The sequence below is a fragment of the Rhinichthys klamathensis genome, unplaced genomic scaffold, assembly GCF_029890125.1.
Source record: "Rhinichthys klamathensis goyatoka isolate OS25496 unplaced genomic scaffold, OSU_Roscu_1.1 h1tg000445l_1, whole genome shotgun sequence".
Taxonomy (NCBI): domain Eukaryota; kingdom Metazoa; phylum Chordata; class Actinopteri; order Cypriniformes; family Leuciscidae; genus Rhinichthys; species Rhinichthys klamathensis.
Window position 1 is genome coordinate 276,676 of NW_026606940.1, and position 144,179 is coordinate 420,854.

At 42.4% G+C, this 144,179-nt stretch overlaps 3 protein-coding genes across 3 annotated transcripts; 1 reads left to right on the forward strand and 2 right to left on the reverse strand.

The window, feature by feature from the left end:
- The first annotated feature begins 4,750 nt into the window (after positions 1-4,750).
- On the forward strand, positions 4,751-27,164 carry LOC130071485 (extracellular calcium-sensing receptor-like). The gene is made up of 6 exons (XM_056236333.1): positions 4,751-4,971; positions 5,173-5,461; positions 5,542-6,297; positions 6,399-6,626; positions 25,967-26,090; positions 26,251-27,164. Exons 1-6 carry the CDS (start codon positions 4,763-4,765, stop codon positions 27,162-27,164), a joined length of 2,520 nt encoding a protein of 839 aa, XP_056092308.1. The 5' UTR covers positions 4,751-4,762.
- Positions 27,165-45,860: 18,696 nt separating this feature from the next.
- Positions 45,861-49,624, reverse strand: LOC130071484 (extracellular calcium-sensing receptor-like). Its single transcript, XM_056236332.1, has 6 exons — positions 49,398-49,624; positions 48,845-49,133; positions 48,006-48,761; positions 47,709-47,936; positions 46,910-47,033; positions 45,861-46,774 (listed from the first exon to the last, which is right to left on the reverse strand). The coding sequence occupies exons 1-6, from the start codon at positions 49,604-49,606 to the stop codon at positions 45,861-45,863; spliced, it is 2,520 nt and encodes an 839-aa protein (XP_056092307.1). The 5' UTR covers positions 49,607-49,624.
- Positions 49,625-60,685: 11,061 nt separating this feature from the next.
- Positions 60,686-100,393, reverse strand: LOC130071483 (extracellular calcium-sensing receptor-like). Its single transcript, XM_056236330.1, has 6 exons — positions 100,170-100,393; positions 99,791-100,079; positions 98,960-99,715; positions 98,636-98,863; positions 86,918-87,041; positions 60,686-61,590 (listed from the first exon to the last, which is right to left on the reverse strand). Exons 1-6 carry the CDS (start codon positions 100,376-100,378, stop codon positions 60,686-60,688), a joined length of 2,511 nt encoding a protein of 836 aa, XP_056092305.1. The 5' UTR covers positions 100,379-100,393.
- Positions 100,394-144,179: the final 43,786 nt, after the last annotated feature.

A 144,179-nucleotide genomic window follows, 5' to 3' on the forward strand; every position in this document is an offset into this window, starting at 1 on the left:
AAGACTGTATCTATGTGCTTCTCTATAAGAGGGAAAGCTAAGTGTACTATCAAAATAGATCAAGAAGCCATAGAGGAAGTTGAGGAATTTAAATTTGTAGTAGGTATTATTCTGGATTCCCAACTCAAATTCAATAAACACATTAACAATCTCTGTAAGACTGTCCGGACAAACCTGAACTGTTTTAGAATGATAAGGTATCATATACCTGTCAAGGCAGCTTTACTGTTTTTTCATGCCATGATACTCTCTCACTTATCCTATTGTGTTACTATATGGGCCAAGCCTCCCAGACAACAGTAAAACCCATTATATCATTATACAAACCGGCACTGAAAATAATGGATCAGAAACCAACTATGTGGCACCACTGTTTGATTGTACAGTGTAGCAAACTAGCTCTATGAAATATTAATAATCAATCATAACTTGTTATAATTGATTATGAATATTTGGATCAGTTAATCGGGTTAACTTGATGTAGCTACATTAACATTACAACCAATTACTCGGTTCATCCCGTGAACACTCAATATTGGTTATTAATTAATTAATAGAAATGTGCATTTCCGGGGCATGGGAAATGTCTTTCTTACTAAGTACTACTACTAAGAGCAAGTAGTCAAGATCTATGATTAGTGACTCCAGATATGAGCTTGAGACACAGACAACTTTACGTGTGATATGAAAAAGACTTTATTAACTAGACTAAACATTTAAACTACTCTAAAATACACATACATACATGCATACAGTTTACCAAGGGAAAGAGAGCTGAAGCAGAATACAGGAAAGCAAGAAGTTATAGCATTGTTTGATGTTCAGCAGATCAACAGCCCGGGCAAACCATCAGTTTAGTTCTAACACGCCCTTCTTTAAAAGGGGTAAGGATGCTTAATGTATCAAATAATGAGACTAAGTTTGATACTTGCATGTCTCGTCCATTTGAATTAAACTGCCCTGATGCAATTTGTTGAGGCTCCAGTTGATCTTTGCTGATGTGGTCTTGATGAGAGAGAACCAGTGGGAGTCAGAGGATCTTTGGTGAATGGAAAGACAAGGCCGCAGCCTGGCGCAAGCTTGGGTTCCTTGGGGGACTTCTAGTTCAGCCTCATCTTCACGTTAGGACTTTTCAAGAAGGACCGAGAGAGTAATGCCGAGTTCAGACTGCACGATTTTAGCCCCGATTTTGGCTCGCCGACAGGTTTTGAGAAATCGCCGACAAATGCCCGAAATCACAGGCAAATCGGTGCTCGTTCACGCGAGTGACAATCACGCAGTGTGAATGAGCAAAGACGCGATCTGAGAGAATCGCCGACGCCCGTGAGATATTTGGCATGCTAAATATCTGGACCTGTCGGCGATTCACAATCCTGCTGTGTGAATGTGTTCTGACTGAAAACTACATCGGCGATGACCGACAGGCGACAGCCAACGAGAGAGCAAGATAGCCTACAGGACAGCAGGCTGTTCGGGGAGGAGTTATAGACCAGAATATCAGTATTTTAATAGATAGGCCTATATTTACAATTATATCAAACAGAAACAAAGCACAAACATTTGCGTGACCAGCCGCAACAGCAGGACGTCATTTGCAAAATTATTTATTTACCCCCAACTCTCTTTGCGAAACACAGTCCTTGCTCCCCTCGTCTTCCCAACCATTTCCTGCATAAACTGTTTATTTTATTTTTTTCATTTTCGCTACAAATCAGTGCACAGACAATTTGGATCGCAATCTTCTTGTAGGCTATCATTTTTAATAACAAATTCAGTGTCGCGCGAGAACTCCGGTCTCACGCACGCGTGATCTTCCGTTATTTCCTATCACTTCTCGCGTTTGTTTGGTTGTGAAACGTAGTTTGCGGACCAGGCAGAAGTTGTCGGCGATTCTTTCTTTTGTAAAGTCATGCAGTGTGAAACCTCCTGTCGCCGATCCATCGTGCAGTGTGAACACAGCAGCAACTGAATGTTACCCCAAGATAGTCATGCAGTGTGAAAACAACAGTGACCCGATTATTTTGAAAATCGTGCAGTCTGAACTCGGCATAAGAGAGCCAGAGGCTCAGAGCGCAAGAGGCTAAGAGGTCAAGAGGACAAGAGAAGAGAGAGCTGATCTTGATCAGTGATTTTTTAAAGCGTGAAGATGTCACACCCTCTGGAGGTGCGTGAGCCAATAGGAAGCCATCCCTTTGGAGGGAGTTTTTTTACGACCCTTTACAACCCTTTGTTTTCTAGCAGGGTATTTGAATGTTTAATTTCATTGGGTGTTTACGAAAAGAATCTTCAAGATTCTTATAATACTAATGCGTCATAAAGTTAGCAAAATGTAATGTAAATTAACAAATGGGGGACGAAGATTGGATTTTATAGAGACTGAACATGCTACACATATGATTTTGGTTAACCATAGTATGCAAGTCATGTCTCAAACCAAAATAGTTTAGAAGAGAGAATGAAGACATAACCACATAAAAGGAAAATCAGATACATGTTAATACATTTATCACATGGTTATATATATAGAATATATAGGATTAAAAGGGTTAATTTCTTCTTCTCAGCAAGAATTAGTAGACAATTCCCTGCACATTCTTTTGGGTCATAAAACTGTGTCCTGTAACAGGACACCGAGTTCTGCCAGTGTGTTGGCTTGATTTGGGGGAAGTCTCACAGACCTTTGTTGGGATAGTGAGTTGGCTGGATTATTCATTAAATATAATGAATAATTTGTGTGTCCGATTGGTCCTGACGCTACAACAGAAATATAAGCTTTTAAATTTTGATAGCTTTATTAAATTATCTTTTCTTAAACTGACTTTTAAATGTGCAAATAATCTAGCTCCAGCCGTAGTCTGTCCTTTTGTGACAAAAATAAACACAAGGAGAGTGGCCAAGGAGAGCACTGGGTGGCAACTGCATAGCAGAGGAGCGCAACACCACTTTCGGCCAATCATGTTTTTCAGTGATAGGTACCCATTTTTGGAATGATTTACCAACTGAAATAAAAACACAAACCGAACTGAAAATATTTAATAGAAAAGTGAAACACGGGCTGAAACAAAACCAAACATGTGGGCATTGAGTCAGTTCTGTTGTAATGTGTTGTCTGTGCTAGATGCCTGGCTGCTTGCGCGTGGCTGCCAAGGTTCACCCCATGGGGCGGAGTCTGGGTATGGGAGATAAACTTGTAGCGGCCCAGGCCCTCACTATCAGGGTGGGTATAGGTGAGCAGGTGTGAGTGGCTGGGTGCTTGGGGCTTGTGTTGTTATGTGATGTGCTGTTTTGTGTAATGTGGTCACAATTCTGTGAAATGTTGATGTATATTAGTGTACAATGTATATGCTGCATGATTGTGTAACTCACACTATGTAGTTTTATTTTTTATATTTTATTTTTTTATATTTGGTTTATCTTTTTAGAAAGGCCTGACCAGGGACTGGGGTTGCAAATTAGCCTTTTGGCTAGAAACCTTTTATGCAACACATCTACACATATTGTTATGGCTTTGACTGTAATAATTATTTATGTAATAATGTGCGCTGCATTGTCCCTGACAAATAAACTAATAATAATAATAATGAGTGATCATTACACACAGGAGAGGCAATCAGTGCGTGAGTGAGGCATAATGGGATTTGGAGTTCGGGAGACCATTAGTATTCGGGCGAGGGCGCTCGTTGCTGGTTACTGTTAGAGACAGCGGGACTGGAAGCCATAACATTACCTATCCACACTAATTTTACCCCGGCCTTAATTTAAGGCCGGTCTTTATTTGTCCGTGTTGACCACGCCCCCGGCCACTATCAGAGGCCCGGCATTTAATTGACTACCGGTTTTTATTTGAGGAATTACGGTAACAGACTGCATAGCTCAGTTTATGAGGATGTCACGGGATAAACGAATGGCTTAGATCGGGAGGTGAGGTAAACTAACAGACTGCATAGCTCAGTTTATGGGGATGCCATGGGACAAACGAACGAACAACTTAGATCGGGAGGTGAGGTAAACTAGGTAGACCCAGATAAGCGATGAATTAATCGTTTCTGTTTCTCATAATATGGCCTTGTCCTTGCATTGCAGTTTTTGTCTTATTCTAAATGTGATTAACATTTGATGTGGTTGGCTATTAACATGTAACATTTTAATTATATACTGCTGAAATGAACGAAATAAAATGAGTCAGTAAAATGATCCAAAATTCAGCAAACAAAGATAATATCCATACTTGAACTGCAGTCAGGTCTCAAAGTTTATAGAAACAACTTAAAAAAAGAAGAAAATATTTATTACAGCAGGAGTCATTTTTACTGTTTTGCTTTGTCTTAATATAAAGGTGCCTAAACTGTAGGGACGTGATTTATAATTATTTTTTATTATTTTTAAAAAGCGAAATATTTATTAAGGCCAACATACTTTCACAAATAAACAGGCAACCAAGTGAGTAATTATACATTTATCAATACAGAAACAAAGAAAATGTGAGATGGATAGATAAGGTTTTAAAAGAGTTAATAGATGGATAACGTGAATCAAAGTTTACAACAAAATCGGAATATTCCAGAATAAACAATTTTACAATTTACTGCTTTCTGATAATTTAGCTTGACTCTACACCCCTACTTGACCTGCTCATGTGCTGCCCTATGAGGTCATTGGCTACATTCACACTCATTCATCCATATTAATTATGTCTATAAAAGTGCAAATACTGAATCAGATCACTTATATTTGACATCGTCCGTTGAGCTCAACCTTTGTGATGCTTCTCTTTCTTTACACACTCCTGCTTTTCCATCAACTTAATACAGAAGCAGAAAAGTCTCTTTGCCGAATGATGGGAGACCTGAAGTACCCGCTGCTTTCCAAGAATGGAGACGTAACTATTGGAGCACTTTTTCCAATCCGGAGCATAGAGATATTACCTTCATTGGAGTTTACAAAAAAACCTCAGCTTCTATCATGCTCCAGGTTTGTTACATTTCAACACTGAAAATATATAATATACACTGCAGCAAATTAATAACTTTATTTTATAGCAGCAACATATAATAATGTCTGGAATGTGTTCCATGTATGAACCACATGTGAAGTTTTTAAAAAAGTAAAAAGGCTGTACATCTTCTACTTTTCCATTGTATTTATCTGTTCACTTGTTTAATGTTTTCACAGTGTGAATCTAAGAGGTTTTCGGATGGCTCAGACCACGATTTTTGCCATTGAGGAGATTAACCAAAGTGAAAGTTTGCTCCCAAATGTTTCTATTGGTTACAGAATCTATGATAGCTGTGGTTCACGACTGTCTTCTATGAGTGCAACTATGGCACTGATGAATGGTCCAGAGTCTTCTGCAGGAGACAGATGCAATGGACAGTCTCCTATACATGCTATCATAGGAGAAACTGAGTCTTCTGCCACAGTGATTCTGTCCAGAACTACAGGAACTTTTAAAATTCCAGTGGTAAGGAGAAATAACAGTAAAAACATGATAGTCTCTATACTGATGACCAACTGTATCATTGTTTCTTGTTCTTTTTTCAGATAAGTCATGCAGCCACATGTGAATGTCTCAGTAATAGGAAAGATTACCCTTCTTTCTTCAGGACTATTGCTAGTGATTACCACCAGAGCAGAGCACTTGCATTCATAGTAAAGCACTTTGGCTGGTCTTGGGTGGGAGCTGTGAACAGTGACAATGACTATGGAAACAATGGAATGGCCACATTTCTGAATACAGCCCAAGAGGAGGGGATTTGTGTGGAGTACTCTGTGAAATTCTACCGAACAGAGCCTGACAAAGTCCAAAAAGTGGTAGAGACAATAAAAAAAAGCACAGCAAAAGTAATTGTTGCCTTTCTTACCACTTCTGAGATGTACATCCTACTCAAGCAGCTAAGTATTCAAAACATTACAGGCCTCCAAATGATAGGCGTAGAGTCATGGATAACCGCAAAGCATTTGCTCATTCCAAACAGTTTCCATGTGCTGGGAGGGTCATTGGGGTTTGCGGTGAGAAAAAATTATATTGAAGGTTTTTCAGATTATGTTATAAAATCATTCTGGGACACAGCTTTTCCATGCTCACAGAGTGAGACAAATTCTTCTAAATATGCATCAAGTTGCACTGTAAATCAGGATCTGTTTGTGCTGAGAAACTACAATGAAGATATACCTGAACAAAGATATGCAGGCAATGTCTACAAAGCAGTATATGCTGTGGCTCATTCACTACACAAATTACTCAAATGTAAAGAAAAGGAGAGTTGTGAAAAAGACTTGAAAATACAACCACAGCAGGTAAACAAATAAACAAAATGAGTGATATACTTTTAGCAAGTAGGAGCAAGAGAATAACCCATTTCTGTTTAAGTGTTTTAAATGTCTTTGTTTCTCAATAGGTTGTTGAGGCTCTGAAAAAGGTAAATTTCACTGTTAAGATTGAAGACCATGTGTGGTTTGACAGCACTGGTGGCGTAGTAGCCCGATACGAAGTTGTAAACTGGCAGCAGGACTCAGATGGATCAATCCAGTTTAAACCAGTGGGATACTATGATGTCTCACTTCCCCCTGACCAGCGCTTTGTGCTCAACACTGAAAACATACTCTGGGCTGGAGGACAGCTGGAGGTAAGTGGCACTAACATGGTTATCATACTGGGGGAGCAAAATGTCTAAATACTTGCATTGACCTATAGAAAGGACATAAAAGATACCACACATGTATTTATTTATTTATTTAAATCTGAACAGTGTCTTACACCATTCCTCATGGCACTGCATCCTTTACATTTTAAGACACAACATATACAAATGTATGCTGTATGATTCCACATTGGTTTGAAATAAGCTTATTGAATATTGGAATTGATCCTTGAAGGGCTACTGTATCTACAGGCCAGACCAAATTGCTGGTAAACACTTTGCAATTATTCTTCGTCGACCAATTGTTAAATATGCTTATAGATTATTACAGTACATTGCATTTTTAAAATAATATTAACATAATTATCAGTGTCTGATAAATTGCATATAATGTTGTGATTGTGAGAAAACCACAATAAAATATAGGCTAAATAAAATAGTATTAGACACAAATATTGTATATGGTAATAAGTCAAAAATCTATTTACACATGAGTGCAAACTAGATCATTATTTTGTGAAAGGTGTTGTTGTTCAAATTTAAAGATGCAAAAAGACGACGTGCAACAATAAGTTGAAAAGTAAAAAAAATCAAAAGTGTTAACCGCTAAAGGTACTACTAGCCAGTGATAGTTTTTATTTGGCCTCTAGAGGCCACTCTCACTCTTTATAATGCCAGCAGTCCTTTCTCAGTGCTCTCGTACTGTGCAATCACAGCGCACTCTTCTCAGCGCTCTCGTACTGTGCAATGACAGCGCACCCTTCTCAGCCGCACCAGCAATGGACGCAACCTGGAAAAACAACCTGGTGGAACTATCGGTTATCTGCAAAAATCCAAACCGATAGTTCCACCAATCAATATATATCGATATATCGGCAAAACCGATGAATCGGTCGACCTCTACTTACAACCCGGTTACGATCCACCAGCGCGAAATGCGAATACTAGTAATGTTTCGACCGGTCTTAAGATTTTGTTCAAGAGTCTATATGGAGAAGCCAAGTCGCCATTTTGGCCCATTGTTTTGCCCTCCAGGCCACCACACAGGTCACGTAACTGAAAACGTCCTGGTTGCGTATACTGATTGCCTATCCCTGAAGGAGGGAACGGAGGACGTAGTCGACGTCGACTAAATGGGGATAACACCAGGGAGCCAATCATCTTCGAGTACTATTGAATGAGCCAATGGGAATTGGCGTGCGTGATGACATCACACACTCCGCCCCCACAGCGTGGGTATAAATACGGAAGTGGATGCACGGACTAGTTGCTGTTCGCTGAGGAGCCGAGCGTAACTCGGAGTCAGCGGTGGTCCAGCGGTAGTGGCAAGGGGACTACGTCCTCCGTTCCCTCCTTCATACGCAACCAGGACGTTCCCTTTCAGTCGAGAACGTCAGACGTAGTCGACTGAATGGGGATAACCATTGAAAACGCCACTAAAGCTGCCACCTTCCAGTGCCTAGACAAAAGCCTCCAGATCCTCCCCACAATTTAAGGCGGGAAAGGGACAGGGCTTATGCCAGGGAAGTCACTGCTGTTCCTACAGGACCACTGGGAAAGCGTTCCCTGTACATGGAAGGAAGGGACGCTACGGAAGCCACATCCTGCCCGATGGGGTGTCGCCCAGCCCCCAACTCTATAAACATCTGTTAGCGAGGCACTCTGTGTCAACGCCTAGGAGGGAGCAATACCATCACTTAGGAGGAGCTCACCACCCAGGTGGGCACGTGCACCTTGGGAAAACTTTCTCACCAAGATAAAGGCAACCACCATGGTGGGCCAACCTCTGCTTGGAAACAGCCTTCCCTTCTGCTGGTTTCCATAACAGACAAGAGCCGGTCTGAGGTCCAGGCTTTGCATTCTGTGCACATAAAACCGCATTGGAGCGGACGGACAGAGAAAAGCCAGGGCTGGGTCTGCCTCCTCCAGGCAGCGCTTGCAGGTTCACCACCTGGTCCCTCTTAGGGAGAGGTAGGAACCTTGGGCACATATCCAGGCCGGGGTCTCAGCTAGTGAGAGTTAGCCGGCCCGAATTCCAGGCACAAGTCGTTGACCGAAAGCGAGCAAGTCCCTACCCTCTAGTAGAGACCATGCGAGCAGGAGAACTGTAAACAGAATTTTTACTTCACTGCCTGTAGTGGCTCAGGGGCAGTCTCTGCAGTGCAGTAGCACCAGAGATAGGCCCAAGAGGATAAAGAGGGGCGCAGGGATATCCCTTGCTCCCTCAGGAACTTGACGATCAGGACGTGATTCCCATGCTTCTGCATTATGATGTTCGTCATCATTTTGAGGGTGAAGGAACAGCCTACTCCAACCCATCTTGCAAGAAAGAGAGCACTGAAATGACCGAACACTCTCAGGATCTCCTCACGGAGAGAAGACTCGTTCAACGAATAGGTTCCACTTCTAATAGTGAAGCACAACTGCCTATCGTTTTAGGGGGTGCTTGCAGAAGTGATGGTAACTACCACATATTCCTGTGGCAGCCACCTGAACCTCCGCGTCCAGTTTTTGAACGCGGGTGCCATTATGCCCCGTCCCTGAAATGTATTCAGGGGAAGTCAGGGAGGCTGTCGAGGAGAACTAGGTCTGGTTGGGCCAATAAGGGGCAACTATCAAGACCTGCTCCACTCCTGACTTAGCACAGTAGGTGTAAGCGATATGCGCGCACAAGACAGGAGCACTGCTCAACACTAGTGTGAAGATCACTGAGCTTCAGGAGCATCTCTGCTCAACACTTGAGTGTGATAAGTTCACTGAACTTGAGCAGGCGCCAAGCAACAATGAATCGCATAGCCGCTTTCTTAGAAGGCTCACTGGGGAACGTATTTCTGCGGAGCCCCGGGTCAGCTGAGAGCCAGTGTCTGTCCAAGGGTAGTCCACTCAGACAGAAACACAACTGGCAGAGGGACGAGCCCGGAGAGGCAAACAGATGTAACTGTGCGGCCCCGAAGTGGTCCCTGCCCAGCTGGACCGCCAGGGGATGGAGTCTCCACTCTCCCTGGCCATAGCTGTCGTGAGGCTCATCGGCGGCACGATTGAGCAGGCCGGAAAAAATAGTGGAATGAAGCGACCTCAGAAGCTTCTGACTCCAAGGTGGAGGTGACGGGCGAGTTGTGACATGCGAGGGAAGCTTAGCGCAACGGTCGCAATGTTTTTTTCAGATCAGTACCAGCTTGCTGAGCAGCGGTGGCTCAAAGCGATGTGAACTGCCAACTCGAGGTAATGAATACCAATGCAGTCGGAGGTCGCCCAGGCCTCCGTTAAAGCATGCCCTTTGTACATGGCCCCTCAGTCGATGTTAGTGGACCTCGTTCTAGGAGCGGTTTGGCCCGGAGAAACGAAGGGACTGAACACGGGCTGAGGGTTTGGCAGCAGGCCTGGGTGATCTCTTTGTCACACAGGGCGTGCCGCTCTGCCACAGTCACCTCGGGACTCGACCATAAAGCTAGTGCTGAAGCGGTCTTCACATGGTGGAAGCTATAGTGGTGGCGTCTGCCATATGTCCCAGGAGCCTCTGAAAGTTCTTTCAGTGGGACCCTTTCTCACTTCAAGTACCAGCCGAACACACTCTTCTTGAAGAGACGTGTTGGACAGAGTCATTCTCCTGAACTGAAAAAGAGATACTCAGCCCGTGGGCGAGATTACTCTGTCCCAGTTGACCTGAAAACCCAACTGGCTATGGAGCACTCGAAGGGTAGGACTTGTACTGATACTTCGCACCTTCGAACGCAAGAAAACAGAATGGTCTGTGGAGCGGAAGCATCCTAAGGCTTACACACACCGTGCCAGGGGTGAGGTGGGGCAGCGAGGTGGAGGACAGGGACCCGGCTCGGAAGGCCCGGAGGCGGCCCGAAGCAGATTATGAGTGTGGTGCACGACACTTACGAGACGGCCAGGGATGCGTGAGAAGGCGGATGACCGGGTCCTCGAACCGCACCCAGCTGCCGTGCTGGCGAACAAGAGGGGGCTGCGGGGTGCAAGGCTTTACAGGGTCGCACACCGCCAGACTTGCCCTCTTGGGACCCAGGAACAGAGGAATTTGCTCTTTCTTTGAAGTATGGGTACCACTTGCTCCGCTTATTTTGGGAGCCAGTGGTGGAACAGACACACACACAAACAAAGACTCCATCCGGCCCTCACCCGGGGGGAGGGAGTGGATCAGTGACCAACTCCAAGAGCTATGCTTTCGCTGTCGCTTGCCACCTGGTTTGGCAGCGCCTGGAGCGGGCTGGGCATCCCTACTGCGGCCGGCTCCATGCTGAGACCTGGCTGGAGGCTGCTGCTGAGGCCCAGCGGGGAGAGGCGGCAGGGGAACGCCCTCGGCGACGAGCAAGCGGAGGACCTCCATCTGCGCTTGGGCGGCAGAGAACTGTTGGACGCAGTTCTCCGACGCGTCGCCGACCAGCCCAACCTAGGAAATTGGGGAGACCAGGAACCGAACTTTGTCCGCATCCACCATATCAACCAGGCTGAGCCAACGATGGCGCTCCTGGACCACAGGTGGACATCGCCAGACCGATCGCGCACGCCACGACACTCGTGCCCCGGAGGGTGAGGTCGGAAGCACTGCGGTGCTCACCTATGAGCGCACGGTCTGGGCTACCCTCGTGCATGTCCATGGGTGCCCTGGTCTGACAGACCTGTAGCAGTGCCATGGCACGCAAGAAGAGGCGGCTCGCCCACAGGCTTTGTAAGCTCTGCCCGTCGGAACGGACAAGAACTCACAGGCCTTAGGGGGGAGACGAGGATCCCCCCAAAAGGCAGCGGCCGCCGGACACAGGTGCACCTGTTTCGCGACAGACCGCTCCACTGGAGGGATAGCCTCGCAACCCTTCACCGCTCCTCCATCAAGGGTAGTGAGGGGGAAAAGCTATTCAGGCAGTTTCTGGCAGAGAAAGGTGCCGTCCACAACCTGGTAAGCTCTCCATGCACTTCGGGAAAGAAAAGCACTGGAGCTGAGAACCAGTGCGGCCCGCCCCGAGATACCAATCCTCCAACCGAGACTGACGGGACATGGTGAAGGGTTCCACTCGAGCCCGGCAGCCTGGGCGGCCCGTTTCAGCATAGCTGACATTTCTGGATCTGGCTCTGTCAATGTTACACTCCCAGAGGGAGATAACACAGCCAAGTCGTCATCTCCAGAGGCCAGCTCACCCTCCGATGCTGCTATCGATATCTTATCCTCTGGGGGAACCCCAATTGAAATGGCTGATCGGTCCCATTACAGAGGGATCAGCACGTATAACAGGAATTCTATCGGCTGCGGTGTGATGGAGGAGTGAGGAGCCCACAGGGAATGGTTACCGGGCAAACATCCATCACTATCCTCCGATCACCCATCCCACACGGCACCCGGGGGTGGGGCATGGTAATGGGGTCTCGCGCTTCGCGGACGAAGGCGAGTCTCGATCTCAACACCGCGACAGTCATATTCCCGCAATGGGAACATGAACCGTCCACAAAAGCTGCTTCAGCGTGCTGTAAGCCCAAACACATGATGCAACAATTGTGACCGTCAGAGAGGAAAAGGGAACGACTGCATCCAGAAACGCACGGGTGGAATGACATCTTGAAAAAGACGCAAACGCACCCGTGTTGCTCTTTCAGGAAATAGGACCCATCACCAGTGCCGGAGCACACAGGGGAATGACCGCGGCAACACTGAACAGTGAACTGAAACAGTGAAGCACTCACTTTTCCGCCCTCTAACCAGTCGTCAACACACACAAACATTTAGAAATTTGTTGCTGTTAAAACAGCAGTTGAGAGCTCAAAGCTCGCGATCACCGCTGCACTCGCGCTGTAGAAACCAACAGCACTGGGAGAGTCTTCCAGAAGAACACCGACACACTCGCTCGTTGTAAACAACAGCACTCTTTAGAGACATCAAACGATCGGCTCCGAAGCGAAAGGCAACTAGTGCGTGCATCCACTTCCGTATTTATACCCGCACCGCGGGGGGCGGAGTGTGTGATTTTATCACGCACGCCAAATCCCATTGGCTCATTCAATAGTACTCGAAGATGATTGGCTCCCTGGCATGATCCCCATCCAGTCAACGTCGACTACGTCTGATGTTCTCGACTGAAAGGGAACTATGAATAGACTGAATGGGCGCTTAGTAGATGAAAGAAAAAAATACATTAATACGTCGTTCTGAGTTAAACAAAAAAAAAGAAGAAATTTGTGTCTGTGAACACGAATCAATAAACTACATTTCATGACTAGGCTATAGCCTATAGCACAAACTGCCTTGAGATCAGGCTGAAATATTAGGCAAATACTTTTGCGTTATCTTAAAACACTTTGTTCATTGTATTCATTGTATTTCTATGTTGATGAATAGTATGACAATATAATATGATAACAATAAACAAGGTAACACGTAAAAGTTACAGCCTAAACTCACAGTTGCGAAAATGTAAATTGCAAATGTAGGCTACAGTAGCAACCCCCCAAATTCTGGGTTTGGAAAACTGGCAAAACCGGTTAATCTTAAAATACACTGAATGCCTTGTTAATGAAAGGTGAGAAAAGAACGACGTTCACACACATCAAATAAACCCCTTCTTCTGTTAACCTCACGAGGGCACCGATGTACTGAATGTCTTTGTTTAAAGTAGTTCAAAGTTACTGTTTTAATTTAATGTTATTACCTTGACAAACTATAAATCATTAAAAAGATTGAATACTCAGGCTTCAGTATTTTCCACAAATACATAAATGTATTATGCAACACATACATAAATAGGCTGTTTGAAGTTTTTCCAGTTGTGGTTAAGAATCAGGGTGGACACACTGGAATGTAGTAGCTAAAAACTACTCGGTTACTATCGTAACCTCAGTTCCCTGAGAGAGGGAACGAGTATTGCGTAGCTATACGCAGTGGGGAAACTCCTTTTCCTCGATTTACTGAAGCCTATATGTAAAACGCATTTGCAGCTGCACAGCTAGCACACTGAGCGTCTGACACGCTCATAGGCTGTGCTGCAGCAACTGCACATCCAATGGCGCGGGCGACTCTGACGCGCGACCAATGAGCTAGCCCAACGGCAGAGCCCGCCGAGGGGGCGTGGCCCAGCCTATATAGACCCCCGAATTCGCCATTATTCAATTCAATTCAATTCAAATTTATTTGTATAGCGCTTTTCACAATACATATTGTTTCAAAGCAGCTTTACAGAAAGTGCATTTCAGAAATGTACATAGAAGAATATAGTTAGTTAATCATCATGTATTAATTTAGGGCATAACATATCGCCGGCGTTGAGTCGTCTCTTCACAGGCGTCGAGTCGTCTCATCGCAGGCGTTGGGGCATCTGAAGTCTCCGTGAGACGCTGGATACAAACTGGAGCTGACGAACGCTATTTACCTCGGGACTAGCGTCCCGAGATAACAGCAGAAAAGCAGATGGGAAATAATTAGCGTAGCTGCTGTTCATAATATTAATGCATTCGATCTGATTCAACAGTGGTATAAAAGGTAAGCATTATGTGAATGCTTGGCTGAAGAGATGCGTCTTTAATCTAGTTTTGAACTGGGAGAGCGAGTCTGAGCAACGAACAGTATCAGGAAGGCTATTCCAGAGTTTAGGAGCTAAATGTGAGAACGCCCTCCCTCCTTTAGTGGACTTAGATATCCTAGGAATGACCAGAAGCCTCGAATTTAGGGATCTTAAAGAACGCGATGGATTGTAGGGCGATAGAAGGTCCATTAAATACACAGGAGCTAAACCATTTAGGGCTTTATAGGTCAGTAGTAGTACTTTGTAATTGATACGGAACTTAATAGGTAACCAGTGCAGAGATGATAAAATCGGTGTTATATGATCATATTTTCTTGACCTAGTAAGAACTCTAGCGGCTGCATTTTGCACTAACTGTAGCTTGTTTATTGAAGATGCAGGACAACCAGCTAATAAAGCATTACAGTAATCTAGTCTCGAGGTCATGAATGCATGAACTAACTTTTCTGCATCAGAAACAGATAGCATGTTACGTAATTTAGCAATGTTTCTAAGGTGGAAAAAGGCAGTTCTTGTAACATATGAAATATGATTTTCGAAAGACAAGTTTCGGTCTAGTATAACACCCAGGTCTTTTACTGTAGTCGATAAGGTAACAGGACATCCTTCTAAATTAAAGTTGTATTGTAAGAGATTTTGTGGGTAGTTTTTTGGACCAATAAGTAATACCTCCGTTTTATCTGGATTTAATAGCAGGAAATTACACGTCATCCAGTATTTTATATCTTTAAGACATTCTGTCAATTTAGATAAGTTAGTGTTTTCATCTGGTCGTGATGAAATATATAATTGAGTGTCATCAGCATAGCAGTGGAAATTAATTCCATGTTTTCTTATAATATTACCAAGTGGCAGCATATATATTGAGAATAGCAGAGGGCCTAACACCGATCCTTGCGGCACTCCATAGTCTACTGACGTTATCTTCGATTTTTCCCCATTTAAACAGACAAAATGGTAACGGTCTGATAAGTACGATCTGAACCAGCTTAATGCCTGTCCCTGAACACCAGTGTAGTTTTGTAGTCGATCCAAGAGTATTTTGTGATCTATAGTGTCGAACGCAGCGCTAAGATCGAGTAGAACTAGTATTGAGATACAGCCTTGGTCAGAAGCTAAAAGTAAATCATTTGTAATTTTAACTAGCGCAGTTTCTGTGCTATGATGCGGTCTGAATCCTGACTGAAATTTTTCATATATCTCATTTTCTTGCAAGAAAGAGCACAATTGAGCGGACACAATTTTTTCTAGTATTTTAGACATAAATGAAAGATTTGAAATGGGTCTGTAATTTGCTAAGTTATTTTGATCTAATTGCGGTTTCTTAATAAGAGGTTTTATAACTGCCAGCTTGAATATTTTTGGAACATGACCTAAGAATAAAGACGAGTTAATAATATTGAGAAGAGGCTCTTCCACTACAAGTAACACTTCTTTCAGTAGTTTAGTGGGTATTGGATCTAATAAACATGTTGTTGGTTTAGATGCAATGATAAGTTTATTTAGCTCTTCCTGTCCTACAGTTGTAAAGCGGTGTAGTTGTTCTTGAGGGGCGATAATTGAGGCTGAATCACAAGACACCATAGAGGATTGTACATTTACAATTGTATTTCGGATGCTTTCTATTTTCTCATTGAAGTAATTCATAAAATCATTACAACTATACTGTAACGGAATATTTTGCTCTGGTGATGTCTGTTTATTTGTTAGTCTAGCCACGGTGTTAAATAAAAACCTTGGATTATTTTTGTTATTTTCTATTAGTTTGCGGAGATGCTCAGCCCTGGCTGCTTTTAGAGCCTTTTTATAACGTGACACACTGTCTTTCCACGCGATTCTAAAGACCTCTAAATTAGTTTGTTTCCATTTACGCTCTAAGTTACGAGTTTCTCTCTTGATAGCATGCGTAGCACTGTTGTACCATGGTGCTTTAGTTTTCTCTCTAACCTTTTTTAATCTAATTGGTGCAACAATATCTAATGTACTAGAGAAAATGGTGCTCAAACTGCTGGTCATTTCCTCTAGTTCATCTGTTTGTTTGGGTTCACTAAGCAGCTGAGATAGATCAGGTAAGCTATTTGAGAATCTATCTATAGTGATTGGAAGGATTGTTCTGCCTGGTCGATAACGCGGCGCAACATGACAAATTTCAGCAGTACGTATTATGCACGTTACCATGCAATGATCAGTGAGATCGTCACTTTGCGGTATAATATCTATATCGGTTGGATTGGTTCCGTATGATATAATTAAATCTAGTGTATGATTTAGACGATGAGTGGGACCACTGACGTTTTGCTTGACCCCAAAGGAGTTTAATAAATCTGTAAACGCAGTCCCTAACGCATCATTTGTGTTATCTACGTGTATGTTAAAATCTCCAACAATTATTGCTTTATCGGCATTGACCAATAGATCTGAGAGAAAGTCTGCAAACTCTTTTAGGAAATCAGTGTAGGGCCCTGGAGGTCTATATACAGTAGCCAAGGCTAGAGATAATAGGGATTTCTTTCTTACATCTATGAGCGTAACATTTAGCACAAGTACTTCAAACGAATTAAACCTGTGACCTGTTTTCTGAGTAACATTAAGGATATCTCTATAGATTGTTGCAACACCGCCGCCACGACCGATCAGACGGGGCTCATGCTTATAACAGTATCCTGGCGGAGTAGACTCATTTAGACCGAAATACTCATTTGGTTTAAGCCAGGTTTCAGTAAGGCAAAGTACATCGAAGCTATTATCTGTGACCATTTCATTTACAATAACCGCCTTAGGTGTGAGCGATCTAATGTTTAGAAGACCTAGTTTTAGAAATTGTTTTTGTTCACTGATATTTAGATTTTCTGGTTTAATTACAATAAGATTTTTCCTAGATCCTACACTAGATTTATTGTTTGGCCTCACTAGACGAGGAATAGACACAGTTTCTATATAATGTTCTACACTACTTATATCAATTAAGTTGGGACAGCAAAGACTGTGAATTGGACTTTGACTTACTAGTCAGATGGTGTGCAACGTCTTGGAGATGTTGTCCGACAGCACAGCCGCTCCGATTCTGCTGGGGTGCAGGCCATCAGCACGGTAGAGCCTAGGTCGCTCCCAGAACAGATTCCAATTATTTACAAAGAGCAGTTTCTGTTCATTACACCATGACATTAACCATTCATTTAGAGCAAATAGTCTACTGAACCTTTCTTGTCCTAGTCGGTACGTGGGAAGCGGTCCAGACACGATGATCGTTGCCTCAGGCGCTGTGCTGCGTACCGTCTCGATCAGGCTCCTGTAGTCCTTCTTCAGAACCTCCGTCTGCCGCAGCCTGATGTCGTTCGTTCCCGCGTGGAGGACAACGGCTCCGACGTGCTCGTCACCGTTCAGGATCTCGGGAACCTGTGCGGCGACATCAAGAATACGAGCACCAGGAAAGCAGTGAGTGCGCACCTTACCCTTACCTGAGGTAGCGCGGACATGACGGACCATGGAAGTGCCGATGATCACGGCGTCGTCACGTTCCGACTCGCGAAGGGGGGAGAAGCGGTTCCGGGTGGAGATCTCGAAGACCGGGAGGGGCGGAGAGGTTCTTGCTCTGGTCCTGGCTCGTGTCTTCCGCTGTGGGATCACCCAGGGTCCATGGTGCTGTGTCGGTGCCGGAGTGAATGAAGCCAGAGATGATCGCGTCCTCCTGGGCAGAGAAACGCACGGAGTAGACGAAGTCGGAGTCAAAAAGTTACTAACCACTGACTTGTGAGCATCGGCGCGTGACGTTTCAAGCGCTGATCGCCGATCCCGCAGCTCGGCTTGCCTCTCCAGCAGACCACGGATCTGTTTCTCCACCGATTCCAACTCCAATCGTACCGAAATCAGCTCGAATGTGTCCTCACCTGCACTCAGAGGTAACGTTAGACACACATCCGATATGTTCGCCATTATAACAGATGAACAGTAAATTAGCAGTGATACTACCAGTATCACTACTAATTTAGGACTGGAATGCTGGATATAACCTGTATCCTTTCAGTGAAACGGGTGTAAAATCAGACGCTCGATAGGCGCGAGCCCACGCGTGAAATGCTAGCGGGCTAAAGGCTAGTAGCCGAGATTCGCAAAGTTGGATCTAAGTAGCGATATCAAAGCAATCCGATTGTTTTTTTATAGGGAATAGTATCGAGGATAGGTTCACACGATATAAAAATAGAAAGTACTTGTTAATAAATGAGTGGTAAAGAAGAAAATCAAGGATTAATGAATCAATTCGACGGAGCTCTAAACACAAACAAACACCGCACGCGCATGCGCATTATAGGTTTATACGACTGAAGCGACAACTTCACCAGTTACCATAGTGCGGCCGGCTACGCAATACTCGTTCCCTCTCTCAGGGAACTGAGGTTACGATAGTAACCGAGTAGTTCCCTTTCGAACGGTCACTTCGTATTGCGTAGCTATACGCAGTGGGGACGCCATGCAAAACGCCGCACCCTGAGTAACTGGTTGCACTGCAACTCAGGACCCCTGAGCTAACAGAACAAGCCAGAACCCAATAACATATGCATATACGTATATATATATAATAATATATATAAAGTCAGTAACAACTAACAGAATATACTAACAAAACCAGACACCGTCGGGATTATTAGTATACCTTTATTACCGGCCGAAGCGGGTTTATATATTAATATGTATGTGATTATGCACAGTGATTTTTGTAGACAAGACCAGCCACTGTCAGGTCTCAATCATACCGAAAGCACCTTCGCCTGCAGGGAAGGTACCTCCATATTATAGAACTTCATAAATGTGGAAGGCGAGGACCAGCCGGCCGCATCACAAATATCTTGAATGGGAAAACCAGATGACCAAGCCCACGACGAGGCCATACCTCTGGTCGAATGGGCCTTGACACCTATGGGGCAAACCTGACCCACTGAGGTGTAGGCCAAAGAAATGGCATCCACTATCCATCTGGACAGTCTTTGCTTAGTGACTGGATCACCCTTAGATCGGCCACCAAAGCAGACAAACAGCTGTTCTGATTGTCTAAAAGACGCAGAACGCTCCAGATAGATTCTCAACGCCCTGACAGGGCAGAGAAGATTAACCTCCCCATCCTCGGCAGAAGGGGGAAGGGCTAACAGCGTAATAACTTGTGCTCTAAACGGCGTTGAGAGCACCTTGGGTACATAACCATGCCTGGGTTTGAGAATGACTCTGGAGTCATCCGATCCAAACTCCAAACATGCAGGACTCACAGAGAGGGCCTGCAAATCTCCCACTCGCTTGATAGATGCCAATGCCAACAGGAGAGCAGTCTTTAGCGAAAGTGGTTTTAGATCAACCGACTGGAGCGGCTCAAAAGGTGGTCCCCCAAGGCGGCACCGAAGGGGGCCTGGAGGGGTTAATCCTCCTAGCGCCCTTCAGAAACTTTACCACCAGGTCATTCCTTCCTAGCGATTGGCCAGCCACCAGAGCATGATGCGCTGCGATGGCTGCCACGTACACTTTGAGCGTGGACGGGGTGCGGCCCGCGTCCAGTAGCTCCTGCAGGAAGGAGAGCACCACCGAAACCTCACATGACTCTGGGTCAATACGATTTCTCGAGCACCAGCTGGAAAAACCCGACCACTTTAAAGCATAAAGGCGCCGAGTAGACGGGGCCCTTGCTTCAGAGATAGTGCTTAAGACCCTGTCAGGAAGGTCCCCGGGTACCCGTTTAGGGGCCACACATGGAGGGCCCATAAATTGGGTCGGGGATGCCATATCGTTCCGTTGGCCTGTGTGAGGAGATCCTTCCTCATCGGAACAGGCCAGGGGGTCGTGTCTGACAACTGAACCAGTTCCGGAAACCATGGTCTGGATTTCCAGAGAGGAGCCACCAGAAGGACTGGGCATCCGCTCTCCCTGACCCGCTCGATAACTTGTGGGATCATCGAGACGGGGGGAAAAGCGTAAAGGGGGCGGCTGGGCCAGAGATGAGCCAGCGCATCCCTGTTTTTCGAGAAGAACACCCTGCAGTGGGTGTTGGCTCTCGAGGCGAAAAGGTCGACTTCGGCCTCGCCGAACATCTACCATATTAGACTGACCGTCTGAGGATTCAGGGACCACTCGCCTAGGGGAGTGTTGCCCCTTGAGAGCATATCCGCGCCCACATTCTGGACGCCCGGGACATGCGCTGCTCTCAGAGAGCTCAGATTGGCCTGTGCCCACATGAGGAGGTCCCTCGCCATAGCATACAGGTTGCCTGACCTGATGCCGCCCTGGCGATTTATGTAGGCCACCACAGACACGTTGTCTGTACGGACCAGGACGTGGTGACCCCTGAGGTTTGACAGAAAAGCTTCCAGGGCCAAACCAACTGCTTTCATTTCCAGACAGTTGATATGTAAGCTCTGCTCCGTGCTCGACCAGAGGCCGGAGGCAGGCTTGCCCTCGTGCAGCGCTCCCCAACCCGTGTTGGATGCGTCTGTGAAAACCACCTTCCTCCTGGAAACTATCCCCATGGTCACCCCCTTGCGGTACCAGTCCTGAGCCCGCCAGGGAATCAGTGTTCTTAAACACCCGTGATTCACCATAATGCGCAGGCTGCCTGACTGCCATGCATGGGTTGGCACACGGCGTTTCAGCCAGTGCTGCAGCGGGCGCATGTGCAGTAATCCCATGTGGAGTACTGATGATGCGGCTGCCATTAGACCAAGCAGTTTCTGAAACCTCTTCAGAGGCGCGCGCTCGCGCGCCCTGAATGCGGCTGTCAGTGTCTGCACAGAGAGCGCGCGCTCTTGAGTGAGCCGCGCTTTCATTGTCACCGAGTCTAAAACCGTGCCCAGAAAGACCACAGTCTGGCTGGGGTTCAGTTCGCTTTTGGCAACATTGATTGTGAGACCCAGGTATTTTAAATGGCCGAGAATCAAATCCCTGTGAACTATTAGTTCGTCTCTCGACTGCGCTAGCACCAGCCAGTCGTCGAGATAATTCAGCACACGCACTCCCTGGCTTTTCAGTGGGGAGAGCGCTGCATCCATACATTTCGTGAATGTACGGGGTGCCAGAGCCAGACCGAACGGCAGAACGGTGTATTGATATGCCCTCCCCTCGAAGGCGAATCTCAAAAATGGCCTGTGACGAGGGTCGATCTGAATATGAAAGTATGCATCTTTCAGATCCATTGAAACAAACCAATCCCCCGGGCGAACTTGCGCGAGAATTTGTTTGAGTGTTAACATTTTGAAAGGCCGTCTCATGAGAGCCCTGTTCAAACGCCTCAGATCTAGTATGGGTCTGAGCCCGCCGTCTTTCTTTGGAATTAGAAAATAGCGGCTGTAAAACCCCGAATACATTAGCGCGGGAGGGACTGACTCTATCGCTCCTTTTGCTAATAATTCCTGAACTTCGGTGCGAAGCACGTGATCCACGCCGCTTCTCACCGATGTCTCGATAACCGCCTGGAATTTCGGGGGTCTGCGAGCGAATTGGAGCGAGTAGCCTCGCTTTATAGTGTTTATGACCCAACTCGACACACCAGGGATGGTTTGCCAGGCCATCACTCGTGTGGCTAGGGCGTGACACACTGAATGGGGGGGACCGCCTAACATAGGGGGACCTGATACCCATATAATGTGATTTGTGCACATACTGAGTGTTTGACTGACTATATAGGCTTTTGCCCGGGGGGAAGTCAGTGTTACAACAGGGCGGGGGCCGCCTAGTGAAGGGGGACCGTGAACCCGTGTGTTGTGATTGTGAAACATGCTCTTTTTGTGCTTTATTTGGGTCGCCGTGAAAACGGCGTTTGTTTGAAAAGACGCGCTCACTGCTGCGGGCCTGTTTACAATAATAAAATCCCCAGCCGCCTGAACTGAACAGGGAGCTGTGGGAAGTTTTGCTGTTTTTTTCGAGGGTGGTCCGGCTAGCGCGAGACACGAGCCCTCTCTCTTTCCCCTCCGTGCTAGGACGACTTCGGAGGCGCCTGGTCGGCCACGGCGCTGGGTCGAGGGCCTTGACGCCTGGGGAGCGGGTAGCGCTTCGCGGGCCTTGACTGGCGTTGGCTATCAGCCGCAGGGCGGGGCTGAGAGGCCTGTTTCACCGGCTTGGCTGGGTGAGGCGAAGGCGGCGGCTTGGGCTTGCTGGTCGCGGAGCTCGAACGTTTCGGCAAGAAGTGTCGCATGGCCTGGGACGCTTTCTGTGCCTCAGTGTACCTTTCCGAGAATCCCTTCACCGCCGGGCCGAAGAGACCGGAGCTGGACACCGGGGCGTCGAGAAACCTCGTTCTGTCGGCCTCCTTGATCTCGGTGAGGTTAAGCCAAAGATGGCGCTCGAGCACGACCAAGCTAGCCATGTTTCTTCCTATGGCCTGTGCTGTAGCCTTAGTAGCACGCAGCGCTAAGTCAGTAGCACTCCTCAGGTCCCGAAAGGTCTCCGGGTCCGGACCAGCCTCGTCCATGGACCGGAGGAGTTTGGCCTGGTAGACCTGCAACACGGCCATCGTGTGCAGGGCCGATGCAGCCTGACCGGAGGCAGAGTACGCGCGTCCAGCGAGGGCTGAGGTGTTACGGCAGGGTTTGTTGGGATGAGCGGCTCTAGCTCGCCAGCTAGCTGCAGTGTTCGGGCAAAGATGAGCTGCCACGGCCTCTTCAAGGGGCGGCAAAGACTCATAACCCTTTTCCGCTGCGCCATCCACGGAGGAGAGCGTCGCGGAAACTGCAGATCCCACACGTGCTGAGTATGGAGCGCGCCAGGCCTTGGTTAGCTCCTCGTGGACCTCGGGGAAAAATGGCGCCGGTTTGTGACGCGGGGCCTGCTGGCGCCCCTCCAGAAACCATCCATCCAGCCGACTACGAGGCGGCTCCTCGGGCGAGGCCCACTCGAGCTCGAGGTCCGCGACGGCCTTCGTCAGGATCCGAAGCATTTCGGCGTCGGAGTTCGTCCTGGTCGCTAATCCACTGGCCACCGATTGAGAAGCGGTGACGGGGTCGAGAGAGCCCGGCCACTCGTCCTCAGAAGCGGCGATGGATAGGCTGTCGTCGCGCTCGAGAGATCCGCCGAAGGAGACGAGGCCCGCCACGTGTGGGGGGGGGGGGGGCGCTGGTCTCCTGCGAACAGGACCGGTGATGGCGTTTGAGTCGGAGAAAGTGAAGCACGCGGGGACGCGGCCGGCGTGCGTTCACAAATCTCCATACCCTCCGGTTGCCGTTGGCTGCGACGCTTCTTCTTCCTCGGAATGGAAAGCGTGGTTGAAGCGGCCTCGCCGTCCCGAGAGAGAGCTAGCCGATTGCGCAGCACGGAGATAGGCATGCTGTCGCAGGCCTCACATCCGCCGGCAGAGAGAGCATTCTCTGCGTGGTCGACACCCAGGCAGGAAATGCAGCCCGTGTGCTGGTCTGCCTCGTGCAGACGGCCTCCGCACGTGGCGCAGGATGAATGAGGCATACTGAAAAGAACACAATATAATTATGCAAAGGATATAGGATGTCGCCGGATAGCCACAGGTGAGACGGCGTCAGGAGACAATCGACGTGCAGGCGAAGTCTGCTGAAGAGAAGCTCGCTCAGGCTGAAAGGCTTGTTCGACGGCGAATACACAGTAAAAAGCTCAGGGACATGTGTACTGTCGCTGAAGGAGTAAAATCTGCTATAATGGCGAATTCGGGGGTCTATATAGGCTGGGCCACGCCCCCTCGGCGGGCTCTGACGTTGGGCTAGCGCGTCAGAGTCGCCCGCGCCATTGGATGTGCAGTTGCTGCAGCACAGCCTATGAGCGTGTCAGACGCTCAGTGTGCTAGCTGTGCAGCTGCAAATGCGTTTTACATATAGGCTTCAGTAAATCGAGGAAAAGGAGTTTCCCCACTGCGTATAGCTACGCAATACGAAGTGACCGTTCGAAAGGGAACTGCAGTGTAGGCTAATGCCACAAAAGACAAAAAAATGTAAAAAAATAAAATCTGTAGTGTACATATATGACTACTTCAAAAAATAAAAGTTTTGACATGACCATTTTTCGTATTTTTGTGTTCATTGAATTAATCTGTATTTTTTCTAATCAAACAGGTTTTGAAACGTTATTAATACAGAAGGAACGCAGGAAAAGAAACATTAAAATAGGCTACTGATCGAAGTGAACCGATGGATTTTTTTTTGTGATTTTTTTCGTTTTTAATCCCTGGAAAAAATATAATACAGATGGTAATTTTAAGTGGCCAATGAAAAAACAATATTAGGCCTACTAAAATCTCAGAAATATTTGGAAAAAAAATGTATACTGAAAAAATATACTCATAACATCATAACATGTCTGAACAGGTCATGTCTGTGGCAAAGACAGACATTAAAATGCAATATAATTGTATGTTACCCTTACAGGTAACACTTTATAATAACTGCATGCTATCAATCATTAGTTAAACATTAGTAAACAGTTAATTCATCATTTATATGATTTAGCAGTTTATAAAAGACACCTATACATGCTTTATTCTTGATAAGCATATATATAATGTGTTTAATAATTGTATTTTCATACTTTATTAATGATCAATTTCTAATTTCTAAATTAAGTATTGCATTATTTACAAACCAGTTATTTAGGAGTTGTCAGTGGTTCACAAGATCACCTAGAAAGTGTAAGGAAATGATTATAAACTATTTAAATGTATATTCATACATCTTAAATATTTCTATGTTCTGTATCACTGTGTTGTGTCTGTTTCCTTTTTCTGTTTAGAAGATAAATGAGCCTTTAAATCTCCTTCGTAAATGCTTTACAAGGCATGAATAGTCCTCACTTTAGATGAGCTCACAAAAATAGTTAACTGACCACTACTAAATGCTTTATAACTACCTGAATTAACAATGAATTACAGTAGAAATACATGTTAATAAAGCATTTATTAACACACTAAGTAACTATTACTATATGTCTGAATAATAAGATGTATGAAATAGTTTATTAATCATTTACTTACACTTTCTAATTGATCTTATGAACCACTGTCAACTCCTAAATAACTGGTTTGTAAATAATGCAATACTTCATTTAGAAATGATAAATTGATCATTAATAAAAGTATGAAAATACAATTATTAAACACATTATAGATATGCTTATACATCAAGAATAAAGCATTTATATCTGTATTTATAAACTGCTTATTAATGTCTATTAATGCTTTACAAATGATGAATTTAACTGTTTACTAATGCTTAACTAATGATTAATAGCGTGCAGTTATTATAAAGTGTTACCGACTTACATAAGTCACATTTTCGTCATTGTGTCCTTGCAAAATTCCTTTTAAAGGCTATTTAAATGTCAAAAAAATGCGTTAAATTCACAGTGTGAATAATTCCATAATTATTATTAAGGTTGAGAATTAGAGTTGCTAAAATGGGATGGGATATTTGCACTTCACTAAAAATTCACTGGTGGCATTCACTAAAAAGTTATTGTAACACTGTTTTATTGTAACACTTTTTTTTACGCTACAGTAATGTTCAAACGCCCATGACAAGCATGTAAAAATCATTAATAACTGAATCATTAATATTTTATTTTCATTTGAGCAGTACATAAAAAATATACTTAAAAATGTGGTTCTCACATGTTTATGAGCTCTGTCCCTTTCGCTGTGATGTGCATTCTTAATGGCCACATCTGTACAATATATTTATAGTTTTAATGCCACTGGAAAAAAAAATCTAACATAAATAATTTTTTTTTTTTTTTTTTTTTTATAATTTGTGTCCCTAAAAATGTCATAATTTAATGTTTCAGATATGCAATACTCTGTTTTCCTTGTAGAAGCCAAGGTCTGTGTGCAGTGAGAGCTGTTCTCCAGGCACTAGGAAGGCTGCACAGAAAGGAAGACCTGTCTGCTGTTATGACTGTATTCCATGTGCAGAAGGAGAAATCAGTAACGAGACAGGTAATCTTCAGCCCATCTCACAGTTTCACAGAAAATTGGTTATTTCCTTGTTTGTGTTTTCATTCTACTCTTGCAGTTTCGGCATGCAATGTCTTAGCAAAGATTTCATGAATAATTTTATTTTTGTTTGTAACTACAGTGATCACAACTTCCTTTCCAGATTCAAATAACTGCAAGCAGTGTCCAAGCGAATACTGGTCTAATGCTGAGAAAAACGAATGTGTATTAAAGGCTGTAGAATTTCTGTCATTTAAAGAAGTTATGGGTATAGTGCTAGTCTTTTTCTCACTGTTTGGAGTAGGATTGACTGTGCTGGTGGCCATCCTGTTTTACAGCAAGAAGGACACCCCCATAGTAAAAGCCAACAACTCAGAGCTGAGCTTCCTGCTGCTCTTCTCATTGACACTGTGTTTCCTCTGTTCACTTACTTTCATTGGTCGGCCCACTGAGTGGTCATGTATGTTGCGTCACACAGCGTTTGGGATCACTTTTGTCCTCTGTATCTCCTGTGTTCTGGGGAAAACAATAGTGGTGTTAATGGCCTTCAAGGCTACACTTCCAGGAATTAATGTCATGAAGTGGTTTGAGCCTGCACAACAACGACTCAGTGTTCTTGCCTTTACGCTTATACAAGTTCTAATCTGTGTGCTTTGGTTAACAATATTTCCTCCATTTCCCAACAAAAATATGAAATATTATAAAGAAAAGATCATTCTTGAGTGTAGTCTGGGTTCTACTATAGGTTTCTGGGCTGTTCTGGGTTATATTGGCCTACTTGCCATTTTGTGCTTTATTTTGGCTTTTTTGGCTCGCACGCTGCCTGATAACTTTAATGAAGCCAAATTCATCACATTCAGTATGCTCATATTCTGTGCTGTATGGATCACATTTATTCCAGCTTATGTCAGTTCACCCGGGAAATTTACTGTAGCTGTGGAGATTTTTGCCATTTTAGCCTCAAGCTTTGGTTTACTAGTCTGCATTTTTGCACCAAAATGTTATATACTCCTGCTTAAGCCTGAACGAAATACAAAACAACATATGATGGGAAAGGTTCTGTCGAAGTCCTATTGAGAGAGAAGATAACTTGTCTATATTGACATTGTAATGGTGTACTTGTAAATTAATTTCTTAGGGGAGAAAAAAACAGTGAAATTAATAAAAGCTTTGACACATAAATGACAGGCCACATGATAACATTATTTTATTTGTACATAATGTGTCCAGATTGATCCTGACAAACTTATAAACTGTTTAAACAAACTCAATTTTAACAGAATGAAAGAGTTCCCAAAATCTCTGTGATGTTTGTCTTTTTGCTTTTTTGATGTATTAAAACAAATGACTAACAGTATAACTGTAACGTGATAGGGAAATCACAAAATATATTACATTTGCAAGGTAGCTCTGATTCTGGAAAATTTTCGGTAACGCTTTAAATTACAGCCCGCAAAGTACTGCGTAATTAAAACAAATGTACAGTGTAATTACAGTATAGCGCCCCCTATGCTCTGAGTGTAACCCAAGCGACGCTCCGGATTCTTTAAATGTGTCTCTCGACTTGCAACTATGCAATAATGTTATTCTTTCCCTTTCTGATCTTGGAATATGTCTCTCCTAATTGACTGCAAGCAACACAATTTGGTAAATATAACCAAAACAATAAGATTTATTCACACACAATAAAGGAAATATTAAATGAATGAAAACACTTGTATTGAATCTTAAATGATCAATAAACTTCAAATGTAAATCAACACTTGTCTCTTATTACTTATTTTATCTTTCAGAATAAAACTAAAAGATCAATTCACTCTCACTCTGTAACTTTAAGTGAATTAAATCACTATATATTATTCCAATAGAATGCAAAAGATCAAATAACAGAATAACCTTTTCATTTACCTCACATAAATCAGCAATAACACTTTTATCTTTTTGGAAAAATGAAACACTGTTAGGTACCTTTTGAGTGATCACTCGTATACGTATATGCGCGCACACACACAATGTAAAAGTCACCACCCAACCCCTTGTTGCAGGCCTGTACCGTTGCTAGAGTTTGCTGTGGCCTAGAAACAACAAATGGCCTCTTCACTCTATTGAGCAAATAAAATAAAACAAGATCACCTGAGTTCACAAGTTTCCTCAGTGAGCAAACCTACTGTAACAAGATCACCTGAGATCACAAGTTTTCTCAGTGAGCAAACCTACTGTAACAAGATCACCTGAGATCACAAGTTTTCTCAGTGAGCAAACCTACTGTAACAAGATCACCTGAGATCACAAGTTTTCTCAGTGAGCAAACCTACTGTAACAAGATCACCTGAGATCACAAGTTTCCTCAGTGAGCAAACCCCACAGTTCAGCAGCTCTTCATCCTCCGCGAGCACATATGAACACACTGGCTCTTACAGTAGGTAGTCAAGCATAATGCCTATTACAGAATGCCAGCCGGCGTGGCAAAACCACCGCGGCAAAAATAAACCAGTGGCATTTCAAAGTCATTTGCGAAATGACCGCCAGGTGGCGCAAAGGGATATAGTGCAAAACAGCAGCGATTGCCGCATTTTGAAATGTAAGTGGGGTTAATGTCAATTAACAGTAAGGATGAAATACTACAACTATGGTAAACAGAATAGATATTTTTTTAGGACAGAAAAATAGAGACGAGAACAATATAGCCTATATTTCATATTGTAGGCCTAGACGTCGGTGGGAAACATACGCCTATTCCCCAGGGGAGCAGCCCGATAACAAAAAAAACAAAAACAAATTAATAACAAAAATAACAAACAAAAATAAATTAGGTGCAATGAAGCTGATTATTTTTACTATTCTATTGAGGAATGAGACGAATGAAGAGCGCTTCTCGCTCATGTGAGAGAACACATGAAACTCTGTTACACCATTTAGTTTTTTGCTTATATTTATAAAATAAAATTACCATGCATTTCCATTTTACACTAAGGAATAAATTAGGGCTGACTTCTAATAGTCGAGGATTCGACGATTCGATTCGGAGAGGTCTGATTCGACTATGAACCTCATAGTCGAATAGTAGGCAAGTGTTATGAGGGGTGTGACGTTATTATATAACCGTGAGACCGACGGTTATAGTTGAACACCGTCATTAGAACTCTATAACCGCCAAAACCGTGCTATTAAAATATTTTTTACAAACATTTTTTATCATAGAGAATGTTTAAATACTAATATCATCTTATGAGGGAAGCGGAGGCGGAGTTAGTGCACCTTTACCGATAAGAGCGCGCGCTGACACGGAGTAAAGCCTTGTTTATACTCGAGCTGATGTATATACTTAGACGCGTCCGCACGAGCGCGAAGGTGCGGACGGCAAAAAAATGACGCGTTGGGTGCCCAAGACCGGCAAGACCCCATTTCGCTTGGCTGTGTGCACAGCTTTTTTTGTAACAGCGCGCGCGACGCCGCATCCGAGGATGAACGACTTCAAGCCGAATCTGCCCGAGCATGTAGGCTACGTCTCACCGCACCGGCACGCAGTTTGCGCGTCTAAATTGCAAAGTTCATTGCAAAGTTTTTTTGTTAAGGTTTTGTTTACTGTGTGTGATTTATTTAAAACAAAGCACGTTCATTGCAACGTTTTTTTTGTGTTAAGGATTCATTTAATGGAAAGCACATTCACTTCTAGTTGTCTTGCTGTTCATTTTAAATAAACGTAGAGCGAGTTGTCCTATAACAGACGAACAGTTATTCAACCGAACGTCTAGCTGCTATCTAAAAAAAAAAAAAAAAAAAGGTTCGACTATCAGTCGACTACGGCAAAATCTAACAAATCAGATTCGACTATGAAAATCCTTAGTCGAAAACAGCCCTAGAATAAATATTATCCAACAGAATGACTTTACATCTGAATAATAATTCCAATCGTAATTTCAAAAGCAGTTCTGTAAAAAAAAAAATATATATATATATATTTTTTGGGGGGGGGGGTTCCCTATAGCCTACATAAAGAGTTTTTAAAAGCATGGTTTTAAGCAAGGTGCGATTTGCCAGGGGGGACAGGGATTTCCTTCTGGTCTAAACATCCCTAAAACTTGCTAAAAAGAGTCCAGCGCGAGAGAGAGGCAAAGAAAAACGCATGTTCTTAATTGATGTTGCTTTGAACTATTTTTGTTTTGTACTGTTTTAATTGTTTAATTTAGCTGCAACTTCTTTGGCAATACAAATTTAAAATGTCGCAAGAATAAGAATATGTGTTTCTTATTTTGCATCGCAAAGGAAATGAACTATGAACTCGATGCAACCCTGTTTTAAATAAATAAACTGTCCCAACACTTTATTTAAACCTTGAAATGTGCGATGGTGTTTCAAACGTAATTAATTTTAGTGTTCTTTTATATTTTCATTGGTTTTTATATTGAAAGCAATACTATTTATTTAGTCTGTTATTTTGTGTAACCAAGTCAACAAAATCAGTCTTTTTCTGATTTGTTCAATGTATGGATGTGTTTTGAAAAATGTCTTCCATTGCTATGGCCGGGTATCACTGTCAGTCATCTCTATTTTGTGAATGATTCACAAAACAATAATTTAGCAGATTAAAGACGAGCTTCATCATTTTCATTTTCTGACGCCATCGGCTGACAATCTTCCTTCATCAGTTTTGTCGTCTGTGCATCGGCTCTACTGGAATGTAGCAAATTTATATTGTAATGTGCCATTGATAATTAAACAAAACGCTTGACTTTAATGAACAGTTACCTATTTAAGCATCAAGAACAGTGAAACATAAACTCTGTCGGCCAACATCGGTTAACAGCATGTAGGCTACAATGAGATTCGATCTTGGATCGCTCCGCGAGGCTCATGTTGTTGCGTTGACAACAGAGTTACCGTCTGAACGCTGTTAAGATAGCGTCTTATGCTCTTGCAAAGCCTCATTGATGTAGCCTAATATGTTTCTATTGCAGTGTTCCCTTTCGAGGGAACTTAACACTGCGTCGAGAATCGACTCTTTGGGGACGCTCCCTTAGCGTGCGCCTCTGAAGTATGAATGAAACTATTCCAATCCTGATTGGTGTTGCGTCATGACGTAACATGTGACGGCATAACCGGATGCATAAAAGCTACGCCGGAACAAGCACAAACTAGCTTTCGCTCTTCAGCAAGCGCTCTGTGTTGAAAACTGTCTGTCTTATTTGGTGTTGTTTGTCAGAAAGTATTGTTATTATGGCCAGCGAACAATTCAAAGCTTGTGTGCCTCCTTGCCCTCGTTTCATCACGGGTGGGGACACACATGCTTTATGTGTGAGTTGTTTGGGAGCGCAGCATGCACGGGCAGCTCTCGAGGGAGCTGCTTGTGTAGACTGTGAAGCACTTCCCATTAGAGTGCTGCGCTCCCGGCTGGCGTGCTTTGATGAGCACGGTCAGGCTCGCGTTCCCCATGGTTCTGGTCCCGCGTCCGTTGAGGCGGCGCGGCGATTGAGATCGTGGGGTTCGCAGCGGGATCTTGTGGATGAGATTGAGACTGCTGAGGCACCTTCTCACTCTTCATCCGAGGATCTCGTAGCCTCTGAGAGTGGTGCAGGAGCCCGCATCGCGGCTTCTCCTGCCCATGATCAGGTCCCGATGCTTGAGCTCTCTGCTTCCGAGGAAGTAGATGTGCTCAGCATTGATGCGGATGACCGTGATCTAGGCGCGCCAGTTCACGGCCAAGGTTATGAGGAGCTGGTGGAGGTTGTGACTCGTGCTGTGGCCAGACTTAACATCAGCTGGCCACATGATGAGCAGGGAACGCAAGTGAGAAGCAAGCTTGATGAGCGTTTCCTGCAGCACAGATCGCAACCTCAGCGCCGGGGTTTGCCGTTTTTCCCCGATCTCCACAAAGAGATTTCGAGATCGTGGGATAAACCGCACTCATCCCGTGTCTCCAATCCCAGTATGGTGGATTATAGTAATGTTATGGGGGCACGGGATATGGGTTATGGGAAGATGCCTAAAGTGGAAGAGGCTTTAGCGGGTTATCTTTCTCCTGAGTCGGCATCTTCCCTAAAAACCCCGGCGTTGCCTAGTAAGCCCTGCAGAGATACATCTGCATTAATAGGCAGGGCTTACATGGCGGCAGGTCGGGCTGGTTCATGTCTGCACTCTATGGCACTCTTGCAGGCATACCAGGCCGACCTCCTGAAAGATTTAGATGAGGGGGAGGGGCCAACTCCTGAGGATATTGCGGAGTTAAGGAGAGCCACAGATCTGTCTCTTCGGGCCACAAAAGAGACGGCCCGCGCCATTGGCCGCTCTATGGCAGCTATGGTGGCCACGGAGAGACATCTGTGGCTAAATTTGTCTGGCATGAAGGAAAAAGATAGATCCTTTCTGCTGGATGCGCCGCTTTCGCCTTCTGGCCTGTTCGGCGACGCCGTTACATCGGTCGTCGACAGGTTTCAGGAGGCGAAGAAACAATCTGCGGCGTTCCAGCAGTACCTCCCCCGTAAGGCAAAATCTAAATCGAGTAGGGTGGGGCCAAAAGATCAGCCCCAGCCATCAGCCGGCTCCTCACACCGAGCAGAGCAGAGAGAGAGCGTTTCCTCTAGAGCCCCTCCTCCTGGAGCTTGGCAACAGAGGAAACACTCTCAAAAATCGAAGTCCTCCAACCAGAAGGGCGACCTGAGGGACGTCATTCAGGCTAGGAGGGCTTCGGGGAAGAGGTCCTAACCGAAGTGGTAGGACCTCTGAGGGCTGTCCCCTCCGCTGTAGGGCAACCGAGGTTGTTCTCGCAGCGGAGCCCTCTAGGAAACAATGTATGTTGCCCGCCGTCAACGACGCTTCGGGCCGCATCTCTTTCCAGCGAAAATATTCTAATAAAGAAAAAGCATCAATTATGGTCACAAAAGCCGTATCGACTACACCCTGCCGGTATTCCACTTCAGGGAGTCGAGAAAGATGCTCGAAAAACACCAGAGGCCAGTCTCGAGAGGCTGGTACCCCTAGTAGATTTTGTAGAGGCATGGTATCATCTTCCCAACATATCTGCATGGGTCCTGCATATAATAAAATCAGGGTACAGACTGCAGTTTGCGCGCTGCCCCCCCAGGTTTTCGGGGGTAGTGCAGACTACAGTGGTTCCAGAGCAGGCTCAGGTGATGGAACAAGAGGTACAGACTCTGCTGCTAAAGGAAGCCATAGAACGTGTTCTTCCTTTGGACAGGGAGTCCGGGTTTTACAGCCGGTACTTTATAGTTCCAAAGAAGGATGGGGGGTTAAGGCCAATTTTAGATCTCAGGGTTTTGAACCGGTCTCTGAGGAGGTTCAGGTTCAAAATGCTAACCATTCCTGCAATCGTGAGTCAGATCAGATCCGAGGACTGGTTTGTCACGATAGATCTAAAAGACGCTTATTTTCACATCTCCATCCTTCCATGTCACAGGAGATACCTGAGGTTCGCTTTCGGGGGCGAAGCTTACCAATATCGGGTTCTTCCGTTCGGCCTAGCACTCTCTCCCCGCACATTCACCAAATGTATGGATGTAGCCCTTGCTCCACTGAGACTTCAAGGCATTCGTATATTGAATTATCTCGACGACTGGCTCATTCTGGCTCAGTCTCGGGAGATGGCAGTTCGGCATCGAGATGTCGTCCTTGGCCACATTCAGAAATTGGGGTTGAGACTCAATACAAAGAAGAGTGTGCTAGAACCATCCCAGTGCACGATGTTTTTGGGAGTCGTGTGGAACTCGATTACGATGCAGGCACGAATGTCTCCCGCACGTATCGAGTCAATTCTGGGGATTGTATCCAGGTTAAAGCTAGGCCAAGCCATCACTGTAAAGCAATTTCAAAGAATGCTGGGCCTCATGGCAGCGGCATCCAACATCATTCCTTTGGGCCTTCTACACATGAGGCCCCTTCAGTGGTGGTTAAAAACCAAGGGGTTTTCTCCCAAGGGAAATCCGTTTCGTATGATCAGAGTAACGCGCAGATGCCTTCGTTCTCTACAAATATGGAAGAAACCTTGGTTCCTGTCCCAAGGGCCAGTGTTGGGAGTGTCTTGTCGCCGGAAAACCGTTTCGACAGACGCCTCCCTCACTGGCTGGGGCGCGGTCATGGACGGCCGCTTTGCCAGGGGTCTGTGGCAGGACCATCATCATTCTTGGCATATAAATTGCCTGGAGATGATGGCTGTGTTCAGGGCTCTGAGGAGCTTCCTCCCAGACATCAAAGGTCACCATGTATTAGTACGATCAGACAATACGTCAGTGGTAGCCTATCTGAACCGACAAGGGGGACTCAGATCGCGCCCTCTGTACAGACTGGCGCATCAGATTATTCTTTGGTCCCAGGGGAAAATACTGTCTATCAGAGCAATGTATATTCCGGGGGTTCAGAATCAGGGAGCAGACATCCTGTCGAGGCAGGGGCTGAGGCCCGGGGAATGGAGACTTCACCCAGAGGTGGTGAAGTTAATATGGGAGAGGTTTGGACCGATGGAAGTGGACCTGTTTGCGTCTCGAGAGACGTCCCACTGTCCACTTTGGTTCTCCCTCTCACATCCAGCCCCACTGGGGTTGGATGCCATGGTACAGGCCTGGCCGAGGCTTCGCCTGTACGCTTTTCCCCCGATCGCTCTGCTTCCGGGAGTCCTGGAGAGGGTCCGTCAGGAGGGCATCAGTTTACTTCTGGTTGCCCCAAGGTGGCCGACCCGAGTATGGTTTTCAGACATAATATCACTCCTGATAGCTCCGCCATGGCAGATTCCTCTGAGGAGGGATCTGTTGTCTCAAGCGGAGGGCACAGTCTTCCACCCTCACCCAGAGCTGTGGAAGCTGTGGGTCTGGCCTCTGAGGGGGTTCAGTACCTAGATGCTGGTCTATCAGCCGGAGTGGTTGAAACCATACTTAGTTCTAGGGCTCCATCTACTAGGAGATTATATGGCCTCAAGTGGAATGTTTTTTCCGCTTGGTGTAGAGAACAGGAGTTAGATCCAGTTAACTGCCCAGTGGCTTCAGTTCTGGAGTTTCTTCAAAATCGTTTCTCTGCGGGTCTCTCCCCTTCCACACTTAAGGTGTACGTGGCTGCCATTGCGGCTTTCCATGCACCATTGAGTGAGGGGCCTCTGGGGAGGCACCAGTTGGTCATTCGGTTTCTCCGTGGTACTCGGAGGATGAGACCGACAACCAGGTCCAGGGTTCCTACCTGGGACCTGGCAATAGTTCTTGAAGGGTTATCCCTGGCCCCCTTCGAACCTTTGCAGTCGGCTTCGCCTAAGGACTTGACGCTAAAAGTGGTATTTCTCTTGGCTATTACCTCACTTAAGAGGGTGGGAGATCTCCAAGCCCTGGCAGTGACACCAGCTTGCTTGGAGTTTGCCCCTGGCAGAGTAAAAGCTTTTTTGCACCCGAGTCCGGGCTATGTGCCTAAAGTTCCATCTAATATGGCTCGGTCTACAGTCCTTCAGGCATTCCATCCTCCACCTCATGTGTCGGCAGAAGAAGAGAAGCTTCATTTGCTCTGCCCCGTCAGAGCTTTGAGCGTGTACCTTGAGAGGTCCTCTTCTTGGAGAAGGTCGGACCAATTATTAGTATGTTTTGGGTCACCTAAGAAGGGGCTCCCGGCATCCAAGCAGACTATTAGTAATTGGATTGTTCAAGCTATTACCGAGGCTTACAAGGTGCGCAACTTGCCTTCACCTTTAGCCGTGAGGGCTCATTCAACTAGAGGCATGGCTTCCTCTAGGGCCCTTCTTTCGGGAGTACCCCTACAGGAGATCTGTGAGGCAGCCGGTTGGGCTACTCCACATACTTTTATTAGGTTCTACAGTCTCCACCTTCCTAGTACGCCTGGTGCACACGTGCTTAGTCCTCGCTGAGTGCCTAGACAGTTTCACTCCGGGACAGGCCTATTCGGTGCGTGGCCTAGTGGGCACTCGTTCCCCAAAGAGTCGATTCTCGACGCAGTGTTAAGTTCCCTCGAAAGGGAACGTCTCGGGTTATGACTATAACCCTTGTTCCCTGAGAAGGGAACGAGACACTGCGTCGTTCTGCCACGCCCCTTAAGGCCTGAGAGCGGCTTGCTTCATCGCTAGGCTAGTTTGTGTTTGTTCCGGCGTAGCTTTTATGCATCCGGTTATGCCGTCACATGTTACGTCATGACGCAACACCAATCAGGATTGGAATAGTTTCATTCATACTTCAGAGGCGCACGCTAAGGGAGCGTCCCCAAAGAGTCGATTCTCGACGCAGTGTCTCGTTCCCTTCTCAGGGAACAAGGGTTATAGTCATAACCCGAGACGTTTTATGTTGAAATGTTTTCATTATTTATTTAATTTATTCAATTTAATTTCAGTAATTTCAGTATTGTGATTATGAATTTGTTTAACTACAATGTTTCACTTGAATTAATCTGCTACCAGCTTTCAATCGCTCTCAATGATCCGCGGCACGGCGGCAGATTACGCAGTGTCAGTTTACTCCCTATTGAGTAAACTGACACTTTTCACAGTCTGTGATTGTAGCGCCTCTTAGCGGCAAAAGAAAGTAAATACACACCGGTAAAAGTATTATTCTGGTTGAGTACCAACTGTACATGACCCATCAGCTCACTATCACTAACATTTCTTCCGTTGCTATGGCCGGGTATCAGTGTCATCTCGATTTCGTGAATGATTCACAAAACAATAATTTAGCAGATTAACTCTCTGGGGTCGGCGGTCTCGCCGGCGATACCAGCTCACTTTTTTCCTTATCAGTGCAAAAGAGACTCAAATTACTCTGTTAATTTTGATCTTACATATAAGTGTTGTACATCATTCGATCCTGTTAAGTTTGTATTTTTTTTGTGGAACCTCATAATAAAAACAAAGTGTTGTGCTTTTCGCCTAATAAAGAAAAATAAACATGATGCGCGTTCTGCGTTCTCTCTGTCAGTGAAGTCCATTCTGAAACGCGTCCGAAAAATCAACTGTAACTCTGCAAATACTCAGTCAAACAGGTATACAGGCACACAGGCATGAAGCCTGAATTATCTTCTTTTAAATGAAGTAATTTATATAAAAAAAATTTTTTCTCATTTTATGTAATCTGTACGAAAAGAGAGAGATGATAGTCGTTCTCGTCTCAGCTCATTAAAGTTAATTTGACCACGCCCACGGAGCGCGCGCTCTATTCAAACACAAATGCTCTGAGGCGATCCACGCCCACATCAGCTGGATAACCACCGAAAGAGACTCAGATTTACGACGCTGTGAGGAATAATAGTACTATCTTAATAATAATCCTGGAAAAAATTACCTCAGAAGTAGGCTACAGGTAGTTTCATTTGGAGGAGCAACGGATCCAGCCGAGGTACATTCTTTATTTTCAAGTGCTTTGTGCTAATCGCGATATGGAATAGTGTCTGTAAACAAAAAGACTGTTTGAATCGCGTTTTTGTGTGTGAATGAATGAACAGCTTTTACCTAACTATATTCCAATACTGAGATGAGTAAAAATCGACTGAAATATGTTGAAATAAAATATTTTTGTATAAGCAACGTATTAAACTGCAAATTAACATTTATATGTCCTAATCATAATAACGATATGTTACATATGAAAGACAAGATGTCGTTTTTACTGTAAAATACTGCCACATCAAATAAGCTTGTTTGCTAAGATGTTATTATAGTGTTTGTTCGATTGTAAGCTATATTCAAACTAATTAATCCGCAACTGTGAAATATGTATGATAAAATGTATACTTTAGTATATAATACAAAGAAAGATTACATTTGAAATATAGTTAAAATTTTAATTGTTGTTGTAATTGTAACCTTTTTATTAAAATAGCAAAAATATATGTAGGCTACATATAAATAAATCTTAGGTAAATCTTAAAAGCTCAATATAAGCCTCCTCTTTAAATTATTTGTATTGTGTTTTATTAGTGACACATTTGGGATACATTCCCAAACTTTCTGTAAAAACAGTATGATAATTAACTGCACAATTACTAGAAATTTTTACATTTGATATTATACAATTTGCAAGCACAATTTGAAAAATAAATAAATAATTGGAACTGTGAACCAATTTTGTATTATATAGGCATATATATATATATATATATATATATATATATATATATATATATATATATATATATATTGTCATTGCATTCTTGTGGCTCAGTGACACACCTGAATGAAAGGGTCATTAGTATGCAGCCCCATTATGCGCTCATTATGCGGGCCCATTGTCTTCTCAGGTGTGAATCACAGCAGGTCACACCCCTGCGCATATTGCCTTTCCAAACAAAAAGTGTCATTTTTAAATTTAAACCAATCTATTGTTTTATGTGAATGATAAGGCAGGATGATTTTCAGATCATTTTGAAGAAAAAACTCTAGGCGACAACATCCATTAGTCAAAAGTCTTGTGGACAGATATTTAGTATGTGTTTTGTGGCCTTATTTCAGAAACTTTAAGTTTTAGTTTTTTCAATAACCACGCATAAACAATATTCTCTCAAAAATACAAAAATGTACATACATGTTGATAACACATTATGGTAGCCCTGTGTGTGCTAAATAGAGTGTAATTACACCTTTGCCAGTAATATGTTTATAAGCAACTGAAAAAAGCACAAATGTCAGAGTATGTCAAAACATCTCAAGGACCCCAAAAACACCTTGGACCCCAGAGGGTTAAAGACGAGCTTCATCATTTTCTGACGCGATCAGCTTCTTCCCTCATCAGTTTTGTCATGCAGCGGCTCTGCTGGAATGTAGCAAATTTATGTTGAAATGTGCCATTGATAATTAAACAAAATGCTTGACTTTAAATATATAAACAGTTAATAAACTTGCCAATAAACAATTATCTATTTAAGCATCAAGAATGGTAAAACATAAACGAAGTCAGCCAACATGCATGTTGGCTACATTGAGATTCGATCTCGAATTCCTTGAAGCTCCGTGTGGCTCATGTTGTTGCGTTAACCACTGAGCTACAGTCTAAACGCTGTTAAACTACATATTATGCTCTCCCAAAGCCTCATTGATGTAGCCTAATATGTTTCTATTGCAATGTTTTATGTTGAAATGTTTTCATTATTTATTCAATTTAATTTCAGTATTGTGATTATGAATTCGTTTAACTACAATGTTTCACTTGAATTCATCTGCTACCAGCTTTCAATCGCTCTGAACGAGCCGCGGCGAGGCGGCAGATTACGTAAAAGAGAGAATAAACTGACACTTTTCAAGGATGTGATTGTAGCGCCTCTTAGCGGTAAAAGGCAGCAAATACACACCCGAATTTTACCGCCACGGGAACGGTGGCGGTAAAAGTATTATTCTGGTTGAGTACCAAGTGTATTATACATTGCGGACCATTATCTACATGTTACCTCGGCAAACGTGAGAAGAGCCATTTTATTTTGCAGATATGCATACCCATAATCTACGCGCTGCCTCGGCGAACGCGAGTTCTGAGCCAATAGATTCTTATTGCAAACCCGTAATCTACGCGCTGCCTCGGCAAACGCGAGATCCGAGCCACGACTCTTATGCAGCCCCGTAATCTACACGCTGCCTTGGCACACGCGAGATCCGAGATCGAGTCACAGAATCTTTATTGCAGACCCGTAATCTACGCACTGCCTCGGCAAACGCGAGATCCAAGCCAAATCTTTATTGACTTTCTTCCCTCGAGAAGAAAGCCAACAAGAGCAGAGCTAAAACTCTCGAAAGTGCATATGTTACACGTTGGGAATTTATGAATGAACACTGTCAGCCCCAATTTACTAGAGCTGGCCGTGCATGCTCCACTCCCAAACAAACAACACATGAATCGCGTGTATCCCCACTCTTAATGAAGCGAGGGCAGGGATGAACACACGATCCAAGGCTGTTTGCTCTCCATACTCCTGTCTAATATATATATGCTTGTGGACAAACAACAATAAATAGACAGAGACAGAATCACACAGAGCGCTTTCTGAAGGCACAGAAGCTAGCGCGGTCTGTTTTCAGGTGTGCTATATAGTTTCCTGGTCGATGACGCCTATGACGTCTCGTCTCTCCATTGGACTGATTATACACGTGCTTCACGACGCAATCACGCAGGGGCGTTCCCACAGTGTCTCGCCGCAGCTCGAGTTCCCTTGAAAGGGAACATGTATAACTCCTTTAAAGTCTTTAAATTAAAAAAAAAAAGGTTTCACTTTAGATAAGAGCCTTTAATGATAAAAAAAACTGGCTTTAACCACAGAATTTATCTGTTTTTCAAGTTTAAAATCACTGCCCATGATTACTCCCAAATATTTAATGGAGGATTTAACGTACGGAAGTAAGGAACCCAATTCTGTGTTGGGGGCCATATGGGTACTACTTAGGCCAAATATCACAATTTCAGTTTTACTCTGTGTGGCGAGCAGGACGAGGTCGAGGAACGTGAGAGATACGAGACCGGTGCGTCTCACAGGTGTTGCTCATTATCACTCACCCCACCGGCCTCGCGCCGTCCTCTCACGTCCCTCGACCTCGTCCTGCTCGCCACACTCTCGTTAAAATGTAAAAAATTAATGGCCATCCAAGCTTAAATGTCTGTGAGGCAGTCCAACAATAATTTTAAAGAGCTGATATCCTTTCGTTTCAAAGGCAGATAAAGTTGTGTGTCGTCTGCATAACAGTGAAACGAAATACCATGCTTATAAGGAAAAAAGCATCGGGTCAAAAATAGACCCCTGGGGGACTCCACAAGTAAGAGGTGCCAATGGGGACACAAAGTCTCCAAGGCAAACAGAAAACTTCCTATCAGACAGATATGACCTAAACCACTCTAGAGCAATACCTTTGATACCAACACAGTGGTCCAACCTAGAGATCAGAATATTATGATCAATGGTATCAAATGCAGCGGTAAGGTCTAACAGCATTAGTATAGCAGAATCTCCAGAGTCTGTGACCAATAAGAGGTCGTTAAAAACTTAAAAAAGTGTAGTTTCTGTACTATGAAGGGCTTTAAATCCAGACTGAAACACCTACAGCTTTCTCCAATATTTTCGAAAGAAATGGAAGTTTAGAAATTCCAAATTCCATAGAAAGGCCAGTAATTGGAGAAAACTGATGTGTCAAGATTGTTTTTTTTTTATTAGTGGTTGTACTACTGCATGTTTGAAGCCCAGTGTTACAACACCTGTGGTCAGACTGCTATTTATAATTCCTAGAATTTTAGGCCCAATCTGTAGGGACAACATCTGTAGGACAGGCGGATGATTTCATTTGATCAATGGTATCTTTCAGAAAAGATAAAGACACAGGCTCAAACTGGTTAAAGACAGCAGAGCAGGTGACAATAGTAGAAGGATCCTCTGAAGAAGGTAAAAAATGTGCTTATCTTATCTATAAAAAATTCTAAAAACTTCTCGCAATCATCTGGAGAGGAGTAAGAACAAGTCAGTTGAGAAGTTGGCCCATTTAGGACAGCAATAATTGTACTAAAAAGAGCTTGAGGTTTGTGAGAATTTTTCGAAATAATATCAGATAGGTAGATCAGAAAGGTAGAATATAAAATCAGTATTTAGTTTTAACAGCTTTTACAGTTTTTTTGTATTTATGCCAGGTGTCTTTTAAGATGTCAAGAGACACCTGTAATCTGTTTTTCTCCCACTGTCGTTCAGCTCTCCTGCACTCTCATCTGACAGCATGAGTAGTATTGTTCAACCATGGTTCACTTTTTGGCTTAGAACGCATAACTTTAAAAGGTGCAACAATGTCTAACACACTTTGGCAGGTAGAATCAAACAGTGATGATAGCTCCTCGTTATTAAAACAGGAAGGGGACATAAAATAAGTTTCATCCACAGTGTGGAAAACAGTAGAAAACTGAGCAGCAGTGGAAGAGTTAAACATGCGACATCGCCAAGCTGGTCCACTCAGTTTAGAATAACAGGGGGGAGAGATCTCAAATAATACAGGCATGTGATCAGAAAAAAATGCTTCACAAACTTCAAGATTACAAATTTGTGAACCACATGATAAAACAAGATCTAATGTATGTCCATGCTCATGTGTAGGACCTGTCACAAACTGCACCAAATTAAAAGAGTCAATAACATTTAGAAAATCTTTGACCAGTGGCTTCGTAGGACAACAAACATGAATATTAAAGTCACCAACTATTAACCCTCTGGGGTCCAAGGTGTTTTCGGGGTCCTTGAGATGTTTTGACATACTCTGACATTTGTGCTTTTTTCAGTTGCTTATAAACAAATTACTGGCAAAGGTGTAATTACACTCTATTTAGCACAAACAGGGCTACCATAATGTGTTATCAACATGTATGTACATGTTTGGATTTTTGAGAGAATATTGTTTATGCGTGGTTATTGAAAAAACTAAAACTTAAAGTTTCTGAAATAAGGCCACAAAACACATACTAAATATGTGTCCACAAGACTTTTGACTAATGGATGTTGTCGCCTAGAGTTTTTTCTTCAAAATGATCTGAAAATCATCCTGCCTTATCATTCACATAAAACAATAGATTGGTTTAAATTTAAAAATGACACTTTTTGTTTGGAAAGGAATATGCGCAGGGGTGTGACCTGCTGTGATTCACACCTGAGAAGACAATGGGCCCGCATAATGAGCGCATAATGGGGCTGCATACTAATGACCCTTTCATTCAGGTGTGTCACTGAGCCACAAGAATGCAATGACAATATATATATATATATATATATATATATATATATATATATATATATATGCCTATATAATACAAAATTGGTTCACAGTTCCAATTATTTATTTATTTTTCAAATTGTGCTTGCAAATTGTATAATATCAAATGTAAACATTTCTAGTAATTGTGCAGTTAATTCTCATACTGTTTTTACAGAAAGTTTGGGAATATATCCCAAATGTGTCACTAATAAAACACAATTCAAATAATTTAAAGAGGAGGCTTATATTGAGCTTTTAAGATTTACCTAAGATTTATTTATATGTAGCCTACATATATTTTTGCTATTTTAATAAAAAGGTTACAATTACAACAACAATTAAAATTTTAACTATATTTCAAATGTAATCTTTCTTTGTATATACTAAAGTATACATTTTATCATACATATTTCACAGTTGCGGATTAATTAGTTTGAATATAGCCTACAATCGAACAAACACTAACATCTTAGCAAACAAGCTTATTTGATGTGGCAGTATTTTACAGTAAAAACGACATCTTGTCTTTCATATGTAACATATCGTTTTTATGATTAGGACATATAAATGTTAATTTGCAGTTTAATACGTTGCTTATACAAAAATATTTTATTTCAACATATTTCAGTCGATTTTTACTCATCTCAGTATTGGAATATAGTTAGGTAAAAGCTGTTCATTCATTCACACACAAAAATGCGATTCATATTCAAACAGTCTTTTTGTTTACAGACACTATTCCATTTCGCGATTAGAACAAAGCACTTGAAAATAAAGAATGTACCTTCTCAGCTGGATCCGTTGCTCCTCCAAATGAAACTACTTGCACTTCTGAGGTAATTTTTTCCAGGATTATTATTAAGATAGTATTATTCCTCACAGCGTCGTAAATATGAGTCTCTTTCGGTGGGTTATCCAGCTGATGTGGGCGTGGATCGCCTCAGAGCGTTTGTGTTTGAATAGAGCGCGCGCTCCGTGGGCGTGGTCAAATTAACTTTAATGAGCTGAGACGAGAACTACTATCATCTCTGTCTTTTCGTACAGATTACATAAAATGAGAAAATTTGTTTTTTATATAAACTACTTCATTTAAAAGAAGATAATTCAGGCTTCATGCCTGAGTGTCTGTATACCTGTTTGACTGAGTATTTGCAGAGTTACAGTTCAATTTTCAGACGCGTTTCAGAATGGACTTCACTGACAGAGAGAACGCAGAACGCACATCATGTTTATTTTTCTTTATTAGGCGAAAAACACAACACTTTGTTTTTATTGTGAGGTTCCACAAAAAAAATACAAACTTAACAGGATCGAATGATGTAAAACACTTATATGTAAGATCAAAATCAACAGAGTAATTTGAGTCTCTTTTGCACTGATAAGGAAAAAAGTGAGCTGGTATCGCCGGCGAGACTGCCGACCCCAGAGGGTTAAAATCCTGTCATAGTTTGGCATAATTCCAGACAATAAGTCAGAAAAGTCATTGATGAAATCCTTATTATATTTAGGTGGTCGGTATATCACAGCACACAACATCGGCTGGAATCGTGTCAGTTCGAAAATATTTAGTTCAAAGCTGGAGTAAATGTCTGATGACAGTTGCGACATTCAAATCTTTCTTTAAAAATTTTTGCTACTCCTCCTTCTCATCTAGAAGACCTTGAAGAGTTAAAATATGTACAATCAATCGGTAAAACTTCAGTCACACATAAAAAATCCAGTGCACGGGATGTGAAAAAGTAATTAAAAATAAAGGATTTGTTAGCCTCTCCTCTCATGACCGAAAGGACAAGAACCCGGATAAAGGCGGCCGAAATTAGATTTCTCCGCAAGGTGGCTGGGCGATCCCTTAGAGATAGGGTGAGAAGTTCGGTCACTCGGGAGGAGCTCAGAATAGAGCCGCTGCTCCTCCACATCGAGAGGGGCCAGCTGAAGTGGCTCGGGCATCTGTTCCGGATGCCTCCTGGACACCTTCCTGGGAAGGTGTTCCGGGCACGTCCCACCTGGAGGAGACCCCGGGGAAGACCTAGGACACGCTGGAGGGACTATGTCTCCCGGCTGGCCTGGGAACGCCTCGGTGTCCACCCGGAAGAGCTGGAGGAAGTGTCTAGGGAGAGGGAAGTCTGGGCATCTCTGCTTAGACTGCTGCCCCCGCGACCCGGCCCCGGATAAGCGGAAGAAGATGGATGGATGGATTTGTTAGTTAGTGATCTAGCGTTTACCAGTGCTATCCTGGTTGGAGTCAGACCTTATGCCATCAGGGGTTCCTGATCCAGCGGCCGAAGGCTTTGGAGATTAGGGGTGTTGATGGACTTGATCTACTCCATCTGTGTTTTGCTCATCGTTCTGAATCCGATCTGGGTCTTGTCTTTGACAAATGCACATTTTTATCAGCTTTTTTCTCAAAATATTGCTTTTTTTATGAAACTTAAGCACATTCAAGTGTTGTTCTTTCCTCTGATATGTTGCATGCTCAGATGTTCATAAAAACAAATATTCTGGGGGCCATGATTTTTTTGTGAAAATGATAAAAAAAAGCTGGCGATTGCTGGCAACTTTTTTTATAAACACTGGTGGGGAAAGAGTTAAAATGTATTTCTGGGTTAAAGTGACTCTAAAGTGAAAATAATGGAGCATGTCATAATCACAAAATGTATGAAACTGTTTTGTTCAAAATGTTGCTTAATTAGCGTACTTTACTTTTAATGTAATAGCTGTCACAGATACAGAAGGAGACAACACAGGTAAGTAGAATATCACTGGTATTTATTTACAGGAACCGGGAGTGATAGCAGGGGAGAGTCAATGGTGAGTATACTGTGGTCATATAGGTAGAATCACACTTAGCTGGATGATAATAGGTTTCTATATTGAGAAAACACCCTTTGTACTTTGAGACTTTGGGACCTCCTTTATTCTTCTGTTGAAATTGTGATTAAAAAGTGTTTCAGGGTCATTCTACTGAATGTGTCAAACATTCATGATGTCCCTGTCAATTTTTATTAGATCTAATGACTTGTATTTAAATCTGTTTGTTGAATAATCAAATTATAATGTTAATATAGACAGGTTATTTTCTCTCAGTATGATTTGGACGAAACCTTTCCCATCATATGCTGTTTTGTATTTTGTTCAGGCTTAAGCAAGATTATATAACATTTAGGGGCAAATATACAGGATAGCAAACCAAAGCTTGAGGCTAAAATGGCAAATATCTCCACAGCTACTGTAAATTTTCCAGGAGAACTAACATAAGAAGGGATAAATGTGATCCATACAGCACAGAATATTATCATGCTGAATGTGATGAATTTAGCCTCATTGAAGTTATCAGGTAATGTGCGAGCCAGAAAAGCTAAAATGAAGCATAAGACAGCCAGTAGGCCAATATAACCCAGAACAGCTGAGAAACCTATTGTAGATCCCAGACTGCACTCAAGAATGATCTTTTCCTTATAATATTTCATATTTTTGTAGGGAAATGGAGGAGATATTGTCAGCCATAGCACAGAAATTAGTACCTGTATAAGTGTAAAAGCAAGAACACTGAATCGTTGTTGTGAAAGCCCAAACCATTTCATGACATTACTTCCTGGAAGTGTAGCCTTGAAGGCCATTAACACCACTATTGTTTTCCCCAGAACACAGGATATACAGAGGACAAAAGTGATCCCAAACACTGTGTGACGCAACATACAAGACCACTCAGTGGGCCGACCAATGAAAGTAAGTGAACAGAGGAAACACAGAGTCAATGAGAAGAGCAGCAGGAAGCTCAGCTCTGAGTTGTTGGCTTTTACTATGGGGGTGTCCTTCTTGCTGTAAAACAGGATGGCCACCAGCACAGTTAATCCTACTCCAAACAGTGAGAAAAAGACTAGAACTATACCCATAACTTCCGTAAATGACAGAAACTCTACAGCCTTTAACACACATTTATTTTTCTCAGTATTAGACCAGTAATCCCCTGGACACCGCTTACAGTTATTTGAATCTGGAAAGGAAGTTGTGATCACTGTAGTTAGAAACGAAAAGAAAAGGGTATTTATGAAATCCTTTGCTAGAAGTTTGCATGCAGAAAAAAAATTAACCAATTTCCTTTGAAACAATGAGATGGGCTGAAGATTACCTGTCACGTTACTGATTTCTCCTTCTGCACATGGAATACAGTCATAGCAGCAGACAGGTCTTCCTTTCTGTGCAGCCTTCCTAGTGCCTGGAGGACAGCTCTCACTGCACACAGACCTTGGCTTCTACATAGAAAGATACAGCTATTTAAATGTAAATGTGTCAATATTACTGAGTATTGAATATTTGAATAATTAAAAAATGGAAATATGTAATGGGAACTATTGTGGGCTGATGGACAGTGAAAATGGTTTGAAACTAAAGTAATTTGAAAGACTTGTTACAGAAATTCAGCACCAGCACTAGCATAGTACTGTCCCTTTGCTCAAAATATTCTCAGTAATGCTCTCTGCTGTTACTTTTGTCTGCTTGATCAAAACTTTTTGTCACTTTGCCGTTTTGCTGAAAAATGTGCTCAAAGAGATGATCAAAGAGAATGTTTAATCAGGTCCATGTAATATTTGTTTTCCAATATGTTCAGTTGATTCTTAGATATTTCATATTAATTTATTTTACATTTATTGGTAATCATAGAATGTACATACTGAATGTGAAATGTGTTTTGTGTAAGACAAGAACTCAGATCCTGGAGGGACGTTGTCCTGAAGAGTTTAGCTCCATCCTTAATCAAACACAACTAAAAGACCCAACCTAAGTCTTCGAACAGTTTGAACAGCTTAATTTGAACAGGTTGCACTGTTTATTTTTATTTTTTTTTCCCATCTGGTAACCTTTGTGCCTAGGACTTTTTCCCTCAGTCTCAACAAACCCTGTAGTATAAACATGTTATTGCAATTTACCTCCAGCTGTCCCCCAGCCCAGATTATGTTTTCAGTGTTAAGCACAAAGCGCTGGTGAGGTGGTAGTGAGGCATCATAGTACCCCACTGTTTTAAACTGGACTGATCCGTCTGAGACCTCCTGCCAGTTTATGACTTCATATTGAGCTACTGCAGCACCAGTGCTGTCAAACCACACACGATCTCCCATCTTTACAGTGAAATTGACCCTTTTTAGAGCCTCAACAACCTATTGAGAAAAGGGCATTTTAAACATCTCCCTTTCGGTCTATAACTTTCTTTTTTTAAATTGTATTACCTGCTGAGGTTGTATTTTCAGGTTTTTTTCACAACCTTCCTTTTCTTTACACTTGAGTATACTGTGTAGTGAATGAGCCACAGCATAGATTGCTTTGTAGACATTGCTTGCATATCTTTGTTCAGGCACATCTTCATTGTCACTTTTCAGCAAAAGCAGATCATGATACATATTGCAACTTAATGCATATTGAGAAGAATTTCTCTCAACCTGTGAGCATGGAAAATCTGTGTCCCAGAATGATTTTATAACATAATCTGAAAAACCTTCAATATCAATTCTTCTCACTGCAAACCCCAGTGACCCTCCCAAAACATGAAAGCTATTTGGACTGATCAAACTCTTTGCAGTTATCCATGCCTCTACACCAATCATTTGAAGGTCTGTAATGTTGTTAGTACTTAGCTGCTCAAGCAAATTTTCCATTTCAAAACTAGTAAGAAACGCAACAATCACTTTTGCAGTGCTATTTTTAATTGTGTCCACCACTTGGCGAAGTTTTTCAGGCTCTGTTCGGTAGAATTTAACAGAGTACTCCACACAAATCCCCTCTTCCTGAGCTGTATTCAGAAATATGGCCATTCCATTGTTTCCATAGTCATTATCACTGTTCACAGCTCCCACCCAAGACCAGCCAAAGTGCTTGATTATGTATGCAAGTGCTCTGCTCTGGTGGTAATCACTAGCAATAGTCCTGAAGAAAGAAGGATAATTGTCCCTGTTGCTGAGACATTCACATGTGGCTGAGTGACTTATCTGAAAAAGAAAGAACAAGAAACAGTGATACCATCATCAGTTTACAGACCTTCATTAGACTTACTGTGTAGGCAGACCCTTACCACTGGAATTTTAAAAGGTCCTGTAGTTCTGGAAAGAATCACTGTGGCAGAAGACTCTGTTTCTCCTATGATAGCATGTATAGGAGACTGTCCATTGCATGTGTCCTCAGATGCAAATCCTTCACCATTCATTAATGATATAGTTGCACTCATAGAAGACAGTCTTGAACCACAGGTATCATAAATTCTATAACCAATTGAAACATTTGGAAGCAAACTTGGACTTTTGTTAATCTCGTGAATGGCAAAAGTCATGGTCTGAGCCATCCGAAAATCTCTTAGATTTACACTGTGAAAACATTTAACAAGTAGGCTAAATACCAATATATATTATATATATATATCAAACAAATACATGAAAGAGTAAAGTACATGTATATTCTTTTTTACATTTGTTTCATACATTAAACTTAACATTCCAGATGTCATGGTAAGTTGCTGCTATAAATTTATAAATTTATACATTTATAAACATTCATTGCAGCAAATGTAAATGATCATATTAAATGCATTGTCTTCTGTATTGTTTTTCAACAAGTTAAATGTAGCAAACCTGGAGCATGATAGCAGCTGAGGTTTTAGTGTAAACTCAAATGAAGGTAGTGTTTCTATGCTTCGGATTGGAAAAAGTGCTCCAATAGTTACATCTCCATCCTTCGAAAGCAGTGGGTACTTCGGGTCTCCCATCATTCTGCAAAGAGGCTTTTCTGCTTTTACCTGAAGTTGAATAAAAAGCACAAGTGTGTAAAGAAATAAAAGCATCCTGAGTATTGAGCTCAACTGCAGATGTCAAATGCAATTGACCTAAAATAGTTTTTTACTTTTATAGATATAATTAATATGGATGATTGATTATGGACGTAGCCAATGACCTCACAGGGTAACACATGAGGCAGGTCAAATTGGGGTGGAACAGAGTCTAAGTAATATGATGTATGTATTATATCAAGCAAGCAAATGCAGTAAAATGTAAAATTGTCAATAGTGAAATATGCACTTTTGTTCTGTGCAATCAAATTTGCATTATCGAGTATCTAAAAGTTTTTGAATTACCTAACCAGTTTGATGCCTCTTACTTCTTATCTCTTATTTGATTACTATTTTCCTATAGGTTTAAAGGTACAATATGTAAGATTTTTGTGAGTTTCCTGCAGATGTGTACTTACAATATCCCAAAAGTTCCCAAAGATTTTTAATTTCAGAGAAATTCCAATTTTAAATAATGGCTCGTCCTTGGTCATTGTCACATGTCAATGACGTAATATCTGCGTTACCCCTGGTTCCCTATCGGTCAGTCACTACAACGTAGGTCAGACTGACCAATAGGAATCTCGCTAGAGAGGCCAATCTACTTCGAGTGAAACTAAAACAAGCCAATGCACATTGGCGTGCAATCATTTGCATCAGCTGTGTAGCCTCGCAGCGCGGGTATTTAACGAGCAGCTGTTGTGATTGCACACTAGCTTTTTGCTTCGGAGCCAAACGCTTCATGCTTGATCTACAAGAGAGTGTGACTACGAGCCTCTTCTTTGGACCTCTCCTTCCCGGTGCGGGCGTCACAGCACGGCAGCGCGAGCAGTCTTCTTTTTCTCTCTCCTGTCTGTTGTGTGTTGAGCAAATCAAAAGCTGTTGTAACAGCTGGTAAGGTGCGCCGTACGAGCGCTCAAAAGCTGTTTTCACAGCTGGTAAGACAGCGAGAGAGAGAGAGATCGCGCACAGACAGGTGCACATTCCTGTCTGTGTTCGCAGTGACTGTTCCCCTGCGTGTTTCAGCACCAGTGAGAGCAGTCCCTAAAAGAGCTTACACAGATAGAGAGCGTCTTTAAAAAAAAAAAAGAAAAAAAAGATGACTTTCTATCTGTGTGTTTCTGGATGCGGTCGTTACCTGGGCTCACAGGATGGTCACAAACGCTGCCTCGTGTGTCTGGGCATTGAACACGCTGAGGCAGCGTTTGTGGATGAGTCATGTACCCATTGTGGGAAGATGACCATCGCGGAGCTACGGTCGAGACTCTTGTTCCTGCAAAGGGGCGGACTCCCCGTGCCTCTGCCTCGATCCAATCCTCCTCAGAGGGTTGCTTCGGGCGGTGGCGCGGGTGACCTGAGGATTACGGTGAGCCCGTCTCCTTCGGGGAACCAACCCCCTAGGAGCCCTCACCCCTCTCATGCTCCGCAGCCAGTTGAGTTCCCATTGGAGAAAGCGTTCCAGTGGCTCCTCCTCCCTCACCACCCTTGATGGCGGAGCGGCTAAGGGATACACGCGCATCCCGCCAGTGGAACGGGCCGTTGCTATGCAACTGTGCCCTAACTGGAGAACCGTGTCTCCCTTCCCGGGCCTGTAAGTACTCGTCGGATTTAACCGGCAAGGCTTACAAGGCCTGTGGGGAAGCTGCCTCTGCCTCTGCCGTGCACGCCATGGCGTTGCTGCAGGTCCATCAGGCCAAGGCACTGAAGGACCTGCTTGAGGGTGGTCACGATCCCCAAGTTCTTCAGGAACTTCGTATCGCGACGGACCTCGCGCTTTGTGCGACGAAGGTGACCGCGCGGTCGGTGGGTCGTGCGATGTCCACCCTGGTGGTCCAGGAACGCCATCTCTGGCTGTGTCTGGCTGACATGAGGGAGTCTGACAAACTCCGGTTTCTCAACTCCCCTGTGTCCCAGACCGGCCTCTTCGGCGACGCGGTCGAGAACTTCGCCCAGCAGTTCTGGGCTGTACAAAAGCAGATGGAGGCCATCAGACACATCCTGCCGCGGCGGCCAGCTGCTGCCTCCACCCCACCGCCTGCGGCACCTCAGTCTGCTCGTCGCCGAGGGCGTCCTCCTGCGTCTGCCCCTGCTCCCGCGCCGCAGCAGCAGCCTCCACCTAAGGGGCGCCGTGGAGCCAGTCGCAGGCAGGGCGCCCTGCCCGTCCAGGCCCCCGCCAAGAGGGGCGGCAAAGCCAGGGGTAAGCGGCCCTAGGACGGGCGACCCAGAGATGGAAGGGACTGCTCTCCAGGAGACGATGACTGCATCGCTCCCTCCCCCGGAAGAGGGCCGGGTGGAAAATCTTTTGTGTCATTCTGTTTGTGTTCCGCCGCTGGCCTTAAAACCAGCAGTACTCAAATTTTCAATAAAAGAGCAGTTTCTACCATCTCTGGGTCCGAAGAGGACCCGGAGAGCAGTGGGGGGACAGAATCCTCACCACTCTCATCCGCCTCCTCTGTCGCCAGTGAGCAGCAGTGTGCAGTTCGAGAACGCCACCGAGCCGCCTCCTGCACCTCCTGCCCCGTGGAACCAGGTAAGTGCTGCACAGCACACACAGACCCCGCTACGGGCCGCCTCCCAGAGAGAGCCTCCCGAGCCGCGTCCCTGTGTTCCACCTCGCTGCCCCACTCCGGGTACGCCCTTTGGTCCCGCTTGCACGGTCTCTGAGAGCCTGGTTAGCGCTCCCCAGTCCGTCTCGCTGGCTCATTCGGACCATTAGGCTCGGCTATGCGATTCAGTTCGCCCGGCGTCCCCCCAAGTTTCGGGCCATCCACTCCACTACAGTGAGAGCAGCCGATGCCCATGTCTTGCGTGCGGAGATCGCAGTCCTGCTGGCGAAGGACGCGATAGAGGCGGTCCCTCCAGCCGATATGAGGTCAGGGCACTACAGTCCCTACTTCATTGTACCCAAGAAAGGTGGTGGGTTACGACCGATCTTGGATCTGCGAGTTTTGAATCGGAGCCTCCACAAGCTACCGTTCGAAATGCTCACGCAGAGACGCATTTTTGGATGCATCCGTCCCCAAGATTGGTTTGCAGCGATCGACCTGAAGGACGCGTACTTTCATGTCTCGATTCTTCCTCGACACAGGCCGTTTCTGCGCTTTGCGTTCGAGGGTCGAGCATATCAGTACAAGGTCCTGCCCTTCGGGCTGTCCCTGTCTCCCCGTGTCTTCACAAAAGTCACGGAGGGGGCCCTTGTTCCCATGAGAGAACAGGGCGTTCGCCTCCTCAACTATCTCGACGACTGGCTCGCCTAAGGAACCTGACGATCAAGTCGTGCTTCCCACAGATTTGTATCCACTGCATCATGATGTACGTCAACACAGAGGCAACAACATTTTGAGGTGGAGGAGACAGCCCTCACTCCAACCCATTAGCAGGAAAGAAGCACTGAAGTGATCGAACACCTTCGGGATCTCCTTACGGAGAGAAGACTCATCGAATAGGTTCAACTTCTAAGGGGCATGCCTCATTTTGAGAGGGTGCTCTCACAGAAGTGATGGTCTCTACGGCATAAAATTATTGCGGTAGTAACTAGAACCTCCGCGTCCCGTTCTTTTTAGAACCAGATCTGGAACTCTCCAAGGTCTAAACGCAGGTGCCATCATGCCCCATACCTGAGAATGTACTCTGAGGAAGGAGTCAGGAAGGGCTGTCGAGAGGAGAGGTCTGGTTGGGCTAATAAGGGGCAACTAGCAAGACCTGCTCCATCTCCTCCCTGCTTTAGCACAGTTGTGTGCAAGAAGGCTCACTTGGGAACGCATTTCTGCTGGTGCCCCGGGGCCAGCTGTGGCCAGAGTTTTTTCTGTGTCAAGGGATGTCCACTCAGACAGGAGAAAAAACAACTGGCAGAGAGACGAGTCCGGAGGGGCAACAGATGTAACTGTGCGGCCCCGAAGTGGTCCCAAACAGCTGGACCACCTGGGGACGGAGTCTCCACTCTCCCTGGGCCACAGGCTGTCGTGAGGCTCGTCAGCAGCACGATTGAGAAGGCCGGAAGGAAATAAGTGGAATGAAGCGACCTCAGAAGCTTCTGACTGCAAGGAGGAGGTGGCGTGCGAGTTGCGACATGCGAGGGAAACTTATCACAACGGTCGCAGTGTTTGTCTATTTAGACCAGTACAGGCTCGCTGAGCAGCGGTGTCTCAAAGCGAGGTGAACTGCAAGCAACTCGAAGCAATGGATGCCAATGCAGTCTGAGGCCCACCCAGACCTCCGTTACTGCATCCCCTTTGTATGTGGCCCCTCAGCCGGTATTGATGGACACTCGTTCTAGGAGCCGTTGGCCCGGAGAAACAAAAGGTCTGATCACGGGCTGAGAGTTTGGCGGCAGGCCAGGGTGATTGTCACACGGAGTGTGCCGCTCTTCCACGGCCACCTCGGGACTCGGCCGTGAAGCCAGTGCTGAAGCGGTCTTCATATGGAGGAAGCCGTGCGGCTGCATCTGCCATATGCCCCAGGAGCCTCTGAAGAGATTCGGTGGAGCCAGCAGCAGGCCGCCGGGGCAGGATGTGCCGGATGGCCTCCGCCTGCTCTTGGGCTGCTCTCCGCCTGCACAATGCTCGTGCCCCGGAGGGCGAAGTCGGTTGCAGTGCGGAGCTCACCTATGAGCGCACCGTCTGGGCTACCCTTGTGCATGTCCATGAGTGCCCTGGCCTGATAGACCTGTAGCAATGCCATGGCATGCAAAGAGGAGGCGGCTTGCCCACAGGCTTTGTAAGCTCTGTCCGTCGTAACGGATGAAACTCACAGGCCTTAGGGGGAGACGAGGATCCTCCGTCCAAAAGGCAGTGGCCGACGGACACAGGTGCGCTTGTGTCACGACAGACCACTCCACTGGAGGGATAGCCTCGTAACCCACCACCGCTCCTCCGTCAAGGATAGTGAAGGGGGAGGAGCTATTCAGGCAGTTTCTGGCAGAGAAAGGTGCCGTCCAGGACCTAGTAGCTCTCCATGCTCATCCCGACAGCCTCTGCGGCCCGTTTCAGCATAGCTGACATTTCTGGATCTGGCTTGGGCAACGTTACACTCCCAGAGGGAGATAACACAGCCGAGTCATAATTTCCAGAGGTCAGCTCACCCTCCGATGCTGCAATCGGCATCCTGTCCTCTGGAGGGGCCCCTACTGAACGGCTGGTTGGTCCATTACAGAGGGACCAACGCGCTCAACGGGAGCTCCACCGGCTGTGGTGTGATAGAGGAGTGAGGGGCCCACAGGGATTGGTTACCAGGCGGGGAAGCCTCACTATGATCCTATGATCACCCATCCCACACGGCACCGTAGTATGGACCATTTTTATAATTTGCTCAAAGAAATAAACTAGGCTACTAAAAACAAATAACGCACATGATCTAATAATCAAAACTCTCGTCATGAGCACAAAACCAAGTTAACTAGTAATTTCAACGTTTTTTGTCTTCCCTTGCCATCTCTAAATAATTTTCCAAATTATAACATTGTTTATCATGAAGTGCTCTTAAAATGCTGAATAATAATGCTAAATGTATGAGGAAAAAAAAATTCTAAAGGCACCATGCTTTAACTTGTCACAAACCTGGTTTAGGTAAATGGTCTGAGTCACATCTATGACAGATACAAATAATTGTATTTGTTGCATTCTCGTTTTCTGCAGCTATTTAGCAAAAGTATCTGTTTTGCTATTTCTGTCAGGACCACTATCGTCAAATACGATTGACAATCAGCATACAGTTCTTCAACGAAAATTATGACTAAATATCGTCGTCAACGAACCTTTTTCACGTGACGAAAACGAGACGAGACGCAACGTAAATGCTGGTCATGTGACGATGACTATAATTAAATGTATAATGCAATATTGTTGACGAATAAAAACGAGACTAAATGTGGTTTACAAAATAAAAACTATGCTAAAATGTCTCTTCATTTTCGTTGACCAAAACGAGACGAGACGAAATGTTATTTAACGTTATTTCGTCTCGTTTACTTGCGTTATTATTATGCAGCATTTCTGTTTCCTGTGTCACTTCGGGGGCTGCAAGAGATCGCACTGCGCAGACGCAGGCGACTTCACATCATCAAGCCCCACTCACGGCATTATTTAGAAGACGCAGCTGCGTGAGTTACGGCTGTTTCACACATCCTCTGTGTGTAGTGTGTATGCGGTGTGTGTTGCGGTGTGTATGCAGGAGCAGGACGCTATTGTGCTTTCACATGTGCTGCGTTTGCAGTGCGCAACTGATCTACGGCTGTACCACAATCACAACATTTATTTTCTATTTTTTATTTCAAATCAATTTTTAGCCTACATCCATTATGTCGCGTTGTTGAGGTGTGTAGATCTCTGCTCTGCTAGTTATGCACGCACCGCTCCTGGAGCGCATTGCCGGACCGCGTGTGAGCGCTCTAACCATAGGCTCTAACCTATTAACATGGGTGCGGGAAAAATACGCACCACATACGCACTGCAAACGGAGTATGTGTGAAACAGGCGTTAGCATAAACGACAACAAACAAAGTTAAGTCTGACACAGAGAAAATGATTCATCTTTGGGAGAAAAAGAAATGACATTTGGAAAAACTTTCATTTCATCATGTGTGTAGGCTACTTCTAACATGTTTGGTTGGTAAAATAAATATGTTGTAAATTCAAACCAGAGTGTCTTCCGTGTCTGGAATGGATGTATTTTTGAGTCTATAAGGTAACAATAATATAATAAGATAACTATAATAAGATAATATTGTTTGAAATGGGTTTGGCTAAAATAAAATGTTGGTTTCGTCTATAAGGCTACTTATACTATATTGACTGGGTTAAATAGAATTGCATTACTAAAAAGAGACTAAAATACAATTTTGATTGACTAAAACTAGACTATGTCTTTCATCGACTAAAACTAGACTAAAATGTCATCAGTTTTCGTCGACTAAAACTAGACTAAAATGTCATCAGTTTTCGTCGACTAAAACTAGACTAGACTAAAAAGAGTATGAACGTGACTAAAACTAATAAAAACTAAAATGACAGCTTGACACAAAGACTAGACTAAAACTAAAATTAAAACAGGCCACCAAAAACAACACTAGTTTCCAGTAGGGATGGGCATTTTTCTAAAATATTGCATTCGAATATTCGGGCTCATAAAAATCGAATATTCGTTTATTTAAATGACGTTTAACGAAAAAGACGTTATTTTTTAAGTTTAATTTTTTTTTACGTTTTTGTCACCATTTCTGAACAGGCTTACAATTAGGCAATATACACAACAAGCTTACAATATATGTTAAAGTTTTCTTTTAGTTGAAAACATTAAACAGTAGGCCTATGTGTAAACAAAAAATATAAAAAACAAAAGCATTAATAAAAGCATGCTCAAGCAGCGCGAACGGGGAAAAACGCCTATAAAAAGCATATTGCGCCAGATATCGTACAGAACGTACACACACACTCGAGTCAGCATATGATTATCGTGTTTATATTGTTTCACGTTTATTATTGAGAAAAACGATATCCACATGCAGGGGCGCCGCCAGCAATTTATGCTGGAGGGAGAAAAGGCGCTTTGCTGACAGACGTTTCAGAGACACAAAGATAACGGTGTTCTAAGTTTCTAACAGCACTTTGCGTTTTCTGTTCTTAAACCGGTCTCCCTCAACGAAACTTAAAGGAAGTATATGTCTCAAAATCATTTTGCTATAAGATAAGTTATCATTTCGGATCACGCGGGGTCCAGCTGCGCTTACCTGCAGTCGTGAATGCAGTGTTGGACAGCTGTCTTTCCTCATTCGACTGTTTGGATTTCATGTGATTTCTCATTGTGGTGATGATATTATAACTCAGATTAATTAATTAATTTGATCAAAAGTAATTCCATTTAGTAAGATCATTTTCAAGTAATTTCAAACTTCGCGAGGCAGACGACAACATTATGTGATCAAATACACACAACTTGTTAACACACTCCACAGCGCCACCCTGTGCATTTAATTATAATTGCGAGTTAGTGCTTGGGATTTATCATGGATTCACTGCATTTACGGCCAGCAAAGCAACGTAGTAAAATTCGAATAGTATTTTATTTTTCGAATAATAATTACAGATCGAATATTCGAAAATTCGAATATTCGTGCACATCCCTAGTTTCCAGCATGTTGTGTGATGCTTTCTCCGGTGTGTTGAAAGTCTCAGTGTAGCCGTGTACCATGAGTGCTCGCTCTTGTGTTCGAGCACGCGCAAGAGCACGAGCGCTCTTGTAAAAATTGGTTGCAATCTGAAACATCACCGATAGAGGCCGCTAAAAAATACATATAGCACCTTTAACATAAATCAAAATTACACATTATTTTTGTGTTGTAGGTGTTCTCTGTAACCCTTAAAGGTATTGTAGGTAGGAATTTTATAAAAAACTTTTTTCCAAATTTGTTTAAACTTTCTATATATATATCAATGCATAATTAAAATGTAAGTACTCTGATAAAAAGAGTATAAAAATCGAGTGACTCTAGACCGTTTAATCTGCACTAAACACAGCTCATTATTTCCATCCGGGACGAAACAAAGGATTTGCTTAGGCGACTGTCACTCTCTCGCAACCATGGCAACCACCCTTTTGCCACACAGGACCTGCCCACTTGCGCGTACCCGTTTGATTTGAGGAATTCAAGAGGCACGGAACCAAGGAATAGCAAAACAATGGCAGAGAAAGACCAATCAAAATTCACATATGCAGTTCGCGAAGGCAAACCAGCCAAAAAAAGGAAGACAGTAACGTTACTAGAAAAGGTAATGAACAAAAAGTCTTTGGATAAACAACGATTTATCTGTCCTCGTGCTGCGGTACTTGTCTCTGGAGAGTGATTATCAGATAGTCCTCATCAGAGTCAACAATGCTTTCATCATGGAAACTCTTACATGCAGAACACCATATATGTTATGAATCTTACACGAAATTCATCTTCATCACAGTGTAAATGATGGCAATGGAAAAACGTGTATCATGCAACCTGTTTTTAGCTTTGCCTTATAGATAACTAGCTCGTTAGCGAATCAATAAATATATATTTTAAACTTTACCAATATCAATATGCTAGCTTGATAGTGAGTACAAAAATACATCTTATTTGTTTATCTTCATAATGATAAAGTTAGATTTTTTTTATTACATGTGATTCTGACATGATGTCACAACATGCACTGCACTCCTTCCTCTCCGCTCGTCTCAGGTAAATAATGCGTCTTCAGCTCAGCGGTCGGAGTCGCGAGTTCATGTGTTTTGGGGGCGTGACTTTGGAAGGAGCCCAGAAGGGAGGGGGTGGAGTGAATGGAAATAATGAGCTGTCTTTAAAACAGTCGTGAGAGGTCTACAGACACTCGATTTTTATACTTTCTTTTTCAGAGTACTTACATTTTAATTATGCATTGATATATACAGAAAGTTTAAACAAATTTGGAAAATAGTTTTTTTTTATAAAAATCCTACCTACAATACCTTTAATGCATTGCCCAATAACAAGCACATTTTGATTATGTCCACTGGGTCAACATCTTTGAATTCTCTGGAAAATGGCATTTTGACTGTTTTATTTACAGGGAGGGTAAAATTATATATATATATATATATATATATATATATGAAAATATTTACACATATGGAGAAACGCATGCTATGGGGCATTAATTAAATATTTAAATAGGTTTCAAAAACAATTTACATATAGAGATAACAAATATATTAACAAATATTAGAAATTAGAAATTAATGTATTTACATAGATGGATATCTAAACATATTTACATAGAAAATAAATATATTTAAATATTTGCATTATATTTACATATGCTTAATATGTGAAAAATATTAAAAAGGGGCCAAAATCTAATATTTAAATATATTTTTAACATATTTCAAGATATATTTACATACAAGTAAAATATCTATTTTCTTCTATTTAGAATTAATACATTTAAATACATGGAAATATATTTATTACTAATATATTTCAATATATGTGACTTACGTATGGGTTCGACCCTCTATTTGAATTATCTTTATCTTTATCATTAACTTTGTTTTCAATAAATACTGCTGCAACTGGATTCACTCTCCGCCTCGTCCCTGCTTACACGTAACAACTGTTGAACCATTGATCTGTTGTTGTCATTTAGTTATTTATTTACGCTACCTATAGAGTAGGCAATCACAGTCACGCTGATGTAGAGCTATATAGCACATCCAATTGAAATTGCTCATGTAACTGCAAGGCTAAAGATATTTCAGGCAGGTCTTGAATGCACTACAGTTCCATATCATTTCACCAAAATATTCCAGTTATTTTAAAGATGTTGTCGAACACTGTTGAGTGCTGCACAGACTCAGTACCGTAATTCACACGTTCAATCTTTCTCTCACTCACAATCACTCACACTCTTTCTTTGGCTCCAATAACTGAATATTAATGGCCTCCGTTTGGTCTTAAATTATGCTTTGGAATCAATAGGTACTTGAGATGGGATGTATAAAAAAGTAGTTTTACACACAAAAGTTTTAGTGAAGCTAAATTCTCTAAAACAAATTAAGCTAGAGCAATTTAATAGAAATTATTTTTATGTATGTGTATTAGACAAATGAAATAATATTGGAAACAGTAGCCTTACTGAATGTTCACTGAATAAAACATTGCACTACAAATCCAAAAAATGCACTTTTAGATGGGTAAAAGAGATACACACAAGCAATACATATATTTGTCAGTGAAGTTTTTCTACCATCTGCTGCAATCTCTTCCAATGAAAATAACCAATTTTAGCACTAAAACTGCCAGATTAACATTTCAGGTAGGCCTACCACATGTCATTCATGCAAGTAACAGCTCTGTATTACACATATTACAACAATTCAGATACCACCATAAAAATCAGTATGAAATTTAAAAGAGAATATCCTAAACTATGATTTAGTGTAACTAGCAACATGAAAACCTACAACATACAGAACATGATGACTGAATCAAACACGTGGACCACATACGTCCTACAGAGCTACTTTGTACATGAACAAATTGTTATGACTTTGTCCACATTGAAGATTGAAAAAGAACAGTTAAATTAAATCAGTTTATTTGTCAAACTTTCCCAACATATGCTGCTTTGTATTTTGTTCAGGCTTACACATGATTATATAACATTTTGGTGCAAATATGCAGAATAGTAAACCAAAGCTTGAAGCTAAAATGGCAAATATCTCCACGGCTACAGTAAATTTTCCAGGAGAACTGACATAAGATGGGATAAATGTGATCCATACAGCACAGAATATAAGCATACTGAATGTGATGAATTTGGCTTCATTGAATTTATCAGGCAGCGTCCGAGCCAAAAAAGCCATCATAAAGCACAAGACAGCCAGTAGACCAATATAACCCAGAGCAGCTGAGAAACCTATAGTGGAACCCAGACTGCACTCAAGAATGATCTTTTCTTTGTAATATTTCATATTTTTGTAGGGAAATGGAGGAGATATTGTTAGCCATAGCACAGAGATAAGAACCTGTATAAGTGTAAAGGCAAGAACACTGAGTCGTTGTTGTGCAGGGCCAAACCATTTCATGACATTACTTCCTGGAAGTGTAGCCTTGAAGGCCATTAACACCACCATTGTTTTCCCCAGAACACAGGAGATACAGAGGACAAAAGTGATCCCAAACGCTGTGTGTCGCAACATACAGGACCACTCAGTGGGCCGACCAATGAAAGTAAGTGAACAGAGAAAACACAGAATCAATGAGAAGAGCAGTAGGAAGCTCAGCTCTGAGTTGTTGGCCTTTACTATGGGGGTGTCCTTCTTGCTGTAAAACAGGATGGCCACCAGTACAGTCAATCCAACTCCAAACAGTGAGAAAAAGACTAGCACTATACCCATAACTTCTGTGAATGACAGAAATTCGACAGCCTTTAACACACATTTATTTTTCTCAGCATTAGACCAATATTCCCTTGGACACTGCTTGCAGTTATTTGAATCTGGAAAGAAAATTTTGATGTTACAAACAAAAGGAAAATAATTTTATTTATGAACTCTTTGCTAAGACTTTGCATGCCAAAACTGCAAGAGAAGGGAAAGACAAAGAAGGTCTTTAAAGAAAAATTAAAATGAAAGAAAAATAACTTGTCTGTGTACCTTCAAATAATTTGTTCTCTCATTTTCGTATTCTAAACGGGAAACGAAGAAACCGTTCATTTAACACATATCTGACCCTTCTCATTAACATAAATAAACAAATCTTGCGTCGTTTTTTTATATTTTTATTTTCATCACACTTTGGACTAATCAGTAGTGTTTTTCCATTTGGCAGATTAGAACAAAGATCCAAAGATCAAGCCGTGTTGTCATCAGTTCTTATCTCTACACAACAGAATAATTGTTACAATTACTGCTCAGAGACAAGAAGGTTGAGGATCCAAATACAGTATTTAATTATAAGGGTTATCCACAATCGTAATCCAAATCCAGGCATGGGTCATACACAAACAAACAATAACAGTTAAAGGTAGTGATGGCAATTTCGAAACACTGCTTCATGAAGCTTCGAAACATTTACAAATCTTTTATTCCGAATCAATTGTTCGGAGCGTGTATCAAACGGCCAGAGTCATGTGATTTTAATAAACGAGGCTTCATTACGTCAAAACTGTTTCGAAACACTTCAAAATTTCAATGGTTCAACGCTGGGGGCGATGATCTCTGTCGACCCATGAATCATTAAGAGTCACTGAGAACCAGTGTCTGTGAGTTTTACCTGATCTCTGATCAGTTTTATACATGTGTAGATGTTTTAATTAGACATTAGTAAAATAATTAAATGTTAATGGTCTCATTTTTGTTGCATTTACACTGTTCTGAACACTAAGGGTCACCGTGGAGACGGGTGTCGGATTGTTTCGAAGCCTCGACACAATACGGCACATTTGCTTCAACTGTTTCAGTGTTCCACGAAGCCTCGATCTGCCCACCACTAGTTAAAGGCTGAAGCAAAGAGACAAATCCGAGGGAACAAACAGAGAATCAAGGCACAGGAAAAACAGGATACAAACATGCTCAGAAATGCAGTAAGACACATACAAGACTTCACAGAGACTAAGGGGGCTTTCACACTGGCAGTTTAGTTCGGAACGGGGCACGGTTCGCATGAAAAATCGCTAATGTGAACGCTGCCATGCGGACCCAGGTGCGCACTGGGGTACCGAATCTGAGACTACCTGGAGGAGGTGGTCTGAGTTCGGTTGCTCCCGAACCGTGCCGTGGTTCGCGTGAATGTGAAAGCAACACGGACTCGGGTGCGCATTTGTTCAGGAAGTAAAGTAACCTGCGCATGCGTTTTAGCTTATTGTGATGTATTCAGTTAACCCTCTGGGGTCGGCCGTCGCTCGGCGACAAGCTCGATTTTTTTCACATAGCAGAAAAATAGACTTAAAATACTCCATTTCTGGTCATACAGACTTAAGACTTAAGAAATATGACAAAATAAACTGTTAAATGTCTATTTTTTTATGTGTCCACTTACAATCGAAACAAAACATTGTGCTTTTGTAAAATATAGAAAATAAAGAGGGTGTGCTTTCTGCCTCTCCGTCTCCGTGAACTTTTTTTCTGGAGCACATCTCTAAACTTAAACAAAACGAATACTATTCACCCAGGCATGAGCAATATATCTTTATAATCATTTAAGTGTCTACTTTTAAATTATCTAATTCAAAACTAAAATAAATATTCTCTGTTTATGTAATCTATATAAAAAGAGAGAGATGTCAGCCGTTCTAATTATCGTTCTCTCTAGGGATGGGAACCGAGAACCGGTTCTTCTTCAGAAACCGGTGCCCAGTGAACCAATTCCTTAGAACCGTTAGCATGCCTGCTTAACGATTCCGCTTATCGGTTCCGCTCGTTGCAAATGTGTCATGACGTCACACACGCGCTGCGTTGTTTTAGTTCAGAACGCAGCAAACAGGGCATCGAGGCAGAAGCGCTCTACAGTTTGGTTATATTTCACGCGAAAAGACGACAATATATGAGGCGCCGTCTAGGGCTTAAATCTAACTTCATTCACGCACACATATAAAACACTTGCATACACATATACTAAGTAGTCAAACATACATGTTGAATGCTCAAACAAATACATATGAAATACACAACGACACACCTAAAGTCGCTCACGCACATACACGCAAACACGAGATGCGCGGAATTCTCCAGGCACATACTCATATGAGACGCACGCGCGCACACACACAAACTCTCCACGCAGGCACGCACATACTCATGTGAGACGCGAGCACACACAAACTCGCGCAAATACCTACTCAATGAGAAACATCACCCGAATCCGCAGCCAAAAACACATCATCCAACCGCTCTAATAATGTTCTCTGATTTAAGTATCCACACCCGATGGTCAAATTACAATTATTCTGTGTTGTTACGCGTGATTATAAATGGATGATCGTCACCTTCAACAGCGGACTCGGCGACGGTTGATGCGCACATCTCTAGGTTAACATTATACACTGATGAATGAGCGCTGCTTTTAAATGAACATTTCTTTAAAACAAAATTGATTTGACAGAATTTCATTTTCTTAATGGCATAAACAGACTTTAGTCCCATGAAACTTAAACTGGAATGTCACTGTTTCTGTCACTGTGACTTCCCGAACAGGCGAACACGCACACACGCACGCACGCACACATCACTTTTGAAGTAAAAGTGAAAATCGGAGAGTGCGCGCTATTCAAACGCAAATGATCTGAAGCAACACATTCAGACGTGTAAACGCCCACATAAACTCTGTAAAACACATCAAGTATAATCAGATTAATGTACTATGTCGTCTTGCGAGGCTGTGAGGAATAATCCTGGGACATTTACCTCAGAACAAGTGCTGGTTTATCCAAAGGATCCAGCTGAGAATTGAGTAAGTTTTTTTATTCTTGTGCTTCGTTCTAATCGCGATATATAATAGTGTATGTAAACGCAAAAATACTGTTTAAATTTGAATCACGTTTCTGTGTGTGAATGAATTAACGGCACAGATGGGCGCTGTTGTTTACTACAGCTTTCAAAAAGACTGTTTAAATATGAATCGGGTGTCTGTGTGTGAGTGAATGAATGAACGCAGAGATGCGCACTGTTACAGACGAAATGATGAAAGACAACATTTCGTTGACAAGTTTTGGATAGATTATAAAGTTTTTACACTAAAATAGACATCAAATAAGCTTTTGTTAGCAGTTTCTGCTCATATGTTAAATATATAGCAAGTTTTGTCAAAAATAAACTAATCAACTAAGATGTTGTAGTGTTTGTTCCAATGCAAGCTATATCAAAATAATTAATCCTTAACTTTGAAATATGTATGATAAAATGTATTGGCCTACTTAAAAAAAATAATACTTTATAAGACATTTATGGAAAAAGACAATTTTCTTTTCAAGATGTTTCCAACTCTAACTTTGAACCAATTCTATAGAATGGCCCATATAACCTATTTGAACAGGATTTGTTTCCAGGTATGACTAAAAATGTGCTTTTGACTTTCATTTATATTTTGATTTATATATACATACATACATACATACATACACACACACAATATATACTATATATATATATATTGTCCTTGCATTCTTTCTTGTGTGACACACCTGAATGAAAGGCTCATTAAGCAGCTCATTATGCGGGTCATTGTCTTCTCAGGTGTGCACCACCTAATTATTCATGATAAGGGGTTGGACCATTCACGCCCATCCGCATATTGCCTTTCCAAGCAAAAAAAAAAGTTTTTCACAATTTAAAACAATCTATTGTTTTATGTGACTGATTAGGCAGGATGATTTTCAGATCATTTTGAAGCAAAAACTCTAGGCGACAACATCCATTAGTCAAAAGTGAAAAAAGCACAAATGTCAGGGTATGTCAAAACATCTCAAGGACCCCGAAAACACCTTAGACCCCAGAGGGTTAAACAACAGACGCACTCTTTTTGCTACTGTAGAGAGGTTTCCGATCGCATCACAGCAGAGAGACAGCGCTCATAAAGATAATAAACGATATTCGCTTAAATACTGATACAGGCAAATTATCAGTACTGGTACTACTCAACCTCAGTTCTGCATTTGACACTGTCGATCACGACATACTTCTTGACATGCTGGAAAACTGGGTGGGGCTTTCTGGGATAGTCCTAAAATGGTTCAGGTCATACTTAGAAGGGAGAGGTTATTATGTGAGTATAGGAGACCATAAGTCTGAGTGGACATCCATGACATGCGGAGTCCCTCAAGGCTCAATTCTTGCGCCACTCTCCTATTCAACCTTTATATGCTCCCAATGGGCCAAATAATGAGAGAGAACCAAATTGCTTACCACAGCTATGCAGACGACACACAGCTCTACTTAGCCCTATCGCCTAACGACTACAGCCTCATTGACTCCCTGTGCCAATGCATTGATGAAGTAAACAGTTGGATGTGCCAAAACTTTCTTCAGTTAAACAAAGACAAAACTGAAGTCATTGCATTTGGAAACAAAGATGAAGTTCTCAAGGTGAATGCATACCTTGACGCTAGGGGTCTAACAACTAAAAATCAAGTCAGGAATCTTGGTGTGTCTCTAGAGTCAGACCTTAGTTTCAGTAGTCATGTCAAAGCAATAACTAAATCAGCATACTATCATCTGAAAAATATTGCAAGAATTACACTCACCTAAAGGATTATTAGGAACACCTGTTCAATTTCTCATTAATGCAATTATCTAATCAACCAATCACATGGCAGTTGCAATGCATTTAGGGGTGTGGTCCTGGTCAAGACAATCTCCTGAACTCCAAATGTCAGAATGGGAAAGAAAGGTGATTTAAGCAAATTTGAGCGTGGCATGGTTGTTGGTGCCAGACGGGCCGGTCTGAGTATTTCACAATCTGCTCAGTTACTGGGATTTTCACGCACAACCATTTCTAGGGTTTACAAAGAACGGTGTGAAAAGGGAAAAACATCCAGTATGCGGCAGTCCTGTGGGCGAAAATGCCTTCTTGATGCTAGAGGTCAGAGGAGAATGGGCCGACTGATTCAAGCTGATAGAAGAGCAACTTTGACTGAAATAAACACTCGTATGCAGCAAAGCATTTGTGAAGCCACAACACGCACAACCTTGAGGCGGATGGGCTACAACAGCAGAAGACCCCACCGGGTACCACTCATCTCCACTACAAAGGAAAAAGAGGCTACAATTTGCAAGAGCTCACCAAAATTGGACAGTTGAAGACTGGAAAAATGTTGCCTGGTCTGATGAGTCTCGATTTCTGTTGAGACATTCAGATGGTAGAGTCAGAATTTGGCGTAAACAGAATGAGAACATGGATCCATCATGCCTTGTTACCACTGTGCAGGCTGGTGGTGGTGGTGTAATGGTGTGGGGGATCTTAATGAAGAGCTGAACGCTGCTATGCCAGAGGAATAATCGGAATCGGAATTTTTTTATGTTTTAAATGTTGAATGTTTTTATTGTTTCAGCATGTTTATCAATCTCCCATTTCTGTCAATATAGTCATTGCACGCAACCTTAAACCCAGATGATCGATGATGTGACTTGTTTAACATGATCAACCCAGTTATTTTTGTAAGATCAACTCTGGAAGTATTCCTTCTTTCAAAAAATATAATTTGATCTAATTAATGGAGATTGCATATGAAAGTAAAGTGAGTGAGTGAAAGCATTTGGGATGTTGTTTAATTTGTATCATCTTTACTATTAATCTGGTGTCGTGCCACAGACCTGATTTAAATATTATGCGGGAAACAGAAATCCGATCGGTTATCCAGATACAGAGGCTGCTTAATGTGTACAAAGATTGGCTAATGATCCGATCTGCTTGATCGGATCACGGTGATCGCATGTTAATGCCAAGTGTAAACACAGACTTAGAGAAACTTGTGCATCCTTCTATCACCAGCAGGGTGGATTATTGTAATGGACTCCTCACTGGCCTTCCTAAAAAAAAACATAAGACAGTTGCAGCTCATACAAAACGCTGCTGCCAGGATTCTGAGCAGGACCAGAAAATATGAACATATCACACCAGTCCTCAGGTCTTTACACTGGCTCCCAGTTACATTTAGGATTGATTTTAAAGTATTATTATTGGTATATAAATCATTCAATGGGCTAGGACCTCAATATATTGCCGATATGCTCACTGAATATAAACCTAACAGATCACTCAGATCATTAGGATCACATGAGTTAGAAATACCAAGGGCTCACTCTAAGCATGGAGAGTCTGCTTTTAGCTATTATGCCAGACGCAGCTGGAACCAGCTTCCAGAGAAGATCAGATGTGCTCCTACCGGTGATGCGCGGGTCAATGTATAAACAACCCGCACCCGACCAACGTTTTAAACTAACCCGCCCGCAACTCGGAACGCAAAAAAAAAGAAAGAAAATATTGTACCCGACCCGCTTCCTGACCCGCATTTTTTAAAAGTAGTAAATGCTCATCGTAGCGTCATTGGGCCATTAGACATGTAACACAAATGTGTAAATAGCATCGCAAGAAGTAGGCTAATTGTTTATTAATAAACATGAAGTTGACGTTGCTGACTCGCAATCTTCACAGTAGTGAATGCGCCAGAGAGAAATGCACATTTCATACAGATAAGCAGAGAGCAGTCCGTTTTCTTTCGTTTTGAATTGTTCTGTTTACAAGTAGACATTTCAATATAGATATATTTTTCAGGTCTGTGAAGTAGGCTACCTTATACGCTGAGTTTCGGTTAATTTATGAGACGCGCTCCAGTTCACGCGCCGGCGCCTCCGTGTCGTGATTATCTTGTCTGCTATATTTACTTCTTATTTATTAAATCCAGGCAATTGGTTGATTAAACCAATAAGATACAATTAGTACAAATCGAAATTCACTTTAACCCCCTGGGGTCGGCTATCGCGCCGGCGCGATTGTCTCGCTTTTTTTCTTATCAGTGTAAAAGAGACTCAAAATACTCGGTTAATTTTGATCTTACATATAAGTGTTGTACATCATTAGATCCTGTTAAGTTTCTATTTTTTTTGTGGATACTCACAATAAAAACAAAGTGTTGTGCTTTTCACCAAATAAAGAAAAACAAACATGATGCGAGTTCTGCGTTCTCTCTGTCAGTGAAGTCCATTCTGAAACGCGTCCTAAGATTAACTGTAACTCCGCGATTACTTGTCACACAGGCACGAGAGGTTTTTCTTTATGAAGCTTAAATTCTCTTCTTTTAAATGAAGTAATTTATATAAAAAACAAATATTCTCAGTTTATGCAATCTGTATGAAAAGAGAGTGCTGTCAGTATTTTTTTCCCCAGCTCATTACACTTCATTACGCGTTGATCTGACACGCCCACGGAGGACGCGCGCTATTCAAACGCAAATGTCGAGGCAAGCCATGACAATGCCCACATCAGCCGTTCCACCGCGGTGGTAAAATGTGTGGTGTATTTGCTGCCTTTTACCGCTAAGAGGCGCTACAATCATAGACTCTGAAAAGTGTTTGTTTATTCCGGTTTATTCTCTCTAATGCGTAATCTGCTGCCGCACCGCGCTGATTCAGAGTGATTGAAAGCTGGTAGCAGAAGAATTCAACAAGTGAAATGTAGTTAAAATAATTCATAATCACAATACTGAAATTAGGCTACTGAAATGTAATTGAATAAATAATGAAAACATTTCAACATAAAACATTGCAATAAAAACATTTAGGCTACATGAATGAGGCTTTACAACATTATCAGCGTACAGACGGTAGCTCAGTGATCAACGCAACGACACGAGCTTCGAGGAGCTTCATTCGACCCGAGATCGAATCTCAATGTAGCATACATGTTGTTAACCGATGTTGTCCTACGTTTATATTTTCCCACCTTGATGCTTAAATAGGTAACTGTTTATATCTGTTTACTTATTTAAAGTCAAGAGTTTTGTTTGATTATCATTACAACATAAATTTGCTACATTCCTGTAGAACCGCAGCCGCTGCACAAACGACAAAAACTGATGAAGGAAGATTGTCAGCCGATTGCATCAGAAAATGAAAAAGAAGAAGCTCGTCTTTAGTCTGCTAAATTATTGTGTAATGTAAAAGAACACAAAAATTACTTATGTTTGAAACCAAGTTCGAACATTTCAAGGTTTAAATAAAGTGTCGGGACAGTTTTTTTTTAATTTAAAACAGGGTTGCATCGGTTTAGAGTTTATTTCTTTTGCGATGCAAAATAAGAAACACTAGGCTAATCTTATTCTTGCGACATTTTAAATTCGTATTGCCAAAGAAATTACAGCTAAATTAAACAATTAAAACAGTACAAAACGAAAATTGTCCAAAGAAACATATTTAAATTAAAAATATGCGTTTCTCTTTGCCTCTCTCGCGCTGGATCTCTTTTTAACAAGTTTATTTAGTCTCCCTCGCTCTGATAATACTACTGTATATGTCGCTGCGTGTCAGCCATACAAATCACGAAAAAATTATTTAGCCTTTAATTGTTGCTTCAAAGACACAGCATGCCTTGTTGAATTCACCGTACAATAACTTCAATTGAAATTTTGTGTGAAAAAAAACTTAAAATAGGCTACAATAAATAAACTACAATATTTATAATATACTAAAACTACTATTATAAATTTATATAAAATATGGGGCCTACATTTGGACACAGATTTATCCTTACAATAATTTTGCCTGCTCATCAGGCTGGCTATCCGACACTCTCCATATGAAAGAGGAACATTAACACCTTTGTTCAGCAACTGTCCCTCCAACCCCCCACAGGCTATCGGAGTCTGAGGCTGACTTAACACAAAGAGAAGTCGCAATTCACACTTAAATCGCTATTCTAGACAGTGTTGATAATGAAGGAATTAAATGGAATTACATGTAGCCTAGTGATATTTCTGTCATAAAAGTTTATTACTAAATATTTCATTATTTCAATAATTGATGAAATAAAACTGGTTTGGGGCAGCTTTTTCCAAGCAAAACTAAATATAATCTGAAAAAACGCTTGTTAATTTGTTGTCATGAACAAAATGTTCAACTCAATATTAAATTCTACAGGGATCTTTGGATCCTTACAACCAGGCATGCAATTTGTGAATTAAGTTTTTATTTGATTTTGTATTATTCAAATAAATATCGAAACACGGTGCTTCGTGGTAATGCTGCCAAATTAAATAACATTTATAGAACAATTATGAACTTAAATGAAACAATATCGCAACATTTCGACAAATACATTATTTGATCTGTTTTTACATTTTAATTCAGGGCGATTTAGCCTACATTTAATTAGAGCGAGATTTTCACCCTTGTCATTTTCTCATTGGGAAGCGCTTACATTGCATGTTTGAGTAGATCCTCTGTTCCTCTAGTTTTCATATGGATTAGCCTATAATCAGATAACATTTATTAGCCTAAATATTTAGACATTTAAAGGCTTTAGACATAGCCGATTTCTTATCGTGACTGAGCTGAAGTGGCTTTCAGTTCATTTTTGTGACGCGCAGTTCCCGGAGACAGAGACGACAGATAGCCTATACTGTTTTTGTCGTTAGCCTAATATGAATACAAGTTTACAGTTTTGAACGATGTAAGCTACTCTACTCTTATCTGTATGACCAAAAAATTACGGAGTCGCCTACTAAGTTATTTTAGCTGTAATAATGAGAAAAATAAATTAATCTAAATGAACGCGCCGCCGTGTTTGTCGAACACTAACTCACCATGCCAGAATAAAACCTGACTTTAGAAAAATGCATAGGGCCACTCGGCGTGGTGTGCCAAAACACTTAATTATAAACTTCAATATTTCATTCAAAATAATCTCAACACGCTTTGTGAAATTTGAAAAGCCGTGCATGCATTAAGGCCACTGGAACTAATGAACAACTGAAACGCTGGTTTTGATTTTATTGTTTGTCGTTTAAACGTGCCTGTTGCATATCTCTATTTTATATATTTGATATTGGTGAAGTAGCCTATAGCATTGATTAGCTGTGGAGGGAGGGGTGTGGGGATTAAAATAATTCAGCAGAAGCAGGGATGTTTAGACCAGAAGGAAATCACAATCCCCCCTGGCAAATCACACTTTACTTAAAACAATGTTTTTAAAAACTCTAGGTTAGGGAACAGACCTCTCTGCCATGCGCGCGCACGGTTTGGAGCACAATATCTGTCTCGCATGCACGCTCGCTCTAGATAGATTACGGGATATTTTAACTAATTTGCGGTATAATAACTAGTCGATCACGAGTGGCTCAACAGGTATCTATAGATAAACTATATCCTTCAGGAATTTGACCGACCGGGTTGACACTTCAGCGTGAGAAATCGGGGGTGTGGCATGAGAGCCTGGAATAAAAAAAATAATATATATATAGCCTATATATATAGGCTATATATAATTTTTTTTTTTACAGAACTGCTTTTGAAATTACGATTGGTAGCCTATTATTATACAGATGCAAAGTCGTTCTGTTGGATACTATTTTGTTTTTTTGTATTTTTACTTAGTGTGAAATGGAAATGCATGATAATTGTATTTTATAAATATAAGCAAAAAAAAAAACTGTATGGTGTAACAGAGTTTTAGAGCTAGACAAATCTCTTTGCAATAATAAATATAAAATTTACAGCAGACCATGTTTGTGCGGGATTTGAACCCGTGTCATCTTGATGATGAACCGTAAGTTCTACCGCTCAGCTATGAATTTTTTCACTGAGAAATACCCAAACGTCTGTTTCTGACATGAGCGAGAAAACGTTTTGTCTTTAGCCTGTGAGAGTGTAGGCCTACTTTAGCCTTTTAAAGTTTTAAAAGATTATATCTTATCTGTATGACCAACAATTTGTTGTAGGCTTATTTGGAAATTACCATAACTTGTAGTATTTCATCCTTAGGCTACTGTTAATAGACATTAGCCCCACTTACGTTTTGCTAAATGTCCCTTTGCGCCACCTGGCGGTCATTTCGCGAACGACTTTGCAATGCGACTGGTTTATTTTTACCGCGGTGGATGGCTAAAAATGGTATGTGGATGGCTAAAAGGTGTGACTATAAATGTGCTTTTGGCTTTCATTTAAATTTTGATTGTTTGTGTATATATATATATATATATATATGTGTGTGTGTGTGTGTATAAACATTTATTTATTTATATACACTACCGTTCAAAAGTTTGGGGTCGGTACGATTTTAAATACTTTTAAAAGAATTCTCTTCTGCTAACCATGGCTGCGCTTATTTGATTAAAAATACAACAAAAATCAGTTATAGTATTAAATATTATCTCCAGTGTAAATCAGCTGTTTTCTGTGTGAATATATAGTAAAGTGTAATTTATTCCTGTGATCAAAGCTGAATTTTCAGCATCACCAGTGTCAGTGTCTTCAGTGTCAAATGATCCTTCACAAATCAGTATAATATGAGGATTTGATGCTCAAGAAACATTTATTATTATTATCAATGTTGAAACAGTTGTTGGTCTGTCAGTTGTACAGTTTTTTTGTTTGTTTTAGGATTCTTTGATGAATAGGAAGTTCAAAAGACTTTTGTAACATTATAAATGTCTTTACTGTCACTTTCGATCAAATTAATTATTCCTTGATAAATAAAAGTATTGTTTTCTTTCCTCCAAAAAATAAAAATAAAATTCTCACTGACCCCAAACTTTTGAACGGTAGTGTATATATATTGTCCTTGCATTCTTTCTTGTGTGACACCCCTGAATGAAAGGCTCATTAGTATGCAGACTGCTCAGGTGAGAACTGCCTAATTATTCATGAGGGGGTTGGGCCGTTCCGCCCATCCGCATATTGCCTTTGCAAACAAAAAAATGTTTTTCACAATTTAAAACAATCTATTGTTTTATGTGAATGATAAGGCAGAATGATTTTCAGATCAATTTGAAGCAAAAACTCTAGGCGATAACATCCACTAGTCAAAAGTCTTGTGGACAAATATTTAGTATGTTATTTGTGGCCTTATATTATAAACTTTATTTTTTAGTTTTTTCAATAACCACGCATAAACAATATTCTCTCAAAAATACAAACATGTACATACATGTTGCTCACATATTATGGTAGCCCTGTGTGTGCTATATAGAGTGTAATTTCACCTGTGCCATTAATATGTTTATAAGCAACTGAAAAAAGCACAAATGTCAGAGCATGCCAAAACATCTCAAGGACCCCGAAAACACCTCAGACCCCAGAGGGTTAAAGAAAGGCTTTGTGTCTTCTGTTTGAGGTCTCTGTGAAAGTTTTAAAACAGTCTTTTAGTGCCGCTTCAGAGCGGTCACGTCCTTACATTGTTTTTTCCTCATAAATGCGAACACGAAAAATAAAATAAAATAAATATTTTATGTTCTGTGGAGAGCCAACCCTTCTTCATCCGGTGGGTAGTATTACTTTTGATTTGTGCAGTGTAATTCACAGAATTACAAAAAAAATATTTTGCCTCCTAAAAGTTAAATATTTGTTTTGTCACGCATGAATGCGTGTGTAGCCTATTTCCCTCATATAAATATAAAACGCATGTGTAGACTGATATGTTTCTAATGTCTGGACTCCTTTAAGGGGGTATGGATAAACAGACGTTTCAATATATTGGTAGCCTATTAAATGCATTTTCTGAGAATTTATAGGCCTATTTCAAGTTTTGACTGCAAATGTCACGTCCATAACGCTGGAATTCCCCAATTTTAAATAATATATCCTCAACTAGTTTTGTTGTGTTGGTCTACGTATTTTATAATGTTAACTTCAAAATTCAAATAATAGGCCTACTAATATAATTTAAAGATGTGGTAGCATTGGATCTGGACGGGAAGGATAACTCTTAGAGTTGGAAGGGGTGTCGTCGCGTTTCTTTAGGTTCGTGGATCTGAGTGTCGTGATTTCGGTTTCATATCGCATATCGTTACATTTACATATCTTTCCTCTCTCCGCCTACATCTCTACCTGCAGACTGAGCTCGTGCGTCATCTTCGTGCCAGTTATTCAGCCAATAAAGTGTAGGCCTATGTATTTCAAAGAAAATTGTGTCTAGTAGCTACTATATAAACTACAAAGGTTTAATTGACATCTTTATTTCAAACGACCCGACCGACCGCGATCCGAATATCATTAAAAATATTATTGGATGACTCGTAACCGCGGGTAACCACGGGTGACCGCAGGCACCCGCTCATTTTGGATCAACCCGCGCATCACTGGCTCCTACGGTAGTCATTCAAATCCAGACTCAAAACACATATGTTTAGCTATGCATTTACTGAATGAGCACTGTGCCACTGTCCGTCTGACTGTTTTTACTGTACTTTATTTTATTTTTTATTCTAAACTGTTTTAATTATTCTTATTTGTTTTGATTATTTTAAATCCTTCTATGTAAAGCACTTTGAATTACCATTGTGTATGAAATGTGCTATATAAATAAATTTGCCTTGCCTAAATAAAACACTTGTAAGGGATGATAGTGTTGATGATTTACCTTGGATACGAGCAAGAGTGAGCCTGCAGTGTATTCGTGCATTGCGCGTGGAATCAGGGCAAGAAATTTGGAAATCCACTGTCTCCTCTAAAGAGTCCGTTTGCAAGCAGCAGAAGGCCACCTTATGTGACACACGCACAGTAAACCTGTATTGTTCACTCAACTGCGCATAATAGCAGCGAATTAATAAAAAACAATATTGACCCACGTCCTGTTTTCTATCATGCGCCGTGCACGTTTGCGATGACGTAACATGGGGGCGGGGGGCGGGGAGGGGGGGGGGGGGGGGGGGGGGGGGCGCCAGGAACAAACGCGCTCGGACCGCAGCAAACGAGCCCAGTGTAAAAGCCCCCTAACAGAATGAACCAGGCTTTTATAGGGTGAACTTAACAGGATAATGAGACACAGCTGAAAACAATGAGGGCTGAGAACAATGAGAATTATGGGAGAATTATGAGGCCTTGTCCACACGGACACGGGTATTTTTATAACCAGAGTTTTTCCTACAGCATTTTAAAAAAAAATCCCGTCCACACATGCTCGGTCTCCGTCTACATGAAAACGCAAAAACACGTATCAAGCGCGGTCAAGCGCATGCCACGCCAGCAGGCGGCGATATAAACCTTAACCGTAAAGCCACGTTGGCCAATCAGAAGCGCAAATCTGACGTCAAACACAGCGGATAACGGCGCACGCTCTGACGTCGCAAGGCAAAAACCCCGGTTTCACTGTCTACACGACAACACTGTAACCGGCGTTTCTGAAAATCCTCACCCTGGCAGGGGTTTTCAAAAATGTTCGGTTTCAGTGCGTTTTCGTGTGGACGAACGGCCGAACTGCGTAAAAAAAGGGAATGACAATAGTCTGATGTGGAGTGCTCTCTGGGGGCTCTCAAGGGCACTCCAGCTGGTGACCGTAACAATAACAGTCATCTGATACAGTTGTTCGGATTATTACAGAGTTTATTGCAACTACATTTAATCTCTATCTCATCAAACAGCCAGACTAGTAAATGGCTCGACACAAACCATACCAGGGCAGAGCCTAGACAGTGCTTTCTTATGTGTAGGCTATACATAAATTTGTGTGCCGTGAAACACTAATTTATCGTATTAAATAATAATTTACGTGGCATCTGCTCTCACAACTACCCCTAGCCGTTTTTGGCACACTGCCTGTTTTATTTAGCTGACCAACTCTCAGAATCTGCGGCCTCTCAGAATCTGCGGCGGCCTGGACAGCGCAGAGAGAATGCATAAGTTACAGTGAACCACAGAGCAGAATCGATTCAATGATAGACTATGAAATAACACTTTGAACAATAAAGCCAGAGATGAAGAGTATTTTTATATTTCTTGCCATGTATCACCGTCATTAATTAAGCCAAATATACTTAAATAATTAAGTATACTTAAATAATTAATACTATTATTTAATATAGTTTAACACTATAGGCTGTTTCAACCAAAGGCATCTTGTGCTGTAGAGGTGGCATAGAAGCAGCATTTGAAGTTGCTTTTGGATGTAGGCCTATTTACACAATTTAATGCTGCTCAGAGAGGTCAGTAAATCTTTTACACAGCAACTGCAAATGCATAATACAATGAGATTAATTTTATGGTTTAAACAATGTTTTGAATACAAAAATCTGAAATAAATTACAAGATGAAACGATTATGAAATATCACCAGTAGGTGGCAGAAAGTCACTGTGTTAATGAATGAGTCATTTTATTCAATCAATTCGCTCGAAACGCTGACTCATTCAGTAATAAAAGGCTGTATGGCTGGTGAATCACTTACTCAATCGATTTGTTCAGAAATGAATCACTACTCTGTGTGCTTATGCTGCGAGTCGCACAATGATCTGTGACTTTGCTTTAGAAGTTTAGCTGCCAGAAAAAATTGTTTTGAGTGATATTAATGGGATAGTTCACCCAAAAATGAAAATTAGCCAATGATTACATTCTTCTTTCAATCGGATACAATCGGAGTTATATTAAAAAATGTCCTGGCTCTTCCAAGCTTTATGGCAGTGAATGGCCGTTTCTGTTTTGAAGTCCATAAAAGTGCTCCATACGGCTCCGGGTTAATAAAGGCCGTCTAAAGCTAAGCGATGTGTTTGTGTACGAAAAATATCCATATTTAAAACTTTATAAAGTAAAATAATTCCACGGATTCCACTAAAGTCTAAAGCGCAACTTATGTGAGTAATGCGACATACTGCTGAAATTTACGCTACGCCATGACGCACTACGTTACTTCCGACGTCATAAATAGCGCTTTAGGCGTAAGTGGAATCCGTATGTTCTTTTGGCCGGAAGCTAGTTATTTTGCTTTATAAAGTTTTAAATATGGATTTTTCTTACACAAACACATTGCTTCTTTTCAGAATGCCTTTATTAGCAGTATGGAGCACTTTAACTATGGATAGATGCACTTGTATTGACTTCAAAACAGAAACGGCCATTCACTGCCATTATAAAGCTTGGAAGAGCCAAACATTTTTTTAAATACAAAATGTCCTCGGGTTACGACTGTAACCCTTGTTCCCTGAGAAGGGAACGAGAACTGCGTCGAATGACACTTTGGGGGAACGCCCCTCAGCGTAGCGCCTCTGAAGTATGAATGAAACTAAGCCAATCTCCGATTGGTGTTGCGTCATGACGTAATGTGTGACGGCACATAGGCGGAAGCTATAAAGGGTCGCCGGCCACATGAAATGTCAGCTTCTGTGATGAAGCAAGCACTCGCAGGCAGGGGAAGGCGTGGCCAAGGCCAAGGGACGCAGTTCTCGTTCCCTTCTCAGGAAACAAGGGTTACAGTCGTAACCCGAGGACGTTCCCAATCGAGGGAACTCCAACTGCGTCGAATGACACTTTGGAGGAACGAGTGCCCACTACGCCACAACGTGCCCTGCCTGCCCTAGTGTGAAGCTGCTCACAGGCACACTTAGGACGAGAGCACAAGAGAGCCGGGTGTTGACGGAATGTCCAGACTATAAAACCTAATAAAGGTATGAGGGGTGGCCCATCCTGCTGCATCGCAGACCTCCTGGATGGGGGCCCCTGCGAGAAGGGCTCTAGAGGACGCCATGCCTCTGGTGGAATGAGCCCTCACGGCCAAAGGTGAAGGCATACCGCGCACCTGGTAGGCCGTGGAAATCGCATGGACAATCCAGTTGCTGATGGTCTGTTTTGAAGCGGGAAGCCCCTTCCTGGGCGACCCGAAACACACCAGCAACTGGTCCGACTTCCGCCATGAAGAGGACCTCTGAATGTAAATACTTAGTGCTCTGACAGGGCAGAGCATGTGAAGTCTCTCTTCATCCGCCGTCACGTGAGGTGGAGGATGAAAAGCCTGCAGAACCGTAGGCGGTGCCGCACTGGACGGCACCTTAGGCAGATAGCCGGGCCTAGGGTGAAGGATGGCCTTAATGTTGCCTGGAGCAAACTCCAGGCACTCGTTAGATATGGAGAGCGCCTGGAGATCTCCTACCCTCCTCAGAGAAGTAATGGCCAACAGAAAAGCGACCTTCAGCGACAGGTTCTTGGCCTCAGCCGACTCCAGCGGTTCGAAGGGGGCCTCAGCCAACCCTTCAAGAACCACTGCCAGGTCCCATGTGGGAACCCTGGTACGAGCCGCAGGTCTCATCCTCCATGCCCCACGGAGGAAACGTACGACCAACTGGTGTCTCCCCAGAGGCCCATCACTCAGAGGAGCGTGGAAAGCCGCAATGGCAGCCACGTACACCTTGAGTGTGGACGGGGTAAGACCAGTGGAGAAGCGATCTTGGAGGAACTCCAGCACTGAAGCCACTGGGCAGTTAACTGGGTCCACCTCACGCTCCCTACACCAAACGGTGAAGACGTTCCACTTTAAGCCGTACAATTTCCTCGTGGAGGGAGCTCTCGAGCTGAGTATGGTCTCCACTACTCCAGCTGATAGGCCGGCCTCTAGGTACTATGCCCCCTCAGGGGCCAGACCCACAGTTTCCATAACTCGGGCCGAGGGTGAAATATTGAGCCCTCTGCCTGTGTCAGCAGGTCCCTCCTGATGGGAATCTCCCATGGAGGGCCGTCTAGGAGCAAAATTATATCGGAGAACCACACTCGGGCCGGCCACAACGGGGCTACCAGCAGTAGACTGATCCCGTCGCGACGGACCCTCTCTAGAACTCCCGGGAGCAGAGCGATCGGGGGAAATGCGTACAGACGTAGCCTCGGCCACGTCTGCACCATGGCATCCAACCCCAGCGGGGCTGGATGGGAGAGGGAATACCACAGTGGACAGTGGGTCGTCTCTCGAGACGCGAACAGGTCCACTTCCACTGGGCCGAACCTCTGAGATATTGACTCCACCACCTCGGGGTGGAGTCTCCATTCCCCGGGCCTCAGCCCCTGTCTCGACAGGATGTCTGCTCCCTGATTTTGACTCCCCGGGATGTATGTTGCTCTTAGAGACAACAGTTTTCCCTGGGACCACAGGAGGATCTGATGCGCCAGTCTGCATAGAGGGCGAGGCCTCAGACCCCCCTGATGGTTTATATAGGCCACTACCGACATGTTGTCTGACCTCACAAGGACATGATGACCTTTGAGGTCCGGCAGGAAGCTCCTCAGAGCTCGGAACACCGCCAACATCTCCAGGCAGTTTATGTGCCAGGAGGCATGATGGTCCTGCCATAGGCCTGTCATAAAGCGGCCGTCCATGACCGCGCCCCAGCCCGTGAGGGAGGCGTCTGTCGAAACGGTTCTCCGGTGACATGACGCTCCCAACACTGGACCTTGGGACAGAAACCAAGCTTTCTTCCACATAGATAGGGAACGAAGGCATCTGCACGTAACCCTGATCATGCGGAACGGGTTTCCCCTCGGGGAGAACCCCTTGGTTTTTAACCACCACTGAAGGGCCCTCATGTGCAGCAGGCCGAATGGAATGATATTGGACGCTGCTGCCATGAGCCCCAACACTCTCTGGAAGTGCTTTACAGTGATGGCTTGGCCTAGCTTTATCCCGGACACTGTGGTCAGGATGGACTCGATCCGCGCGGGAGACAATTGTGCCCGCATCGTGACCGAGTCCCACACCACTCCCAGGAACGTGGTTCTCTGGGCTGGTGTCAACACGCTCTTTTTCGTGTTGAGTCTCAACCCCAGGCTTTGGATGTGGGCGAGGACGACATCTCGATGCCGAACCGCCAGCTCTTGTGACTGTGCTAAAATCAGCCAGTCGTCGATGCCCTGAAGCCTCAGCGGTGCCAGAGCCTCAGCCATACATTTGGTAAATGTGCGAGGGGAGAGAGCTAGGCCGAACGGAAGAACCCGATATTGGTAAGCTTCGCTCCCGAAAGCGAACCTCAGGAACTTCCTGTGAGATGGAAGGATGGATATGTGGAAGAATGCGTCCTTTAGATCTATCGTGACAAACCAATCCTCGGATTGAATTTGACTCACGATAATGGGAATAGTGAGCATCCTGAACCTGAATCTTCTCAGAGAACGGTTCAGGTGCCTGAGATCTATTATTGGACGCAACCCCCCATCCTTCTTGGGAACTATGAAGTAGCGGCTGTAAAACCCGGACTCCCTGTCCGGTGGAGGAATACGATTTATAGCCTCCTTTGCCAGCAGGGAGTTTACTTCCTGTTCCAATACCCGACCCTGCAATGGGTCGACTACAGTCCAGACCACCCCGTTGAATCTGGGTGGGCGGGAACTGAACTGCAGCCTGTACCCATTTTGAATGGTGCGCAGGGCCCAAGGAGAAATATTCGTCAGATTTTTCCATGCCTCGAAATATTTTACCAAGGGAACCAGGCTCTCGAGCCTGGTTTCGGGTATTAATCGGGATTCGTTCTCGGCCCCCTGAAGCGGATTCCCGGCAGGGCTGAACCGAAAACGATTCTCGATGGGCGGACGCGAATGCTGCCTGACCGCAAGCCTGTGGGGCGGACAGTGCAGCCTGCGTTCGCTGGATACCGATGTGTCCCGAAGCGTGTTTAACGGCGGGAGAGCAACATCGATTTCCTGCGGGCTCCGCGAAAGAGACGACCTCGGTCGCTCCACCACGGGTGGGGCCGCCCGCAGAGAACCTAGGCTGGCTAGGACCTCTCTGAGGAAGCCTTCTTAACCCTGCAGGACGACCCTCAGGTCGCCCTGTTTAGGCTGAGGCTTCGCCTGAGAGTGCCGTCTATGCCCCCAAGCTCCTTGAGGAGGGGCTCTAGAAGCGGTGCTCTTTCACCAAAAAATACTGTTTTAATATTATTACAGTCTCGTAATCTACACGCTGCCTCGGCAAACGCGAGAATCGAGCGGTAACAATATATTTGGCTTTCATCCCTCGAGAAGAAAGTCAACAGGTGTGAGGCTGAAACATCCGACAGCGCATGGTTAATTTTGTAGGCCTACGCGTCGAGATATTTCTCAATGAACACTGCCAGCACCCTCAGGAGCTGACTGTGAATGCCTCGCACAAAACAGTATTATTTCCCAGATTTTGTGTCCCTATTATTGTAGACTCGTAATCTACGCGCTGCCTCGGCAACGGCGAGATTCGAGTCATTCACAATATATTTGGCTTTCATCTCTCGAGAAGAAAGTCAATGGGCGCGAGGCTGAAACACCCGAACACACGGCTGTGTGTGCGTCGAGATATTTTTCAATGAACACAGCCAGCGCCCTCAGGAGCTGACTGTGCATGCCTCGCACCCACACAGAATTCACGCGCTGCCTCGACAAACGCGAGATCCGAGTCACTATAGATTCTTTATTGCAATGCAGACCTTAAATCTACGCGCTGCCTCAACAAACGCGAGATCCGAGTCACTAGATTCTTTATTGCAATGCAGACCTTAAATCTACGCGCTGCCTCGGCAAACGCGAGATCCCAGTCACAGAATCTAATTGCAAAGTAGACTCGTAATCTACACGCTGCCTCGGCAAACGCGAGATCCGAGCCACTATAGATTCTGTATTGCAATGCAGACCTTAAATCTACGCGCTGCCTCGGCAAACGCGCGATCCCAGTCACAGAATCTTTATTGCAAAAGTAGACCCATCTACATGCTGCCTCGGCAAACGCGAGATCCGAGCCACTAGATTCTGAATTGCAATGCAGACCTTTAATCTACGCGCTGCCTCGGCAAACGCGAGATCCCAGTCACAGAATCTTTATTGCTGAGTAGACCCGTAATCTACACGCTGCCTCGGCAAACGCGAGATCCGAGCCACTAGATTCCATATTGCAGTAATTTAGGTCAATTCTTATGGGACAAACAACACCAAATAAGACTGACAGTTTGACACAGAGCGCTTGCTGAAGAACAAAAAGCTGACATTTCATGTGGCCGGCGACCCTTTATAGCTTCCGCCTATGTGCCGTCACACATTACGTCATGACGCAACACCAATCGGAGATTGGCTTAGTTTCATTCATACTTCAGAGGCGCTAAGCTGAGGGGCGTTCCCCCAAAGTGTCATTCGATGCAGTTGGAGTTCCCTCGAAAGGGAACTCTGATTGTATTTGTCTGAAAGAAGAATGTCATATACACCTAGGATGACTTGAAGGTGAGTAAAGCATGGGCTAATTTAAATTTTTGGGTGAACTATCCCTAAATATGCTACATTCTCTCTGCACTGTCCAGTGTGTCGCACAGTTTTGCATACATATTTCAAGAGTTGGTCAGCTAAATGAAACAGGCAGTGTGCCAAATAGGTAGGCTAGGGGTAGTTGTGACAGCAGATATGACGTAAATTAATATTTAATATGATAAACTAATTTCACGGCAAGCAAATTTATGTGTAGGCAGAAGAATGTGGCTCTGCCCCAGTATGGTTTGTGTCGAGACATTCATTAGTCTGGTTGTTTTATGAGAAATAGATTAAGTGTCCTTGCAGCAGGGCTCGAGACTAACGGCGTCCTATCGTCCTGGGGACGATAGAAAATGTGTTTAGGACGAACAGAAATATTTTCCAGGACGCCTACAGGACAAAAAACATTTTTGTATGTGTGTTCATTTATTACTAGCCTATTAGGCTAACTTACTTATGCCAAATGCCAAAATTAACCGACCAAGCGCTGACTACAACGGAGCGCGTCTTCTCATGCTGTTACTATAGTTACTATCACTGGCCGGCTACTCACCCGGAGACTTGTTCCGCGGTACATCTATCAAATGGCTTAATGACATCGCAAATATGTTGCGCTGGTTAAACAACGGATATTCAATGAATAAAAAATAGACAAAAATGTTAGATAGTGACGATTTAGGAAGAGATCCAGTCAGAGATGTCCTGCGTTTGTGGTAGATGCGCACATTTGTATTAACGTGCTTATCTACCCAGCGGCACACGAGTTGGCATGCACTGCATGTCTCATAAAACGTTAAAACATGTAAACGTCTGGGAGAATGAGTAGAGCGCACATATATCTGAATAAGAGTGACGACGCAAAAAAAAAAAAGCTCTATTCGGTGCGGTTTTCTGTGCGCACACACGACCGAAGCGTCCAGCCATAGACACAATACAGCACGCGAGGACTGAATTTAGCTCTCTTTCGTGTCTGAATGGACAAAAAACACACAACATTATGTCTAAATGTCCGTTTAGGAGAGTATTAACTTAAACTATGTCGGTTATGTCTTAAACAGTTGTGAGTGTATCGGATGTGCATCAGTGGATTTGGATCAGCATGTCATTGGACATGATCCGACGTCTTAAAGTGACAGTGGGCAATAAACCTAATGCGGTCTGTGTCCTTAATATTGATCAAGCAACAAAAGAAAAAGAGAAAATCATTCACTGCTCGTTAATAGCTTTAATAAGGATTCATTATATTTAATTCATACAAATAAATATGTCTGCTGCTTGAAAAAATAAAGAATGATGTATGCAAGTTAAAAAGAATGCATATATCATTAATTGGAAAGAAGACTGTTCTATTCTAGGAAAAGTGGTTTTATTTAATTTTAAGATATTTTTTTTAAGTCACAGTAGTTAAATCTGTATCTGTATTGCATGTTCAAACTTTAAAATCATTCATATTAACAGGTTAATGTTTTCTCCGGCACAAAGACCTCAGTCAGTACAAAGACTGAGACAGAGACACAGATTTTTTCCCCAAATTCTGTGTTCTAGACTAGAGAAGTCATATTACACTTTTTAAAGCCCTTTCTCTTAATAACACATTTCCAGATGATCAACTATGACACATTACCACTTTGAGAAGTAGTCACCAGTATTTATTTGTTATTGTTTAATCCAACCATGTAAAAAAAAAAAAAAAAGAAAAAAAAAAGATTTGTTCTGCATGAATACAAAAAAGCATTTAACTCCTTTTATTTTTTATTTAATCTGTTTTTTACCTATTTACAGATAACTACTTTGAATGGAGCTAACTAAATATTATAATATATATCATAAACACTTTAATGGTGTTTTTATTATGTGACTAACAACTAACAACTATAGATGATAATAAAGTACAGAAACAACATTTTTATTTTGGGACGGTTGACATTCACTTTAGGACGGTTCAAATTGTTTATCAGGACGGTTTCAGGACGGAGGTGAAAAAAGTTAGTCTGGAGCCCTGCCTTGCAGTGGACGAGTTAAGAATCCAAACAACTGTAGCAGATAATTAGGCCTACTATTATTCTGAACTGAGAAATAACTGATGACAACACTGCTTGATCTTCACTGTAAATACATTTTCCTTGTTGTCCAGTGCGTCATGCAGCTTCGGCATACTGTGTGTTCACACCACCGCCGGCGAGAGCGTCAAAATTCGCTCTGGCTGCCCTGCCAACAGCGCTGTAGAAAGATTTGTGGACGCTCTGATGTAGATCGAATGCTTGGTCTTGTAAACTTTATTTAAAGGGGCCGCAAAGCAAACAAGCATGTTGATTGGTATTTGTGCAGACTGACCACAAGTAGGGTATAAGTTAACCTCATGAAATCTTTTAAATGTGAAAGTAAGAAATTGATCGATGGAAAGAACTTAACTGTTACATGTTTGCTAACAAAATAAACCAATTAAAAGCCATTTGTGTGGTATGGCTTTTGTGTTCTTTTGTGGCACCAGAGCTCGCATTGAAAATGAATGACTTCTGATCACTTTGATGCTCTTGCCGGCGGCGGTCTGAACGCACAGACACAGATTTTGATCAGCTAAACAAAACAGGTGGTGTGCCAAATACGTAGACTAGGGGTAGTTGTGAGAGCAAATGCCATGTAAATTATTATTTAATACGATAAATTAGTATTTCACGGCACGCAAATTTATGTGTAGCCTACACAGAAGAAAGATCTGTCTAGGTTCTACCCCGGAACGGTTTGTGTCGAGCCATTTATTAGTCTGGATGTTTGATGAGAAAGAGATTAACCCTTTAGGCCCCAGAGGTTTTTTCCTAAAACGTTCGATTTTGACATTTTAATTTCAAAAGGCTATACCTTAAAAGTGATAAAAGATAGAGACTTTCTGTAAATTAGAGAAATATTAAGGATGACCCAAAGTTTATGTAGGGATTACATTTTCCCGTCTAATTTGCATATTATGACGTCATATGGTGGCGGCAATCTTGGCTTATAGAATTTTCATGAAAAGTCACATGTTTAAATGATAAAATGCAGCACTTCTTTCCTCCCAAAATGTCCATCACCTTCTGTATGCTATATTGCACAATACTGAATGCTCAGGTATATAGTCAGGTATAAGTAGTAAACAAACTGTGTAAATCATTACTAATAAATGGTAGAAACAAACCGAATGCATGTAGTGGTTGGCCTTTTGCTGTAGAGATTTTCCATTTACTAAATACAGTAGGCACTCTGATTCCATGTATGGGGCACATATATATTATTCAAATGACATACAAACACAAGTAGACAAGACCTGTTTAGTTCAAACACTCACTCGCGACGGCAAGGCACAGATCGTGAGTGAGATGATACGAGCAGCGCGGCCAGATCTGCCTCGCGCGCGCGCCGAGTGTGCACAGCTCGGACTACTGTCATTGTCATTGCGACTCCTCACCCTGCCTCCACGTTGCCTCCTAACTGTCCTATGAATACCTCGACCTCGTCTAACATACCCAGTGGTATTAGACAAAGTCTCCACCACAATACTGTCGCCGCGATTGCGGAGAGGATCTGATAAAATGGCTCACTCGCACACTAGCTCCGCTTTTGATTGCACTGATTCAATGCGCTCTAACTCGAACATTTCATATTTTTTTGATTCGGGGATGAAGTATGACATGTCTGCCATCCAGTGGAGGGGAGGTCGAACGAAATTTGACACCCAATTTGACAAAATCAGCCGTTTTATTCAGTGTCGCATCTTGTCGAGTAAACTCGACCGTGGCGCCTAGAGGGTTAAATATAGTTGCAATAAACTCTGTAATAATCCGAACAACTGTATCAGATGACTATTATTCTGTAGCGCGGAGCTGAGTAAGAACTGATGACACAGCTTGATCTTTGGCTGACCAATCAGCGGAAAGGGGCGTTTTATTCCCACCCATGTAGAGATCGAATATTCAAGCTGTTTATCCATTTTGTTTTTATTTATATTCCAGTTGACGGATTAGAAAAAAGTGTGATGAAAATACTATCCGAGATTTGTTATTTATGTTCATGAGAAGGGTTGAATATGTGATAAATTAACAGTTTCTTCGTTTTTCCGTTCAGAAAACAAAAACGAGAAAACAAATTATCCGAAGGTAAATGGACCGAAACTGAGAGATGGGCTGAACATTACCTGTCTCATTACTGATTTCTCCTTCTGCACATGGAATACAGTCATAACAGCAGACTGGTCTTCCTTTCTGTGCAGCCTTCCTAGTTCCTGGAGGACAGCTCTCACTGCAGACAGACCTTGGCTTCTACATAGAAAAATACACTGTACACAATTATCTAATTTTACTTTGCAAAATAAAATACTTGTAATTTTTTTGTTCATACCTGCAATGTTAATTGATGCCAATATGCAATGGGAGACATGCTCATGGTCAGTGAAAATGTTTTTGGAATGAAATTCATTTCAAAGGGGCTGTTTACACCTGGCCACTTCATGCGTTTTCTGTGATCGGATAGCTATCCGATCGTGAAAAGACCAGGTGTAAATGCCCTCTGAAACGCATTCGAGACGGATTTAAATCCGATCACTCAAACCACTTCAGGAGGTGGTCTGGGCCGCATTCCAGATGAAACTGGACAAGTGTAAATGCATCTGGTTGTTGAAACCACATATGTAAATTTCACTCCTCACAAAAATGCTAAAAAATAAACGTGTGAGAGCGTGTTATATAGGCTATATGTCATGTTATAGTCAGATATGACGTCGCTACTGCAACACGCATTACCGCAGATGAGCAGCTGAGCATCTATTCATCAAGCCAACGTGCAAACTATCGCAAATCAAAGTGAAAGTAAGTCGCAGACGCTTAACACACTAATCATCTTCATTAAAAGTAAAGAAACGAAATGATCTTACCAGGGCTGTTGCCGCTCTCTCTTATTGCGGTCTTTGATTTTGAAATTAGCTGATGATCAATAAAATGCAGCTCATATCTGTTGCTTTCGGTGACGTGCACTCCATTAAATCTTCATATAGCGCGGGAATTGAAGATCGGATTTATATCCGTTTTGCAAAAACACATTTATGTGACCAGGTGTAAATGGAATCGTTTTGATAAATCAGATAGCTATCCGATCTGAGAAAACGCATGAAGTGGCCAGGTGTAAACAGCCCCAAAGTGCTGTTACAGAAATTCAACACCATTACTACTGTAGTGATGCCATTTTGTCCAAAACTTGTTCAGTAATGCCCTCTGCTGTTGCTTTTGTACATTTGATCAAACCTCATTGTCACTTGACCTTTTTTCTCTGAATTTCCAGTGTCAGTAAACAATATAAATGCACTGTATACAATTTAGACCACAACTATTTTCCTTGTCAACCAAGAATGAATGCAATTTTCGTTTTCTAATATTCAGTTGATTCTTGGTCATGTAAATCATATTATCTTCTTTGAAACCAATGTGATGAAAGTAAAATAATGACAAATGTATTTGAAAAAAAAAAAAGCTTGTTGAATTGCAATTGCAATTTGTATATTCAATATTTCAAAAATGCTGTTGGACTTTGTTGATATTTGAAATCAACACAAACAAACACACCCCTCTCTTCATTGCTCTGCCTCCAAAACGTTCTCGGTTACCAAATGTAACCTTGGTACTCTCTAGAAGAGGGAACGAGTATTGCGTAAGTTGCTTACGCTACGGGTAAAGTCATCTTTTCTCGAGATCTGAAGCCAAAAAATTATCCTTAATTTTGTATTTATTGTCAACGCAGTGCAGCGGACAGCAAACCATAGCAGGCTGTATAAGCGTGCTCATTGGCTGTCCTGCAGCAACTGCAGCAGCCTATCGGTGAGCCCCGCGTGATGTCACGCCCAATGAGGGCGCTTTGCTCTCTCTACGTGTCACAGCCCGCCAGAATGGGAGTGGCTAGCGTATATAAAAGAGGGGCTCGACAGGCTGAACTCTGGTTTTCATTGACTGAAGCAAATAAGCTTGTGGCGCGAGCACGGCAGGTTACGCAATACTCGTACCCTCTTCTAGAGAGAACCGAGGTTACATTAGATAACCGAGTACGTTCTCTTACGAGAGGTTCTCTGATATTGCGTAAGTTGCTTACGCTACGGGAACCCCTTGTCAATGTCGTGCGCGCCAAGCATCCGCTGCATGTGACCCGGGGAGACCCGTGGAACAAACATGCAGAACAACAGGCGGCCAGCACATGTAATAGACACTTGATAGGAAACACAGAGCGGCTCCGCCGGTCTATGTATAATGTAGAATAAAGGCGGCCAGCAACGCGGGCGAGCACAGTTCACAAGCACCTAATAGGTAGTTAATAGAGTGGCTCCGCCGAACTATGTATAGAAAGCATTACCCCTTCGCACAGCTGTATGGGAATAGGGAGCCAGCAAAGCGGGCCCGCGCAGGTATACTGGCGCGTCATAGGGAAATACAGATCGGCTCAGCCGGTCTATGTATAGCGAGGCTCGCCTCGCTGATATAAGAGTGGCCTGCACATGAACAACTGGGCAGAACATACACATCACTTTAGACTGACAAAAGTTTAGCCTGCTAAGCGGGAACTTCCAGGTTATAGAACCTCACGAATGTAGAGGGGGAGGCCCAGCCTGCCACCATACAAATATCGTGAATAGAAATCCCGCTGGACCCAGCCCACGACGAAGCCATGCCTCTAGTAGAATGGGCCCTGATGCCCATAGGGCACTGCAGGTGTTTGGACGCGTAAGCTGCTGCGATAGCGTCCACTATCCATCTGGATAGGCTATGTTTCGAGGCAGCGAGACCTTTGGTGCGCCCTCCAAACGAAACAAAGAGCTGCTCAGAACGCCTGAAGGCGGCGGAGCGCGTGATGTAAATTCTCAGCGCCCTGACGGGGCACAGAAGGTTACCGTCGTCCTCGCTATCGGATGCTGGCAGAGCCGATAGAGAGATGACCTGTACTCTAAAAGGCGTGCCAATCGCCTTGGGGACGTAACCATGTCTCGGTTTGAGAATGACTTTAGAGTCATTTGGCCCGAACTCGAGACACGCGGGGCTGATAGACAGCGCGTGTAGATCCCCCACACGTTTTACTGATGACAGAGCTATCAGAAAAACGGTCTTAAGCGAGAGGTATTTAAAGCCCACGGATTCTAATGGTTCAAAGGGAAAAGCTTTCAGGGCCTCTAAGACCAAAGAAAGATCCCAGATCGGAACCGAAGGGGGCCGCGGGGGATTCATCCTCCTGGCTCCTCTGAGGAAGCGGATGATGAGCTCGTTTCTTCCTATTGCGCGGCTGCGTGTCGACTCCGCGAACGCCGCACTAGCCGCAACGTACACTTTGAGCGTGGAAGGGGACCTGCCCTTGTCCAACAGCTCTTGAAGGAAGGAAAGTACCCACGAAACCCCACATGTGCGTGGGTCCAGGCTCTTAGTAGCGCACCATCCGGAGAACACTGACCATTTAGACGCATAAGAGCCTTCTCGTAGAAGGAGCTCTGGACTGCGAGATCGTGTTAATGACCCCTTCTGGCAACGCAACGGGTATCCGTTGATTATCCACGCATGCAGAGACCAGCGCTCTGGATGGGGATGCCACACTGATCCACCGGCTTGAGAGAGAAGATCTCTCCTCACGGGGATCGGCCACGGGGCTATGTGCGACAGCCTCACCAGCTCTGGGAACCAGGTTTGGTTTTTCCCATCGCAGGGCTATGAGAAGCACTGAGTGGCACGTTTCCCTGATCCTCTTGATTACCTGTGGTAACAGCGAGATCGGGGGGAAAGCGTACAGCGGGCAGCTGGGCCAGGTTTGGGCCAGCGCGTCCTTGCTCTTTGAAAAGAATCTTGGGCAATGAGCGTTGTCTTTTGACGCAAAAAGGTCGACTTCCGCTCTGCCGAAAAGGCGCCATAGTGACTGGACCGTTTGGGGGTGCAGGTACCATTCTCCCGGGGGAATGTTGTCCCTGGACAGTCTGTCCGGGCCGATGTTCTCGTGGCCCGGTACATGATCGGCTCTCAGCGAGCGCAGCGAGCGATGGGCCCACACGAGAAGGCGTTCCGTCAATCTGCAGAGATTCCTGGATCTGACACCGCCCTGGTGATTTATGTAGGACACCACAGACATGTTGTCCGAGCGGACTAGAACATGGTGGCCCCTTAAGTGTGGGAGGAAGTGCTTCAGCGCGTTCTCGACCGCTATCATCTCCAAACAGTTTATATGAAGGCATTTCTCCTGGTCTGACCACAGGCCAAAGACCGGTCTGCCCTTGAAAAGAGCGCCCCAACCTAAGTTGGAGGCGTCCGTCGAGATAACCTGTCGGCGTGAGACAGCTCCCATTGTCACTCCACGCTGGTACCAGCCGGCCGCTAGCCAGGGTCTCAGTGCTGAAACACAGCTCTGAGTTACTCTGATTTGAATGCCGCCGGACGCCCAGACTTGGTGAGGCACTCGAGCGTTCAACCAGCGTTGCAGCGGGTGCATGCGCAGTAGACCCAGCAGAAGCACTGCTGCAGCTGAAGCCATATAACCTAGCATCCTCTGAAATGTCTTTAGAGGTGCGATGCTGCCTTTCTGGAAAGACTTTCTGGAAAAGTTACCAGGAGCTGAACACGGCACGCGCGCTGTGTCGACAGCCGGGCCGTCATTGCCACAGAGTCCAGTTCTATACCCAAAAAAGAGTCTGACTGGCTGGGCAGTAATGAGCTCTTGGTCCAGTTGACCGTGAGACCCAGGCTTTCCAGGTGGCTGAGAAGCACCGTTCTGTGAGAAACGAGTTCTTCCTCTGATTGTGCGAGAATCAGCCAATCGTCCAAATAGTTCAAAATTCGCATGCCCTGACCTCTCAGGGGAGCGAGAGCCGTATCCATGCACTTCGTGAAAGTACGGGGTGCTAAAGACATGCCGAACGGCAGGACGGTGTACTGATATACCTGACCGTCGAAGGCGAATCTCAAGAATGGCCTGTGACAGGGTATTATCTGAATCTGAAAGTATGCGTCTTTCAGGTCGAGGGAAATAAACCAGTCCCCAGGGCGAATTTGCGCGAGGATATGTCTGGTCGTTAGCATTTTGAACGGTCTTCTCATAAGAGCTGTGTTCAAATATCTCAGATCTAAAATCGGCCTGAGGGCTTCGTCCTTCTTGGGTACGAGGAAGTAACGGCTGTAAAAGCCTGACTCGCTCAAAGAAGGAGGTACTGGTTCTATGGACCCCTTGCACAGAAGTTTCGCTATTCTGCGCGAAGTGTGCTGGTGTGCTGCTTCCCCATTCACTCTCGTCTCGGTTCGTGCTCGAAAGCGCGGGGGACGGCGAGCGAACTGCAGTGCATAGCCTTGCTTTACTGTGCTCTAGAGCTGGGCGATTTTTTCCCCTAAAAAAATCTGCGATTTTTTTTATAAAAAACTCAATTTACGATTCGATTCGATTTTTTTTTTAATCAAGTAGAATTTCTATAACTCTGTGTGTTGAACTGATAATCACTCTTTTGTGTGTTATACACAATCTACTTAATACAGACAACTTCATTATAAAGAAAAACAACAAATCCAAAAAATATATGATCATAATCTATGACAAAAATGCTATTATAAACTAGATTAGTGGATAATTCAGCAGTAAAATTTAGTCTAGAAAAATCACAAGTGCACAATAATTGTATAAAATCTGAACATTTAGTGAAAAAAACATTTAGTGGGGAACAAATAAGAGCACTAAATCTGGTAAAATGTTACACATTGCTCTTTGTATTGTTGTAAAATACATTCATGAAAAACAAGATAACAAAAACCAAAAAGATCAATTATTATATAGCCTAGTCTACTATAAAATTGAGACATGTTTTAAATGTATAGCACAGCTGTTTAATGAGGCAGCAACATATGATAGATAGGACAGAACAAGAAAGGCTATTAATAATCTTTCATTGCGCAAAAGTATTATGAAAGGCTCCAATACAGTGCGGCACACAGCGCTTATGCGCATCCCGAGCGCAGAATGAAGCGCTTGAAGCAACACGGAGTCACAGCGCGCAGCGCGTCGAGCCCGCATTGAAAAGTTCAAAGCACAAATGAAATACATATTGATGCGTAGTGTATTATACAGTATCTATCTACAGTATCTATCTACAGTATCTATCTATGCAATCGTTTATTGAGCCTTTTCTTTTAACAGTTTTAAATTTCAGTTACTGTGCGCGTGAAGAACAATTATAGTGCTCTGACTCTACTCTAGTGTTGTGATCTAACAGACACCCGGTAGAAAGTAACATGATTTAGTTACAGCAATAAAGTCCAGCAATATAAAGTTGTTTTATGCGAAACCATAGACCTTTATCTACAGATCAAGTATAATAATAGTAACATTGAATCATCTTAGAGAGAGTTTCATCGTGTTGACTGTCGTACCCGAACTGTGTCGCAGGGAGCGTGCTACGGAAACACTGAAGGAAGATTTGGCCAATGCAAAATGTATGTACGCTATACTGAAGAGGAAAAAAAAAAAAAAAAAAAAAATAGATTTTTTGAAAATATGAATCGATTTGACCTACCAACTCGATTTTTAAATCAAATCGATTTTTTTCCCAGCCCTACTGTGCTCAGCACCCATTTTGAAGCGCCCGGAATAGCTTCCCTTGCTTTTGCATGCAGGGCTAGGGGCAGAATGGCCTCTGGGATCTGATCGCCACGTACTGCGGGCTCGAGAACCTGAATCAGAGGCGCGGGTGCAGCGCGCGCGCTCTCGGTGCTGGAATACGGCGGCTCGCCGACAGCGATGGCCGGCCGTTTTATTCACGAAGTCCCGGTGGCATTGGATGGGGAGCATATCGTGCGAGGAACGGGGCACGAGACGAGAGCGTCGCCGAAGTTAAAGTGCTCTTTAGTAAGTGTGAGCGCTCGTGAGTGGGCATGACTTACATCTGCAAAGCGATCGGCGGGGCGTGGCCGTGAGACAGAGCGGGCAGTGAGTAGGTGTGGGCACGGGGACGTGAGCTCATGTTCTACATCTAACACTCTAACACCTTTATGAGAGTGGGCTCTGTGAGAGACACGGGGGGTATAGTGCTTGAGTGCAGGGGTGAACACTGAGACGTGGGCACATTTTCTACACTTAAAACACATGCGGCATGAGCCAGATAACCAGACATTATACTCTTTTTGAGATTTCTCTGGGTCGCCATGACAACGGCGGTTGTATGCAGGCGAGCGGGTTGTATCACCGGCTCGTTGGCTGCAAAATACACATCTGCAGTAGCCGAGACTACGGGGACTGACAGAGCGGAGAGTTTTGACGGTGGTCCGACCGCAGCGGGGCTTGACCGTCTTTTCCTCCTTTGAACTGCTAGGAGGACTTCACGGGCTCGGGCTTCAACGCAATCTTAGGCCGGGGTCCCCGCGGAGGAGGCGGCCTGTGACGGCTGGCCGAGCGCGATCTAGGGCGGCCGCCCTGTCGTCGCTGCGAAGACGGAGGCTGAGCTGGACGCTGGGCGGAGCTTCGTGCAGGCTGGTCCCGAGGGCGGCGTGCAGCAGAGCTCGATCGACGAGGCAGGAAAATAGCCTGCGTGGTCTTTTGCACCTCCGAGAAGCGGTTCACGATCCCGCTAACCGCTGGGCCGAAGAGGCCGGTGGGGGAGAGCGGGGCGTTGAGGAAAACAGCCCGCTCGGATTCCCTCATGTCTGCGAGTGTCAGTCAGAGGTGCCTTTCTACAACAGTCAGAGAAGACATGCACCTTCCAAGAGCCTGGGCAGCGGATTTAGTAGCGCGAAGGGAGAGGTCCGTCGCGCTGTGCAAATCCGTGATGGAGGCAGGATCCGAGCTCTTCTCATCCAGCTCACGGAAGAGATCGGCTTGGAGGATCTGTATCTGCCATGGAGTGCAAGGCTGAGGCGGCTTGTCTGGCGGCGGTGAAGGCGTGGCCGACAAGGGCTGATGTAGTCCTGCAGGCTTTAGAGGAGAGGGCAGCCTTTGAACGCCATCCAGAGGGCGGGCAAAGGTGCGCTGCAACCGCTTCTTCCACTGGGGGGGATGGAATTATACCCCTTCTCGGCGGCGCCGTCAACTTGTGAGAGCGTCGAGGAGACATGAGAGTGGACTCTCGCGGAGAAAGGAGCGTTCCACGATTTGGAAACTGGACTGACGAGTGATGTGAACCGGACCATTCCTCGCTGTCAGACGACAAGATAGAGCAGCTGTCAGCGGTGGTGTCCACATTCACGTCATCCGCCTCATCCTCTGAAGCGGCGTCGGCGCGGGCAGGAACCAGCGGCTGCGCGTCCGAGAGGACGGGCGGGGAAGAAGAGAAAGAAGCGCGAGGGAAGGGTTCCGGCGAGCTTCTGGACGCCACATCGGTCTCCGATGGCCTCTGGGAGCGGCGCTTCTTCCTGCGCGGTCCGGCAGAGACAGGCGGAGCAGCGGCGTCGTCATTGAAGATCTCAAGTCGAGCCCGCAGGGTCGACATTGAAAGATCTTCGCACTCAGGGCAGCCACCCGAAGAGAGTGCAATGGCTGCGTCTTCGGGGCCCAGGCAGAGAGCGCATATGAGATGGCGGTCTCCGGTGCTGAGCGGGGCTCGGCACGAGCCACAGGTGGAGCGAGGCATTTTGATAAAAACGCCTTGCGCTCTTTTAGATACAAAGTGTGTGTGTCGCAGCGGCGAGCACACACAGAGAGAAGGATAAAAGGATACTTGTCGCCGGATAGCGTAGCAGGCACGGATTGCTGAAGGCGGCGAAGACGGCCGGTTTCTCCAGACGCTTCCTAGGCTTGCTGGTCGCTTGTTTCAACGGCGGCGGCTTCTCAAGATCCAGCGATGCGAAGAGCTTCGCTGAAGAGATGAAAATCAGATTTCAGCCTGTCGAGCCCCTCTTTTATATACGCTATCCACTCCCATTCTGGCGGGCTGTGACGCGTAGAGGGCGCGACATCACGCGGGGCTCACCGATAGGTTGCTGCAGTTGGTGCAGGACAGCCAATGAGCACGCTTATACAGCCTGCTATGGTCTGCTGTCCGCTGCACTGCGTTGACAATAAATACAAAATTAAGGATAATTTTTTGGCTTCAGATCTCGAGAAAAGATTACTTTACTCGTAGCGTAAGCAACTTACGCAATAGGAGAGAACCTCTCGTAAGACCTCTCTTCGCTGGCATGCGAGGCGAGTGCACTAACAATGACGCTAAAAGCCGCATTCTCTAGCAGTCGTCAGCACGACTCTCACTAGCTGGCCTTCGTTAAGCACGCAATCCATGAGTGGATGACTGTTTATCATAACAGAAGCACAACAAAATAATGCTTCACGACAAATAAAGTGCAGTTAATTAACGAATGACAAGTAAGCACAAAAAAATATGAACATACATTACACAATAGTAATTGAAGAGTTTGGTTCCAAAACGTGATAAACGCCATTTAAAAAAAAAATTAGTTACTGCAAAAATCAGTATTGTATCTGGTTGGTATTGAAAAGTCAATGTTTAATTTTAAGTAAAATGCGATATCCGCCGTGTTATTCTGTCATGTTTTCTCCCTTTCTTTCCAAACCGCGACAAACGCCAGTCTCCCTTCTCTGCAGAATGCGATATATCCGCTCTCAACCAATCACAACGCACCATTCCACGCAATGTAAACAGTAACGGAAGCGCCTTAAATACACCCGGCTTCCTAGTTTTTCTTATCGATTTTGTACTTTTCGATCAACAAACAAACAAAAAAATGAATAATTTTGACGGCATTGATGAACCTGTGGTTGTTTCTGCGGTGGGTAAGAAACGTAAGGCATCGAAATCGAATCATTTACGTGAGGAGATTAAGAAGATGAGGCACTCGGGAGGAGGAAACGTGTTTTCAATCTTCTTACAGTTCTTAATAAAAATATTATACTAATAAACTTACGTTGTTGTGTATTTTCAACAGTTTCAATATGAAAAAAAAAAAAACTTTTATATTGATTCAATGGATTAATTGCATTTTGATTATTTTTTTAAATGGATTTATTGCATTTTGGGGAAAAAAAATAATCCGTTTTTATAATAAATCTTTGAAAATCAAAACCTGGATTTTATTTTTTTTTTGTTATTATGACCTACAAATGCTATGTGAAAGTTTGAAACAGAAAATAGTGGTTTTCATCTTTCCACTTTCTTGGTAAAGAAAACACATTTTTACTCAAATTAATCTAAATGGATTTATTGCGTTTTGGAACCAAACTCTTCAATTACAAACAAGAGTTCATTGTTAGTTGCCAACAGCACAGCAGCTCCAGACAAACAATGACACTCAAACCCAGTGTTACTCACGTGTGGAGCGGAATCAAAGCAACCTCCTTGTCTGTTTTCAGGCCTTCCCGCTTAGCACTCTCCAGCGCTGGAAAGCTTTTCTAATATTAACTCGGGTCCTAAAGCTCTTGCCCAGTCATAACCCTTCATTTTCCAGTGATTTCTTCTGAGCTTTTCTTTTTTGTATTGTGTCTCATCTCGATTTCTGCAGTCCTTCTTAAAATCTCCCTCTTGCTCGTTCTCTCTCCTCTGCCGTCATACGCCCCTAATGCTGATTGGCTACACATTGGCTATTTGTTGTTGTTTGTTCGTGTGTCAGTCCGACTAACTTCCAAACAGCCATTTTTTTTCAAATATCGCTTACCCCACCTTTAAGCTGTGAATATTTCAATTCAAAACATTTCACACACATTTTCATTAATTTAATAATCCAGTCAGATTTCACTTCCAAAATAGTCTGTTTAAAAATACAACCTATAATATTCGACAGGCAATTTTTAAGTCCATTTCATGGTCCAGTTTCCATAAATTCAGTGGTTCAAATTCAACAGAAAATTAAATCATTACACATTGGAAACTGCAGGAATCTGCATTTACGTTTAAGTCTTCGTGGTTACTTTCCCCGTGTACATGTAAGCAGCTTTTTCTACCATGAACGAGATTATAACATTATTCTCCCGATGCTGATGTACAGATCAAACATTACATCTGAGTCTCTCGGTTGTTAAGTTTCCTTAACTTTAGATAGTGGCGCTGTGCTGCAGTATTAGTGTTTCCATCATTTGTCAAACTCCAGGATTCTCCAGCCATTGGGACATATAACACACTGAACGTAGCTTAATGGAAAAATGCAGTAATATTAAAAGACCAAACTTAGTATAAACCTTATTGATAAGATTAAAACTATATATAGGCAAGAAGATTAGCCCACAATATGAACGCAAGTTGTGCAACGCACAAAACGAAGCATTTATAAAGAAAACGCTTAACATGGCTTATTAGACTAATACAGTAATAAAAGATCATCTCAGTGTGCACCTTATTGATGAGGCACAATATATACATTTGAACGACTGAATTTATGGAAGCGAATTTGTAAAGCTAAATAAAATGGACCGAATTGGTCGAATTCGATGTATTTTTAAATAGACTGAAGTCTGGAACGTGAATATGTAATATTGATTTTTTAATAATGAAAATGTGTGTGAAATGTTTTGAATTGAAACATTCACAGCTTAAATATAAGTCCATATCGAATTTCAGACCATAAAAATGCAAGTCCTAAAAATACAATGCATTGAAATGCAAGCAGTACATTTTTTTTTTTTTTTAATTAGTGAAATTCAACAAGCTTTTTTGTTTCAAATACATTTGTCATTATTTTACTTTCATAAATGTGAAATCATACAGCATACATATGTAAACGGTTTTGTGTGGGGGAAACCAAATTTTCTGTTCTGAATTTGAACTGGTGCAAAGCCTTGAGCAAAGGTGGCACTGTTAAAAATACCTTTCTAATGTGATATCCTTCAAGCTATTTGTATAGACCAGTTCAAATGTTTTGACATTTTGTTTCCAAACTTTAAACAAACCCTGTATGATAAACATGTTACAGCCATTTACCTCCAGCTGTCCTCCAGCCCAGATTATGTTGTCAGAGTTGAGCACAAATCGTTGGTCAGGGGCCAGTGAAGCATCATAGTATCCTACTGGTTTAAACTTGATTGATCCATTAGAGTCCTGCTGCCAGTTCACAACTTCATATTGGGCTACAACTGCACCAGTACTGTCAAACCACACATGATCTCCCATCTTTATTGTGAAATTGACCTTTTTCAGAGCCTTAACCACCTATTGAGAAAAAGTCATTTTGAGGCACAAATTGGTGAATCCTCTTGTTCTCTCCCTTTCAGTCAATAACTCTGTCTATCTTTTTTATGTTATTACCTGCTGTGGTTGTATTTTCAGGTCTGTTTCACAACCCTCCTTTTCTTTGCACTTCAGTAGATTGTGTAGTGAATGAGCCACTGCATAAACTGATTTGTATACATTGCTTGCATATCTTTGTTCAGGCACATCTTCATTGTTGCTTTTCAACTCAAGGAGATCTTGATATGCGTTGCAAAATAATTGATATTGAGAAGAATTCCCCTCAGTCTGTGAGCATGGAAAAGCTGTGTCCCAGAATGCTTTTATAACATAATCTGCAAAACCTTCAATATTGTTTTTTTTCACAGCAAACCCCAATGATCCTCCCAGCACATGAAAACTGTTTGGAGTGACCATACTGTTTGCTGTTATCCATGCCTCCACACCAATTACTTGGAGGCCTGTAATGTTCTGAATAATTAAATAATCAAGTAGATTGTTCATTTCAAAATTGGTAAGAAATGCAACAATGACTTTTGCAGTGCCTTTTTGTATTGTGTCTACCACATTTTTAAGTTTTTCAGGCTCTGTTCTCTGGAATTTTACAGAGTACTCCACACAAATCCCCTCCTTCTCGGCTGTATTCAGAAATATTGCCATTCCATAGTTTCCATAATCGTTGTCACTGTTCACAGCTCCCACCCAAGACCAGCCAAAGTATTTGATTATGTATGCTAGTGCTCTGCTCTGGTGGTAATCACTAGCGATAGTCCTGAAGAAATAGGGGTAATCTTTTCTATTGCTGAGACATTCACATGAGGCTGAGGGACTTATCTGAAATAAGGCATAAGAAAACAGTGAAACAGTCATCAGTATTTATGTCAAACATTAAGTGTTTTTGCTTCTTACCACTGGAATTTTAAAAGGTCCTGTAGTTCTGGAAAGAATAACTGTGTTGGATGACTCTGTTTCTCCTATGATTGCATGAATAGGAGACTGTCCATTGCATCTGTCCCCTGATGCAAATTGTTCACCATTCATTAATGCCATATTTGCACCCATAGAAGATAGCCTTGAACCACAGGTATCATAAATTCGGTAGCCAATAGAAACATTTGGGAGCAAATTTTCACTTCTGTTAATCTCCTCTATGGCAAAGATCATGATTTGAGCCATTCGGAAATCTCTCAGACTCACACTGTACAAAAAATAAAACCAGAAGGTTAAACAAACTGCATTATTTGCATGATCTGCTATAATGACCAAAATAGATTTTGAAGTAAAAAACCTTGAGCATGATAAAAGCTGAGGTTTTTGCTTAAACTTAAATGAAGGTAATGTCTCTATGCTGTGGATTGGAAAAAGTGCTCCAATAGTTACGTCTCCATCCTTGGAAAGCAACGGGTATTTTGGGTCCCCCATCATTCGGCAAAGAGACTTTTGTGCCTTTGCATGAAGTTGAAAGTTAAGCAAGAGTATGCAAAGAAAGACAGACATCTAAAAGTCTGAGTTCAACAGTGGCCAAATGCAACTGGCTTAATTCAATATGTGCACTTTTATACACAAAATTAATATGGATGATTGATTGTCAATGCAGCCAATGACCTCATTGGGTAATGACATGTGTAAGTCAAGCAGAGGCAGAATAGAGTCACACTATTATGATAGAGTCAGATTTAATCAAGCCATTAAAAGGCATTAAATTGTAAAACTGTGACTATTTAAATAAACAGTCATTGCTGTGAAATCATACTGTGATACCTATCTAATAAATTATGCCTCTTTTTGGTCCAAACAGCCTTTTGTCAGAAATTACCTTCAACTATTCATTCCAATAAATTAGCATAACTAACCCTTAGGGGTCCAACGTGTTTTTGGGGTCTTTGAGATGTTCTGACATTTGTGCTTTTTTCAGTTGCTTATAAACATATTTATGGCAAAGGTGTCTGTAACGAGGTTCGTTGTTGTGAGAAGAAGGAGGCGGGAACCGGCGAACAATCAACAAGTTTAATAACATAAAATAAAACAAATACAAAATGAAAGTAAAAGACAGCAGCCCTTCACGGACGACTGCTGTCACATATAATAAAACAAAACACAACATAAGTTCAGGCCTGTTCCTCTCTCGATCTTCACAGTCGCTGCTCATCCTTTATGCTTCCGGTCCTCCGTGAGAGATACGAGACCGGTGCGTCTCACAGGTGTCGTTCATCATTAATCACGCCACCGGCCTCACGCCATTCTCTCACGTCCTGCTCGCCGCAGTGTCATTACACTCTATTCAGCACAAACAGGTCTACCATAATATGTGAGCAACATGTATGTGTCACGATTCCTGAATTCACTGTATCTTCCTTGTCTCGTGTCATTGTTATTGTGCGTGTGTGTGGGCGTGGTCACCGATCACTAATGCTGATCAGCGGCGCCAGCTGCTTCTGATCAGCGGTGCCTATATATGCTCACAGTTTCGTCTTTGTCAGATCGTTGTGGTATGTTCCTGGTTGTGTTCCTGTTCCTGTTTGGCATTTTCCTGTGGTCCTCGTTCCTGTTGGATGTGTCTCGTCGTGTCTTTGTTTCCTGTCATCATCACAGCACTTCGGACTCACGGATTTCACCTCATCAGTCATCCAACAACAACCCGGTTGCCCGTCGAAGTTCCTGCTTCACTCTCCCGCCCTGTGTGTGGTGTTTGTGTGAACCTGACCAACTCTGTTTATTCCAATAAACTGTTCTTACCTGCTATTGCCTTCTCTAGTGTTCTTTGACAGAACGATCTGACCATCATGGAGGCAGCAGGTGGTTCCACGATCAGCTTGGAGGAATTCATCGTTCGCAGCATCACTCGTATAGACACGCAAGAGGAGAGCATCTCCAACACGGGGCAGGCGGTACAAGCTCTAGTGGCACAGGTGTCCGAGCCCACCCAGCAATTCCAACATCTGAGGGGTCCCACTGCGCCATCCACGCCGCCCGTTCAACCCACACCTCCTGAGGCGACTCCCCAGTCAGAGCCTCGTCTTCCAGTCCCGGAAGCGTATTCTGGAGAACCCAAGTTCTGCAGGGCATTCTTGAATAGATGTTCCATGCACTTCTCGCTTCAACCTCGAACCTTCAGCAACGAAAGATCTAAGGTGGCTTTCGTTTTGACGCTGCTGACTGGGAGAGCGGCCAGAGTTCTCGCTGACCTGCGACAAGGAGATCGATCAGTATCAGACTACTCCATAGAATTCCGCACGCTGGCGGTCGAGTGCCAATGGAACGAGGAGGCGCAGTGGGACATGTTCCTGTGTGGGCTGGCTGACCGTGTCCAAAGAGAGATCTACGCTCTGGACCTTCCCATAAGTTTGAATGGGCTCATCGAACTGGCTCTTAGAGTGGATGCACGTCTCTCCCGGATGGAACGTCGCGGGTTCCCTAGCCGATCACCTGGAGGCACGGAAGGTCCACGGACCAGCGTCGGGTACACGGTCAGCCCTGTCGTCGATCACAAGCCCATGCAGGTGGGTAGAGCTCGGCTTTCCCGGGAGGAGAAGGAGAGGCGGAGATGCCAAGGACTCTGCCTTTACTGTGGGGCAGCGGGCCATTTCCTACATGCCTGTCCAGTAAAAGGCCAAGCCCGATAGTAAACCGTAGGCTACTATCGGGTGGGATCTCCGCCGAGAAGACCTCGTCATCATCATTGTCCACGCTCCTCCCGGTTAAAGTGAGATGGGCAGCCGGTACTCACGACTGCCACGCCTTACTGGACTCGGGAGCGGAGGGCAATTTTATGGACCATAAGCTCGCTCATGAACTTCACATCCCCATCACCCCACTGACTCATAGCATATCTGTCAATGCCCTTAAAGGGTTAGTTCACCCAAAAATGAAAATTATGTCATTAATGACTCAGCCTCATGTCGTTCCAAGCCCGTAAGACCTCTGTTCATCTTCGGAACATAGTTTAAGATTTTAGATTTAGTCCGAGAGTTTTCTGTCCCTCCATTGAAAACGTATGTACGGTATACTGGCCTTGTCCAGAAATGAAATAAAGACATCATCAAAGTAGTCCATGTGACATCAGTGGGTTAGTTAGAATGTTTTGAAGCATCGAAAATACATTTTGGTCCAAAAATAACAAAAACTAAGACTTTATTCAGCATTGTATTCTCTTCCGGTTCTGTTGTCAACTCGCGTTCAGTGACGCTGGTGACGTGAGACGCTGGTGACGTGTATCTGGTGTGCCCGAGCTTCGTTTACAGTCTGAGGGAGACGCACGCTGTAAACATAACAATCTTCGCAAAAATGTCTAAGGATTTCGACACAGAGGAAGACTTGCATTTTTTTGCCCAGCCATATTTATTTGAACCCGAATACACGGACGAAGAACTAAGAGCGATGGAAGAAGCTCCTATACAGCAGCAACCGCTGTCACAAGCTTCGGAAAGGCAAAGCAGCAACCGCTGTCACAAGCTTCGGAAAGGCAAAGAGCAATGGAGACCTGGTGGTGTAAATGTCTTCATTGCCATACGATGCCTACAGAACTGGAGAGCTTGTGCTGCACCGAGTGGGACATAGTAATGCCGCAGCTGGAACATGTGGAACATTCAGCAGATGAAATTACACTGTATAACGGAGGATACCGGCTTTCCGCCCCTGCTGAGCCACAGTGTTTTAGACGTGTTTTTTCACTTACCTAAAGTGAATTGGAAGCGAAGACCGAGGCCGGAAGGACCAGGTGGCACACTAACTGTTGAGTAAATGTTTTTAATTTTTTTTACAATGACTTGTTACACATACAGCCATTATAGTAACAATGTATCTTCTTTATCGTTTACAGTCAGTGTAGACTGGTGGCATACCGTGTTGTACTGGAGTGGATACTCAAAGGAGAAAAACTGGGAAGACACAACAGGAAGGTTCTGCCATCGTGTGTGGTGTGGAGTATACAGTACGTGAAAGATACCCATCATCATCTGGAACGTATGTGGGGTTTCAAAGAAGCTGAAGAAGCTTTTGGACTGATTTGATTTTTTTAGAATAATATTTATATTTGTTCTTGTTGCTGAAGTCTAACCCTTTATGTGTACAGTTTATTTTTGTAATATAAAAAAAAAAAAAAAAAAAAAACATTTATCTGTTGTACAGTTTGTTACCTAGAGGCTATAAATCAAAAACTTTTGTTACAGTAGCACATTCAACTTCAGTCAATCCATAGTAAAAGTTTTTTATTTATGATATGTATGTAGTTATCTGGTGCTCTCAGCAGTCTTTTTTTACATTGAGAAATGTATCCTACAAAAATACCTCGAAACGTATGTGCTGCAAAATGGTATAAAACTGGGAAAAAAGTTAAAAAGGAATGATGTAGAACAAGGCCGTCTACTTTTGAAACCTTGAAACATGTGTCACAGGTCGGGGCGGGCCAACCTGACCTGCACCCACCCCTGAGCCCCGGGCCACCCTTGGGGAGTCGGACGGAGGACAGAGCAAGGAGGACAGACAAATGGAGGTCAATTAAAATCAAGTTTTTATTTAAAGTTAAAAGAATCTTCTAGGAGTGTAAGCTGGTAGTCGGAAACTTGGTCGAACTTCGGACTGGAGGGTTTAATGTGCACAGGCACTACAGGCACGTCCTTCTCTCCACTGGCAGGTAGGCACGGCACCAGGACCACAGCAGAGGAAGGTTTTACTGCAATGCAAACAGGTGAGCAATTCCGTACGTACTTCTCTTCAGCGTCACATAAAGAGGGGGGCTTACAGTTGGAGGCTTCACCGCGGAGCAGACTGGTGAGTATGCAAGGATGTACGGCTCTTCCAGTGGCAGGCAGAAGGGGCTTACAGCCGGGGGTTTTTACGTTAGAGGCTTCACCGCAGAGCAGGCTGGTAAGTATGCGGGTACGTACGTCTCTTCTTTCTCTTCGAGTGACAAACGAAAGGGCTTACGACTTGAGGTTTGAGGCTGGAAGCTTCACCACAAGCAGACGGGTGAGTATGCGGGTACGTACGTCTCTTCTGGCTGGAGGTTTGAGGGTGGAAACTTCACCACGAGCAGACTGGTGAGTATGCGGGTACGTACGTCTCTTCTTTCTCTTCAAAGTGGCGAACAACGGGGCTTACGGCTGGAGGTTTGAGGTTGGAAACTTCACCACAAGCAGACTGGTGAGTATGCGGGTACGTACGTCTCTTCTCTGGTAAAGTCACAGACACAGGGGTTACAGCAGAGGAGGTTTTACTGCAAAGCAGACAGGCAAGCATGCGAATACGTACTTCTCTTCAAAGTGGCAAACAACAGGGCTTACGGCTAGAGGTTTGAACTGGACACTTCACCACAAGCAGACTGGTGAGTGTGCGGGTACGTACGTCTCTTCTCTGGTGGAGTCACAGACACAGGGTTTACAGCAGAGGAGGTTTTACTGCAAAGCAGACAGACAAGCATGCGAATACGTACTTCTCTTCAAAGTGGGCTGTCAGAATCAACCCCCTCGAAAGTCTGTGGGACACAACAATGTTAGCCTCTCTTTGTACAGTCGGGAGGAGATAGAAGACTAGGACAAGACATGGACATCCAGCGGGTTTAGGTTCACACTTCAAACAGCAAACAGTGCATCACATCACTTCATCTCAACAAATGGCACTCAGTGGAAAATTACACAGGTATAAGGCCGTTACCCATCTCCTGGCCCGGCTTCTACATCAAAGTCCCGCTGTCGCAAGAGAGGGAGATGTAAAGTCGATTAGGTTACTCACTATCTCTTCACAAACGTTCCTCCGTCCCGTGGCTACCTCCTTCCCATTGAATCCACCTGTGTGTCTCTCCAATCACCACGCCATGCCCGTTTAGCAGCCCCACATCTGCACCACAGCTCACTCTTCCTTCAACAAACGCCGATCCCAAGGAAAACCAACACCCTGTTTGATCTATGCTTTCTCCTTTTATCTTCCCGTGTCCCAATCGCAAAGCTTGCTTCTCCCACCTCCAGCTGTTAGCGATCTTTGGCTAATCACCCCAGTGTCGGAGATGCTCGCGCTATCCCGGAACTAGCCCTGTGTCCCTTTGTTATGGGTCCGGCGGGAGGCAAAACCCAGAGAACATTAGTTCCGTCCAGAGAAATGAATGAAATTTGTCACCCCGTGACACATGCTTTTCAATTCCTGCTGCTTTGTTCATTTTGGGTTTTGTTGCAATGTTCGGTGGTAATTCCGGAACAACATCTTGCGAGGTTGGGTCCTTGAAAACAACAGTGGGGTCACTGCGCCGCTCCATAACTTTTACCAGAAGTTCCTCCCTAAAGTGCTGGGTTGTGGGTTTGTAAATTTTCCAACCCACCCATTCCTTAGATTTCTTTGGAAAAACCACATTGTATCGTGGAACACCTAAAACACACAGTCCAAAAAAAGTCAAAAATTATTACTTGCTGCAAGAAATAATAAACAAGCATACCTCTGTGTACCTGTCCATTTCACTAACTTCAGAAATATGTCTATATGTACGTGTACTTTAAAATATGAAATTACTTGTCTGATGAGGTTGTGGCCTGTTCACGGTTTACATTTTCATTGTGATCAAGCCAGTTGTGTGCATGCAGCCATTGAGGAGTAGTGAAAGTGGAGGTTCTTCCAACAGTACTTCAGGAGAACAGAGTGGTACACCTCAAGACTGCCTGAGAAACCAAAATAAACAATGTACAATGAACAATTACATAGCAAATATTAAAATGTGTTGTTTACAAGCAACTTGCCTGTATGCTTGAATAAGGCCATTTGTCTCAGGTCCTTGAGGAGACTTGGATTTAGTACTAGCGTTGACAGAGTGCGGAATGAAGGAGATTCCTTTTTCAGCCAACGTTTTCGTCGCTTAGGTCTTAGGACTTAGGTCTTCGTGATCGCATTCTTTTTGCCGTCCATCTTCTGTCCATCTGTGTACACCATAAATGTGGTGGAGAAGGGATTTCCATATCTCAGTTAAAAGCTGGCAAAAAAAAAAAAATACATACATTTATTTATTCATAAATGTATATTTACTGTGAAATATTGCAGATAACATACATGGGGGTTTCCCGCCACAGGATGCACATGAATACCACAAATGGTTGCATATACTTTTTATCCAAGGCTGGAGGTCTTGATTCTCTCTCTCTCTTTTTTTTTTTTTTTTTTGCAATTGACAGCAATTTTTTGAAGAACCCTTTCCAAAAAATTGAAATTTATTATTTCAGATCAATAGGTTTTTAGGTCAAAACAGAGCATGTAGACACTACTTTCAGTACTTCAATAATACTGTGAACATGTTGTTTCCACAACACCACAAATCTAAGCTGCATTTTAAATAGTATAACATTCACGTAATTCTACTCTAGAAGAACAATAATAACTTGTAAAGCAAGCTATACATGCCCTTTACTACATGCCAGATGTCGAACTCGTGCTGTATACGAGGGTAATCGACCCTCATTGTCTTTCTTATTGAGGGGGACCTATCCGTGGTGATCACGTCTATTTTCATTCCACTGTCCAAAAGAAAGTCTACACACCTTTTGAAGCCTACTGGTTCCATGGCAACAGAGCTTGTTGCTTCAGTAACCTGTAATAAAAAAAATACATATTTAAATCTTCAATAGTTTTTAGACAGATTATATTTGGGGAATATGTAAAAAAAATTAATGTTAAAATTTCCTTAAATAAATTTTAGCAAATTTATGTAAAGTCAACATGTCATAAACAGGGGAAAAACTCATGAGCTCATTGACCTGCACCAACTCGAAGTGGACAACGTTTTTGTTGACATCGTCCATCATACTGTATGTGCAGTATTTGGCAGAGAATCCAGGACTGAAAAGACAATCGAATGAAGATGCAAATTTAGAAATCTAACAGTATTTTAACAGTGTCGAACTTTTAACCATTTTTTATTTTTGCTTACCTATCAGATCTTCCATCCCCTGATATATTTGCACCTTCTTGCAAAACGTTCTGCAACCTCAAGTCTTCAAGTAGTTTTGCCTGTTCCTCCTTGTAGAAAACATCGACAACAGGGATTAAATATGATGATTGGATTGCATAGAAGGTGGTTTTCTGTGGGATTTGTACATTGAGGCAGGCAGCCCAATCTGCGATGTCAACATAAGTGGTAGCACCAGTGAATAGAGTAGACGCTGCCACAAGAAGGTTGTTGTCTGCCATTCCACGAGTTTCGTTGCATGAGTTCCAAGACCCTTCGTGGCAGTTTGTACATTCCCAACTGTCACGAAGGAGGCTACCAAATGAAAACTTTTTAGTGTCAATGACAGATTGTCCACATTGAGGGCATCTGGTAAATCTTGACTCATTGACTATCCATTTTTTTTCTTTGTATGTACCACTTCCTTCTTCCTCTGTATTTGTAGTTGATGTAGACGTAGTGGAACTTAGTGGAGCGAAACTCAAGTCATTCTTGTCTGATGGAGGATCCAGAGAAAGCATGCTAACATCCAAAGAAAGACCTTCAGAAAGATTTTCAGCTAATGCTTGTTCATCCTACAATTAGAATTAACGGTAAGAAAAACACTGATATAAAATTGTAGTGCTTCAGTTAAAAAAATAACATAAGTTGAACAGTTGAACACAAGTATACCATAACAATACAACCACAGAACAATTATTTTTTTACATGTGAAACAATAGCTTGCATAGTTATTTTGTAAACAACATATTGTTCTGATATATACTTACAGATTGAAATGACTTTATGACAGGCATGGCATAGTATGTCCCTGACGTTGTTGACAGACGGGATGGGTCCTTCGCTGACTCTGGAGTTGATAGCACCAACCGATTTTTGACACATAATCCTTAGCTTCTCGGAAAGAACTTTGTCTGTCATATGATTTCAGTGGGGTTGACTGGGGAACACCAGCTAAAAATGTGGTTACAAATTCCTCTCTGTTCCCCTCTTTCTCAGCTGCTACTGGAAGCAGACTGGTAGAAGGTGTAGCTGCTGCCTGAGATTCCTGTGATTCTGACTCTGCACCCTGTACAGGGGTAGGGCCTTCTGACTTGGTGTCCTGGCTGAGCTGCACTGGATAATTCGGAGTCTCCTAAAACATTTCATTGTACATTTTTATTTTGGATGTAATTTACAGTTTAATCCAAAGCATAGCATTACAAAACTTTTAACAACCGTTTTTAAAAAAACTAAGAAGTCAAGCAATTTGAATAAATTGTGTAGTAACTGTAACACTGGACGATCTCACTATACTGCTTACATACATTACCTTTTTGGTAAACACAGGCTGGGCACAGCTGTTTCTTTCAGGTTTCGACGTATCTTTCCCGTACCCGGTCTGAAGTCGTCTGGTGAAAAATGCTCACTGCACAATGTCAGTAGACGGACGATTTGAAGAGGTAAATCAACATCTCGCTGAACACATAGCAGCCATAGCTTTAGTCGCTCTGGATCGTTTACCGGGAAAGAGTAAAAGTGAATCCTTTCATCTGTCGGCGTTGGTAATGCACTTTTACGTCGCCGTGGTTGTTTTTGGCGATTAGGACATCCGCGACATGCACACTTACACACCATTTTAAAAAATATAGCGATACCAAATTACAAAAATGTAGAATGGCTTGAATACAGTGTGCGTCTCCCTCAGACTGTAAACGAAGCTTGGGCGCACCAGATACACGTCACCAGCGTCTTACGTCACCAGTGTCACTGAACGCAGGTTTACATCAGAACCGAAAGAGAATACAATGCTGAATAAAGTCTTAGTTTTTGTTATTTTTGGACCAAAATGTATTTTCGATGCTTCAAAACATTCTAACTAACCCACTGATGTCACATGGTCTACTTTGATGATGTCTCTATTTCCTTTCTGGACAAGGACAGTATACCGTACATACATTTTCAATGGAGGGACAGAAAGCTCTCGGACTAAATCTAAACTATCTTAAACTGTGTTCCGTAGATGAACGGAGGTCTTACGGGCTTGGAACGACATGAGGGTGAGTCATTAATGACATAATTTTCATTTTTGGGTGAACTAACCCTTTAATGGTCAAAGGCTCCCCAATATCGCACTCACTACCGGACCCATAACACTTACCACATCTGCCAATCATACTGAAACCCTGTCATTTCTCATCATGGACTCACCTTTGGCGCCAGTAGTCCTTGGTCACCCCTGGCTTACTTTACACAACCCCAGGGTGGACTGGCGTCAGCATTCTGTGTCTGCTTGGAGCACTCAGTGTTATAAGTCTTGTCCTGTTCCGTCTGTACCTGTTTCTGTGTTTCAGGAGGAGGCAGTGGATTTATGAAACGTGCCCGTTGAGTACCTCGACCTGAAGGAAGTGTTCAGTAAGTCCCGTGTTGCTTCTCTTCCTCCACACCGTCCCTACGACTGTGCTATAGATTTACTGCCAGGTAAGTCTCCGCCTAAAGGCAAGTTATACTCGCTTTCTGTCCCAGAGAGGGAGGCCATGGAGAAATATATTTCTGATTCTCTAGCAACAGGATTCATCCGGCCTTCCTCTTCTCATGTGGGGGCGGGGTTCTTTTTTGTGGGTAAGAAGGATGGTACTCTGCGACCTTGTATTGATTACCGGGGGTTGAACAACATCACGGTAAAGAATACTTATCCTTTACTGTTGATGTCTTCAGCTTTCAAGAGGTTACAGGGAGCATCAGTATGCACAAAACTGGATTTACGTAATGCCTATCATTTGGTTCTCATTAGGAAGGGGGGTGAATGGAAGACCGCTTTTAACACCCCCAGGGGGCATTTTGAATATTTGGTCAAGCCGTTTTGGCTGTCCAACTCCCCAGCGGTCTTCCAGGCACTCATCAACAAAGTGCTGCGAGATATGGTAGATCAGTTCATATATGTCTACCTGGCCGACATATAGATTTTTTCATCTTCTCTCCAGGAACACGTGCAGGACGTCCGACGAGTACTTAATAGGTTGCTAGAGAATGGGCTTTTTGTCAACGCGGAGAAATGCGATTTTCATGCACAGTCTTTTCTTTTCTAGGATACATCGTCTCATCTGAGGTAGTCCAAAACGGTGGTTCGTGGAAAAAAGCCCATACAAATAAGCTGTCATTGGGCACATAATGCCCCGGAGGGATCGTAGGGTGAATTGGGATGACAAATGCCCATTATTTTAATGGAGAGTGGGCCTTTTGCGAATACCCCCCGTATCCACGGATCCCTACCCACTTGCCACGGAATAAGTGTTATTCGGACACCTTTAGGGGGCGACACAGAGCAATTGCCCCCATAAACCCTCCACCAACCCCCCACCATCCCACGAACACACTATTTGTCCAATAACCCACTATATTGGGCAAATGTCCCATTGACCCCCACCCCCCCACCCCCCCAGCTCACAGGCCACGCCCCCATCCCACGAACCCACTATTTGTCCAATAACCCACTATATTGGGCAAATGTCCCATTGACCCCCTCCCCGACCATTCCCAAGCCACGCCCCCATCCCATGGACCCACTATTTGTCCAATAAACAACTATAGTTTTCAAATGTCCGGTTGACCTCCCCCACTGACAACTCCCAAGCAACTTCCAACGAACCCACTTTTTGTCCGATAACCCGTAAAAAAGTTTTTTTCACGAAATCCCAAGTTTTAAAGTTAAAATTTCAAGCTGGCCTATCTCTGGAACCAATCCGAGTTGGGGCCCCATACTCTGGGCACACGGTTGCCTCCTAGTGGTCCCCACTGACCGTGCGTTGATCAAAGTCACCTTAAGTGGCGATGTTGCTTCCTCCAGCTATGTAGTCCGGTTTAGCGGTCGCAGGTTAAGGAGATTCACTCCACGGTGTCGAAAGCGGGAGGAGACGCCACATGAAGGCACAGACGAAGAGCATGGAACAACAGGTCGAAGCCACCGATGCGAGGGAAAAGACCATGCAAAGGCACTGGCAAAGTGGCGCTCGTAGGCCAGCACAGGTCCAATACACACAGGCGGAGACCACGCAAGAGACTTCAGCCGAACAGCGATTCCACCCTGCTTGCCGCGCGTTCCTCCTCCTCCTCCTCCTCCTCCTCCTCCAGGGAAGACCGGCGGGATACCAACACCGGAGTGCAGGGAGGTGTGGGTGAACAGGTAGGGGAAATCGGCAAGACACATTAACGTCACTCTTGGTTGAGTCGATAGCCATGCGGATATTTAATAATGTTTGGCGATCATAAACGAGCGACATGTCACAGTCTGAAATTAGTAGGAACAAACATAAAATCACAAGATTTAAAAACGAGAAGGATAGCAACAGACGGCATGCCACATACAACGGCGCCATCTTTTTCAATGGATTGGCCATTGTACTCACGCGCTCATCAAGTATGTTTGTGATTGGCTACAATGATCAGCACTTCAAAAACATGTTGTAAATATACATCAATGACGCTCTTCATCGAGCGCTTACACAAATACACACGGGAGCGTTTGAAATCAACAGCGCTCAAAGCGTCACTTTTTTTAAATTTCCGTATTGACAACACTAGGGCATGGTATGTCACCTTTAAATTGACAGTAACCTAATATACCTACCTTCTGCTCTGTCATTATTGTGAATCAAAGAAAAGAGAAAATAACTTACTGCTCTTGACGGAATAACTTTTTTAGCTGTAATAAGAATACATTTATATTTAATTCATACAGTGAAGACTACGCAATATTTTATTTTTACATTTGAATATTACATTTCTGTACTAAATTTAACTAAAACTTAATTTGTTTAATTCATATTTTTGTTATATTGTATTTGTCCTATTGTTTGTAATTTGCTTCTTTTTTCTTATTTTCAATAACAGAAATTAGATAAAATAACTTTGTATATGTATATATTTTTACAGTATATATACAACTCCATTTCCAGAAAAGTTGGGACATTTTGTAAAATGCAATAAAATTCACAATCTGGGATTTGTTAATTCTCTTGAACTTTTTTTTAACTGACAAAAGTACAAAGAACTCCTCGGTTATTATCGTAACCTCAGTTCTACCAGAAAGACTCGGGAGAATTAATACTGAGACAATAAACATTTATTTACGAGCTCAGCAAGCAATCAAATTCTTTGGCGTAGGCCCCGTATGTAACTCGCATTCCGAGGGTACGGAATCTGCATATCCTGCCTGAAGACGAAGGCAGGGGCGCAGCCCACCCCGCGAAGTAAGGAAGGGTGCCATCTGGTGGTGGTGGGGTGGAAGGGGGAGAGGACATCCTGGCGTCTTCAGGGTAGAGGGGAGAGCCCGTCTGGAGGTGATGGGAAGGATGGAGGGGAGGATCCAGCATAGAAATGTTAGGGAGATGAAGGAAAGTCCCGTCTGGTGGTGGATGGGGAGGATGGAGGTGGTTGAAGCGACAGCATCTGAGAACTCAGACATGAGTAAGTACCACCCTTTTATACTGGCTATTAGGATATGATTGGATAAATAAGAAGGTAATACATGACGTGAACAATTGAGCCTTCCTGGCAGAACTTGCGCTAAGCTTCATTTCCCTGAGAGAGGGAACGAGTATTGCGTAGCTATACGCAGTGGGGAAACTCCTTTTCCTCGATTTACTGAAGCTTATATGTAAAATGCATTTGCAGAATTTGCGGCAACTGCACATCCAATGGCGCGGGCGCCTCTGACATGCGACCAATGAGCTAGCCCTACGTCATTACACGTCAGAGCCCGCCAAGGGGGCGTGGCCTTAGCCTATAATATTCCCCCGAATTCGCCATTATAGCAGGTTTAACGACTGAAGCGACAACTCGCCAGGTTACTATAGTGCGGCCGGCTACGCAATACTCGTTCCCTTTCTCAGGGAACTGAGGTTACGATAGTAACCTAGTAGTTCCCTTTCGAACGGTCACTTCGTATTGCGTAGCTATACGCAGTGGGGACGCCATGCAAAACGCCGCACTATTAGTAACTGGTTGCCACTGTAACTCAGGACCCCTGAGCTCACAGAACAAGCCAGAAAACCAAGTATATATAACAGACCGGACACCGGGTCTAGAATAATATATATGTGTCAGTAACAAAACCAACATAATATACTGATAAAACCAGACACACGTCTGGATTATTAGTATAGGAAAATACAACCGGCCAAAGCGGGTTTCATATATATATATATATATATATATATATATATGATTGTGCACAGTAACAATTTTAGACAAGACCAGACCCCATCGGGCCCTAATCATATCGAAAACACCTTCACATGCAGGGAAGACACCTCCATTTTATAAAACTTCATAAATGTGGAAGGCGAGGACCAGCCGGCCGCATCACAAATATCTTGAATGGGAAAGCCAGATGACCAAGCCCATGACGAAGCCATGCCTCTGGTCGAATGGGCCTTGATACCCATGGGGCAAACCTGACCCACTTAGGTATAAGCCATAGAATGGCATCCACTATCCATCTAGACAGTCTTTGCTTAGTGACTGGATCACCCTTAGATCGGCCACCAAAGCAGACAAAAATCTGTTCTGATTGTCTAAAAGACGCAGAACGCTCCAGATAGATTCTCAGCACTCTGACAGGGCAGAGAACATCAACCTCCCCATCCTCGGCAGAAGGGGGAAGGGCTAATAACATAATAACCTGTGCTCTGAACGGCGTTGAGAGCACTTTGGGTATATAACAGGGCTCCAGACTAACTTTTTTTACTAGGAGCGCTGTTGCCCCTGACTGAAAATTTTAGGAGCACAAGCAGAAAATTTAGGGGCACACCTTAAATCAGCTTGCAATGCAATTATTCAAATTTCCCCCAAAATAACTGTAATACTGACAAATTCTTTAGTAATAAAGAGACTTAACGTACAGATATTACGATATGCAGTTTTATTTTAAGTTCATAGGGCTCCAGACTCAAATTTGAGGGCAGCATCACCTCAAATGAGAACTCACACTGAGTTCTACAAAAAGAAAAAAAAAAAATTCTGGTAGCACTGGGGCTGAGAATAAATCACTAAGCTTAATTTAGGGTGTAGATGAAATTAACTTTTGTTATTATTATCATTCATAATGTCTTAATATTAATTAAAAAACAAAAGGAGTGAAAAAATGTATATTAAGGAGTGAACATAGCCAATAAACATCCTACTGTTTACAATGGTATTTTTTTTTTAATAAAAGTTTAAATAAGAGTTATCCAACATCTTAAAATTTTTAGTTTTAGGATAATCTTTGAAGGATGAACAAAAAATGTGTTGGTCATCACATAAAAAAATAAATTAAAAAAAGCATTTATATATGATATTATAGTTTTGAAGTGCTAGAAAAGATGTGTAGGCTGCGTTTGACTATTTCTGTCACATTATCATATTTATGGTTAGAGTTGCTTACTACATTAGCCTAAATCCATGGTGAATGTTGCTGATTTGTGGACTGAAAGCCTTCTATAAGTGTTTCTCCTGGTTTCCACGTCAGCACTGTTTGATCTGATATCTATGGTTTATAACAGAACTCTGCGCCGAATCGGAATGTTTCTCACTGGATCTCGTAGCGATGATGTTATTAATTCTGAGGCGAATTCAATGGATTTCTTCACTGGATCTCCTAGTAACAGTGTCGCGTGAGCGAGATCGGCCTACGACTGGCAAGTTCGGGTCTTTATTTTACTGTCAATGGTTCGGGGCGCTGCTCCACTGATATACATAAGAAAGGTTATGCGCTGCTCTGTCTATTATTGGTCCGGAATAATTAACGGTCCGTGAAGCATAAATGAGTAGCGTATTTTCGTTCCACTTTAATTTTGTTTGCATTCGCTGCTTGGTAACGAGTCGATAGATCGCTCATTGCTCAGACGCACATAGCAGCTTGTGATATTTGTCTCCGTCTCCTTCCCACAGACACGCGCGCTTTCTATTCTTGTTACACTCACTCATTCCGGATTCATTGACGCGCCCCTTCCACGCTTAACCATGCGTTTAATGTGAGGCAAATTTACTGGTCGCACATGTGCGACTGGATGTAAAATTCAGTCGCACACTCTAAAATTTTAGTCGCAAAATGCGACCATTTGGTCGCAGTCTGGAGCCCTGTATAACCATGCCTGGGTTTGAGGATGGCTCTGGTCCAAACTCTAAACATGAAGGGCTCACTTGAGCGAGCCTGCAGATCTCCCACTTGCTTGATAGATGCCAGTGCCAACAGGAGAACAGTCTTTAGCGAGAGAGGTTTAAGATCAACCGCGTGCGTACGCGGTTTGTGTTTGGAGCTCCGTCGAATTGATTCATAAATCCTTGATTTTCTTCTTTACCACTCATTTATAAACAAGCACTTTCTATTTTTTACAGCATGTGAACTTATCTTCGATACTATTCCTTATAAAAAACAATCGGATTGCTTTGATATCGCTACTTATATCCAACTTTCCGAATTCCCGATACTAACCTTAAGCCCGCTAGCATTGCACGCGTGGCCTCTCGCCTATCGATCGTCTCATTTACACCCATTTCACTGAAAGGATACGGGTTCTATCCAGGATTTCAGTCCTAAATTAGTAGTGATATTGGTAGTATCACTACTAATTTACTGTTCATCTGTTATAATGGCGAATATATTGGATGTGTGTCTAACGTTACCTCTGAGTGCAGGTGAGGACACATTTGAGCTGCATTCAGTACAGTTGGAGCTGGAGTCCGTGGAGAAGCAGATCCATGATCTACGATCAGCACTTGAAACATCACGCGCCGATGCTCACAAATCAGTGGTTAGTAACTTTTGACTCCGACCTGTTTCTCTGCACAGGACGCAAGCACCCAGGACGCGATCATCCCTGGCTTCATTCACTCCGGCACCGACACAACACCATGGACCCTAGATGATCCCACAGCGAAAGACACGAGCCAGGACCAGAGCAAGAACCTCTCCGCCCCTCCCGGTCTTCGAGATCCCCACTCGGAACCGCTTCTCCCCTCTTCGTGAGTCGGAACGCGACGACGCCGTGATCATCGGCAGTTCCATCGTCCGTCATGTCCGTGCCACCTCAGGTAAAGGTAAGGTGCGCACTCACTGCTTTCCTGGTGCTGGTGTTCTAGATGTCGCTGCACAGGTTCCCGAGATCCTGAACGGTGACGAGCGCGTCGGAGCTGTTGTGCACGACATCAGGCTGCGGCAGACGGAGGTTCTGAAGAAGGACTACAGGAGCCTGGACGGGGACGCAGCACATTGCCTGAAGCAATGATCATCGTGTCTGGACCGCTTCCCACGTACCGACAAGGAAAGGAAAGGTTGAAGTGGTTTCAATTGTTCTGTAAAATAACTTCGCAGAGATCTTTGATGCCAGAAATATTAGACTTTATTAACAAACAAAGCCGAGCATCTCCTGCAGGGGATCACTCCCTCCAGCAGGAGATCCCTTCCTCCTGCAGGCGATCACTCCTGATCCGTGCCCAGCTTCTCACATATATGCATACATCCTTTTCCAAAGATGGTCATACACTTATAGATAGTTTTGGGTGAAGGTCTTGTACCATGTGACTTCTCAGAATAGAATTGACATTCAGGGTCTTTTTACAGAAGGTCTTGCAGCTTTCAAAGACACATAGAGTCCTTCTAGAGGACTCATACAATAAATAATTGTGTATTCTTATAAGGGTAAATTACTTGTTTTCTAAATAATAAAATCTTCAACATTCCCTCCTCTGGGGCTTATCTAAGCCCCACATTCACTATCCTTTTCCAGAGTGTAGTTTCAAAATCCAGCCCCCATTAGTTATGCTACCTAGTGACTCAATTGAGTCACGCAGTCTCCCTTTCCAATGACTGGATCATGCCCCCACACTCCGGAGGAGCATTCGAGCCAAACATCTCTCTCCATACATTTTTCTTTCTTTCAGTTGTTTTTTTCTTTTTCTTTCAATGGAGAGAGTAAAAGACTCGGAATTCTCCCTACTCAAAATTAAACCAAGAATAAGACAGTGTTATAAGTGTGTGTATAGATTTGGTTCAGCATTGCCTGTCACTGTCACAGTTATGTAAAATATGTCAAACATAAAAATACATTATACTATTAAAAGGTTTCTTGCAGTGTAGACATCTTCTTCGACCCAGACACTTTGCGCATCGTAGAGGGTCCCCCTTCTGGGGAGAGGTTATGCTAGCACACACACCCAGGGTCTGGCTCATCAATCATCTTCTTCATCCTCATTTGAGGAACTTAAATCAACATCCAGAGGTTGTAAATATCAATTTGGTTGCCCTCTCAAATTAGTTTTCATTTTCTTTTTTCCGCATTTCCATTCGTTTAACTGTTGTTTTCCAACTAGTGATCTTAATATGCAAAGTACACAACAGAATAATAACCCTTTCAATTAATATTGCAACACCTAAGAACATTCCTAATTTTGCAAACCATAATTCTCCCAACTTTACATTGAGGTTTCCTTAACTTCTGCTCTCAAGTTTTTTTCCTTCTTCACTTAATCGTAATCGCTAAATTTTCCCTGCACAGTATTATTTAGTAAAAGTGCAACACTGATCTTTAAACATAACTCATTCTACTTTTTTTCCTTTTTATGTAATTGTTTTCCTCCTAATGCAGACAAAGCATTACAATAAATCTCTGCTTATTATAGTAGTCTAATTGATTTATTCTGCATTTTTGTTTCACATGATCCATATTAATATGAGATCAAAATATGGCTGGGTAAAAATACCTTTCCTATTTTTAATCACTTCTTATTTTTATGAAGGAATATCAATTCTTAAATTCGAAGAATCAATCTTTTTAGTCAGTCATTTTTAGTTGATGAACGAACAGGACACTTTAGTGAATCTTCTATTTAATTAACCGCAATATGCTTTAATAGTTGTTATAAAGTTTTACATTTCACATTCTGTCAATTTTATTTCCAAATTTAAACAATAAATACTCTTTTGACTTTTTTAATCTCCCGTATTGTATCTTATCAGTTCAAGACTACCTTAACTGAATACCCTTTCTTCTTTTCTACTAATTTCTAAATAAACCATCATGAATAAACTAATTATGTCTCATGTAATCACTCTAACTAAGAAATGTTACATTTACCCCATAAAAGTCATTCAATAAACTCTTTAGACAATTAGAAAAATAACTTTAGAGAACAACATTTTGCACTCTTACATATTCCTTATATGTACATTTCTTTTTCTGTATATCTAACAATCTAAAAGATTTTTATATCAACTATTTAGACCATTAGCAGCATAACTTAATTATTAAAACTTTTCTTTATTATCAAAACTTCCTTGTGTTCGTATGCAACTTATTTTTAATCTTCATTACTTCTGTTTGGCTGACCCATTATCTGACCTTATTTCTGATAGACTTCTAATCTAAGGATTACTTCTCTGTTAGAGACTTAATTTCTGTTCCTGCCCCTCCTCTGCTGATTTCATTGCTTTTACCCATCTATATCATGTCCACATAATCCTTACCACATGTTTTAATGGTCTTTCTGATATACTGACATATGGCCTATTTTTGTCGCTGTTCTTTTCTTAACTTTGTTTTTGCCACAAATTTCACAAAACTTTGCATAAATGCCTTCTAATTTAAAATGCCTTTAATTTTAATTTCCTTTTGATTTAATTTCCTTATTCTTAATTAATTTAATTTCCTTATTCTTAATTCATTTTGCCTTACCTTACTCCCCCCTTTGCGCACTGGTTTAATACCATTGCGCATTTTTGATTGAGTATATTCAAAATTATTGTTGGTTCAACAATCTATGCTTCATGTGAATGCCAAATATTTATGTTTGACCCCCCTCTGGTGCCATTTAGATTGTTTCCAAGGGCCTGTTTGTTATTGTTTCAATAACTTCCTGTAAGTCTATAAACTTAACCACTACTTGATATATTTATAATTAGCCAATAGCATATTGAATCAGTTCATAATCTTATGAATTAAAATCTAATATTTGTTAATATCCAATGTTAATACTTGCTTCAATTTCAACTGCAGCCTTAAATTAATTAAGTATACCCTTGTATTGCCCAATTGCATCTGAGTACCCATTAAGATTTATATTAACATTTCTTTTTAGTTCTAATGTTTTCCTTCATGACTTGTCTTAATTCCCACTATGCTATATCAATTTCCTTAAATTAGTCGTTACCATTATTTTAGTTTCTTTTCTTAATTTGTCATTATCATTGTTTTTACGTTGCTTTAATATATTTTTTTCTCTTCAATAATTTTTTTGTTCTTTGGGGTTATTATTAAGTTGCTACTGAATCTATTCAAGGGCTTTTAGGAAATTTGGTTGATGTTGACTGTTGTTTGAGCTTGTACTCATCTCTGTTGAGTCTCTCTTCTTTGCACAGCTCCTTGTGAGCTTCCCACATTCTGCACCTTCTCATTCTTGTGTTTCTGGTCAAGTTTGTCTCCTTTTTTTCATTCATGATTTGATCACTCTGTTAGCTCTCTTGTCATCTTTACATCTTTTACCAGTGTGACTCTTGAGTCGTTCGTTGCAATTGACTCTTTTCTGTCATTGTCAGCGTCCTTGATCCCTCACTCCCTGTTGTGGGGGGTTGCTGAAGTTGGTTGGTGTATTTTAAGTTGAGAGGAATGGACTTAGTTGTCACTCTGTTGATCAATGCACAAGCTTCTTCTGAAATTACAAAACATAGTCAATGGTTCTTTTTGTTAGACTCGTCCCAGAAATCTTCCTGGAATTTAGTTTCCTTCATCTGTGAATTTAAGCTTCATTATTTCTGTTAGTGACAACAACATGTAATTTCAATCATCTGCTCATCTGGCCTATTGTCCTTCTTGGTGTTTCCTGTAGAAAAGATCATGTAGGGCTGAGTGGTGTCCTTTCTGCTTTCATTAACAGCAGGACTTTAATCCATATATTCCCCTTGTTTTTCATATAGTTCAGCTTTTTGTTATCATAATTGCAATTTCTTTACTTTTTTTCATACTAAATTTCCTATGTACTTTTACAATTAGTCACTTCAACTCAGTTATCTCTTTGTCTTCAGTTTCACTATCAGCACACTGTTTATTAGGCATCTTGGTCAACACTCAACCCACTTTGTTACAAGACAAAAGTTACAAGACAACATTTCATATTTTTGACAAAGATCAGCTTCTCTTGATGTGCTGCAAAGAAAGTCAGATGTGTTATGCGCTGCGCAATTGTGGCACTGTTTTTCTATTTTTATTTTTCTCTTTTCATTATTTGTTTTTTCATATTGCCACTATAGTTCCAACCAGGAAATTTAACCAAATTCATCCATGGTCATTATTTTATTGGGCAGAATTTGCCCTGTGGGCCCACATATTAAATTTAGATACAGCTGTATTGGCAAAATAATTGATTTGCCTCAGTGTCTCTTCAAACACCATCTCTCACTCCACTCACACTCAGTCACTCTCACACACACTGGCCAGCATACATTCTTGCAAGTTGTGCTTTAAATGTGGCATCTTATAATTTTAGCCACAAGGTCTGATCAGGTCAACATAACTATGTCAAACACTATTGAGAAGTGTCAGTGGTCGTAAGGTTTAGTCTAAGTCCGCTGTTGTAAACCCTTTTTTCTTTTTACAAATTCTAATAGATTAAATATTTCAGAATAATAGGCCTGCCATTTAATTTTTCAAATGCATTTTGTCATTTGTTTGTCTAATTTTTATATTCTTTTTGTTTTTGCTCATGAGCTGCTTTAAGAATAATTTTGGAGATCTCTGCATAATCTTGGATCCATGGCCAACACCATTTCAATCTCATTATCCCAGTTCTGACAGTATTAGCGTTTTCATCATTTTGGACTTTTGGAATAATTTTTTCCTCCAATCTATCTCTAGAAAATTACCAAAACAAAATTGAGTGACCAGTATCATTGTTTTGTCAACAATAATAATTATTCTTTGACAATTTGTGTCAATCTTTTTTCTTTGCCAGAGAATAATTCTATCATGCTTTTAGCCCTAGTTGTTTCATATAATAGCCCTCACTATACCAAATCCAGCCTCAGTTTGATCTATTTAGTGAGTTGAGCACCCACTTCTCTCTTTCAGTGGACTTTCTTTTTCTTATAGAGCTGGACTTGTACCTACTGATAAAGCAGAGAGGGTTAGTTTAGCAGAGAATATAAAGAATTGCTATTAGACCAGTGAATAATCAAGAAGAATAAAGTTAATCTAATAATTAACTACATTTGAAGCAGTCTCTATAGAGTGATCATTGGAGTTGCCGCACCTGTGTTGCCCGTAATGGAAGGATGTCAGTCAGTTTCTCTGTTTTTAGATCATCAGTCTTTTGAAGCTTTTCGGCTGTCACTCTGCATGTGTCGTCAGCCTGTCACTCAAAGGCCTGGTGTCGTAGACTGGAATAGGCTCTGTTGTTTCTCTGCCTCTTCTCAGTTTGGGCTTTTTTGAACGATCCTGCCACAGTTTTGCATCTCAGGATTGTCTCTTTGTTCTCAGGAAAAGTCTCAAGTGAAAGTTTCACCTTTTCCAGCATTAATCAGTCTTTCTCCATGCTGAGTTTCCAGAAAGTGGTCATCTTTAGGAGGGAGCTGAACGCCCCTCACCCACTCCTTCTCTCTGCAGTCATGTCTTCTCTCTTTCGTGTCTCTGACCTTTCACCTCTTCCATTCGACACTGTCATTGAAGCCATCTGAAATTTGAACACTTAGAGAACTGCATGAATCAAATTAACTTTATAAATATTTGTTCCTGAGCAATTAGCTCTTTATCTAAATTCCATTTTAACCATCTTTCTCCTAGTTCTTTTATACTATATAATAATCACTGGTTGACAACAGCAGTTCTCCCATTCTGTTTTTAGTAAAGCAAGTTCTTCATTGCAGAAAAGAGCAAGCTATTTCTTCATTACAATATGCAGTAATAATCTAACTTTGACTATCTGAATATAATCCAATCAAATAGTTTTCCCTATCATAAAATCAGACTTCAATCTTTCTCCTATATTTGCATGCTGTGTTCAAAATAATCTAACATGGTGTATCAACTTTTCCTCAGCCATTCCCAACAATTCCCATTTACTACAATTCTAAGATTGCTGTAAATTATTTTCGACTGCTGAAACTTGGTCACCCAATCTTGTTCACTTTTAGCACACTGCACAAGTTATTTTTTCTTAGCACAAACTTAATTCTCTATAATGGAATCATTTTTCTCATTTTGTCTTCAGGGATAATGAGATACAAATTTTAGACGTCTTTGGATATAAAATATAATATATTAAGCACGTGCAATCTTATTTATATTTATCTATTTAATGTCTTTTATTATATTTATTAATTAAATATATATTTTATAACTTTAACTTATTGCATACTACAATAATCTTCTAGGTTAATATCTTGAAACAATTGTTTTCCTTTACTATTTCTTTACTTTTAATACTCATTTATACATTACTTGTCTCTCAAGCTCATACACACATTCCTTGTCACCTATTTTTAACCACAGTCACAGTCAAGCAGACACAGGATCCCCAGACACACACACAAAAGCTATATTCTACTTACAGTGTTACTCACTGTTTTTACAAACAATACTTCACTGAATAACTTTAAACTATCACAGACCTCTGCGATTCAATTTAGCTTACACGAGCAGCCATTGTCATACCTATAACAATGCGGTAACCATAAGCTAAACTTATCTGTGTGCATGCTATCTTATTATCCTTAATAAGAAACACAGATAAATAACTGATAACCTTACCAGTACACTTGTTATCCTTAACAAGTAAACATAAAAACTGATTATCCTTAATCACCAATGATATCCTTATCATTGCACTTGTTATCCTTAACAAGTAAACATAAAAACTGATTACCCTTAATCAGTACACTTGTAACCCTTAACAAGTAAACAAAACAAATGATTATCCTTAATCATTACACTTGTTATCCTTAACAAGTAAACATAAAAACTGATTATCCTTAATCAGTACCTGATATCCTTATCAGTAAATTCAAATCCCAACGTACGTACGACAAAACCCTGTGCGCATGCTTTTGCTCATTATCCATCAAGGCCCTCTTAATGAGCAAACACAAATCCTTGCGTACGAACGACAAAACCTTTAGCGCAAAATTAGCACCACCAGTGATCATACAATCCACACAGGATTATATGAGCACTAGCAAACACTACCGGAGCTCCGCCGCGCTATAACACATTTACTCGATATCGTCAACAAAATGCATGCACTTATTTCTAGAATCAAAGATCCTTTTTTTTTTTCTTTCAATTTTTCAATTTTTTAGTTCTTTAAATTTGGAGAAGCTTAAAGGGTCTTACCACTCTGGCTCACCGGTGACAACACATACTTTTTCAAAAGCAAAAAACTGCTCACCTCAAATTACAGTGGCCACTGTTGTCTGTGAGTCACCAGTGTCGCCTTTCGTGGTTCCCACAGCTCCTAAGCCAATCCTGCCGACTACGCCATTTGAAGTGGTTTCAATTGTTCTGTAAAATAACTTCGCAGAGATCTTTGATGCCAGAAATATTAGACTTTATTAACAAACAAAGCCGAGCATCTCCTGCAGGGGATCACTCCCTCCAGCAGGAGATCCCTTCCTCCTGCAGGCGATCACTCCTGATCCGTGCCCAGCTTCTCACATATATGCATACATCCTTTTCCAAAGATGGTCATACACTTATAGATAGTTTTGGGTGAAGGTCTTGTACCATGTGACTTCTCAGAATAGAATTGACATTCAGGGTCTTTTTACAGAAGGTCTTGCAGCTTTCAAAGACACATAGAGTCCTTCTAGAGGACTCATACAATAAATAATTGTGTATTCTTATAAGGGTAAATTACTTGTTTTCTAAATAATAAAATCTTCAACAAGGTTCAGTAGATTATTTGCACTAAATGAATGGTTAATGTCATGGTGTAATGAACAGAAACTGCTCTTTGTAAATAATTGGAATCTGTTCTGGGAGCGACCTAGGCTCTACCGTGCTGATGGCCTGCACCCCAGCAGAATCGGAGCGGCTGTTCTGTCGGACAACATCTCCAAGACGTTACACACCATCTGACTAGTAAGTCAAAGTCCAAATCACAGTCTTTGCTGTCCCAACTTAATTGATATCATAAGTAGTGTAGAACATTATATAGAAACTGTGTCTATTCCTCGTTTAGTGAGGCCAAACAATAAATCTACTGTAGGATCTAGGAAAAATCTAATTGTAATTAAACCAGAAAATCTCAATATCAGTGAACAAAAACAATTTCTAAAACTAGGTCTTCTAAACATTAGATCGCTCACACCTAAGGCGGTTATTGTAAATGAAATGGTCACAGATAATAGTTTCGATGTACTATGCCTTACTGAAACCTGGTTTAAACCAAATGATTATTTCGGTCTAAATGAGTCTACTCCACCAGGATACTGTTATAAGCATGAGCCCCGTCTGATCCGTCGTGGCGGCGGTGTTGCAACAATCTATAGAGATATTCTAAATGTTACTCAGAAAACAGGTCACAGGTTTAATTCGTTTGAAGTACTTGTGCTAAATGTTACGCTCTTGGATGTAAGAAAGAAATCCCTATTATATCTAGCCTTGGCTACTGTATATAGACCTCCAGGGCCCTATGCTGATTTCCTAAAAGAGTTTGCAGACTTTCTCTCAGATCTATTGGTCAATGTCGATAAAGCAATAATTGTTGGAGATTTTAACGTACATGTAGATAACACAAATGATGCGTTAGGGGCTGCGTTTACAGATTTATTAAACTCCTTTGGGGTCAAGCAAAACGTCAGTGGTCCCATTCATCGTCTAAATCATACACTAGATTTAATTATATCATATGGAACCAATCCAACCGATATAGATATTATACTGCAAAGTGATGATGTCACTGATCATTACATGGTAACTTGCATACTACGTACTGCTGAAATTTGTCATGTTGCGCCAAGTTATCGACCAGGCAGAACAATCCTTCCAACCACTATAGATAGATTCTCAAATAGCTTACCTGATCTATCTCAGCTGCTCAGTGAACCCAAACAAACAGATGAACTAGAGGAAATGACTAGCAGTTTGAGCACCATTTTCTCTAGTACATTAGAAATTGTTGCACCAATTAGATTAAAAAAGGTTAGAGAGAAAACTAAAGCACCATGGTACAACAGTGATACGCATGTTATCAAGAGAAAAACTCGTAACTTAGAGCGTAAATGGAAACAAACTAATTTAGAGGTCTTTAGAATCGCGTGGAAAGACAGTATGTCACGTTATAAAAAGGCTCTAAAAGCAGCCAGGGCTGAGCATCTCCGCAAACTAATAGAAAATAACCAAAATGATCCAAGGTTTTTATTTAACACCGTGGCTAGACTAACAAATAAACAGACATCACCTGAGCAAAATATTCCGTTACAGTATAGTATAGTAATGATTTTATGAATTTCTTCACTGAGAAAATAGAAAGCATCAGAAACACAATTGTAAATGTACAATCTTTTATGGTGTCTGATGATTCAGCCTCAATTATCGCCCCTCAAGAACAACTACACCACTTTACAACTATAGGACAGGAAGAGCTAAATAAACTTATCATTGCATCTAAACCAACAACATGTTTATTAGATCCAGTACCTACTAAACTACTGAAAGAAGTGTTACCTGTAGTGGAAGAGCCTCTTCTCAATATTATTAACTCATCTTTATTTTTAGGTCATGTTCCAAGAATATTCAAGCTGGCATTAAGAAACCACAATTAGATCCAAATAACCTAGCAAATTACAGACCCATTTCAAATCTTCCATTTATGTCTAAAATACTAGAAAAAGTTGTGTCCGCTCAATTGTGCTCTTTCTTGTGTAGCCAGTGGGACTTTAGGACCCAGGAGCAACTAGCAAGGGCTTAAATGTAGAGGTGTCCATAAGGGCGGGTTCTTTCGTTTTGTCGGCCGCTTAGACAGGAAACGGAGGGGAGTGGAACCGCGATCATAGGTGAGCGTAGGCAGCCAGGTGTTGGCGTCCCGCGTGTTGAAGTGTGTGTGTGTGTGCATGTGCCGTCACCAGTAACTGAATCGCGGAAGCGTTTCGGAGTTTAACGCCGGTGGGTATGCTTCCCTTAATAGAGTGTGGTTTTGATGCGAGCTTTGAGATGCGGTGGTGTGATTTTTATTGTGGTTTATTTTGTAGAATGGGCGGGTAAACAGAACGGAGTTTGATATTCGCTGGGAATGCTCTCTCTCTCTCTCTTGTGTCCAGGTACGTATTGTCAACAAGGCATTGAGACGGTCCCCTGCTTTACGCGCTGAGTATATTTATATCCCATGGTTTTCAATAGACTGTGCTGGTGTTACAGGGTGTTTGCATAATTGCTACCTTGTGCTGGAGCGGGCGGTTTTAGCCCAAAGTAGGTATCTGTTAGTCCGATATCCAATTAATTGTTAGACTTTGGCCTTGCAAAGACTCATGTTTGTTTTATGTGTAGCCCGTCATTATACCAGGTCCTGTGCCTCCCTTCATCCGTGTGCACTGGCTTGTGCGCAATCCTGCGTTTGTGTGCTTCAGAGCCCACAGGGTCATTAGGAGCCTTTTGTGAATGAACACCGTCTCTCGTGAGTGTTCAAAGGTTTACAAGTGCTTTCAATGTATATCATCAGAGGGGTGCATGGGTGGGGGTCATGGGGATAAATAAATAAGTGTGTTTTTGTCTTTCTAGGTCTTTGCAGTTTGTGTACTTTGTTTGGACATCCAGGCACTGTTTTCTCATGTATGAAACTTTTGGATGCTCTTATCATTAATTTATATAATGCCTGTGCACTTCTATGAATAACCCCCTGGGGTCGGCTATCGCGCCGGCGCGATTGTCTCGCTTTTTTTCTTATCAGTGCAAAAGAGACTCAAAATACTCGGTTGATTTTGATCTTACATATAAGTGTGATACATCAATAGATCCTGTTAGGTTTCTATTTTTTTTTGTGGATACTCACAATAAAAACAAAGTGTTGTGCTTTTCACCAAATAAAGAAAAACAAACATGATGCGAGTTCTGCGTTCTCTCTGTCAGTGAAGTCCATTCTGAAACGCGTTCTAAGATTAACTGTAACTCCGCGATTACTTGTCACACAGGCACGAGAGATTTTTCTTTATGAAGCTTGAATTCTCTTCTTTTAAATGAAGTAATTTATATAAAAAACAAATATTCTCAGTTTATGCAATCTCTATGAAAAGAGAGTGCTGTCAGTATTTTTTTCCCCAGCTCATTACACTTCATTACGCGTTAATCTGTCACGCCCACGGAGGACGCGCGCTATTCAAACGCAAATGTCGAGGCAAGCCATGACAATGCCATAGACTCTGAATCATAGACTCTGAAAAGTGTTCGTTTATTCCGGTTTATTCTCTCTAATGCGTAATCTGCTGCCGCATCGCGGCTGATTCAGAGCGATTGAAAGCTGGTAGCAGATGAATTCAACAAGTGAAACGTAGTTAAAATAATTAATAATCACAATACTGAAATTAGGCTACTGAAATGTAATTGAATAAATAATGAAAACATTTCAACATAAAACATTGCAATAAAAACATTTAGGCTACATGAATGAGGCTTTACAACTTAAACAGCGTACAGACGTTAGCTCAATGATCAACGCAACAACACGAGCTTCGAGGAGTTTCAATCGACCCGAGATCGAATCTCAATATTGCATACATGTTGTTAACCGATGTTGGCCTACAGTGTTTATATTTTACCACCTTGATGCTTAAATAGGTAACTGTTTATAACTGTTTACTTATTTAAAGTCAAGAGTTTTGTTTAATTATCATTACAACATAAATTTGCTACATTCCTGTAGAACCGCAGCCGCTGCACAAACGACAAAAACAGATGAAGGAAGATTGTCAGCCGATTGCATCAGAAAATGAAAATGAAGAAGCTCGTCTTTAGTCTGCTAAATTATTGTGTAATGTAAAAGAACACTAAAATTACTTAAGTTTGAAACCAAGTTCGAACATTTCAATGTTTAAATAAAGTGTCGGGACAGTTTTTTAAAAATTTAAAACAGGGTTGCATCGGGTTTAGAGTTTATTTCTTTTGCGATGCAAAATAAGAAACACTAGGCTAATCTTATTCTTGCGACATTTTAAATTTGTATTGCCAAAGAAATTACAGCTAAATTAAACAATTAAAACAGTACAAAACGAAAATTGTCCAAAGAAACATAATTAAATTAAAAACATGCGTTTCTCTTTAACTTCTCTCGCGCTGGATCTATTTTTAACAAGTTTATTTTGTCTCCCTCGCTGCGCGCGCCGGGTCTCTCTCGAAATTAAACATTTCAGGGTAAAAACACATCATACAGCTCATAATACTGTATATGTCGCTGCGTGTCAGCCATACAAATCACGAAAAAATTATTTAGCCTTTAATTGTTGCTTCAAAGACACAGCATGCCTTGTTGAATTCACCTTACAATAACTTCAATTGAAATTTTGTGTGAAAAAAACTTTAAATAGGCTACAATAAATAAACTACAATATTTATAATTTAATAAAATATGGGGCCAACATTTGGACACAGATTTATCCTTACAATAATTTTGCCTGCTCATCGGCTGGCTATCCGACACTCTCCATATGAAAGAGGAACATTAACACCTTTGTCCAGCAACTGTCCCTCCAACCCCCCACAGGCTATCGGAGTCTGAGGCTGACTTAACACAAAGAGAAGTCGCAATTCACACTTAAATCGCTATTCTAGACAGTGTTGATAATGAAGGAATTAAATGATTTAAGTTACATGTAGCCTAGTGATATTTCTGTCATAAAAGTTTATTACTAAATATTTCATTATTTCAATAATTGATGAAATAAAACTGGTTTTGGCCAGCTTTTTCCAAGCAAAACTAAATATAATCTGAAAAAACGCATGTTAATTTGTTGTCATGAACAAAATGTTCAACTCAATATTAAAGTCTACAGGGATCTTTGGATCCTTACAACCAGGCATGCAATTTGTGAATTAAGTTTTTATTTTATTTTGTATTATTCAAATAAATATCGAAACACGGTGCTTCGTGGTAATGCTGCTAAATTAAATAACATTTATAGAATAATTATGAACTTAAATGAAACAATATCGCAACATTTCGACAAATACATTATTTGATCTGTTTTTACATTTTAATTCAGGGCGATTTAGCCTACATTTAATTAGAGCGAGATTTTCACCCTTGTCTTGTCATTTTCTCACTGGGAAGCGCTTACATTACATGTTTGAGTAGATCCTCTGTACCTCTCGTTTTCATATGGATTAGCCTACATAATCAGATAACATTTATTAGCCTAAATATTTAGACATTTAAAGGCTTTAGACATAGCCGATTTCTTATCGTGACTGAGCTGAAGTGGCTTTCGGTTCATTTTTGTGACGCGCAGTTCCCGGAGACAGAGACGACAGATATACTGTTTTTGTCGTTAGCCTAATATGAATACAAGTTTACAGTTTTGAACGATGTAAGCTACTCTACTCTTATCTGTATGACCAAAAAATTACGGAGTCGCCCATTAAGTTATTTTAGCTGTAATAATGAGAAAAATAAATTAATCTAAATGAACGCGCCGCCGCATTTGTCGAACACTAACTCACCATGCCAGAATAAAACCCGACTTTAGAAAAATGCATAGGGCCACTCGGCGTGGTGTGCCAAAACACTTAATTATAAACTTCAATATTTCATTCAAAATTATCTCAACACGCTTTGTGAAATTTTGAAAAGCCGTGCATGCATTAGGGCCACTGGAACTAATGAACGACTGAAACGCTGGTTTTGATTTTATTGTTTGTCGTTTAAACGTGCCTGTTGCATATCTCTATTTTATATATTTGATATTGGTGAAGTAGCCTATAGCATTGATTAGCTGTGGAGGGAGGGGTGTGGGGATTAAAATAATTCAGCAGAAGCAGGGATGTTTAGACCAGAAGGAAATCCCAACCCCCCCTGGCAAATCACACTTTACTTAAAACCATGTTTTTAAAAACTCTAGGTTGTAGGGAACAGACCTCTCTGCCATGCGCGCGCACGGTTTGGAGCACAATATCTGTCTCGCATGCACGCTCGCTCTAGATAGATTACGGGATATTTTAACTAATTTGCGGTATAACTAGTCGATCACGAGTGGCTCAACAGGTAGATCTATAGATAAACTATATCTTTTAGGAATTTGACCGACCGGGTTGACACTTCAGCGTGAGAAATCGGGGGTGTGGCGTTAGAGCGTGAGATTTGGGTCAATTGCGTGAGTCTCACGCTCAAACTATTTTGTTCCTTAGTGTAAAATGGAAATGCATGATAATTGTATTTTATAAATATAAGCAAAAAAACTGTATGGTGTAACAGAGTTTTAGAGCTAGACAAATCTAAATAAATATAAAACTTACAACAGACCATGTTTGTGCGGGATTTGAACCCATGTCATCTTGATGAAGAATCGCAAATTCTACCGCTCGGCTATGAATTTTCTCACTGAGAAATCCCCAAACGTCTGTTTCTCACATGAGCGAGAAAACGTTTTGTCTTTAGCCTGTGAGTGTAGGCCTATACTTTAGCCTTTTACAGTTTTAAAAGATTATATCTTATCTGTATGACCAACAATTACGGAGTAGGCTATAAATGTTTGTTGTAGGCTTATTTGGAAATTACCATAACTTGTAGTATTTCATCCTTAGGCTACAGACATTAGCCCCACTTACGTTTTGCCAAATGTCCCTTTGCGCCACCTGGCGGTCATTTCGCGAACGACTTTGAAATGTGACTGGTTTATTTTTACCGCGGTGGATGGCTAAAAATGGTATGTGGATGGCTAAAAGGTGTGACTAAAAATGTGCTTTTGGCTTTCATTTATATTTTGATTGTTTGTATATATATATATATATATATATATATATATATATATATGTGTGTGTGTGTGTGTGTGTATAAATATTTATTTATTTATATATATATTGTCCTTGCATTCTTTTTTGTGTGACACCCCTGAATGAAAGGCTCATTAGTATGCAGTCTGCTCAGGTGAGAACTGCCTAATTATTCATGAGGGGGTTGGGCCGTTCCGCCCATCCGCATATTGCCTTTGCAAACAAAAAAATGTTTTTCACAATTTAAAACAATCTATTGTTTTATGTGAATGATTAGGCAGAATGATTTTCAGATCAATTTGAAGCAAAAACTCTAGGCAACAACATCCACTAGTCAAAAGTCTTGTGGACAGATATTTAGTATGTTATTTGTGGCCTTATATTAGAAACTTTATTTTTTAGTTTTTTTCAATAACCACGCATAAACAATATTCTCTCAAAAATACAAACATGTACATACATGTTGCTCACATATTATGGTAGCCCTGTGTGTGCTATATAGAGTGTAATTTCACCTGTGCCATTAATATGTTTATAAGCAACTGAAAAAAGCAGAAATGTCAGAGCATGCCAAAACATCTCAAGGACCCCGAAAACACCTCAGACCCCAGAGGGTTAAGGTCTTGTTCTTCTGATTATTGATGTTTTACCATTGAGACAAATTGTTGTATTTGGGCAGTGTGCAATAGCAAAGATTGGGGTGGGGAAGTCCCAGTGGTATACGAAATTTGGATAGCTTCCGGTATAGCTGATCATAGTAGCGCTTTTTGCACTTTACTCGTTCTCAGACTGAAGCGGGCATTGCTTATGTTCTCATAGTTAGTGGGCAGGGCTCAATGCTCAATGTATTAAGGCGACCACTCGTGTGGTGTGATTAGAATCGGTGTGTACTAACAAAACACTTTATGGTTGATGTAGTAGAACCTTTGTTGCTGTTTTTGGTGTGTTGAACCCTGTTGGAGCCTTGTACTTATGGTGAATTAAATGTGGATCCCTGTTAACATTGAGCACTGTGGTCCGCCTAACCTCGTTTAGTATAGTTTGCCATCTAAATATTTGCCTATGAGAATTCATGTAAGTGCCTCTGATGTATTGCTGTCATTAATGTTTGTTTGTTTTGTTTTTTTTTATACAAAGAAATATTTTAACCATTCTGACTGAAGATAACAAATAAATAATGTTATATTGCTTTTGTATATCAGCCTTCAAGTGGTTCATTCATTTGAATATCATTAGCGTGGGGTACATCTTTATTCGGTGGTACTAGTTGGGTCTCCCATCCCAGTCCAATAAATGGGAGTGGCGTAGTTAGACTATATTTGGGGTATACTATTTTGGGTTATTACTCCCAAAGGCCACACTTGCAAGAAAATTATATCTATGAAAAATTTCAGTCAGGATTCAGACCGCATCAGAGCACAGAAACTGTGCTAGTTAAAATTACAAATGATTTACTTTTAGCTTCTGACCAAGGCTGTATCTCAATACTAGTTCTACTCGATCTTAGCGCTGCGTTCGACACTATAGATCATAAAATACTCTTGGATCGACTACAAAACTTCACTGGTGTTCAGGGACAGGCATTAAGCTGGTTTAGATCGTACTTATCAGACCGTTACCATTTTGTCTGTTTAAATGGGGAAAATTCAAAGATAACGTCAGTAGACTATGGAGTGCCGCAAGGATCGGTGTTAGGCCCTCTGCTATTCTCAATATATATGCTGCCACTTGGTAATATTATAAGAAAACATGGAATTAATTTCCACTGTTATGCTGATGACACTCAATTATATATTTCATCACGACCAGAAGAAAACACTAACTTATCTAAATTGACGGAGTGTCTTAACCCTTTAGGCGCCAGAGGTTTTTTCCTAAAACGTTCGATTTTGACATCTTAATTTCAAAAGGCTATATCTTAAAAGTGATAAAAGATAGAGACTTTCTGTAAATTAGAGAAATATTAAGGATGACCCAAAGTTTATGTAGGGATTACATTTTCCCATCTAATTTGCATATTATGACATCATATGGTGGTGGCAATCTTGGATTATAGAATTTTCATGAAAAGTCACATGTTTAAATGATAAAATGCAGCACTTCTTTCCCCCCAAAATGTCCATCACCTTCTGTATGCTATATTGCACAATACTGAATGCTCAGGTATATAGTAAGTAGTAAACAAACTGTGTAAATCATTACTAATAAATGGTAGAAACAAACCGAATGCATGTAGTGATTGGCCTTTTGCTGTAGAGATTTTCCATTTACTAAATACAGTAGGCACTCTGATTCCATGTATGGGGCAAATATATTTTATTCATATGACATACAAACACAAGTAGACAAGACCTGTTTAGTTCAAACGCTCACTCGCACAGATCATGAGTGACATGATACGAGCAGCGCGGCCAGATCTGCCTCGCGCGCGCGCCGAGTGTGCACAGCTCGGACTACTGTCATTGTCATTGCGACTCCTCACCCTGCCTCCACGTTGTCTCCTAACTGTCCTATGAATACTTCGACCTCGTCTAACATACCCAGTGGTATTAGACAAAGTCTCCACCACAATACTGTCGCCGCGATTGCGGAGAGGATCTGATAAAATGGCTCACTCGCACAATAGCTCCGCTTTTGATCGCACTGATTCAATGCGCTCTAACTCGAACATTTTGTATAGAAACATGACGTTTTTTTGATTCGGGGATGAAGTATGACATGTCTGCCATCCAGTGGAGGGGAGGTCGAACGAAATTTGACACCCAATTTGACAAAATCGGCCGTTTTATTCAGTGCCGCGTCTTGTCGAGTAAACTCGACCGTGGCGCCTAGAGGGTTAAAGATATAAAATGCTGGATGACGTGTAATTTCCTGCTATTAAATTCAGATGAAACGGAGGTATTACTTATTGGTCCAAAAAACTACCCACAAAACCTCTTACAATACAACTTTAATTTAGAAGGATGTCCTGTTACTTTATCCATTACAGTAAAAGACCTGGGTGTTATACTAGAAGGCAACTTGTCTTTTTTTGCCTTTTTCCACCTTAGAAACATTGCTAAGCTACGTAACATGCTATCTGTTTCTGATGCAGAAAAGTTAGTTCATGCATTCATGACCTCGAGACTAGATTACTGTAATGCTTTATTAGCTGGTTGTCCTGCATCCTCAATAAACAAGCTACAGTTAGTGCAAAATGCAGCTGCTAGAGTTCTTACTAGGTCAAGAAAATATGATCATATAACACCAATTTTATCATCTCTACACTGGTTACCTATTAAGTTCCGTATCAATTACAAAGTATTACTACTGACCTATAAAGCCCTAAATGGTCTAGCTTCTGTGTATTTAATGGACCTTCTATCGCCCTACAATCCATCGCGTTCTTTAAGATCACTAAATTCGAGGCTTTTGGTCATTCCTAGATATCTAAGTCCACTAAAGGAGAGAGGGCGTTCTCACATTTAGCTCCTACACCCTGGAATAGCCTTCCTGATATTGTTCGAGGCTCAGACTCACTGTCCCAGTTTAAAACTAGATTAAAGACGCATCTCTTTAGCCAAGCATTCACATAATGCTTACCTTTTATACCACTGTTGAATCAGATCGAATGCATTAATATTATGAACAGCAGCTATGTTAATTATTTCCCATCTGCTTTTCTGCTGTTATCTCGGGAGGTAAATGGCGTTCGTCAGCTCCAGTTTGTATCCAGCCTCTCACGGAGACTTCAGATGCCCCAACACCTGCGATGAGATGACTAAACGCCTGTGAAGAGACGACTCGACGCCTGTGAAGAGACGACTCAACGCCGGCGATATGGTATGCCCTAAATTAATACATGATTAACTAACTGTATTTTTCTATGTACATTTCTGAAATGCACTTTCTGTAAAGCTGCTTTGAAACAATATGTATTGTGAAAAGCGCTACACAAATAAATTTGAATTGAATTGAATCAACCGACTCGAGTGGTTCAAAGGGCGGACCTTTCAGAGCCCCAAGGACCTTGGAGAGGTCCCAAGGAGGCACAGAAGGAGGTCTGGAGGGGTTAATCCTCCTAGCACCTTTTAGAAACCATACCACCAGGTCGTTTCTTCCGAGTGATTGGCCAGCCACCAGAGCATGATGCGCGGACTAGGAGCGGCCCGCGTCCAACAGCTCCTGCAGGAAGGAGAGTACCACAGATACCTCACATGACTCTGGGTCAAAATGATTTTTCGAGCTCCAGCTGGAAAAACCCGACCACTTCAAAGCATAAAGGCGCCGAGTAGACGGGGCCCTGGCTTCAGAGATAGTGTTTAAGACCTTCTCAGGAAGGTCCCTGGGTACCCATTTAGGGGCCATACATGGAGGGCCCCTAAGTCGGGTCGAGGATGCCATGTTGTCTCGTTGGCCTGTGTGAGGAGGACTTTCCTCATTGGAACAGGCCAAGGGACTGTGTCCGATAGCTGAACCAGCTCCGGAAAACACGGCCTGGATTTCCAGAGAGGGGCCACCAGAAGGACTGGGCATCCACTCTCCCTGACCCATTTGATGACTTGTGGAATCATCGCGACGTTGGGAAAAGCATAAAGGGGCGGTTGGGCCAGAGATGGGCTAGCGCGTCCCTGCTCTTCGAGAAGAACACTGTGCAGTGGGTGTTGGTTCCCGAGGCGAAAAGGTCGTTTTTGACCTCGCCGAATACACTCATATCAGACCGTCTGTGAGTTCAGGGACCACTCGTCTAGGGGAGTGTTGCCCCGTGAGAGCTTATCTGCACCCAGATTCTGAATGCCAGGGATATGTGCTGCTCTCAGAGAGCTCAGATTAGTCTGTGCCCATAAGAGGAGGTCTCTCGCCATGGCATGCAGGTTGCCTGACCTGATGCCACCCTGGCGATTTATGTAGGCATGTAACTGACATGTTGTCCGTGCGGACTAAGATGTGGTGACCTTTTAGGTTTGACAGAAATGCTTTCAGGGCCAGACAAACTGCTTTCATTTCCAGACAGTTGATATGTAAGCTCTGCTCCGTGCCCTGACCAGAGGCCGGAGGCAGGCTTGCCCTCGTGCAGCGCTCCCCAACCCAGGTTGGATGCGTCTGTAAAAACCACTTTCCTCCTGGAAAACTCCTCCCATGGTCACACCCTCGTGGTACCAGACCTGAGCCCGCCAGGGAATCAGGGTTCTTAAACAACTGTGATTCACCCTGATGCGCAGGCTGCCTGACTGCCATGCATGGGTTGGCACACGGCGTTTCAGCCAGTGCTGCAGCGGGCGCATGCGCAGTAATCCCATACGGAGTACTGACGATGCTGGTGCCATTAGACCGAGAAGTTTCTGAAATTTCTTTAAGGGCACGCGCTCTGAACGAGGCTGCTAGCGTTTATATCGAGAACCCGCGCTCTTGTGGGAGCCGCGCTGTCATCGTCACAGAGTCTAAAACTGTGCCCAGAAAAACCACGCTATGACTGGGGGTCAGTTTGCTCTCGGTAACATTGATTGTGAGACCCAGGCATTTCAAATGACCGAGAATCAAATCCCTGTGAGCTAGTAGCTCGGTTCTCGACTGTGCCAGCACCAGCCAGTCGTCGAGATAATTTAGCACGCGCACTCCCTGATGTCTCAGGGGAGAGAGCGCTGCATCCATACACTTCGTGAATGTACGGGGTGCTAGTGACAGACCGAACGGCAGAACGGTGTATTGATAAGCCTGACCCTCGAGGCGAATCTCAAGAATGGCCTGTGACGAGGATTTATCTGAATATGAAAGTATGCATCTTTCAGATCCATTGTAACAAACCAATCCCCCGGGCGAACTTGCGCGAGGATGTGTGTAATAGCTAACATTTTGAAAGGCCGTCTCATGAGAGCCTTGTTCAAATGTCTCAAATCTAGAATGGGTCTGAGACCGCCGTCTTTTTTCAGGATTAGAAAATGGCGGCTGTAGAAACCCGAATGTTTTAGCACAGGGGGTATTAGCTCTATCGCCCCTTTTTGCTAATAAATTCTGCACGTCGGCGCTAAGCACATGACCCACGTTGCTTCTCACCGAAGTCTCGATAACCGCCAGAACTTTGGGGGTCCGCTTGCAAATTGGAGCGAGTAGCCTCGCTTTATAGTGTTTATGACCCAACTTGACACATCGGGGTGGCTTACCAGGCCAGCACCCGTGTGGCTAGGGTTTGACACACTGATTGGGATGGGCCACCTAACATAGGGCAACAACCTAATACCCTTACATTGTGATTTGTGCACATACTGAGTGTTGGACTGACTGCACAGGCTTTTTCCTGGGGGAAAGTCAGTGTAACAACTGGGAGGGGGCCGCCTAGTGAAGGGGGACCTTAAACCCGTGTGTTGTGAAACATACTCTTTTGTGCTTTACGTGGGTCGCCGTGAGAACGGCGTTTGTTTGTAGAGGCGCGCGCAGTGCAGCGGGGCTGTTGACAATAATACAATCTCCAGCCGCCTGAGTTAGACAGGAGCAGTGAGAAGTGTCATGGGATTTTGAGCAGTGATTATCTGTGGCGGCGCACGCTTCGTAGCGGGCGCACTGACTGCAATGATAGTGTGCGGCATGAGTGCCGCGCGCTTGAAACGGGCCTAGGCCTCTCCGTGAAAAAATTCAGCGAAGCCGAGATCCGAACTCGGGTCTCTGGCGCGAGAGTCTCAGAATCCACCACTAAGCCACAGGGGGGGATTGACAGAGAAGAGCTCTTATAGCTTTTGCAGTGAGAGAGAACAGTTTCAGAAAACCGCGCTGTTGTGTCTGAATCACGGAGAAGGTTCTGTGTGATGAACAGAATGTAAGGGAGCGGTAGCTCTCTTGTGTCGTAAAGAGAGATAGCCGCGTGCACATCTGACCGCGCGCTTCTTCCGTCGCTGCTCAATGAGGGAAGGAAGCGAGTACGTGCATGAAAGAACCTTTCATTGTTAGAAACGCTCTTCTGCGTGATGTGCAAAACAGAGGGCGGGGTAGCTCTCTTGTGTTGTAAAGAGAGCTAGCCGAGCGGACATCTACCCGCGCCATTGGATGTGCAGTTGCCGCAGCACAGCCTATGAGCGAGCCAGACACTCAATGTGCTAGCTGTGCAGCTGCAAATGCGTTTTACTTATAAGCTTCAGTAAATTGAGGAAAAGGAGTTTCCCCACTGCGTATAGCTACGCACTACGAAGTGACCGTTCGAAAGGGAACATAATTGTATTTTGTAAATATAAACAAATTTTGATATTGATGGCTGCAGCACTACAAAAAAGTTGTGACAGAGGCAAAAAAAGGGAAAAGATTATCCAAGTTATGTAGATTATCCATGTCTTTTGAAACAGCCCACAGTGAGCAGGTGAATGGCAATAGGTGAGGGAATCGTGACTGGGTGTAAAAGAGCTTCTCAGTCTTTGTAAGCAAAGATGGCTCACCCCTTTTGTGCCAAATATCAAGAGAGAATTGTCAAGCAATTCAAAACTCACATTTCTCAATGCAAGATTGCACAGAATTGATGTCTTTCACCATCTTCCATACGTAATATTGTGAAAAGATTCAGGGAATCCAGAGAAATCTCAGTCTGTGTAGGGCAAGAAACGAGACTTCTGTTGAATGTGCGTGACCTTTGAGCCCTCAGATGCCATTGCATGAGAAACCATCATGCTACTCTGTTAAATACAGCCACATGTGCTCAAGAGTACTTTTGAAAACCGTTTTCACTTAACACAGTCTGACTCTGCATCAAGAAATTCCACTTGAATCTCTGTTACACAAGGAGAAAGCTATACAACAGTTCTAAGCAGAGATGCTTGCAGAGTTCTCTGGGCCCGAGCTCACCTCAGATGGTCTAAAAGACAGTGGAAATGTGTACTGTGGTCTGATGAGTCCATGTTTCAGCTTGTTTTTGGGAAAAAACAGACATCGAGTTCTCAGTCCCAAAGACGAAAGGGACCATCCAGATTTTCATCAGTGACGGGTGCAAAAGCAAACATCTGTCATGGTGTTGGGATGCATCAATGCGATCGGCATGGGTAACATGCATTTGTGTGAAGGTACCACTGACATGGAGGCATATATTTGGATTATACAGAGACATAAACTGCCATCAAAATGACAACTTTCCTGGGATTCTTTCATCATTCAATTAGTATCCTCAATTCCCCAAATGATTAAAAATTAAAAGGAAAGGTGATGTGACACAGTGGTAAAAATGTCTCTGTCCCAACTTTTGTGGAATGTGTAGCAACCATCAAAATCAAAACTTGTTTATATTTACAAAATAAAATTAAGTTGGTCAGTGAAAACATTGGAAATATTTTCTTTGTACATTTGTCAGTTAAATAAAGGTTCAATAGAATTAACAAATCACAGATTCTTGATTTTATTGCATTTTACAAAATGTCCCAACTATTCTGGAAATGGGGTTGTGTATATAAAGTATATATATATATATATATATATATATATATGTTATGTATGTGGTATGTGCATGTCATGTGCAGGGTCAGGTGGGGTATATTGTGTATATTGAGTAAAATTAATCATAATAGTAGTTGTAGCTTATCTAGTATGCTTTATCTTATGTTGTATAATAGGAATATATAGTTATTTATTTAGTAAATGAATGAATGGGGTGATTATTTATGAAATGTATTATAAAATGGTAAACGTATATGGTAAACTAGCATATGGAACCATAGCATGGAATGATGATGATGTATGTCTGTATTGTAAATATGTATTTATTCTGTCCATCTATGTTCAATAGTATTGTATTAGTTCGCGGGAGCATTTCTTTATCTTCCCTCTAGGGGCCAGTGTCTTCTTTAGTGTTTTTTTGGGGTTCTTCTTCGATTATATACTACGTGTGCTACTTGGCGCTCGGTGGTGATGCGTTGAGGCAGCAGGCAAAAAAGTTTGTTTCACGCAGTTTGAGAAAATGTCCTGAGGTGTTGACATTCTACACTCCTCTCAGACCCCTTATATCTTTGGGAAGCTTTCCCAGATAGCATGTAATCATTGAAACAATGTTGACTCAGTGTTGATGCGTCAACGCTAATTGCATTGAATTAACGTTACAAAGTAATGTTGCTTTAATATCACTCTTGCACCCTCAGTTAATGTTGAAATAATGTTGGGAATTCAACCAAAAATCAATGGTAATAGTATTGATTCAACATTACAAAGTGATATTTTATCAACATCACTCTTGCACCCTCAGTTAATGTTGAAATAATGTTGGGAATTCAACCAAAAATCAATGGTAATAGTATTGATTCAACATTACAAAGTGATATTTTATCAACATCACTTTTGCACCCTCAGTTAATGTTGAAATAATGTTGGGAATTCAACCAAAAATCAACGGTAATAGTATTGATTCAACATTACAAAGTGATATTTTATCAACATCACTTTCGCACCCTCAGTTAATGTTGAAACTATGTTGAACAAAAAATCAATGGTAATGCTATTGAATCAACGTTACACTATGATTGATTATACATCACTGCTGTTGAATCAATATTGAAATTAACAAAAATACTCAATGGTAATATTGTTGAATCAACGTTACACTATGATGTTGAATCTACATCACTGCTGTTGAATCAGCTCTGAAATTAACAAAAATAACCAATGGTAATATTGCTGAAGCAACGTTGCACTATGATTGATTCTATATCACTGATGCTGAATCAATATTGAAATTAACAAAAATAACCAATGGTAATATTGTTGAATCAACGTTACACTATGATTGATTCTACATCACTGATGCGGAATCAATATTGAAATTAACAAAACTAATCAATGGTAATATTGTTGAATCAACGTTACTATGATGTTGAATCTAAATCACTGCTGTTGAATTAACACTGAAATTAACAAAAAATAATCTTTGGTAATATGGTTTGATCAATGTTACAATGTGATGTTGATTCCAAATACATTTTGTTGAAAGACTGAAAAGGAATGTCAAACAATGTTGCCATCTGATGTACCAATTAATGTTGAAACAACATTAATATTTCAATCACACTTCAATGGTGCGTCAACAAATTCCTGACCATTTCAAAATTTATCGAAAACCTTTTAAAATATAAATGACACCTTTCCAGCAGTTGAGTCAATTTATTTTATTCAATCAATCAATGACAACAAATATTAAAATATCACTTTTTTTTAAAAGAAAGGGGGAGAAATAGGACAAAAGCATTTCAACCTTTAAAAATAAAATTGGCTTCAGAAGTCTGATGTCATCATAACTACAGGTCCAGCGGTTCAGGTTTTTAAAAATCTGTCTTGCATCATCAGATTCTGCCTCTTTTCCTTTGGGTTCTCTGAAATCTGAAAAAGAAAGCATGATGTTACTCAAGAACGAATCAATTCAGTTGTAATACATAGTCACATTCAATAATGTTAATATACTAAACACAATATGATTCACTTTTTTTTTTTAAGTCACTGAAAACAAAATATTCTAACTACGATTATAGTATCATAAAATTCTGTTTATTTATTTCTATGCTTTAATATCAAAAGAAAACACTAGCAGGGGTGTCGGATTTTATCTCCAGCCCTAATTAAACACACCTGAGGCAGTTAATCAAGGTCATCAGATCAATAAACACTTCCAGGTGCTGGAGCTAAACTCTTCATGAAGAGGAACAAACACCTCTGAGCTATAGCCATTAACTACATCTCAGTTCATTTTCTGTGAAACTACAGCATTCAAATAACACTTTTATCTTGTAGAATAAAAAATATCTTAGTTTTTTTCAATGAAAATTTCTTTAAAGAGAAATTCTGTAATCATTTACTCACCCTCAAGTTGTTCCAAACCTGTATGAGTTTCTTTCTTCTTTTGAACACAAAATAAGAAATTTTAAAGAATGTCGGTAACCAGAAAGTTGATGGTGGCCATTGATTTCCATAGTAGGAAATAATTACCACGGAAGTCAATGGCTACCATCAACTGTCTGGTTGCCAACATCCTTCACTCTATCTTCTTTTGTGTGCAGCAGAAGAAAGACATTCATACAGGTTTGGAACAACTTGAGGGTAAATAAATGATGACATAATTTTAATTTCAGGCTGAACTATCCCTTTAAAGCTGCATATTCACCTTATGTAGACCCTAATCTCTTTAAATATCACAAAATAGCCATGTCAGTCAGTTTCTTAATAAACACTAGATCTTTTTTTTTTTTTGTGTGTGTGTTTCAGTGGAAACAAGCTAAACTGAATGGAAATCAGTTATTTCTCAAATTTAATACAGATTCAGGAATATGAATGATTACCTGATTAAGCAGTGATAAGATACAGGATATCATCAAGTCCCAGGTCAGGTGATTATGCTGTCGACAACAACTCAATGTATGATCAATGTCAGCATTATCAGGAGGGTGCTTTTTTAATTGTCCATCTTCATCTGCCTTCACTCCTACTAAAGGAGCAATGTGTTCTGCATGCAAGCACTGACCGAGACAAAACATGGGCTATGTTAACATTCTTGCTCATGTTCATGTCTCTTGCACCTTAAGAAATCTGTTAAATGACATAACTTTATTCAGGAAATTCCTAATAAACTTTACTAAAGCAAGATGCATTTTTTAAGAATGTAGAAAAATAGATGCTTTATTCAAACATTTTAATAACTTTGTAATCTAATTACAGTGAGTAACAACACAAATCAAACGCAAATAAGCATGCAAAACAAAGGAACAGAGAAATAAGGTAGATGCACCATTGTTTGAAACTCTGCTAGTCGTGTAAGTATGTCAGGTGATTCAACAAACAAGACTTCTGTATAGGATGCACCTGTTTTCTCTCTAATGAGGAAGCATTAGACTACTGAAAAGTGCACATGCAAAGACAAAATGGGCGTTTACCAATCAGTGGCCAATTTCAAACTACAATACAGGTAAATGTTTTTCAACCATTTTTCAACAGACTTGCTAAAATCATGAAGGCCCACCCTTAAACCAAGCCCACAGTGGATTACAGCAAATCGGGTAAAGCGGTTGAAAATGCCCATTGTGGTTTGAAAACGCCCCACTGATCGAGAAACACCCACTAGTGTTCTGCAGAGATACGCCTAAGGCCCTGTTTACACGAAAACGATTCCGGGTGAAAACGTAATAATATTTTATCGGATGTGCCTTTCGTTTACACGGCGACGGGTAAAAACGCAAATCTGCTCATGGCGGCTCTCGTCGCGTACGCGTTTACGTCACATGCATGCGCCAGTACAGGAAAATAACAACCAACATGTCGGATTATTCCCATACGTCGGACCTTCAAGTTGCCCTAGCAGCTCTGATAAACGTCCAAGAGTCTTTTCAATTTCGCGCTACTAGGGAGAGAAGTAGAAGGAAGGTTGTACGCAGGCGCACGGACTTGTTGTTGTTGTGTGGCAGTGCTTCACATTGCCACCTAGCCGCCTGGAGTGCATACTACATCGCATTTCTAACACTTTTGCGTCTCC

Bases quoted from the DNA above. Each gene is read 5' to 3' on its own strand.
- LOC130071485 (XM_056236333.1), top strand. From the start codon at position 4,763: ATGCTTCTCTTTCTTTACACACTCCTGCTTTTCCATCAACTTAATACA. The intron at 6,298-6,398 runs GTAAACAAATAA...GTTTCTCAATAG, and splicing joins TGAAAATACAACCACAGCAG to GTTGTTGAGGCTCTGAAAAA. The intron at 6,627-25,966 runs GTAAGTGGCACT...TTTTCCTTGTAG, and splicing joins GGGCTGGAGGACAGCTGGAG to AAGCCAAGGTCTGTGTGCAG.
- LOC130071484 (XM_056236332.1), bottom strand. From the start codon at position 49,606: ATGCTTTTATTTCTTTACACACTTGTGCTTTTTATTCAACTTCAGGTA. The intron at 49,134-49,397 runs GTTTGCTACATT...ATGTTTTCACAG, and splicing joins CAGCTGCTATCATGCTCCAG to TGTAAATCTAAGAGATTTTC. The intron at 46,775-46,909 runs GTAATCTTCAGC...CTTCCTTTCCAG, and splicing joins AGAAATCAGTAACGTGACAG to ATTCAAATAACTGTAAGCGG.
- LOC130071483 (XM_056236330.1), bottom strand. From the start codon at position 100,378: ATGTCTGTCTTTCTTTGCATACTCTTGCTTAACTTTCAACTTCATGCA. The intron at 99,716-99,790 runs GTAAGAAGCAAA...GCCTTATTTCAG, and splicing joins GACCTTTTAAAATTCCAGTG to ATAAGTCCCTCAGCCTCATG. The intron at 98,864-98,959 runs GTAATAACATAA...TTTTCTCAATAG, and splicing joins TGAAAATACAACCACAGCAG to GTGGTTAAGGCTCTGAAAAA.